The sequence below is a fragment of the Lutra lutra genome, chromosome 6 (genome assembly GCF_902655055.1).
Source record: "Lutra lutra chromosome 6, mLutLut1.2, whole genome shotgun sequence".
Taxonomy (NCBI): Eukaryota; Metazoa; Chordata; class Mammalia; order Carnivora; family Mustelidae; genus Lutra; species Lutra lutra.
In genome coordinates, this window is record NC_062283.1 from 68,368,154 (window position 1) to 68,495,680 (window position 127,527).

The window sequence follows — 127,527 nt, forward strand, 5'->3', positions numbered from 1 at the left end:
AGAGAGAGGAGGAAGCAGGTTCCCAGCTGAGCAGAGAGCCCGATGCGGGGCTTGATCCCGGGACCCTGGGATCATGACCTGAGCTGAAGGCAGAGGCTTTATTCCACTGAACCACCCAGGCGCCCCTTCTTTCTTTTTTTTTTTTTTTAAGATTTCTTTATTTGAGAGAGAGAGTGCATGAGCAGGGAGTGGAGAGACAGAATCCCAAACAGACTCCAAGCCAAGCAGGGATCCTGATGTGGGGCTCGATCCCACGACCCATGACTTCATGACCTGGGCCGAAACCAAGAGTTGGATGCTTAACAGGCTGAGCTCCTCAGGTGCCCCATGAGGCTTTATAATAAAGTTGTGCGGGGAAGGTAAGGAGCCCAGGAGGCGGTCTCATCAGACAGAAAGTAGCCCTCTGGTACAACTGGGTCCTCCTTCTGGAATCCTTGGACGCTTCTACCAAACATGGTCATGGACTCTCTACCTAATGTCTCCTGCTGCCTCCTGGCTTCCGCCTCTTGGCTCCTGTCTACTGCCTTCTCCTCAAGTAGCCTTCACCTTCTGCCCACTTAGCAGTTCCTGGTTTTTTTAAGCATCCCTGGGAGGGGGAGCCGGCTTGGGAAGCCACTGTCCAATCTAGAAGGCCCCCCTCCCCAGGCATAATTTGAATGCTGAGCTGCCCCGCCCACAGGCCCCTCCTGCACATCCAGCCTGTAAATGGCTGCTTTGTGTCAGGCCAAATCTTGGCCAGGACCATGGTGGCCAGGGTGTGGGCTCCTGCGGCCCGGCTGCGGGAGGTTGCGCCTGTGGGGGCTGCGGCTGTGGCTTGCCCTCGGAGAGAATCGTGCAGACGGTCCATTGGAGAATGCAAGCTATTTTTATAGAAGGAGGACAGCGCTAAGGTATGTCAGCTGGTCAGCAAACAGGACCTGCCTGTCATGTCTCATGTGCCACCCAGTGACCGCCAGCCGCGGGCCGAGCTGCGCATTCCGGGAAGGTGGTCGTGCCCTCTGTGTCCGCTATCTGCAAGTTTCCTGGGTGCACGACAACTCTCTTCTCCACGGCCCCTGACCCGGGCCGCTGGCATTGCTGCATATGCTCCCTGATCCTGCCATTGAAATCTGCTCACAGCATTTCCCCAGGAGGATGCTCACCGCCGTGCTGGATAGAGCAGAGAAAAATTAGAACCAGCTCCTCTGTTAAGCAGAGCGGGGACTAGCTCATTGGGCTGTATTTGGGTCTATTTATGAGACAGTGAGCCGGTATACATTAAGAGTTAGGCAAACAAAGAATATTTAATGACGTGGTAAAATATTTTTTTAAATGCCGATTTGGCTTATTTATATGTGTGTATGCAAATGTGTTTGTGTATACTTATCTACACATACATAATTTATATGGGCAAAAACTGGAAGTTTTTCATAGAAAAAATAGTAGTGGTGGTTATTTTCGGGGTATATGAGCAAATTTTGTTTTGTTTTCTTATTTATGCTCTTCTCTTTTTCTACATTTTTACAACAAATGTGTTATTTTGTAATTAGGAAAAGAAAACATAACTATCATTAACCACAATAACCAACATAACTCTCATTAACCCCCCCGCCCCAACTTGGCAAAACCCTAAACTGTGTCCTCAGAAAAAAAACTTACAACACATTGTCTATTCCACGCTTTTAAAACATTCATAGTTCCCATGAGGGAGTTATAGTTTCAGGGAAAATGAAGCTTTCTATTGAAGTTATGACATCCTAACGGTGGATTGTCCAGTGCCAGTGATCTCATAGGTGTTTGGAGGATAGCAAAGCCTCCTGGCTGCCTTGAAGTCAAACCCCAGAGGCGTCCTCCTCTGGTTTTCCTCGAGGGGGAGGTTGTAAGGGTGGTTAGAGGTGGCAGAGGTAGAAGCATCCAGAGTGGACAGAGTCAGGATACTTCCTAGGCAGGGTACCTTGCTACCAATGTTAGAATAAAATGGATGTTTACATCATTATTGACAACAGTGACAGAGTTTTTGCTTTCCTTCCTGGGAAAATCCCTCCCTCCAAAGGGAAGAGGAGAGAAGGAGCCTTAACAAAGGCTATCAGGCAGCCAGCACTGATGACCTTGGGTGTGTAGGGGAGGGGACAGTTGGGGGAGAGGAGAGGGCATTTGATTTTTTTTTTTTTTGAAGAGGGGAGGGGCAGCAGGAGGGAGAGAATCTCAAGCAGACTCAATGCTGAGCTGGGAGCCCAATGTGGGGCTCCATCTCAGAACCCTGAGATCAGGACCTGAGCAGAAACTAAGAGTCGGAAGCTCTACTGACTCTACCACCACGAGGGTATTTGCTCTTTGATTTTTGTTCCTTTTTAACAGTTAAAAAAGGAGCATTACAGGTGATTTTTATTTTGCGAATATGTGGGGGTTTTTTGGTAGTCCTCAAATTTTTTTTTTTTGTCGTGAACAAGAGATGCTTTCGAATCAGGGAAAACATGTCATAATGAGAGGACCAAACAGATGTGGCTGGCCACTGCCCCCACCTGCAGGCCACTGCCTACCCTCCCTGGAGGGCCAGTATGCTTGGGCTGGCAGCTGCTCACACTTGGTGAGAGGGTGGGAAATAGAGTGGAGAACAAAAAAGAAGCACTGGTCCTCTGCTCTGCTCGCTCCGGCCCCTCTGGACGAATCTCTGACCCCTGGGGGGTAGACCCAGTCGTCTCCCATCGATATGATGGCCTCAGCTATCTCCCCAAACTTGACCTCTTCTGTGCTCCCTGCTCTGAGCCAGCAGCTGAGCCTCCCTGCTTAGCTGGACTCCAGCCAGACCCCTTCTGACCAGTGCTTTCCTGGGGCTGGGAATGCCCTGGCCTTTCACTCACTGGCACATGGTACTTGGCTAAGTATTGATGCTGAAGCTACAGTCTCAAGAAAGGCACGTCCAGCCTTCACATGGTCTGTCCAGAGTTTATTTGGCCTTGGAGGTCAAGGCCCGCCCTCTGGGTCAGCAGGTGAGCGCCGTGCACCATCACCAGAGAGCCTTGAGCGAGATAGGACACCTGGCCCTAACTTTACAAGGCCGCCTGCAGAAGCATCACAAATTTCAGGGTCCTAAGACACCTGTTAAGTCATGCCTCCAGTAATTGCAATCCCAGCTGTGGGACCTTGAACTTGTCTGTCTGAGCTGTGCTTCCCTCCTCCTCTGTAAAATGGAGATGATAGAGATCTCTTTTGCCCAGGGATTCTGTTGGGAGCAAAGAGGTTGAAGTACGTGAAAAATGCTTTGCTAGCTAAAGTGCTTAAATCGTATTTTCAGTGAAGACCCTTTCTGGCGCTTTGAGAAGTTTGAAAAACTAAGCTAGTTCTCAAGTGTTGGTTCCCCACTAACTATATGTGCTCAGTACTTGACTTAATTCCCCTAGCAGGTCAAGAAATAGAAGATCTCTGCAGCTTCTCACCAAGGAACTTCTGCACAATTTGGGGAAATGGAACACTCATCTTTTTTTTTTTTTTTAAGATTTTATTTATTTATTTGAGAGAGAGCATGCATGAGGTGAAGGGCAAAAGGAGAAGTAGACTCCCCACTGAGCACGGAGCCGGAGGAGATCCTGGTACTCTGGGATCATGACCCTAGCTGAAAGCAGACGCTTAACTGACTGAGCCACCCAGAGGTCCTGAAAAGTCTGTCTTCTTTCTGTCAGTGACCGGCAACTTGAATCTGGAGACCATCCCCCCGGTCATGAGTGTGGGGCAGCACGAGCCCCAGTTTGAAGGCAGACAAGCCTGAGCACAAATGGGTTTCTTCACCTCAATAAATTCCAAGAGACTGTGGATAAGTCCATTTCTTTCACTGGGCTGCAATTTCCTAGGCTGTGAAAAAGAAATGCCTGCCACATTAAGTCAGGGTAAGGGTGAAAATAACTGCATTTAGAGGGCCTAGCACAGTCAGTATCATAAATATCTCCAAGGTGAGGAAATTAGCAAGGTTCCCCCCTGCTTTTAGTTTATTTTTATAAACTTTATTTATTTTTAAAGATTTATTTATTTATTTGAGAGAGAGCACAAGTGCTCAGGGTTGAGGCAGGGGCAGAGGGAGAGGGAGAGAGTGAATCACAAGCAGACTCCCTGCTGAGCGTGGACCCCCCCCCCGACCCCCAATGAGGGACTTGATCTCACTACACTGAGATCACGACCTGAGCTGAACCCAAGAGTCAGATGCTCAACTGACTGAGCCCCCCGACATACCCCTAATTTATTTTTAATTATGGTTAAAACACACACACACACACCAAACACGTAAAATTTGCCATCTTCAGCCTTGTAGGTATACAGTTCAGTAGTGTTAAGTATATTCATGTTATTGTGCAATAAATCTCTAGAACTTTTTTATCTTGTGAAACTGAAACTCTATACCCATTCAACAACAATTCCCCATTTCCCCTCCTCCCCCCAGCCCCTGCTAACCACCATTCTACTTTCTGTTTCTGTGAACTTGACCAACTTAGCTACCTTCTGTAAGTGGAATCATGGAGTGTTTGCCTCTTTGTGTCTGGCTTACTTCACTTAGCTTAATGTCCTCAAGGTTCATCCATGCTGCAGGAGGTGACAGGATTCCTTTCCTTTTGAAGGCTAGGTAATATTTCATTATACGAGTGGACTGCCTTTTGTTTATCCAATCATCCTTGGTGGACGTTTGGATTACCTTACCCTCTTGGTGGAATTGAGGATAACACTGAAAAACCATGGGTATGCAAATACCTCTTTGAGACCCTGCTTTCAATTCCTTTAAATAGATATCTAGAAGTAGGATTGCTGGATCATATGGTAGTTCTGTTTTTTTTATTGTTTGAGGACCCTCCAGACTGTTATCCCTAGTGGTTGCCCCATTTCACAATCCTGCCAACGGTGCACCATGGTTCCAATCTCTCCATATCCTTGCTGATGCTTGTGATGTTCTTCTTTTTTTAAGAGTAGCCATCCTAATGGGTGTGAGTAACAGGTTCCCTTTTTATAAACTATTATAATTTCTTCTCACTGCTCCAGCAAGGCTCTTATTGAGTCTGATTATAAGATTGACCCAGTATTGGTCAAGCGAGTGTGTTTTCTTTGTCATCCTTGGAGAACCAAGCAAAGTGGGGCCAGGACACCAATGATTTTGACCTGCCGAGAGCTGCTGTCACCAGTGGCCTGTGGCTTTAGAGGTACACACGTGAGCCGTGAAGGCAGGCCAAGCCTGCTGCTATCTTTGCTTTGGCTCAAAGATGCCACAAAAGAAACAAAGTCCTCTCAGGGGGCCACATCCCCTCATGTGGCCCCTGTCACCTTTCTCAGTGGCCTCTCACCACTGTACTCCTGACATCTCTCTCAAGGTGAAGAAATTTGGTGAGGAAATTGTTGACAAGTTCAGAGCCGGGGCTGTTTGGCTCTGTTGAAGGAGCTTTGCGGGGCCTCAAGGCATGACTGAGGGCCAAGTAAAGAGGTGGCCTGCCTTGGGGTGCTGAGCAGGAGGAGCCCATGCTTGGAAAGCTGGATGGAAAGTTTGGGTGCTGCCCAGAAGAGACAAACAAGAGAAAATTCCAGATGGGGGGCCCTGCCGAAAGAGAACGTAAGCTGGTTGTGCAGCTGAGCTGGGTCAGCGGTGTCTCCCCAAAAGAGATGGTGTCCATAGCGGTCAGGGCATGGCTTGGAAAGCGAGATAAGATCAGGATTCAAACACGACCAGCTCCACCACTTACTCAATGTGCGGTCTTGGGCAAGTTATGGAACTTCTCTGAATCTCAGTTTCCTTATCTTTAAAATGGAACTATTTGGGGCACCTGGGTAGCTCAGTCGGTTAAGTGTCTGCTTTCAGTTCAGGTCATGATCTCAGGGTCCTGGGATCGAGCTCAGTGACGGCCTCCCTCCCTGCTTCTCCTCTCTCATTCCTCCTGCTTGTGCTCTCACTCTCTCTGCCAAATAAATAAATAAAATGTTAAAAAAAAAAAAAAAGAGTGAAAGCTCTAGGGTTTGACAGACGTTGGTTAAAAGCCCAGATCTGCTACCTGTTAACCGTGAGACCACAGACAAGGCTGTTTAGTTCCCTGGGTCCCAGTCTACTCATCTGTATTTATTTTATTTTTTTTTAAAGGTTATTTATTTATTTATTCGAGTGAGCAAGAGAGAGCGAGCACAGGCTGGAGGAGGGGCAGAGGGAGGGGGAGAAGCAGGCTCCCTGCTGAGCAGGGAGCCCGATGCAGGGCTCGATCTCAGAACCCCAAGATCATTACCTGAGCCGAAGGCAGCCGCTTCACCGACTGAGCCACCCAGGTGACCCTCTACTCATCTTTAAAATGGGGATGACAAGTGGCAATGATAATGCTTGTCTCTCCAGGCTGATATAGGCATCAGGGAGGGATTGCACAGAGCTGGGCACCGCACACAGGTGTTTTCATTCAACGTGTTGGTGACATGCCTACTGTGTGCCAGCACTGTGCTGGGGACAGGTGATCAAGGGTGGATCAGACACCACCCTGACTTCAGAAAGTTATACTTTAATGGACAAAACAGACAAGGAAACAGCTCATTTCAATACTGATCTGCAGTGAAGAGGGTTGGGATTTGCAAAGCACCTTTAGGTAAAATAAAGACGTTTCTGATCAAAGCACGGCAGAGCTGATGAAGAGGGGACATTACTTCGAGCCCTGTTCCAATGTCACCTGTTCTTCTGGACTCCGTTTGGACTTTTGGGCATGGGAGGAGCCCTGCATTCTCCTCTGTCCATTCCAGCTTCCCGGTATAAATAGGAGGAGTACGAGGCTTTGAAACCAGCCCAGTGTCTGTTCCAGCCCAGAGAAGAGGTTCCCTAGAACTTGGGAATGGACAGATCTGCTGGGGAGCTAGCATTCTGGAATGAAGATGCCATCAGCGTGTGGGCAGCAGGGGTGGGCTGTGATACTGGAAGATGGTTGGCCTGGCGTCTGGGTGTCAGGAGGGAAGGCAGTCATCCTGGTCAAAGGGCCTTCCGAGAGACCCACCACCCATGGCTTGGTGCCTTGTTTTCTCTGGAGGAGTGTCCCGCCTCCCAGCTGGCTGAGAGCTGGCAGGAGCCATGGCGTCAGCTCTCAGCCACAGAGCGCCTTTCACCCACCCCCTTGAGGCCCAGCACACGCACAGAGCCTGTGGGTCCCCAGGTTCCTGTGTTCTCGGGCTGACAGCCTCCTGACCTGGGGTGCAAACCAGAGACTTGTCACATGAGCCTGACACAGTGTCTGTGGCCGAGAAGTTCTCTTGTCAACCCAGACAGAAGAGGAGAGAATCAGAGCTTGGGATGGGGGGCCCTGGCTGAGCCCAAAGGGACAGGAGACGGGCCTGGGAGTGTCACTAACCCCAGCAGCTGGGCCAGCCGTTCTCCCCCTCATTGAGAGGGAGGCTCCAAGACTCAGCTGCCTGGTTTCTCCTCCTCCACTAGGCCTGTCACTGTTTCCACACGCAGCAGTGTCTGTGGGGGTGGAGGCTTTTTCCAGACATGTATTTAAGTGAGGAGCGAAAACAAGGCGAGTCACCCAGGATTTGCCAAGTCAGTAGGCAGGAACCCAACCCGGGAAGCCAAAAATAAGACACCGGTGAGGGTCACCCTGCGCTCCTGAGTGGCAGACAGTTCCTGGCCCGTGCGGAACGCTCTGTAATCACACTTTTGTTTGAGGACGGCTCTTGATCCCAGGGCATCGGTCTCCTGGTCCGAAGGTAGCAGAGCCCTGAATGTGGGCAGTAAGTTATGGTGACTCAGGAAAATTCACAAGGACACAGGGAACACCCCCGAAGTCATCTGGGGACATGCCCTGGTTCCCCCTGCCGGTCAGGGAGCCAGGAGTTCTGGTCCCCATTGTACAGGAGGAATTTCTGAAGTTTTCCCTGGAACTTTGGCAGAATTCTGTGGGATCTTTCAGAGGAAGTGTTAGACCTTGGGTGTTTTTCTGGGGGAAATTACTAAAAAATTTTCACCTTTACATCTACTTATGAGTTCTCTTTACCCTGATGGAGCTTTTGTCACTGCTGTGAACAATACTCCTGAAAGCAAATTATGACAGTAATAACAACAGCTAACATTTATTTAGCTCCTATAACATGCCAGGTCCTGATCTCTCCATGTATTTTTGTGTTCCATCATATTTAAGGTTTCATCAGTCTTCAAATTCACCATTATTGATGCACCTACCACTAAAGAATGCTGCCAGTTAGGGGCACCTGGCTGGCTCAGTCAGTGGAGTGTGTGACTCTCAGTCTCGGAGTTGTGAGTTCGAGCCCCCTGTTGGGTGTAGAGATTACTTAAAAATAAAATCTTTAAAAAAATGATGCTGGTAATTACTCCATGTCATGTCATTGATTCCCTGATTCCAGAAATGTTAAAATGGGAATCTTAGGATTAATGAAATATAGTAACTAATTCTTAGCTGTCATCCTTGCTTTACAGGTAGGTAAACTGAGGAACAGAGAGGTTGAGCCAGCCTGCTCTGATGTCACATAGCAAGTATGTGGTGGAAATGGGATTTTAACCCAGAGTCAGGCTCATAACCACTGTGCTGTATTGCATCTGAGGAAGTAGTAGCTGTCCATGGGTGGATAGACAGAAGGACACAAAAAAGAGGGAAAAAGGAGGAGTCTACCCTCTACTCCTTCCTCCTCATCATTCCAGGGCCAGTGTTGATGTCCCTTTTAAATCCTTCTCCTAGGAATGCCTGGGTGGCTCAGTCAGTTAAGCATCTGCCTTCGGCTCAGGTGATGATCCTGGGGTCCCGGAATTGAGCCCCACATTGGGCTCCCTGCTCATCGTGGAGTCTGCTTCTCCCTCTCCCTCTACCCCTCACTCCACTCATGCTCTCTGTCTCCCTCTGAAATAAAAAAATAAAATTAAAAAAAAGAAAGAAGAAAAGAAGAAAAACTTCTCCTAGATCTTGATCCTCCTCTCATTCCCGGCATCTAACATCCTGGTTTTGTCCTTCCTCACCTCTCTCTTGCACCTGCTTGGACTATTGCAGTAGCCTATAAGCTGTCACCCTCCTCCAATTCCCCCCACACTCAACACAAACTGAGTCAGTGTCATCTTCCAAAAATGTGAATCTAATCTTGTCACTCTGTTCCAAAACCTCTAAGGGATCCAAATCCTGGTGAGCATTTGTTCATTCACTCTTCTGTTTCAACACCTACTCTGTTGGGCTCAGAGGATATAAAGGTGAGCAAACCCCAGCATGGGCCACGGCCATAGTCTCATGGGGAGGAAAGATCCCTCAGTCAGATATGACCGAGTGTGAAAATGCTTCATCAGAGACATGTGGGGCCCATGGGAGGAGCATCTACTCTGGGATCTCAGAGACCACTTCATGGAGGATGAGTGGGAGTTCACCAGGCAAAGGATGGCAAGGATTCCCAGGCAGAGAAAACAGCATGTGCAAAGGTCCAGAGGTGAGAGAGGGGTTGTAGCAGAGTGTCAGATGGGGTATGTTCCAGATTAGTATAGAAAGACAGACTTTTGGGGCAGACAGCTGGGCAAGGTTGGCCTTCCCTTTCTTGCTTGGCCTCTGCTCCCTTTTCTTCCTTTCCCCACAACATCCCTCTTCAGTAGGTATTTATTTCCCAAACAAGCATCTTCCTCTTCACACATCCTCCACAGGCAGCAATGCTCAGCTCAGCAAACTCACCCTTCCAGACCCTTCCCAGGGAAAACAATCTCTGACCCTTCACTTTGCTCTGGGGAGCTGGTCTTGGGTTCCACTGGCAGGAGGGTGAGGGTGGGAAGTTGGAGAATTTTTACAGAATTCAGTTGAGTAAAAGCCAAAGTTCTTTTAAAGGCCTACAAAAGCCTGCACAGTTTGAACTGCCTTTACCTCTTTGACCCTGTCTTCCACCACCCTCACCTTGGCCAACTACTTCAGCTAGGATGGTCTCCCTGCTGTTCTTTCAATAAGTCCCCCACCCCCACATTCCTACCCCAGGTCCTTTGCACCTGCTGTTCCTGGTATACCTTTTTCCCTTCCTTATCTTCATCTTCAGATTTTGCTGGAATATCATCTTCTCAGAGAGCTTCCCCAGAATCCCCTGTTTAAAACTGCAACCTCCATCTCATACTCTTTCCTGCCTTTTCTCCCTAGCATCTTCAAGAACTTGCATGATTCACTTATTTATTCGTTTACCGTCTGTCTTTCCCCATAAGACTGTGGCTTCCAGAAGGGCAGGGATTTGGGTCTGCCTGGTTCACTCCATATTCTTAGCACCTGGCACTGCGTCTGGCATACAGTAGGTCCTCAATCAATATCTGTTGGTTGAATGAATGAATTCTGAGCTCTGACTGTGTGCCAGGCAGGCTCTGCCTCAGGTGCCATGGAGGACAGCAGGCTGATGGAACGAGGTCTCTGCCCCTGCGAGGCGGCCGGCCGAGCTGGTTCTGGCGGGCAGTGGGACAGGTCCCTGACAGCCAGGTGAGTCCTGGGTGAGTCACCACTAATGAGATGGTGAGGGCCACGCCAAGCTGCTTCCCACACGGGCGTCGGACAGGTCACTGCCTGTCGCCAGGAAACTCCTTAATAAGGATTGAACAGGACCCCGGGCTGGGGCTGGAGGAAGTGCCTGCCTCCCTTTGAGACCCCACCCATTCCTGAGGACTGAGTCGGCTCACCTGGGCTCCCCCACCCCTAGGCCGGGGCCAGATGCTAGTTTCTCAACCTTGGCTCCAAGATTTCCTTCCTAAAAGGAGTTTCGCTCCTTGCGTCCCACACCCCTCCTGGGCCGGGCCTGTTTGTCAGTTAGCCCTGTCTGGGTCACTGAGCCTGCAGAGGGAAGGCAGCTGGGCCTAGCTGGACCTCCCTGCCGCCTGATGAGTGGGTCAACCACCCAACTGCCCAGAGTTGATTAAGCACGGTGGGGGGGATCTATGGGGGCTTTTCATATCTGACTGGAGAGTGTGAAGTGGTCCTCCTGACCGCATCCCACCTGCCCCCACCACCCCTCCGGAGCCGTGGGCCCACCAGCGTGCCTCCCTGAGCCCAGGCAAGGAGACTGCCCCAGGGCAGGGCATCGATCTCCACAAGCCTCCATTTCCTCATCTGTAAAGTGGGGCAAAGCCTCTTGGCCCGTGGGCGGCTGCAGGGCCAGGATGAGATCATGGGGAGACAGAGCGAGGAATGCAGGTGGGGAGCCAGGCCTCCGCCCAGCAGCCCAGAAGATGTGGCTGGTATGGCAGATGTCTGGGGCCAAAGCTGCCCGGGTCCCGTCCCAGGGAGAAAGCAGCCTGTCCCTCAGTCCCTCCCTTCCTCTCAGTTCAGGGTCCTTAAGGCACCGGCATGGGCCCCTGCCCCAGAGCCCAGAGAACCTGGCCCCAGCCTGTGTCTAGGTCTGAAAGCCCCACCCTCATTCCTTCGCTTCACAGTGAAGCATCTAGAGCTTCAACGATGTATTTATTGGTCAGTTACCAGATGTCCAAGGGGCACTAGTCGGCGGCTGGGCACAGGACGGGTAGGTGAGTGCAGATATGGGGGCACACGGGGCGGGGGGCCGACAGTCTGCTTGGTGCACCATGCTCACACATGCCAGCAGGACACTCATTCCCACACATCTCTGTGGAGGGGTCCACCAGTGCTTTGGGGACGGGGAGGCTCTGTGTTGGGCAAAGCTCGCAGGGGAGGGGCAGGCTACGCATTGCTGCCTTGTGCTTTGCTGACCCACATTTGTCATGTAATCCTCAGCCGTGGGATGCCGGCCTCACTGGCATCATCCTGCCCATTTTATGGATGACAAAACCAAGGTCCGAAGAGGTGAATTGACTTGCTCAAGGCCTCAGTGATTCTAGGTGGCAAGGGCTCATCTAGAATTCCAGTTTCCTAGCTCCCATGCAGAGGTCTCTTGTCCCCCGTCCCGAATTTCTTCCTCTCCTCACGTATTTATTTGGGTGGCAACGTTGCACAGGGTCTTACTATGTGCGGGGCTCTGTCCACAAGCTGGCGTTGGGGAGGCAGCAAGCAGACAATAATCAGGTAAGTGAGCGGTACTCCCAAAGGAACATGACATGGGGTAAGGCAACAAAGAGCGGCCAGGGTGCTATTTGGGGCCATGTGGTCAGGGCAGGCCTTTCCAAAATAAGTCATATTTGCTTATGGTTGTTTTCCGAGATGACATTTGAACAGAGGAGCCCTGAGGGTATCTGAGGAAATGTGCTGGGCAGAGAGAACGGCAAGTGCAAAGGCCCTGAGGCAGGAGTGTGCATGGGGTGTTCTGAGGAGCACCACGAAGCCAAGTAGGTAAGGGGGGGAGTGATAGGGAGTGAGCTCAGGGAGGCCATGGGAATGGAAGAGGCACAGATCCTTAAAGGCCTCTATGGGTCATAGTAAGGTCTTTGCTTTTATCCCCAGTGAGATAGGAGCCACTGGGGGGGTTTGAGCTGAGGGTCAAACATGTTTGGGCTAGGTTTTAAAAAGATCTGTCTGGGAGCGCCTGGGTGGCTCAGTGGGTTAAAGCCTCTCCTTCCGCTCAGGTCATGATCCCAGGGTCCTGGGATTGAGCCCTCCATTGGGCTCTCTGCTCCGCGGGGATCCTGCTTCCCGCGCTCTCTCTCTCTCTGCCTGCCTCTTTGCCTGCTTGTGATCTGTCTATCAAATTAAAAAAAAAAAAAATCTTAAAAAAAAATAAAATGATTAAAAAGATCTGTCTGGCTGCTGTGGGGAAGAGACTCCAATGAGGCAAGAGTGGGGAGTGGGCAGGGACACAGTGACAGGACTGCTGTGGTCACCCAGGCAGAGATGGGCCAGGTTGGTAGCAGTGGAGTGGGGAGAAAGAGTCACATTCAGGACATTCTAAAAGTATTTCTTTTTTCTTCTCTCTCTTTTTTTTTTAAGATTTTATTTATTTATTTGACAGACAGAGATCACAAATAGGCAGAGAGGCAGGAAGGGAAGCAGGCTGTCTGCAGAGCAGAGATGCGGGGCTCGAGCCCAGGACCCCAGGATCATGACCTGAGCTGAAGGCAGAGGCTTTTAACCCACTGAGCCACCCAGGCGCCCCTAAAAGTATTTCTAATGGGGGCACCTGGGTGGCTCAGTCGGTAGCTCAGGTCATGATCCTAGTGTCCTGGGATCGTCCTGGGATCAAGCTCTGCATGGGGCTCCCTGCTCAGCAGGGAGCCCGCTTCTCCCTCTGCCGGCTGCTGCCCCTGCTTGTGTTCCCTCTCTATCTCTCTCTCTGTGTCAAAAGTAAATAAAATCTTAAAAAAAAAAAAAAAAGACCTCCACTGAGACTGTTGCCCTGTCCTTAAATTCATGTTTCCTAAGCGCTTTCATGGCGAAGGACGAGATGACTGCTACATCAGGCAGACACAGTATCGCACATGAGGCATGGAAACATGAAGAAGTAATCGGTTGGCAGTGATGGTCTCTGAGTGACCAGATTTTGGATCGCAATTCCCATCTCTTCTTTATGCCTTTCTGCATTGTACTGATGCTCTCAGATGGACGTGCATCACCTTTATGATAATTTGACTCAAAAGCAGTATTAAAAAAAGACAGAGAAAGGAAACGTGAGTTCTCAGAAGCCCAGGAAGCACAGCGACAGCCAAGCCGGGAGCAGAGAACCAATTGACCTATCCCTTCAAGTGAGAGAGGTGGTGGCCATGTGGCGCTTGGCCGTCCTCGCATCTGGCAGGGGGGCCCCGGGTCTTACCTCCTCCAGGGTGACTGCTCAGCGCTGGAGGAGGGAACAGAGCCAGGTCCAGAGCCCCCCACCCAACCAACCTCTTTTACTGCCCAGGTCACCCTCCTCCCTCCCTAGGGCCCCTGTAGCCCATAGCCTGGGAGCATCCCGGACCCAAGGGGATCTCAGAGTGTGGTCTCCAGACAGCGGCAGCAGCCCGTTAGCATTGCAAACTCAGAAGCCCCACCTTAGACCTGCTGAATCTGACCCTTGGAGAGGAGCGCCCAAGCCATGTTTTTTTTTTTTTTTTTTTAAGATTTTATTCATTTATTTGACACACAGAGAGAGAGATCACAAGTAGGCAGAGAGATAGGCAGAGAGAGAGAGAGGGAAGCAAGCTCCCCGCTGAGCAGAGAGCCCGATGTGGGGCTCAATCCCAGGACCCTGAGACCATGACCTAAGCTGAAGGCAGAGGCTTAACCCACTGAGCCACCCAGGCACCCCGCCATGTGGGTTTTAACCTTCCAAGGTTACTTTCAGAACTGCTGCCTTGCGGCACAACCCCACTGTGGCCCATGTTTTACACTGATTCTCTCATTCACAAATTGGCACAATTCCCACTTCACGAAGAAATGAGTTTAGAGAGGGTGGGGGACTTGCCCAAGGTCACACAGCCAGCCAGAAGCTGAACTGGAACTTTCAGCCCATGCTTTTATCTTAAGCTTTCTGCCTTGCAGTTGCTTGGACTTCAGGCTCTCCTGTGAGGTCCGGCTTGGCATGAGGCCTACAGAGGGCTGCGGCCCCGCGCTGAACCGGAGTTTGGGCGCTGTGGCGTCAGGGCCCTGGCTGCTCAGCCGGAAGACCAGACTGATTCCCCGTGAGACCCAGCAGCCCTGGTCCCCGCCCCTGCCCCCTCCCCCCACCCCACCCCCCGCCCCTGACCGTGGGATAAAGGAGGCTGCTCTGGGCGCCTGCTGCGGGCCCCTCTGTGATGACAGCCGGGCTGGTCAGGGACGACAGACCCTGCAGCGGAAGGGCGCAGCGCCACCTGCTGGCCCAAAGCGTACCGTCGTTGATGCTGGCGTATACACGCAGGGACCCACAGACACACCTCTCGGGGACACCATGACAGGCATGCACGTGCCTCCTCCCACTGCACGTGGGCGTCCACATCCACACGTGGATGTCTGGGCCTGTGGGCACGTGGGGCTCTCAACCACACGGCCTGGCAGCTAACACTAAATTCCCTCGTTTATTCATTTATTCCCTCCCAGAACCTTTCCTGAGATATGTGAGGCCCCCATATGCTGTCCCTTAGGATCCTACAGGCTGGGTGATGGTCAAGAGACTAGAGATCACAAGGTGTTGTGGTGCAGCCAGTGAGGTCCCAAGGGCAGCCCCTAGACCATTTGAACTGGGATGGGGAGCAGGGAAGACTTCCCTAGGAAATCCATGCCCTGCTAGGTCTTATGTGAGCTGGAGATAGCTGGGTGATGGAGGCAGGGGCTCATCAGATCAGAGCTCAGAGGAGGAGCTGGAGAGGACAGCTGGGGCCCTTGGCAAAGAGTCTTACACACAGGCCACCGAGCCCGGACTCTGTCCTTCCGGCAGTGGGAAGCTGTACGAGGTTTTCATCAGGGGCCTTCTGGCCAAATTCTGGTGCGGTATCATACGGACGCATTTGTATGAAAGCTTAGGACCTGAAGCTGTCCTCGGCTTCTCCTGGGGCTAGGCCCAGGACGTGATCTGTGCCTGCGTACTGTTTCTTGTTGCTGTAGCAGCTGCCCCTGGGTATGTTTGAGACGGGGAGAGGCACCCCAGTCTCCAGAGAGAAGTCTGTGTCCAGTCTAGAAATGAATGGGGCAAACAGAAGTCGCTGTTAAGTCAGGCATCCCTGTGTGACCACTACCTGCCCTTTCTCTACCCGGTAGGTCATCTGAGATAGCACAGAGGGTCTGGTCTCTTCCAGAATGTCACTCCCTGTGCTCACTGGGTACCCCCAAGGCCCTTACTGGAGAGTCAGTGCTTCTTTGAGGGGTGCGAACTAGATGGATGAGTTTTGACAGGTGGTGAATATAGTAGGGGACCTAGAGCACAGACATACGGGCGATTCGGTTAAGAGGCTGGGGAGGGGGCGGGCAGTGGGGAGGGAACCTGGCAGCTGAGAGGGAGGGGAACAGCGTGAAGATCCCTGGGAAGGGGTGGTGGTTGGTGCTGGAGAGAAAATGTTGACAGCTCCCCAGTCCTGCTCAGGAGCCTAACCAAAGGCCATGACTTTGTCAATGGCTTATTTTCCACCTGAGTGGCCCTCGGCCTGGCCCCTGGCCTGGCCCCCAGCCTGGCCCCCCGCCTGCGGTTTTCCTCAGTAGAGAAGCAGTGGCAGCTTCCGAGAAACCCCACCAAGGCTTTCCTGTCAGGGCAACTCCAAGTTCCTCTTACTGAGGAAGGGGAAGTGGTGGAGTTTCTCCTAAGGGCTTTCAGTTTCTTTCTAAGAAGCTGGAGTGTCCCAACCTGAGGGCCCTTGGCAGAGCCAGATGTTAAAGGGAGAGACCTTTTGACTTCAGGAGCTTTCCCACCTCAGTTCCAACCAATGCACGTTTGTTGGCCTGATATCGGAAGTTCCAGAAGAGGAAAGTGAGGACGTGTGTTTTGCAGGTCCTTTCCCACGACCCCTCCTTTCTTCCTCCTCAGGACGCAACCCCAGGCTCCCTCCCGGCTCCCCCCGACAGGCACAAATGTGGCCCGCCTTCCCTCAGGGACACCAGCATAGGAAACTTACCTCCTCAACCCTCCAAGCCAACCTCTTCTGAGTCCTGCTTCCTCAGGGCTCTGCTGGGCAACTGAAAAATCTAGCCCCCATGAACTGACAGATGACGTCAGCTGAATGCCGACTCTGGTCCAGGGGATATGCCCATTTTGGAGGCCCAAAGCTTCATGAGGTCAAACTGTGGGAGCGCAGAGAACTGAGAGAAGCCTTCTCAGGAAGACCCACTTGCTTGGGGGGTAAAGCAAAAACCCTCACAGTATTCAAACAATAGCCACCATTGATGGGAAGCCAAGCATTCAGTATTAATTTCCTCCTGTATTACCCACAGTGACCCCCTGATGAAGATACCGTCACAATCCCTGAGGTCAAGCCACCTGCCCAGCTCACAGCCCACCAGACCATTCTTCCCGGTAGAACTCTTCTCAGAAAGGCAGGGAAGGAAGGCTATCAGGCCCTCAGAGGGTTGGCTGGAAAGATCCCGATGATTCTCCCAGCAGCAAGTGCCTCTCTGAGAGGTTAGGCGCAAGCCACTGAATGAGGCATGCCTTCCCAGCGCTAGCGTGGCTGGGGACTGTCCCCAAGGTGAGAGGAACTCCTGTGGCCCTCTTTTATTTTCCTCTCACGGGCATCATTCTTTGCCAGCACATGCGTTATGGGGACAGTGGGGGGAATTCCCCCAAACCGCGATGCTGTTCCATTCAAAAACATTTGCCTGGAGGTCCGGGGCTGCATGACTCACACACACACTGGTGAGGTGGCAAGGAAATTCGCAGCCGCTGGTCGCTGGTCTGGTCGGAAGGGCCTGACCCAAACGAAAAGAGGATGCTCAGAGGGTGGCCAGGTTTAGTAAATAAAAATACAGGATCCCCAGTTACATTCGATTTTCAGATAAACAACAACATTTGGGATATCCTTATACTAAAAAAAAAATGTTGTTGATCTGAAATTCAAATGTAACCGGGCATCCTGTTTTGTATCTGACACGAAGCACCTGGGGCAAAGTCCCCGCCTTCCCTGAGGTCCCAGCGGGGTGCTGTTGAGAGTAAGAGACAGCACAGCTGGGAGAAAACCACTGGCCTGGGATGACAGCAAAGCCGGGACTTGCAATGGTCAGAGAAGGGGGGAAAGACTCTGCTTCAATGGTTCCTCCTGAGTAATTGCAAAATCTCAATCTTAGCTAGGGCAGAGTTCTGTGTTCAAATTCCACAAAAATATAGGAGTGCTCCTGAAGAGGACTGGCCTTTCTCTGGACTCCCGTTTTCTCATCTCTGTAATGGGGGGGGAGATTTGGATTCTATGATGGCTAAGAACTTCCTAGCCCTTGGCTTTTTCAGCCCAGGAGAAATCTGCTAGAAGGAAGAGAAGGCACAAGGTCACCAAGGAGCAAGTTTAAGGAGGAGGAAGAGGCCAGCTCTGCTGGGAAAATGGGCAGGCCTCTTGCCCTCCAACTCCGAAAGGGGGTTAGGGCTTTGCAACTGGACACTGGGTGCCTGGGGGGCTCCTCTTGGTCAGGCACACCCAGTGCATGCTGAACCTCCTTGGAAGGGGTCCTGGGGACCGCCAACAAATGTGTCCATCGCTGTGGTGCCCAGGACCAGCCAGCTTTTCAAACATCCATGGAAATACCTGAGCCACAGCGAGGATTGTTACTGGCACCAAAACGAGAAAAGCATATTGTAAAGAAGAAATGATTATATGTCTACAAAATGTTAACTAGATAATTGCAACCCAGCTTCTACAGTTTATGCAATTTATGTGTAATGTGACACGTGGATGCATTTGAATGTATTTGAGGGATGTGGGCTTTAAGAGTAAGAAGGCCCAGGGCCTTTACTATTATTTTGGGTGGGGTTTTTTTTTTCTTTTTTTTTTTTTTTAAGATTCATTTATCTGTTTGAATGAGAGAGAGGCTGTGAGAGCAGTGGGAGGGGCGGAGAAAGAGGGGGAGAGAATCAGACTGTGCTGAGCGCAGAGCTTAATGCGGGGCTAGATCCCACAACCCTGAGATCATGACCTGAGCCAGAATCAAGAGTCAGGCACTGAACTGACTGAGCCACCCAGGTGCCCCAAGAATGCCCAGGGCCTTTAGAGCCTCACGAATGGCAGTCCCTGGGATGTCATGTTCCCTCCAGACCAGCCACTGTACTCCAGGATCTGATGGTGGTGTGGGATGAACTTCTGCAGACAGGCCCTCTGGGGATGGAGGTGGTGGACAGGTCCAGGAAGGCTCCCTCTGGGAGGAGTGTCAGGGTCCCACATGGTCCCTGGAGAGGGTACTGGCAAGATCCTGCGGGGGCCTCAGGGCCGGGCTGCCCCTCCACGTAGGGCTGCAGCCTTGGCAGGGAAATGGAGGCCGCATCTTGAACCCCCAGGCTGGATGGATGCCAGGATTATTTCTGGGCCTCTGCCTGCTGGAAAGGCCAGGGATGCCAATGTGTAGCCAGCAGAGGTGGCACGAAGGGGCGAGGGGGGCCCCAATAATCACCATCAGCTCTGTACCTCAGAGCTACTAGCAAAGATCATAGTCTTCACTATGGACAATGGGCATTTTCTCAACCTTACGTAAACATGTATCTGTAGGAAACTTGGTGTATTAGTTTGCCAAGGCTGCCATAACAAAGAACCACCGCCAGGGTGATTTAAACAACAGACATGAATTTTCTTACCACCCTGAGGCTTGAAGTCTTAGATCAAGGTAATAGCAGAGCTGGTTTCTACTGAGGCCTCTCTTCTCCTCCCTGGGTTTTCAGACAGTCCTCCCTTTGTGCCCGTCTGTGTCCTCATCTCTTCTTCTTCTTTTTAAGATTTTATCTATTTATTTGTCAGAGAGAGAGAGTGTACAAGCAGGGGAAGCAGCTCGCAGAGGGAGAAGTAAGGAGCCCGATGCGGGACTCGATCTGGGGACCCTGGGATTATGACCTGAGCAGAAGGCAGATGCTTAACCAGGCGTCTCTCCTCTTCTTCTAAGTATACCTGTCATATTGGATTGGGGCCCACCCATATGACCTCATTTTACCTTAATTACCTATTTATTTGCTTATTTATTAAAAGAATTTATTTATTTTAAAAATTTAAAGATTATTTATTTATTTATTTATTTAGAGCATGCATGCAAGCAGGGGAGGGGCAGAGGGAGAGGGAGAGAGAGAATCTCTAGCCGACGCTACGCTGAGCTCAGAGCCTGATGTGGGGCTTGATCTCATGACTCTGAGATCAGGACCTGAGCTGAAAACAAGAGTCAGAAGCCCTCTTAATTACCTCGGTAAAGACCTATCTTCATATATAGTCAAATTTTGAGGTATTAGGGGTTTAGAATTTCAACATGCAATTTTTGGGGTGGGGGGGACACCATTCAGCCCTACGCTTGGTCATTTTTAACCTACAAATGGAAGTAAAAACAATGTACTGACTTTGGCAATGTAGGTTGGAGACTCATCCCATGATCACTCCTCAGTGATAACCACCTTCCTTTAGAAATTCTGGAGCCTCCCCTACCTACCAGTTTTGATCAGGGGTAGCTGGACGTGTCCCCCACTGGCCAGTGGGTTGGGAGGAGGTCAATGGCGTAGCCAAAATGCTAGAACTTCTTAACATAGTGGGCCGATCTCTCTACCCAATGATGAAAGTCTAGTGACCTTTGCTCTTGAAGAACTGCCCTTTTTAAAAACAAAGTTTCAAATTCTCTACCCAGAGCTGCTATTTATAGAATCATCCATGAATCTTAAAAAAAGAGAGAGACACACACACACACAAACTTTTAGCTTTTGTGTTTTTATAACCTTGGCACATGTTTATTGTTGAAAACACAGATGAAACAGGAGAAAAACAAAATTAACCAGAATCAGACCTCTCAGAGGTAATCACTGTTAACATTTTAGTTTCTCCATCTGTAGCTATCCATGTGTCTTGATCTCCATCTACCTTTAAATTTACATTAAAGATAAGATTCACTTAAATTTAAAGATAAGATTAAGCCATACCATTTCATAACTTCTTGTCAGTTGCAATATCATGATCCCTTCACTGTGGCCCTGAATTGTTCTCTCTGGCATCATTTTCGATGGTGGCAGATTATGAGAGTGGTGTAAGCCATTCCACAAACTTCCTATTGCTGAATACTTGGGTGGTTTACCATTTTCACACTATTAAAGCTTATTTATTTACTTATTCAAGCAATCTCTACACCCAACGTGGGGCTTGAACTCACGACCTCAAGATCAAGAGTCGCACACTCCCCCAGCTGGATCAGCCAGGCGCCTCTCCCATTTTGATATTAAGTGAAGCAATGACATCCTCGTAGCTAAATCTTTGCCATGATTATTTACTAAGTATAATTTCCTAGAAGTGGAATTTCTGAGTTGCAGAGAATAGCACAATTTAAAAATTTTACTCTTTATTGATTTTTTAATAAATTCACAAGGTTCAAAATTTCAAAGGCATCTCCCCACCTCTGTTCTCAAATCACCCAACTCCTCCCCACCCACAGACAATCACTATTACTAAAGTATTATGTTCTTCCCAGAGATATTTTGCATATATATAAATTATAGATAGATAGATAGATAGATAATATGTGTGGATGTATATATATACACACAAGTATAAAATACAGGTGTGTACTCGGGGTGTCTGAGTGGCTCAGTCAGTTAAGCATCTGCCTTTGGCTCAGGTCATGATCCCAGGGTCCTGGGATCGAGCCCCATGTCTGGCTCCCTGCTCAGTGGGTAACCTGCTTCTCCCTCTCCCTCTGCCTCTCAGCCCCCGCTCCTGCTCTCTCGTTCACTTTCTCTCTCTCAAATAACTAAATAAATAAAATCTTTTTAAAAAAATACAGGTGTATTCTCTATGATATATGCATATGTACATATATATACATTTCTCTCTATGCATTTATCTATATACATAATTTTTTTCACAAATGGTAGCATCTTCTATATATGATTTCGCACATTGCTTTTTTCACCTCACGAATAACCCTGGAGAACTTTCCAAGTCAGTACATAAAGGGTTTCCTCATTTTTTTAAATAGCTGAGTGGTGTTTCATGATAAGCATGTACTATAATATATTTAAATAGTCCCCTGTTGATGGACATTTAGGTTGTGTATTAATTCTATATGGCTGTAGAACAAATGACTCCAAAACCCACTGACAAAAACAACAACAACAACAACAACAACAACAACAACAATAAAAATTTATCTTCTCTTTGGTTTTCTGTTGATCAGAAATTTGAGGACTGAGCTGGATGGTTCTCACTGGGGTCTCTCATGAGGCCACAGTCAGATGCTGGCTGGGGCTACTGTCATCTGAAGACTCAGCTGGGGCCAGAGGATCCATTTACAAGGTTACTCACTCACGTAACTGTTAGGGCGGTGCTGATGGAAGGCTGGCAGCCTCAGTTCCTCTCTGCCTGGACCTTTCTAAGGAGCTGCGTAACTGTCCTCCTGATAAGGTGGCTGACTTTCGCAAAGTGTTTATCCAAGAGGCCAAGGTTTATCCAAGAAGCTCCAGTGCCTTGAAAGTCACACATGTTCACTTGCACTGTATCCTGTTAGTTGTGGCAACTACATAGGTTTGTCAGGTTCAAGGGGAGAGAAGAGACCCTGCCCTTCAGTGGAGGAGTGCTAACATCACATTGTAACAAGAGCATGGGAAATGAGTTATATCAGTGCTTCCATCTTTCTATATTATTTTATAGAAGATTTGTTTATTTCTTAGAGAGAGAGAATGAGCATGAGCGGGGTGGGGGGATAGGCAGAGGCAGTGGAAGAAGCAGGCTCCCCACTGAGCAGGGAGCCTGACATGAGACTCGATCCCAGGACCCTGGGATCATGACCCAAGTCAAAAGTAGACGCTTAACGACTGAGCCACTCAGGCGCCCCAGTGCTTCCATTTAGAAAATTTAAACTGGGGACAGGTGGGTGGCTTAGTCCGTTAAGTGTCTGCCTTATACTCAGGTCATGATCCCAGAGTCCTGGGATAGAGCAGGGAGCCTGCTTCTCCCTCTGCCTGCTGCTTCCTCTGTTTGTGCTCGCTCTCTACTCTCTCTGACAAATAAATAAATAAAATCTTAAAAAAAAAAAAGGAAGAAAATTTAATCTGCCATACGCCATTTCCAATATTTTGCTATGAAAACTGCATCTTAAAGACCTCTGATAATCTGTTACTAGATTCTTTCTAGAAAGTTGTACCAATTTAGACTCCCACCAGTGATGTTTGAAAAAGTCCATTTCTCCACATCCTTACTACAATTAAGTTTATCTTTTAAAAATCTTGGCCAGTTTGACATGCAAGAAATGGTATTTTACTGTTGTAAAAAAATTCCTACTAAACAAGTAGAAGACCTAAATTTGAGTATCACTATTTGTTGGGCCTGCCATAACACAATACCACAAACTGGGCTGCTTAAACCACATAAATTTATTTTCTCCTCGTTCTGGAGCCTGGGGGTCCATGATCAAGGTGTCAGAAGGGCTTGGCTCCTTTTGAGGCCTCCATCCTTGACTTGCAGGCACCTTCTTGCTATGTCCCCCATGACCTATTCTCCATGTGTCTACATCCCCGGTGCCCCTTTTTACAAGTTCTGTCGGATTGGGACTCACTCTTACGACCTCATTTAACTTTAATTACCTCTTTTGGAGGCCCTGTCTCCAAATACAGTCACATGGGAGGTTAGGGTTTCAACATAGGAATCTGAGGTGGGGAGGGACACACGTCAGTCCATAATAGTACTTCTACTAACTTGCTCAGTGACCCTGGGACTATCATATAATCTTTCTGTGCCACCATTTCCTTGTATGTTTATTTATTTTATTTATTTATTTTTTTAAAGATTTTATTTATTTATTTGACAGACAGAGATCGCAAGTAGGCAGAGAGGCAGGCAGAGAGAGAGGAAGGGAAACAGGCTCCCTGCTGAGCAGAGAGCCCGATGCGGGGCTTGATCCCAGGACCCTGGGATCATGACCTGAGCCAAAGGCAGAGGCTTAACCCACTGAGCCACCCAGGCGCCCCAATTTATTTATTTATTTTTAAAGATTTTATTTATTTATTTGACAGAGATCACAAGCAGGCAGAGAGGCAGGCAGAGAGAGAGGAGAGGAAGAAGCAGGCTCCCTGCCGAGCAGAGAGTCCCATGTGGGGCTCGATCCCAGGACCCTGGGATCATGACACGAGCCGAAGGCAGAGGCTTTAACCCACTGAGCCACCCAGGAGTCCCATCCTTGTATGTTTAACAGAGATAGGCCACACTCTTCTTCCTCGCTGGATTGTCAGGACATTAAATTACATGTGAAGAGATTCAGAGAATATAATTATTCACACGTAAGATATATGTATTTCTGGGTCTTGTCATTCTGAGCTTGCCTAACACAGAGACCCTTTGTAGATTCACGTAGTAACCGTGCAATGGTGAAGGGCTCTATAAGTTATCTGTTGCTGTGGAACAAACCATCCCCAAATGTGATGACTTAAAACAACGATCTTGATTATTTCTTGAGGGTCTGTGAGTTGGCTGGAGTGGCTCCTCTGCTGTCTTATTCACATAGCTGCAGTCGACTGACTGCTCAGTTCACTTGGGCAGTCTAGAACAGTCGGGATGCCTAGCCTTTCTCTCCGTGGGGCACCTGGGTGGCTCAGTTCGTTAAGCACCTGCCTTCAGCTCAGGTCATGATCTCAGGGTCCTGGGATTCCCACCCCAAGTTGGACTCCCTGCTCAGCGGGGAGTCTGCTTCTCCCTCCCTCTCTCTCTCTCTCTGTTTACTCTCTCTCTCTCTCATATGAATAAATAAATCTTAAAAAAAAAAGAAGAAAAGAAACATTCCAAAAAATAGAAAGCAGGACCCTGCCTCAGATGTTGTACAGCATCAATCCTGCCACATCCTATTGATCAAAGCCAAGTCGCGAGGCCAACCCTGACCTAAGGGGAGGAGAAGTGGATTGCACCTGGGACTGCGGAAAGAGTAGTCAGGTTGCAAAGGGACATGCGCACAAGGGGTGGGGCTAATTCTGTTAGGGGCCATTCTTGTAACACTGCTCCAGGAAGTCCATGTAGGGGATCCACACACTCCATATGTGCATCCAGAGGGCTGGGAACTTTGGCCTCGCTCTTGGCAACAACCTGGTGCCTTCCTGTGTTCCTAACTCCATTCACAGCCCGTCCAGCTCCGAAGCTTTGCGCGTTGGCTGTGTCTTGGTTTGGGGCCCCGTTCGTGCTTTTTGGCCTTGCTGATGCGTCTGAGACTTTGATTTGGATTATCTTCTAGATTTCCCGCTCCTGACTGCGCCCTATTTTGCTTCCTGGAACTCACAGCCCAGCCCAGCCCCCTCATCTGTCCTCTGGCAGGGCTGACTTGCCCTCCCCTCTGGGGAAGTTCCTACGTCGCCAATGGATTCTCTTGACCAATTTCCCAAGAAAACTGCTTAATGCATCTGAAAATACAAAATACTTCTTTTCCCTTTTATTAATCCCAAACTAATGAACTCCACCAATTCAGGCCTTTGAGATATTCTACAGTTTATGTTCCAAATTTTAGTCACTTTATTTATTTATTTATTTGGTCTCTCACACAGGTCCTTTAGAGCTGGTAAGTTATTGAGACTATAAACCCATAATATTGTTATCGATAAGGACTATGAAAGGGAAAGCTAATAACAATAAGACAGAACCTCCCAGGATGGTTTATAGGGTGGGCTGGGAAAAGTTCCATGAATTGGGGCGCTTGGGTGGCTCAGTTGGTTAAGCAGCTGCTTTTGGCTCAGGTCATGATTCCAGGGTCCTGGGATCGAGCCCCACATCGGGATCCCTGCTTGGCAGAGAGCCTGCTTCTCTCTTTCCTCTGCCTGCTGCTCTGCTAACTTGTGCTCTCTATCTCTCTGTCAAATGTATAAATAAAATCTTAAAAAAAAAAAAGTTCCATGAATCATCTTTGCCTACCTGAATTGTATTTTTTGATGTAGTGACGGGACTTGCTGCCCAAGGACCCTCGCAGGGCTGTATGGCAGAGCATAGAAATATTTGGTAATAAAAGTTTGGATTTTATATAAACCTGGCTTTTTAAGGGGCAGCTTTTTGGTAAAGACATTAATTTGCTAATTATTAAAATGATTCTAGTGGTTTTTCTTTTTTAAGATTTTATTATTTATTTGTCAGAGAAACAGAGAGAGAGAGCACAAGCAGGGGAACAATAAGCAGAAGGAAAGCAGGCTCCTCACTGAGCAGAAAGCCTCACTCAGGGCTCAGTCCCAGGACCCGGGGATCATGACCTGAGGTGAAGCTGATGCTCAACCAACTGAGCCACCTGGGAATCTCTAAAGTGATTCTAGAGTTTTAAGTATATTGCTAAGTTACAAAACAAAACAAAACCACAAGAAACACAAGGCACACAACAATTGCATCATTAAGTACTTTGTGTATAAAAAAGAGAGAACATTTACAAGATAACATAACTTCATACCTTTGTGTGTGGGTGCGTCTGTCTCTTTTCTTTGGAAGGATCTATAAGAAACCAGTAATACTGACTCTTTATTCTTTGTCCCTTTTGAACTTTGTACCAAAATAAATCGATACCGTGGGAGCGTATATTGCCTGAGGTGGGGGGCACAAGGCGGCCCTCCAGGGTGCTGGAAATGTCCTGGGTCTTGATCTGAGTAGTGGTGATGTGGAAAGCAATATGGAGCAAATATGGAAAGTCACCCACCCCACTTAAGATCTGTGCACTTTCCTTTAAGCTGTATTTCCAAAAGAGTGATGTCTTTTTATGAAAAAATATCAAAATATATTTTTTAAAAAGACAAGTCAAGTCAGACTGGGATTTATTACCTTGTTCCATAAAAGTAGATGTGTTTCTGGAAAGTGTCCTTATTCCAGTTTTTAAAAAATGAAGCATAATTTCCGACTGGTTCTGACTATAATGTCTAAGACGTACTCGCGGACTTAATTCCAGTGCTGGTCGGATCCGAGCATTAGAAGTCTTCGAGGGTGGGCCATCTGGGTGGCTCAGTTGGTTAAGCATCTGCCTTCAGCTCAGTTTGTGATCTTGGGGTCCTGGGAATGAGCCCTGCTTTGGACTCCCTGCTCAGCTCCCTGCTTCTCCCTCTACCCCTCCCCCCGCTCGCGCGCTCTCTCTCTCAAATAAATAAATAAAATACTTTAAAAACAAAAGAAAGAAAGATGTCTGCTAGGGCGAACCATCTACCCTCTGAGTGTGTGCTTGATGGTAGTGGGGGAAGGGGACAGGTGGTGAGTCTCCCTGAAAAGCTTAGGAAATAGGAGCCCGGTGGAGAAGAGAGGAAGAGAAGTCGCACCTCCCGAGTGCCTCCATATCTGGGAAGGACTCTACCCAGGCACCAGACGCACTGGCACAACTAAGGCAGAGAAGCCTTCTGAGAGGCAAGAGAAAAGGAAAATTGGAAAACAGAACTATATGCTAATCATCCACTCATGTACTCAGCATTTTACTGTTTTGAAGCCCTTTTACACCCACGTATCCTTTGACCCTGAAACAAGCTTATGAATGGACGGGGCACGTGCTGGTCATCCCATTTTATGAATGAGGAAGGAAGCCGGGGCCTCTAGACTGAAGTCACAAGGGAGTGACAGAACCAGGACCCAACACCATGGTTTTGGGGGGTTGTTATTTTTTTTTAAGATTTAATTTATTTATTTGACAGACAGAGATCACAAGTAGTCAGAGAGGCAGGCAGAGAGAGAGGAGGAAGCAGGCTCCCCGCTGAGCAGAGAGCCCGATTCGGGGTTCGATCCCAGAACCCTAGGATCATGACCTGAGTCGAAGGCAGAGGCTTTAACCCACTGAGCCACTCAGGTGCCCGGTTATTATTATTATTTTTTTAAGATTGTATTTATTTAAGAGAGAGAGATAACATGAGCAAGGGGAGGTGCAGAGGGGGAGGGAGAAGCAGACTCTTGTTCAGCAGAGAGCCCCGATTCCAGGACCCTGGGATGACAACCTGAGCCAAAGGCAGATGCTGAGCCACCGGGCGCCTCCCCCACTTATTTTAAAGATTTATTTATTCATCTGAGAGAGACAGAGAGAACATGAGCACAGAAAGGGGCAAAGGGATAAGCAGACTCTGTGCAGAAGAGTGTCATGGGGCTCGATACCATGACAATGAGATCGTGATCTGAGCCAATGTTGGACGCTTAACTGATTGAGCCACCCAAGTGCTCCTCAACACCATGTTTTTAAAATTCTAAGTCTGATGTGCTTACTGCTGCTTCCCAGAGAGGTCACAGAGCATCTTGGGGCAGCTCTGCTTCCCTGCTCTGTGATGTGGGGCAAGTTGCTGAATCTCTATGAGCCTCCTTATTCGTATCTGTATGATGGAGTTGGTGTGAGGATTACGTGAGCTGATGAGGGGAAAGCACATGTAAGTGCTCTTTAAAAGTTAGCTCTTGGGGGCTTGGGTGGCTCAGTCAGTTAAGCTTCAGACTCTTGGTTCGGGCTCAGGTCATGATCTCAGGGTCATGGGATCGAGCCCCACGTTGGGCTCTGCACTCAGCCAGGAGTCTGCTTCTCCCTCTCCCCTCACTCCTTCCCCACTGCTCATGCTCTCTCTTTCTCAAATAAATAAATAAACAAAATCTTAAAAAAAAAAAAGAGTTAGCTCTTATTTTTATTCCCAAAGATAAAGATAAATGAGGAGAACGGCAAAGATGAGAAATAAGAGAATTGTGGAGAGAAGAGGGTGAGAAAAAAACTCAGAGGCAGAACAGCAGCAGCATGTCCTCCCACGGCTCAGACAATGAGAGCGGGAAGCAGGTGGCCAGGCAGAGGCCAGGGTCAGGCCAGGAGGGCCAGGTGGAAGGCGCCTTCACCCCCACCTTGGCCTTCAACCTGCAGAGGCTCACTGTTTCCAGATGCTCACTGTTTCCAGCTGGCAGCCAGCCCGAGAGAGAGTCCGAGGCCTGGCCAGGGAGAAAACAGAGGGCTCGGGCATCTGGGCCACCCAGAGGGTTGTAAGCTCAAGTCACAGACAAATGGCTTCACTCATCTTCTCCGGATGCAAGACTGGGTGCCCAATGGTAAAAATGTTAATTGTTCATTTTTTAGAAAAGATTTCATTTATTTATTTGACAGAGAGAGGGCAAGTGCACAAGCAGGGGGAGCAGCAGGCAGAGGCAGAAGCATGTTCCCCGCTGAGCAAGGAGCCTAATGCACGGATCGATCCCAGAACCCCAGGATCACGACCTGAGCCAAAGGCAGATGCTTCACCGACTGAACCACCCAGGCATCCCTGAGTTGTTCATTTTTAAGAAGGGCTGATTTGTCAATTTCCATAGTATGAATATGCTCGCCATGACCAGTTTTGAAAAGAAGTGGGGTCTGGCGGTCCAGCCATGGGGGAGAGGCAGGTGGCAGTAAGAAAAAGACCAAGGTGTGAGGCCACAGTCAGAGTTAGGGGCTCCTCATCCTGGTCCCCAAGAAAGTCCACAGAAGTGGGACATGACCCAGAACAAACAGTTTCACCTCTTTGACCTCTACTCACCTCAATGGAAGAAAAGCAGCACCCGCCATGTTTGTGGCCTGATGGAGCTAATGTGACTCCAGCAGAGCAGGGAGCCCAACTCAGGGCTCAATCCCAGGACCCCGGGATCTTGACCTGAGCCAAAGGCAGATGCTTATCCGACTGAGCCATCCAGGCACCACATTTTTAGTGGTGGAGATAAATACTAGTCTTACTGCAAACCAGATCGAGCAGTGTAATGGCAGCATGACTGAGAGAGTGAGGCAGTGACAAGGTGCTCTAGGTAAGACAGGGACAGGAGCCATCCTGTGAGCAGGCACCTGAGTGAAAGTAAGGTGATGTGGCATGCAGATATCCGGGGGGAAAGTTTCCAGGGCAGGAGATTTCTCCTGGTGGACAGTGGGAGGGAGGCATCAGACTGACTTCCACTCATGATGCCACTGGAGGGTTGGGACCGGGACCCTGGACAGAGTAGGGGTTGGAGTGAGGGGTCAGATTTCGAAGAACTCCTTTGTCGCTGTTTGGAGTAGGACCACCAGGAACAAGTGTAGGAGCAAGGAGAGCAGGTTTTGTGACTCGCTCCCCCAGAGAGAAGGCGTAGACTTGGACCAGAGTGGTGGTATGACGTGTGAGGAGGGGCTCCATTTAGAATATGAAGGTAGAAGCAACCAGATTTGCTGCTGGAATAAAACTGCGGGTATTTAGCTACATAAAGAACAAAGCTTGTAACAAGGGTATTTAGCTACATAAAGAACAAAGCTTGTAACAACTCCCGGCTATTGGAATCCTCCTGCAATCCAGGAGTTTCCTTGCTTTCTCTCCTTGTGGTTTTCACAGCAAATCTGCAAGAGGCCATTGATCAACCCAGTTGTTATAAACAGATGGAGGCTCAGAGAGGTTGAGTGATGTGCCCAACCTCCCACAGCAAGCCCACAACAGAGCCTGCATTTCAGTCTTTCACACCCTCCTGGATACCCTTCCCATCCTACCAGCTGCTCCTGGGACTTTAATCGGAAGGATTGGGATACTACCTGACACATAGTAGGGGTTTAAATGATTATGAGTTTGCAAATGTTTGCTATTAATGCTTTTTTTTTTTTAGATCCATAAACTCCCCCCCCCAACTTTATTGAGGTATAATTGACAAATAAAAATTATATAGATTGAAGGTCTATAACACGGGGCGCCTGGCTGGCTCAGTTGGTGGAGCATGTGACTCTTGATCTCAGGGTTGTGAGTACAAGCTCCAGGTTGGGTGAAAAGCTCACTTAAAAAAAAATAAAAAAGGTGTAAAATGTGATATTTTTGATACATTCATAAACTTTAAAAAGATTGTAAGCACGACACACACCCGCGAGTGGCTAAAATTAAAAACAAACAAAACCCCGACTGTGCCAAGTGCTAGGAAGGGTTCGAGCAAGGCGGGGCCCTCATCACTGGTGATGGGAATGAAAAATGGTACAGTCACCCTTGAAAACAGGCTGGCGGGTTCTGAGAAAGTTAATCATTTGTTTACCCTGTGGCCCAGTGATCCAATTTCATTTTTATTTTTATTTTTTAAAAGATTTTATTTATTTATTTGAGAGAGGGAGTGAGCATGAGCAGGGGGAGGGGCAGAGGGAGAAGCAGGCTCCCCACTGAGCAGGTGCCCCAGGACATGAGGCTTGATCCCAGGACCCTGGAATCATGATCTGAGCCAAACACAGAAGCTTAACGGCTTGAGCCACCCAGGCGCACCCCCGTGATCCAATTGTAGATATTTACCCCAGAGGAAAAAAATGTGTGCTCACACAAAAAACCTGAGTGTGAATGTGTATAGCTCCCAGCAGCGTTATTCCTAATTGCCGGAATAACTGGAAATAACCTAAACGTCCCGCAGCGGTGACTGTGTAAACAAACTGAAGGGGAGTACAGCTGATTCACGCGGCAGCAGGAATGAGGCTCAAATACATGGTTCTGAAAAGAAGCCAGACCCAAAAGTCTATATACCGTGTGGTCCCGTCTATGTGCCATTCTGAAAAAGGGAACTATAGGTCAGTGGTTGCCAGGGACTGGGGGTGAGGGGAAGGGGTTACTCCGAAGGGGCAGCACTGGGGAACTTCTGGGGCGTTGGAGCTGTTGTTCTGTGTTTTCGTCGTGGTGGTGGTTACAGGACTGTACTTCTGTCAAAACTCATAAAACGATATGATGAGGGGTGGATTTTACTGTATGTAAATTATACCTCCATAAATCTAACTCATTTAGCGCCCCAGGAAGGCCACTTCCCACACCCCCATTCAGCCTAACCCCCGCCCTCCCACTTCCCCACCCCTACCCCTTAGGGACCAGAGCCAGAGCTCACAGGCTCAAGAACTCCTCCTGCCTTTTCGGAGGGGGCTGTCTATGGGAATCACCAGAAAGCTCAAAAATTCTGATGCCACGGCCCCAGCCAAACTCAGGGGTTCTTACTTGGGTTTGGGGTGCAGTCTGGGCATTGGGACTATTACGGAAAGCTTCCCAAGTGATGTTAATGACCTAGACACAGAGCAGGAGCTGTGATTTTTTTCGATTTGATATCCCCGGGTCCTCCATAAATAACGTGCATTGCAGGGCATGTGGGAAAGAGCCAATGGCCGTGAAGGTCTATAATAATCACGTGTGGCCACCACGGCGCTGAGTGCTGGACGCATATTCATTCAGTTACACCCTAGCCCCTAGAGAGATAGGATCATGGTTATCCCTCTTTGGCAGGTGGAGAAACCCCCATACGGCTTAGTGAAGCCTTGCCCAAGACCACAGAGCCAGGAAGTGGCGGAGCTGTGCGGCGGCCGGGACCCGCTAACCTCTGGGAAATACTGCCCCCTAGTGCCAGCTGGGGTCAGACTGTGCAATCCGATGGGCCTGGGTTTTAATCTGAATTCATTCTTGGCTCACAGGCTGGGTGACCGTGGACAAATTATTTAGCGTTGGCCTTGCTCGGCTTCACTTTCCTCATCTGCAAAATGTGGTTGCTTGAAATGACGTCAAAAGGCGGTTACGGAATGAAATGTGATGATGGGTGCCAAGTGCTCACTGCATCATGAAATACTCCAGCACTGATACAGCAAGAAATGAATGAATGAGGGTTGCCTGGGTCCACTCCGCCCTCCAGAGATGCCCCCACCCAGCATTGGCCAGCCACCCCTCCCCCCTCTTGAGCTCCTCCCCCACAGGGTGCGGGTGCATGGGCACAAGAGCTGTTAGGGGAACCTCCAGCTTTTTATAGGTAGGGACCGCTCATAGAAGAAATCCAAAGCCCTTAGAGTCTTTGCTGCCGTATAGCCAGAGCCTGGGAGACAGGGTGTCAGTGAGCAAGTGAGTCCAGGGTGAGAAGGTGCCAGGAGAGATCAGGGGCTCCCCTGAGTCCCACTGGACCATTTGAGCTACCAGGAGAAGATCCTCAAGGACGGCACCCTCTCCATGATGGGACCCCAAGTTCTGCCAAGTAAGCACAGGCCCCACCCCCCACTCCTTGGTCACTACACGTTTCCATGTCTCCATGCTCATTCATGGACTAACAAGTGACCCCACTCCCACTGGGTGTTTCCAGGTAGCGTTTCCCCGTGGCCTCTGGGGCTCACAGCCTCTGGGCTCCAGCACTGACCTCTTAGCGACCCTGCTCAGTAGGACAGAACAGATGAGTCTTCCTTTGCTCCTTCCTTTATTTTCCCCTTAACATGGGAAAGTGTCTTTGTTCTTGGGATTATAGAAGTAATATATGTTATTGGGGAAAAAAATCCAAATACCGCAGAAGCATCTAAAGAAGAAAGCAAACCAACCACTCCTAAAGTATGCTGGGTAGCCCCTTAGATGGTGCAGATATGGCTGTCTTCACCCAAGCAGGACTGGAACGCTCCACCACACAGTGGCTTGGGACACTGCCCCTTCTCTCCCATGTTCGGTGACTACAAACAAGTCACTCAACCAAGAGTGCCTTGGTTTCCTCATCTGTAGAATGGAGATCTGAATATTCTATCTACTTCTAAGGTTATTAAGGAATCAAATGAAATAATCTCCTCCAAGACCGTTGTACAGGGCTTGGCACACAGTGAGAACATAGAAATGTTAGCTCCTGGGGCTCCTGGGTGACTCAGTCAGTCAAGCTCTGACTTCAGCTCAGATCATGATCCCAGAGTCCTGAGATGGAGCCCGGAGGCCGGATTCTGTGCTCAGTGGGGAGTCTGCATGTCCCTCTACCCTCCCCCTACCCACCACATGTGGTCTCACTCTCTCTCTCAAATAAATAAAATCTAAAAAAAAAAAAAAAGTGTTAGCTCCTTCTGCTGTTATTCCTCACTGAACACCTCACGGCCATCTTCCCAAGGCAGCATACTAAGATTCAAGCCTTCTCGTCCAGCATCCGTGCCATTCCCCCTGCGAGGACTCAGCAGTTTGTCTATGAGTCCCTCTGCGTGAGTATAAGTTTACAGTCCTCGATCTCCTCATTTGGATGGATATTTATGTAGTTCTCAACTTGGGGGAACTATTATAAATGATGTCCAGGAGTCTTGTCACACTGGTAACTGTGGGTCAAGAGGTTAGCATGCTGGGGTGGGCAAGTTCAGAATTCTGGCATGTGCAGTTAAAAAATTTGGGATTTGCAGGGCTCAGTACTCGGGTCTCCTTCTGTTTCATGCATGCGTTGAAACCCATCTCGGGGATGATGGCTCCCATGTCTACATCCTCAGCCCAGACCAGGTGCCGGAGCTCAGATGCCTAACTACTTACCGGATGGGGCCGTGAGCGGGCACCTCAGCTGTCACTTGTCCGCGGCAGAGACCCGATGTCTTGCTGCTCCCCAAGCTGCCCCTCTCAGGGCTTCCTCATCTGGGTCAGCAGCAGCTCTGTCCTCCATGCTCTCAGGTCAGAGGTCTCACTCGGTGTCACCTTTGGTTACTTCCTCCTGTCTCACTATGTTCACTCTGCAAGGGAATCTCCGCTCTATCTTTAGAATAAGTCCAGAATCCAGTCCCTTCTCATCACCTCTCTCACCTGGATTGCCACAACAGCTTCAAAACTGCTTCTACCCTCACCTCGTTTGCTCTAATGCAAAAAGCAGCAGGAGGGAGTCTGTCAAAACAAATCAGATGCCCCCCTCCACCCCAGTGACTCTCCATCTCACTCAGCCCTCAGCGGGGCCAACACCTGTCTTCCCCGATCTCACCCCAAGTTTAGCGATTATCTGATGTCTTCTCTTATCTCTTTCCTGCCCATACTGCTCCAGCCACACTCATGGTTCTTTACATGTGCCAGCTAGGATTCCACCTCAGGACCTTTGCACTTACTGTTCCCTCCTCCCAGAACCCTCTTCCCTCTGGTATCTGTGTGGCTTCCTTTCTTACTTCTTTCCTTAAGGTTATTTATTTTTTTATTATTTTTTTAAAAGATTTTATTTATTTATTTGACACACAGAGAGAGAGATCACAAGCAGGCAGAGAGACAGGGGGAAACAGGCTTCCCACTGAGCAGAGAGCCCAATGTGGGACTCAATCCTAGGACCCTGAGATGATGACCTGAGCCAAAGGCAGAGGCTTAACCCATGAGCCACTCAGGTGCCCCTTTCCTAAAGGTTATTTAGGTTATTGTTCAAACATCTTCTCAGTGAGGACTTCCTTAATTTTCCTTTAAACACACAAACATAAACATAGACACACACACACACACCCCATTCTGTTTTCTGTCTTGTTCTTTTCTTCCACTAGGGCGACCAACTATTCTGGTTTGCCTGGAACCAAGGTGTTTCCTGGGACCTGAGAACTTTCAGTGTTTTGTTTTGTTTAAGTTTTATTTATTTAAGTGATCTTTACACCTAACATGGGGCTTGAACTCACGACCCTGAGATCAAGAGTTGGATGCTCCACAAACTAAGCCAGGGAAGCATCCCTGAGAACTTTCAGTTTTAAAACTAGGAAAGTCTGGGATGATTTGTCACTCTATTTAAGCACTCATCACATCTGATGATGTATTTATTTTGTTGTATAAGAATATAAACGCCATGAAGGCAGACATTTTCGTCAGTCTCATTCACTGCTATCTCCACAGTACAGGAATTGCATTTGGCTCCTATCAAGACACTCAACAAATATTTGTGGAATGAAAGAACGAACTCATGGCTGGGCTGGTTCCAGAGAGACTGTGCCAATGAGGTTTTCTTGGGCTTTTTAAAATACCCTACAGCAGGGAGGTAGCCTCAGGTTGGGCACAGGCAAACTGTTGGGCCGGGAATGGAGCAAAGATCTATGGCTCATCCGTTTTGCCTTTTTTTTTTTTAAAGATTTATTTATTTATTTGAGAGAGAGAGAGAGAGCATGGGGAGGGACAGAGGAAAAAAGAAATGTTAGCAGACTGCTCCCTGAGCTCAGAGCCTGATGCCGGGCGGATCCCAGGACCCTAAGATCATGACTTGAGCCAAACACCTAACCCACTGAGCCACCCAGAGGTCCCCGCTGTTTTGCCTTCTTTAAGGGCAGAGCCCAGCTGGCGGGCCTGATGGAAAGGGCTCAGGGTGTCAGGGCCCACGCTGGGATCACTGCTACCCCCTAGTGGTCCCTCTGGGAAAAGCAGCCTCACCTGGGAGCCCAGGGCAGGACAAGCGTGTTCCTGCCCTCTCCTCCTCCTCCCACCTTTTCCCTCTTTCCACTCCCCTCCCCTCTCTGCTTGCCTGATGGAAAGAGCTTTGACGTGGCTCTGGCACCCACCAGCCGTAGGACCTGGAGCCAATAACTAAACCTCTTTGGGACTCAGTGTCCTCATCTGGAAAATGGGGATTGTAACTCCTGAGGGTGAAATGAGATAGTCCAGTTCACACCCAGTGCAGTGCCTAGCCCAGTAGATGTTTATTATTTATTATTCTGATTATTATCACATCTGGCACTCAACAGGTGCTCAACCATTGCCAATTTGCTTGCTCTCTTCTTCATCCGGGTAGTCCAAGCTGAGACTCAGGATGGTACTCCTAAAGCATTCCCATGCTTCCCTCACCCCAGACCAATGAAATCCACAATCTTTGTAATGGATATGGGCATTGGTATTTTTTAAATTTTCAGGGTTTTTAAAAATCTTTTTTTTTAAGGTTTTTTTTTTTTTTTTTTTTAATTTATCTGAGACAGAGAGAGAGCATGCATGAGTGGGGCAGGGAGGGGCAGAGGGAGAGGGAGAAGCAGACTCCCCACTGAGCAGGGAGCCTGATGTGGGGCCAAATCCCAGGACCCCGGGATCATGACCGGAGCTGAAGGCAGACGCTTAACCAACTGAGCCACCCAGGCGCCCCTTCATTGTTTTGTTTTGTTTTGTTTGAAGCTTCCCAGGTGATGCTAATGTACAGCCCAGTGGCGAACCGTACTGGTGACCAACAGTCCTGGGTTATCTGGGACTTTCCAGGTATTAGCACTGTAAGTCCTACACCCCGGGAAACCCCTCAGCCCTGGGCAAACAGGGATACTTGGTCACCCCCTCCCCAAAGGAACAGACCCACATTTTCTGAATCCCAGATCAAGATACACCGTCTGGGTACCAATGACTAGAAATCGGTTGTTTGTTTTTTAAAGTTCTTTTTTTTTTTTTTAAAGTAATCTCTATACCCAACACAGGGCTCAAACTTATGGCCCCAAGATCAAGAGTTGTACGCTCTACAGACTGAGCCAGCCAGGTGCCCCTGGAAATTGGTTATTTGAAAGCTCAGCGTGGAATAGTGGATCACAGACGCCACAGGGTCAGCCCCAGGCAGGAGCCAGGCTCTGAAGGGGAGAGTGGTCGGCTGGGGGTCAGTCGGACAGGTCTCCATCACTGGGCCCCCTTGGGCTCCAGCCACTGGCCGCCCGCTCCATGGCCTTCACCCAGCGGTCCCTCAGCTCCTCAGTTTCAGCCTTGAAGGTGTAAAGCTGGCCTGACTGTTGCAGCTGGAAGACCCGAGGGTCAGCCTGGGTCCCCGCAGTCACCTGGTAGCCCAGCAGGGGGATGGAGGTATGAGCCCGCATGTCCTGGGAGGGGAGGAGAGAGCCATGGGCCACTGTCTTTCTGCTCAGCCCCAGCACGTGGGACAGCCAATTTGAAGGTAAAAGCCACATACCCACCTCTTGCTCCCCAAACACCCAGGAAGCAGGGTGGACTGGTGGGAGGGCATCACGGTGGAGGAGGGCTGGCTGCCCACTGGGCAAAGCTTTTATGACCTGGAATCTAGGCCCAGCTCTGAGAGCCACTAACCCTCTGGCTGGAGGGAACCACATCCTCCCTGGGTCTCAGTTTCCTCCTCTGGCATATGGGGCCAACAATACCCCCCATACACACACATACCATGAGAAGGCCAAGGTCTGGGAGGCAGGGGGTGGCATTACCTGAGGGGCAGCATAGACATAGAGGACGAGGGGGTCGTCCCGGGGTATCACACACCAGTCCCGGGGCCCGCTCTTTCCCCACTTGTCCCCAATCAGCTGCAGGAAGCTGCACATGATGCTTTGCTCGGACCCTGTCGTGGACCCTTTCTAAAAACCAGAGAGAGAGAGAGAGAGAGACTGAAGGGCTGTCGGGGAATGCAGCACCCACCCTATGTCAGACACTGGACCGGGGGCTTGACAATGACCATTTCTAGTCCTTGCAGCAACCCTACAAGGAGGGGTCATTTGTCCCTGAGCCTCAGAGAGGTCCCGTTAGGGCCCTGTGGTCACATAGCTGGTGGGTGGCAGAGCTGTGATCAGCCCCAGCCAGCCTGAGCTTGGGGCAGTGCTGGGAGGGCTAATCACCTATGAGTTGCCCCAGGGAACAGAACTGGGACCTGAGCAGGGAGAGGGCTGTGTGGACTCCTGGGTGGGGAAGGAATGAGCAGGGAATGGGAAGACTGGAAAGTGGGCAGAGGTCCGTGGAAGGGCACAGCCATGAACCCCAGAAGCTGTGTTCAGCTGGAAGGCATGGGGGGTCTTTCCCCACTTCCCCAGGACCATAGACAGAGAGAAGGATGGCAAGTGTGACCTTGGCTGGCTTGGTCCTGAGCACCAAGGACAGGGCCAGCACTTGCTGAGTGGAGGCCCTCTGCGCTCACCTCTAGGATGCCCCGCTTCTTGTCCTCTTTGTCCTCGGGGAGCACGTTTCCAGTGAGGAAGGTGTAGCAGTGGAAGCACACTCGGTTGGGCCTGTTGCCATCATATTTGAGCTCAGCCCGGTAGTCGGAGCACTTGGCGCACACCACCTAGGGGAGGAGGGGGAAGGAGGGGCTTGGGGCCTGAGGTGAGGCAGGGGAGGGCTGCACTGGTGCCTTGGCACTGTTGCCTGGGAGATGGTGGGGAGCATGAGAGGCCCTGGGGACAGGAGGAAGACAAAGCAAACTTCAGGAGAGGAATGGAGGCAGAGACAGGTGGTCCCCTGTGCTGGCAGAGGCCCAGCCTGGAGGCCATGGTTTCAGGGAAGAGCTCAGGCCCTGCGCTCCCCCAGCTGGGAGCTCAAGAGCTTCCCCCAGCTGCGCCCCGCACCCCCCCTACAGGTGTGTCTTGATTCCCTCTTTGTGAGGACGGCTAGTAATCCCAGGGGCTTCCCTGCACACACCCCTGCCTCTAATTCACTTCTCCAAGCTCTCTCCCCCCTCTGCCATCTCCTCTGATTGTCCCAGCCTCCCCACCAGGTGGACAGCGCTGGCCCTTCCATCTTCCCCCGATAGCAAGGGGGGCAGTGACTTGCCTAGGGCCCCTTTGCTCACAGGCAGCAGCTGGTCCTCCCTGGGACAGGACAGGTATTTAAAGTTCCATGGTTTAGCTTTAAGATTCATGCAATCCTAGAGTCAAGCGTGTTCTAATATAAAAATGAAGGGCGGGTTGTTTTTGCCAGGAAGACCTGTCATGTGCATTGGGGGGAATGCCCCCCACCCACCCTCTGCTGGCCCAGTGCGGAGAAAGCCCCCAGGCAGACCAGATCATGCCAGGAATCCAGGAGAAAGAGGCCTGGCAAGAGAGAAGCATGTGGGGTGGGGGGGGGTAGGGTGTAACCTCCAGGGAGACTGGGGTGTCACCGTGAGCCTAGGATGTGGGGTTGGATATGGGGGGCAAGACACAGAGACGAGGGGGCTCCTCTGGGTGGCCAACACAGCACGTGGTCTGGGAGGGCCCCACCGGAGAAGGCCTGGCCTGCCCCACCCTCACCAGGATTCCGGTCTGGCAGGTGGGGAGACAGAAACTCGGCACCCAAACGACTGAAAAAATGACTCACAGAATACAAAGGTCGGCGCAGGCATGAGAAATCCTGAAATTGGGCCAGGGGTATCTCACAGAGCCCCACACAGGGGGCTTTAACTACCTTGGGAATATTTCATTTTATTGAGCTTTAAATTTTTTTATCTTAGTGTATATTTATTTTCTCCTCCCCCAGCTTTTTAGTCTGAAAAATTTCAAACCTACGGACAAGTCAAAAGAACACTGCAATGATACTGTCCCCACCAAACTCTCCGATTGTTAACATTTTTGCCACATTTGCTTTATCTCTCTCTATATCAATGTACTTTTTTCCTGAACAATTTGAGTATAAATCACAGTCATTGTAGTACCCTACCCTCAAATAAATAGCTGGTGTCATGTAAGAACAAGGGCATTTTCCTGCCTGTTCATTATGTCATGGTCACACTTGGGAAATTTAACATCCATCTAGGATTACTGCTTGTGATCAAATTTTCCCCGAAGTTCCCAATAAGGGCCTCTGCGGCTGGTTTTGTTTTTCCCATCCACGATTCAATCAAGGATCATACATTTCATTCAGTTGTCAAAATGTTATATTTCCTCCCTGTACCTTGAAGGTCACAGGTATTGTTACTCTTTGCGCCTCTTTGTATTTCTTAACTATTTTAAATAATGTTTTAGGAACTACTTACCAAGTTGCAATCGTGAATTGACTCAACCCTTATTTGCAGACGTGAATCACCCAAGAACAGTGGCTAATCCCCAGATCCTTTCTATTTGGCTCTGATAGAACGCCTCACTTTCGTCTGAACACAGGTGTGTTCCCAGTCCTTGGAATTTACTCTGTGCCCCAACTGCCATGCAGTGCATTTTGGGGACACCTCCCTGAGCGGCCCCAATCTGCCCAGCTGGTCTCCTGTCTCCTGGAGGTCATTAAAGACTGAGGCTGTAAAGGGCTTCTCTGTTTGCAGAGTAAACTGAGGGGGTTGTTGGGTCCACAGAGAACAGCCCAAGTGCAGCGGGTGCTTGAAAAGCAAAGCAGGATCTGCCTCAAGTAACCGGGCCTGAGCTGATACGAGGAGGGAACAGGTTCCTTCCTCGATCAGCTGGTGACTGCTGCTCTGAGGGAGCCCCACCCGAAACTGTTGAGGAAGGAAAGGAGGAGGAGCTCACTACCACCCTGAAGGTAGTTATTATAATCCCTACCGTCCAGGCGAGGAAACTGAGGCACAGTTAGCCGCAGAACTGAGCAGGTGCTGGAGGGCCAAGGACTTCCCAGAGAGGAGGGGCCCGAGAGCCAAGGTCGCACAGGAAGACGGGAGGACGGGCATGGGGCTGCTGGGGTGCTGGGTGCACGTCCCACCTGGACTGCGAGATCACCTCCCTGGGCTGGGTCTGGGGCTCTCAGGAAGCAGTGGTAAGAACAGGTAAACGCGCAGGGCCACTTCACAGGGTGTCTTGAGCACCTCGTCTAAGCCCTGTGAGCCTCACTTCCCCATGAACGGGGATCACAGAAGCCGCTGGGTCGCAGGGGGACATTGTAAGATCCAAACAAGGCCACTCACATATCCGGGCCCGAGTTAGCACCCAGCGCCCCTGGGTGGCATGGGTTCAGGCCAGGAGAGTTGGTGGGGAGACCGGAGGGGCCCCGAGCTGGGAGGGTGGAGGCAGATGAGGGACAGGTGAGGGGACAGGTGCTGGAGGCACTACTCACGTAGCCACAGGCGCGGCAGTGGTGCCGGCGGCGCGTCAGGGCGTTGAAGGGCTCCCGGCAACGCATGCACATGGTCACCATCTTGTCCCGGACCCACTGTGGTGCCCGGAGGCCCAGCTCCTCGGACTGCAGCTGCTGGGCAGTCGGGTGGGGGCTTCAGGATCCCCTTCTGGCCCTGCCCAGAGGCCCAGGGGCCTTCTGTCCACCTGCTTCCTGGGGGCTTCCACTCAAAGCCGACCTAACCGGCAAGGACTATACTACGGATCAGTTAATATGACTCCCTTTGCACAGGTGAGGAAGCTGAGCCCAGAGATGCCAAGGGACTCAGCAAAGACACCCAGCAAGCCAGAGTTCGGAGCTCAGAGTGGAAGTCAAGTCCCGGACACTCTCCCTCTCCCACCCAACCTACCTCCCACATTCCCTTGGTCTTAATGCTTCATGGGCACTTTCATCCCCAACCTGCCTCCCCCCACAGCCTGAGCTACACAGACATGAAATCCTTCCTAGGGAGGATTGCATAGAGAGGCTCCCAAAGGAAATTTTTGCTAATGGGAGAACCTTTGGCACTGAATCTCTGATGTGCGGGTAGGTGGACTTTCTTGGGTCCCTTTAAATCAGTCCCGGTGGGTGACACTCCCCTGCCCTCCAGGCTGGGTTGGGCAGAGCCAAGAGAGGGAATGCGCCTGTGTGAGGCTGGTGGCTCCCTCGAGGGAGGCAAAGGCTTCATTTACTTCCTGCTCCTGGGTGTCTCCCTCAGGGCCCTGGACCGCAGCCTTGAAGGTTTCATTCCGCTTCTCGATCTGGTCAATGGCCGCTTGGCAGGCCTAAGGGGACACGGGAAGCGGTTAGGGAGTGGCAGGGAGGGCTCACTCCTCTGTCCATCCACCCATTCAGTCAACAGACACTGCTGGAAGCCTCCTGAGTGCTGGGTGCTGGGTTCTAAACACACCCAGCTGACTCAAGGGAGGAGAAACAGTTAGCCCCAGATTACAGATGGGAAAACTGAGCCTCAAGGACATTATGTGACCTGCCCAAGGCCACGCAGCTAGTCAGTGAAAGGCAGCAAGATTTCAACTCAGGTCTCATTCCAAACCAACACAGAGCGACTCCTGAGGAAGCACAGGGAGCAGCTGGGCATGTGTACACGCACATGCATGTGCACACATGTGCGCACACACCCCCTCCCCCCACCCCTGGCCTGGGTGGGTAGGCTGGGTTCAGAACCCTAGGGGCCTTGGAATGTTCTGGTACCTGTATCCAGGAAATCATTTCCTCCTGGGACCTGCTCGGAAAGTGAACACAGGTGTTGAGGAGAGCAGCCACTCCCGGTTTTCCCGCCTGGCCCAGCCCCCAGCTCCATGCCTACCGGGCTTGCAGCTCCAGAGTACGCTGCTTGCCTGACACCAGGAAGGAGTGGGGGAACTCCGCATCAGTCAGCTCCCGCACCTGCTCGGGAATGAGAGGGAGATGACTTGTTCAGACTTGTCACACCCCGTCCCTCCAGGCACCGTGGGGTGGATGGAGGTGGATTGCGCCCAAGGAACAATTCGAATTTGAGGGACAGGTATGAGGACCTTCTCCATGGCCTCACAAAATCTTCGGAGCCAAGTAAATGCACCTGAGCAAACAGGATGTCAAGGTTCCTAGAATTTCAGCGGCAGCTAAATTGACTCTGTGTGAGGTAGGAGTGACAGTTTCCAACAAAGGATTCACCAAAGATGGAAATTGGGTCATAAATTGGGTTTGGGGACACAGCTTTTTCAAGAGCAGACCTAAGGCCTAGAATAAGACTCTTCATCCCATACAGTGAAGGAAGAAATTGGTTGCCCAATCCAGAGATCTGACAGACATCTCCCCCGACTTCCTGTCTTTCACCGTTCCCCTGTCTGAGAATCTCAAGTCCATGGCCATCATGAAGTCTGCCGGTGAGAAATGCTTACTATGTGCCAGCCACTGAGCTCAGGGCTCCCCATACATGTTCTCATTTAACACGTACTGCTGAACCCTCCAATCAACCCTAATTCTTAGCTGCGACACTCCTCCTGAGGGCAGTGGCAGCCAGCCCTGGTCTCGCATACCCGAATCTGGTCAGGCCTCTAGGCTAGATGCCAATTTACAAGAAATGTAGGGGGCCATGGGACATGTTGAGTGACACCTCAGAGGTGCAGTCAGCAAAATCCAGTCTGTGAGAAATGCTCCCAGAGAATGAGCTGATTGCTTCAATTAAAACATGAGAAAAAAGAAGAAGGAGGGGATGTGTAATTGATTAGAAGGGATGTCAGAAACACATCCCAAATGATTCAAACACATCAGCTGTGAGAAGGCATTTACACGTCAAAGAAAACCAAAGGATCTTAGTATTATTAAATAATTAGTATTAATTTGCTAGATGTGATAATGGTCCTGTTGTCACCTTTTATAGCAAAAAAAAAAAAGTTCTTATCTCGTTCAGACACATACTGAAGTATTTATAGGTGAAATGATTATGGGCCTGAGCTTTGCTCTTAAATAATCCGGTGGAAAGAGGAATAGGAGGGGGATGTTGGGGAAACAAGACCGGCTTTGAGTTGACAATAGCTGAAATCTGGTGATGAGTGTACACAAGTTATTTGAGCTACTTTCTTGGCTCTAAACTGTCCATAAGAAAAAGTTAAAGAAAATCTTCACAGTAATCTTGGGAGGGAGATGCTACCACCCTCATTTAGGAGATGTGGAGATGGAGGTTCAGAGAGGACAAGAGACCCGCCTGAGCTCACACAGCAGCTAAAGGACAGAATGAGGGTTTGAATTCAGGGTTTTGGCCTCCCATGGGAAGGCGGAAGAACATCTATTTCCACCCCACCCCAGAGTCCCGTAAACGTAGACCTCTCCCAGAGTGAAGAGTCACAGGGGGAAACTAATATGTAGACAAGAGTTCTGGTGTGGGGAACCTTGTTGTTCTACCTGTTACCTGAGGCTTTCTGCTGGCTCCCTGCCCTGTGGCGACCAGGCCTTTGCACACCCTCAGGCCGGCCCACGGTGTCCCAGGAAAACTGACTCTGGGTATGTCCTTCCTCATGTTAGGGCTGCTCTACCCTTTGGGCCACAGAGTTGGTCTGTTCCCTCTAGAAGGTGCCTGATGTGATTTGGACTTGAATCCATGGTAATGGGGAGGCTCTGAGAGTTGATACATGGAGAAGCTCCTGTGATGTAGAAAGAGGTGTTTGGGAAAGTCACTCTAGCGGCTGTGTGCAAGGGGCAGAGAAGGGCTGGATCTGGGGGGAACAGACCAGCCTGCACCTGGGAAGCAAGAAGCTTTCTCTCTGGGGGACGATATGGGGAAATCTGGCAAGACTCCACGACTAACTGGGGAGGGAAAGAGGGGAGGGAAAGAAAAGAGAAATCTATGGTTTAGAGCCCAGAGATAAAAAGAAATGTGACGCTTTTAATAGAAAAGGGGGAACCAGGGGCACCTGGGTGGCTCAGTCAGTAAACCTCTGCCTTCGGCTCAGGTCATGATCCCAGGGCCCTGGGATTGAGCCCCCTATCAGGCTCCCTGCTGGGTCGGAAGCCCCCTTCTTCCTCTTGCACTATCACTGCTTGTGTTCCCTCTCTCGCTGTGTGTGTCTCTCTCTCTCAAATAAATAAAGTATTTAAAAAAGAAAGAAAGAAAGAAAAGAAGGGGAACCAGAGGAGCCAGAACCCCCCTCTTTAGAAGGGCAGGAGGAAAGCTTCTAGAGGATATTTCCGGGGTCTGCTGTGCCCAGTCTCGACCACTCCCCATGTCTGGGCCCATTCAGGGCCCTGCTAACCCATACAGTGCCTTTGAGCTAATTAGAAAGAGACACCCCTTCTTCAAAACACTTTACTGACATCTGTTGGCAAACTGCATAATATTCAGATTTTGTTGGAACGAGACACTTGACTGCCATCTGCCGGACAATGAGAATTGTAAGTAAACAGTCCACAATGTCTGCTTGGATGAGATGTGCCTGTGCAGAGCCCAACCTACACAGTTGTACATGGAGACTCCAGGTGTGTATGTGCCTGCATCCCTTCCTTCTTCCCAGGCTGGCCTTGGGCGGGATGGCACAACATTAGGACCAACTTGGACCTTGGGAGAATCAGCTGCTGAGAACTAGGCCTCCTTGCTATCCAGAAAGGAGGAGGCCAGAGGGTCCTAGGCCAGTGGGAACTGTCATGGTGGTCAAAGGCCAGACCTACCTTCAGACTGCAGACTTGGGAAATGGCTCCCATGCAGATGGCGGGCAGGTAGACTGCGCTGCCCTGGCCCAGCCTGGGCCCTTCAGGAGAAGGTGCCGGGCAGCTGCTGGAGCATTCGACACTCTGTGCAGGAAATGTGCTCACTGGGATTGGCAGGAGCCAGGAACTCGGCACGCACTGATGCTCTCGGTCTTGTCTCTGTGTATTTTCTCTTTAGGATTCTGTGTTGATCTCTCTATTTCTTGGCTTTTCTGTCAATCTCCGCCTCTCTTTTTCTACACCTGGGTCTCTGCCAGCCCTAAGACAGGGCTGCCTATCTCCATTTCTGTCTGTCTTTTGCTCTCCATAAACCTGCCTTTCTCAGTCTCACTCACCAAGGCTCCCAGACCTACAAGCCTGCACACACCCTTGCAGCTGGGACATTCTGACCACTCAGGAAGGGCAGTTGGATGCCACGGGGTGAAGGGTTACAATCGTAAAAGACTACAGGCAGCTCAGGTGTGGGGAGGAGGCTAGAATCCCCACAGGGAGCCCAGGTTCCCCCCATTGGACTTCATCATGCTCAAGCTGCACCCCACTTTTGGGCCCTTGATTGGGCCCCAAATGCCATGTGAGCCCAGTCAGGAGCAAGACAAGGTCCTCCCTGCTGAGGGCTCTCAGAGGCCCAGGGGTTCTCCAGAGGACTGAGGGACCTGGCTCAACTCCTACCTGCACCTCGCTCCTGGGGCAGATCCTGGGGGGGCGGGCAGTGACAGGGAGACGGGATGGGAGAAATGGAAGCATACCAAGATCAGCCGGACTTGACCTCCGCTTCTCCCAGCCCCAGCCTTCAGGACACACTGGAGCTCAGGAGGGATCAGAAAGTTGTCAAGAAAGTACCCCCCCACCCTGACTTACTCGACTATGCCTGCAATTCTGCATAAGCTTTGCGCCTCTGAGCTGAAGCCTAAAGAGGAGATAGTCCAGTAGGGTGATTAGGTCCAGGGACTCTGGACTCTGTTTTACCTGGTATGATTGCTCAAACCAAGATTTGCTGTGTGACCCCAAGCAAATTATAACCTTTCTGGGCCTCGGTTTCCTTTCAAAAGACTTTTAGGGGAACACTCTTACACTGTTGGTGGGAATGCAAATCAGGGCAGCCACTCTGGAAAATAGTAGGGAGCTTCCTCAAAAAGTTAGAGATCGTTCTACCCTACGACCCAGCAATTGCACTACTGGGTATTTATCCAAAGGATACAAACATAGTGATTCAAAGGGGCACCTGCACCCGGATGTTTATAGTAGTAATGTCCACAATAGCCACACTATGGAAAGAGCCCAGATGTCCATCGACAGATGAATGGATAAAGAAGATGTGAGATATATATATATATATATATATACACATATATATATAAAATACATATATTGAATATATATATAATATTGAAATATTACTCAGCCATGGAAAAGAATGAAATCTTGCCATTTGCAACGATGGGGATGGAGCTAGAGGGTATTATACTAAGCGAAATAAGTCAGTCAGAAAAAAGCAAATATCATATGATTTCACTCATGTGAAATTTAAGAAACAAAATAGATGAACATAGGGGAAGAGAAGGAAAAATAAAATAAGATGAAAACAGAGGGAGAGACAAGCTGTACGAGACTCTTAACTATAGGGAACAAACTGAGGATTGCTGGAGAAATGGGTAGGGGATGGGGTAACTGGGGGATGGGCATTAAGGAGGACACTTGATGGAATGAGCACTGGGTGTTATATGCAACTGATGAATCACTAAATTCTACCCCTGAAACTAATAAAAAAAAAGACTTAATTTTTTTAGATCAATTTTAGGTTCACAGCAAAATGGAGAGGAAGATACAGAGATTTCCCATATACACTCCTGCACCCCTATACTCAGAACCTCTCCATTATCAACATCCCCCACCAGAGGGGGACATGTGTGAGGACTGATGAACCTCCATGGACACGTCATGATCGCCCAGAGTCTGCAGTTCCCATTAGGATTCACTCTTGGTGTTGTACATTCTGGGGGTTTGGCCAAATATCACTCCAGTGAAGCAAGAGACAGCTTCGCTGCGCTTAAAATCCCCCGACCTGCGTGTCCCTCCCTCCCCACTAACCCCTGGAAACCACGGAGCTTTTTACGGTCTCCATAGTTTTGCCTTTTCCGGAGTGTCTGACAGCTGGAACCACACTGCGTGTAGCCTTTTTCAAATTGGCTTCTTTCACTTAGCAAAAATGCACTGACTTAAGTTTCCCGCCTGCCTTTCCATGGCTAGGTAGCTCATTTCTCTGTATCACCGAACAATATTCCATTGTCTAGATGTGCCACAGTTTATTTCCGGATTTTTTTTTTTTTTTGATGGGATTAACTACAGATAGACTCACACGCAGGCATGTACCTGGTTATTCCTCTGTAGTTATTCACAGGGAACGACTAGCTGTCCCTCAGTAGCGGGCTAGCTGAATGGGTTACAGTACTTTGCACAGACGGGAATACCCTACAGCTACCCACCGAAGGGTGAGGCCACTCTAATGTCCTGACATGAACGATCACCAGACTTAGCCTGGAGTGAACTTAGTGAACTTAGCACTTAGTGAAAAAAGCAGAGTGGAGAACAGTGTCTCTGGAAAATGGTTTCACTGTTTATGTGAAACGTAAGTAAAGAAGCAATAATAAATATATTATTAGTTGGTGCCTGCAAAGACTACCTCCAGAAGGCCTTCGAAGAAGCAAAAAGTCTGTCTCCTGGAAGAGAACTAGGAGTTAGAGTGGGGAGGAGACTTCTCATTGAATGCACTTTTTATATTTGATTTGGGGATGTGTATTATCTATGCTTTAAAGTAAAAAAGTGTTATTTTTAAAAGAAATAGGCAAAGGAAAATAACAACTCCTCCACTATAGGGATACATGAGAGTCTGATGGGGTGATGCAGGGCCCAATCCACAGGGACCAGCCAGTCGGTGGACACTATTTATGGGTTGCTGTCCCCATGCATTTGTGGCCATCTCTGGCTGGGGACACACAGTCCAGCGGTGGAGCTGACCATGTAGACCTTTACGCTCCAAGTGTGGCCTGTGGCCTGCAGCGGTAGCAGCTCTGGGAGCTGGTTAGCAATGCAGAGTCTCAGGTCCTTCCCCGGACCAACTGCATCAGGACCTGCATTTTCGCAAGACTCCCAGGGCCTCATGCACATATTAAAGTTGTTAGCGCTCTGGGGCAGTGGATAGGGAAAGCAGAGAGAGGTCAGGCCAGGGAGGGCACTGTCCCAAAGAGTGGGCCAGGCCTGTGCACCCCAACAGGGGAGAGCTCCTACCCCAAAACGTTCCCACCATGTTAGCCCAGGATCTCCAGATTTGGGTTCCTGGGTTGAGAACCCGGCCGACCCTGCTGCTATTCCCCATACTCGATCCCAGCCTCAGGAAGAAGCCTGGCGCTGTCAGGGGACAGGGTGCCTCTCACCTTCATTCCGGCCACGTCGATGCGGGTCCTCACCTGGAACTGGGAGCCCACCTGGATGACCTTGGATATACAGTAGAGCAGCATATTGTTGAACTGCCGGAGACAAGGAATGGTGAGGGAGTGGGTAGTGGCAGGGCAGGAAGGACGGGGAGGCAGAGCTGGAGCAACCCTGCGCCTCCCTCTCCTCTTGCCAGGCTCCAGGTCAGCTCCCAGGAGTCGCAGGTGTGATGAGGAAGGGGCTGTCTATCTGGCCTCCAATCTGATGAGGATGGTCACTCAAGAGTCGCCCTGTCTGTGGGCCTCAGACTTACAAGGCCTTTCTCATGGGGGCTCAGGGCTGCAGGGCCTCATGGGACATTACAGCTCCCTCCTCCAGACCTCCAGGAAGGACCAGTTGCCAGATCTCCAGGAGAACCCCCCGGCTTCGTGAGTGCCAATCTGGGTAGTTCTTCTTACCAGCTAACCTGATTCTCTCCTGCTTTGCATTCCTCGAGCAAGTTTAATGTTTAAAGTTCCTAGAGCAGTTTAATGCCGCAAGGTTTGGAGCCAAACAGACTGGGTTCCAATTCAGCCTCTGTTGCTTCTTAGGTCCTACCTGAGGAACCCCTCAGTTGGAAATCCTGAGGCCTAGCCTGTGACTTTTCTAAAGTCACCGGGTGCCAAAGCAATAACGCACAGAGAAGCAGGCTCTTCCCTGCCTCTCCCGCGGTGCCAGGCAGACACGAGGCAGGCAGGACCTGGTGGGAGTGGCCCCTGGACCGCCCTCTCCAGGGCAGGGGGAGAGGGCCACTTAGCATTCTTGTACCAAGAAAAGGTAGCGCTCCATTGGGTCACTGCGGCGGAAGGAGATTTTGAGGACGGGACCTTCGCGGAGCAGGGTGTTGGAGGGGTCCACTATGTCATCCTCGAGGCCCAGGCGCTGGTACACGTCCCACAGGTCCTGCAGCCGCTCCTGGGACAGGGGGAGCACCCTCAGCCAAGGCCCGGCAGGGCCCACCTGCTTCTGGAAGGTTTGTCTTGTGTGGACAGGGATGGGAGGTGAGGGGGAGGACAGCAGAGGCTGAGGGGATGAGTGGATAGAGACCTAGACGGCTGGGGTGGGTATGGCTGAGAGCTGCAGGGAGGAGGTACAGGGCCCCTGGGGATGCCTGCTGGTCCCACCCCTGAGGGCCAGCTGCTCACCATCTCAGTGATGGCTGCGTTGGAGTGCTGAGCAGCCAAGAAGATCATGTCCAGTGCTTCTGAAGGAGGGCACAGAGCCAGAATTATCTCCTGAAAATGTGGAGCTGGGGGCTGAGGCAGAAAGTCCTTAAGCCTTAACAAAGAGGCCCGAGAGTCTGCTATGAGTATGTAGGAGAAGCCTGGCCAGCACACGGGATGACTGTGTGACGGAGGCCATTTCTCACCCAGAGTTGAGAGACTGGAAGCCACTGAAAGATAGGGCTTAGACACTGGGCTTCTGTGACCAAGTCATTCCTCCCCAAACCAAGCCAGACCCAGAGGGTGCTGTGGAAAGAGCACAGGCTTTGGTATAATATAGGCATAGTTTCAAATCCCAACTCTGCTCCTTTCTGGCTGTGTGACCTTGGGCAAGTTGCTTGATCTCTCTGGGCCTTAGTGGCTATAAAAAATGGCTAATGGTATAGATAACGTCTAGGAAGTACCAACAATCAATGTTGATAGCTGATGGGGTGCTCAGTCAATAAAGGGAAGTGGCTCAGGCCTCCCTAGCCCCGTGGATCCCCCAGGGTGGTATCCTCACTCTGAGCATCGGCCCGGTCTGGAGCCTGGGCTGGCAGCTTCTGGACGTACTCCTTGAGCAGCAGCTCATAGCGTGGGATTCTCTGCACAGGTTCTAGCATGTGGTGCTGCAGAGTCAGGCTGCCGGAGGCCTCGCTGCTCTTGGGGAGGGATGGGAGGAGGAACAGTGTGGGTTGAGAGTGGGGAAGGGCAGAGCGGGCTGCTGAGATGGTCGGGGAGGGGGGGAGTGGGTGGGGCAGACTGGCGTGGGAAGCCTGTGCAAGCAGCTGAGCGGGAGGTGCCCCAGATCCCTTGGGGAATCTGAGCCAGTACCCACCAGGGTGGTGGTGCAGGCTCGGCCCCAGCCCTTGCCCAGCCTCACCTGAATGCGGGTGATCACCTCCTGGAAGGGGGCAGACTTGTCAGTCCAGCTGGCCAGCAGCTCAGCCGCTCGCTGAAAGTTCTTGACATACTCACTGTACATCTTCAGGAATGGGGCCAGTTTCTGGATGACATCACCGATGCGGGGGGTAGCTGTCCTGGAAGAGGGCCACCCGTACTGCCTTCAGCCTGAGGACCTCCTCTCTTGATTTCAGGCAGGGTCAGGTTAGGCCAGGCTCTCTGAAGCACACAACTCCCAAAAACAGTCCTTCCACTGCACTTCTGGGTGCAGGCATGGGGGCTCATCACCCTCACCCACATGTGTGGGGTCCAGCCCCCTCAGACTCTGAGCCCCGAGGGCAGATGCTGTTCTCTTCCACCCGAAGGCCCAGCATAGTGTCGGGCCCCCACCGCACATCCTGAAACCACTTGAGGCAGCTGACGTAATGGCAGCAAGGGCCAGAAGCCAAGCACCATTCCAAGACATGCCATGGGTCTCACCCCATTTAATTCTCACACCTCTGTGGGGAGTGGTCATCGGCCCATCTTAGAGATGACAGAACAGCCCCAGAGGGGTAAGAACGTATCCAGGGTCATATCGTGGTAGGGCCTGAAGGTCAGCCCAGGGGCTGTGACAGCAGAGCGATGAGGTGCCCGACAGTCCCTGAAGCTGGCCTTCCTGAGTTTGATTCCCAACTGTTCCACTTACTCTAGCTGTGTATTCTTGGACAAGTCATCTAACCTCTCTGTATCTCCATTCTCCCATTGGAAAAAAACAGGAATGGTGGTAGGCATAGGGCCATCTTTAAAACAATAACAACAAAACACCCAGGGGTGTCTAGGTGGTGAATTTGGTCAAGTGTCCGACTCCTGGTTTCAGCTCAGGTCATGATCTCAGGGTCATGGGATCGAGCCCTTTGTCTGGCTCTGAGCTCAGAGTGGAGTCTGCTTCAGATTCTCCCTCCCTCTCCCTCCTACTCACTCTCTCTGTCTCTCAAATAAATAAAATCTTTTTAAAAAATCTTCAAAATAAAATAAAAATAACAAAAACCAACCCACATTTTATTGCGAAAAACTTTAAGCCGTCATGAAGGAAAAAGAATATAATAATGAGACCCTATATATCTGACCCTGAATTTAACAACTATGGACATTTCTCTTTGTTGAAGAATTTTAAAGGACACCCCAGTCCTCCTGGCATTTCTTTAGCAAAATACATAAAGCAAGTAATTCCTCCACCAAATGCTTCAGTGGTCATCTCTGAAAATGAAGACAGTTCCTTGTATCACCACACAGGAGATGGGTTTGAAGAATCAGTGAGTTCATTAAGTGTGAAACCCAAAGCGGAGCATGCCAGAAGCCCTCAGTTAGCACTGCCTCTTTCCACTGGCTCCGAAGTCCCTCAGCCTGCTGGGGACCGACACACCCCCTTCCCCAGGACACACACACACACACACACACACACAGCCCCTTAGCACCCACGTGTCCAAGCCCCTTACTGTGAGCACAGACTGAGCCCAGGGGAGGAGACCATCATGGACACACAGCAGGGGTCTGAAGAGGCCAAAGCCAGTGCCACAGGGGTCTGCACCCTGTCCCGGCCTTGGCTGTGGCCATGGGGGCTCGGGTGTTCACGGAGGACCTCTCACCAGTCATCCAGCCGCCGCTGCAGCTCCGGGAGGAAGAACTGTGCATGGAACTGGTAGATGGAGGAGATGTTGGAGAAGATGAGCCTGACCACGTCCTCGGGGAAGGCCTTGCTGGCTCGGGCCTCCCTCAGCAGCTCCTGGAAGAACACCTGCAGCCGCGCCCGCCGGTCACTCGGTCCGTGGCCGAGAAGAGCCCCACCCCCCGCACACCGGCCCAGGCAGAGACAGGCACAGCCTGGGGGCTTTCTGGGCCCTTCTGTGGTCTGGGGGATGCTTTCACCTCTTCAGCCTCCCATCATCCTCGAAACAGCCTCAGGAAGAGACAGAAAGGGCTGTATTCTGCCCACTTTACAGATGGGCAAACGAAGGCCTAGAGGCTCAGGGACTTAGCCGGGGGCTGGCAGCTGATGAATGTCAGAAATGGGCCCACCTCGTGTCGGTCAAGGTCCTGGACTTTACCAAGCTAAGGATCGTGCTCCAAATGCACAAATATTTAACCCTCAGGCTTGGGGCTTCTTAAGAACGTGTGAAGTCTAGGAGCAGTGAGGATGTTGGGTGTGGGGGTGATAGATGAGGACTCTCTGCACGGCAGGGAAGGCCACGTGCACTCTGCTATATGCAAGGTGCCGGCCTGGGCACCAGGGCTGGAATGGCAGGTGGCGTCAGTTCCCTAAATCCTCATTTCTGCCCCAACTCCAGCCAATGGGGGTGAAAGACTGAGACTTCCTCGAATCACATGCCAGGTCCTAACTCTCAGCGCCAGTGAGGTACACACAAGGGAGAGTGAAGGTGGGGAGAGGAGAACTGGGTGCTGGGGCTCAGAGCAGGACAGGGCAGTATTCTGGCCCCTGACCTGGTCTAGCAGATGGAGGCGGGCCACATAGGCCTTCTCTGTCTCCAGGAGCTCCTGGACGATCCTCTTTTCCTCAGGCTCCTGCAGGCAGGTCAAGGGGGAGGAGAAGGAGAGAGACAGCTTTGGTCTCCTCTGATGGGGACCCTGGGTGTAGTCTCCAAAGACGTCCCAGTGAACGCCTACTTCCCAGCACTCATGCCCTCCCACAGTGCATCTAGGCTGGCGCTGGGATCGCTTTAACAAAGAGTGGGGTAGGAAGTGGGGCTGTGCCAGACCTGGTCCAAAGGCCTAAAAGGTCTGGAAACTTCTTGGAAGCTTATGCTCTCTTGGGAGCCAGGAACCACCGCATCTGGAAATTTGGCTGCCCTGATGGAGAGGCCACGTTGAAAGGAGAGGCCCAAAGACCTCACTCATAGAGAGAGAGCCAAGGGCCCAGCTGTGCCGGCACCCCAGCTGAACCCAGCTTCTACTGTCCCTGCCCAGGCACTGGGCTTGAGAACTGAGCTGTCTTGGGCATTCCAGCACTGGTCACCATCTGACTGCAGTCATGGAAGAAACTCTATCATGGGCTGACTTGTGTCCCCCTCCCCAAATCCATACGTTGAAGGTCTAAAGCCCCAATACGACTATATTTGGACATAGGGCCTTGGAGGTGATAATTACGGTTAAATGAAGTCATAAGGGTGAGGTCCTCATCCAACAGGACCGGTGTCCTTAGAAGAGTAGGGACAGACCCCAGGAGAGTATGTGCATAGGACACAGTGAGACAAAAGCCATTGATAAGCCAGGACAAGAGGCTTCACCAGACACCCACCCTGCCAGCACCTTGATCTTGGACTTCCAGTCTCCAGAATCGTAAGGAAATCTATGTCCGGTAAATCGCCCAGTTTGTAGCATTTTGTCATGGCAGCCCCAAGCTAGCTAACACAAGCCCCAAGTGAGACCAATAGAAGAACCATTAGGGAGCATTCTAGTCAACCCAGAGATTTGTGAGAAATAATAAATTGTACTCAGCCACCACATGATCACCCTCCCCATTTTATAAATGAGGGAATGGCACAAAGAGGCACTTTACAAGTGCTTTGCCCAAGGTCACACAGTTAGAAAGCAGAAGAGCTGGGGCATGACCCCTGGTGGTCTGGCTCCAGGGTGTACAGGGTCATGCACCCTAGCCCTTGAACTCCACAGACAATCAAACCGACACCCAAACTGGGCAGGTGACCCATCCAGGATCAGTCTAACGGCAGCATTAGCACTAGCCTCTATTTCTAGTTGGAATTGTTGCCTTCTTCGGTGGATAAACTGAGGCCACACCCGGGAAGGGTACCGGTTCACAAAATGGAGACCCTTCTAAGCTGCGTGGCCTCGGACAAGTTCTTTAAGCTGTCCGAGTTTTCATGTCCTTGCCTAAAAGACTCCCTCAGAGAGGGGCACAGGGAATGATGCCAACAGTGGGGTACGCTGTAGGCATTAACCAAAGGCCATTAAGAGGAGAGAATCTAGCTGTCAATTGATCTCTGGTTACACAAGACCCCTGCCTAGGGAAGTGCTGGCTTTGGCTGGGAGAGAATTTTCTGGGAGGAGGTCAGTGAAGGGGTCCCCCCAGGTCCCCACTTTTGCTCTAGCCTTCAGGCACCTGTGTCCCTAGCCCAGCGTGGGTCCCAGGCTGGCAAGATTTCCTCCAGGCCCCACTGGACAGCTTGTTCTTCAGGGAGCTCAGGTACCGCCTGCTAACCATCCTGGGCTCGGACCTCTGCAGGGTCTCCCCAAGGCTGGGCTCCTTCCATGGCTCTGCAGGTGGGGGAGCCCTGCCCCCAGGGCAGTGATGTTCGATCTCCAGCTTGCAGACTCTGGATGCTGCACCTGGAGTTCTGAGGTGAACAAAACAGATTTGAGGGTTTCCTGGCTATAAAATAGGAAGAAGGATAGCACTTCCCTGGTGGGGATTATGGGTAATATTAATGCAAATCACAGGCATGAAGTGGCCCCTGCACTCAGAAGGAATTTGCTAAGTAAAACATCCACTTCCTTCCCCAACATCTTCTTGGAGGGAACTCCAGTCTTCAGAATGAGTCAGCTTAGACTTGTTTTGTTTTCTGGAGAACGACATACTTCCCTCTTTAAAATGCAGTGAGGAACCCCTCATCTGTATGCAGTGCTTTCTAAGTGGCCCCAGATCACCCTCACCTGTACATCTCACCTCTGTTTTTAGTCTCTGTGGCAGGAAAGACCCTGAAATCTGAGTAACTTATATATGGAGAGAAAGTGGGAGCCATGGAACACTCTACAGGGAGGGTAGAGCTGCTGAAGCTGGGGTTTTCCATGGGAACCGTGCCCTTTACATCTCCAGTGGCAGGGGAAAGGCAGTCTGGAAGCAGTTTCCTTGTTCCTCCAGGAATGCCCTCTTGAAGGGTAGCTTTGTGTGTGTTTATCCTACTACAAGGTCCAGAGGCTAGTTAAACTCTTTAGATAAAAGAGGCCACCCTCACTGAATATATCCCACGATTTGGGCTATACCCATTCTCTCTGGTATGGAAAGGCTTGCAATGAGACAAACAGGCTGGTAGATGGAGAGACCAGACATGTACAAAGTCTCCAAAACTCTGAGAAAGGTTTTCATGACCCTGGTTTTGCAGCTAAAAAAACTGAGGTACAGAGAGCATTAGTGACAAAGCTAGGGGTGACAAAGATGGGATCCAGATCAGGCATGCTGGCTCCTGAGACCTCACCCTAAACTGCCCCTCCCCATTTGAGTTAAGGAGAAGCAGGTCCAGAGGGTAAACATGTCCGCCCGAGTCCCTCAGCTGTTTGGTGGTAGAGAGAGGATTGGAAACCAGTCCTCACAGCTCCCCATGGGCTCTTCCACCCTTGTCTGGCACCCTGGTGCCTGGTTCCTCAGCCCATGGAAATAGCTGGGTCTCAGGCTTTCTGTTCTACATTTGGTTTCAGCTTCTGCATTTCCTTCCAAGTGCCCCAGGCCAGCTTCTGTTTCCTTTTCACCCCTCAGTTTCAGATCAGCTAAGGTGCTGGGGAGACCTCACAAGAAAGCCAAAGCCAAGGCTGCTGGCACGGGGCCCCTCACCCGATAACAGGTGGCTCTCACCCTGCAGACAAGGCCTCCTCTGACCCCATTCTGGTCTGCGGGCTGCCTCCTCCTGCCCAGTGTTGCCTGGGCCTGGCACACATGCCAAGGGTCTCCACTGGGCATCCCTGGCCTGTTGAGTTGGGTGGTGCTCTCTCCCCACACTCCAAAGGGTGGGCGGTGGGCCAGGAAGGTTGTGCCTAGAGCTGTCCTCGGTGCTGAACTAGAATGTGCTTGGCAAAGAACTCTGGGAGAGGCGGGGTAAGGTCAGGAGCTCAAGAAGATGAACCACCCTTCTAGGCCCACATCTGTGCCACATCCACTGCGAAGCCCACAGAAGTCTTTCTCTGCTCTGAGTGCCCTCAGCACAGAATCTAGGCTCCTCTTGGGAAATCTATTGTCTGTGACCTGGCATCACAGTAATTCCATAAGCTTAATGTCCAAAGACAGAAATCCTCCCAGCAGGGATCATTCTTTTGGCTCCTGTGTCCACTACAGTTCCTGGGTGATACTGTGTCATCCCAGGTCAAGTCCATATCCAATGACTAGTCCATGTGGGGGTACAAAGACCCCTGGCTTTGCCTCAATAGAACAACCTGATGGAAATCTCAGCTCCAGAGCTCCTTGGGACAGGCTGAGGCCTCTGTTGCAAGTATACACAGTTCAGCTTCTCCCAGTGCTATATCCTGCCCCAACAAGTGTCATCCCCAAAACTATCCCCAGTAAATCTACTGAAGCAAATTTCTACCTTAGAGTCTATTTCCAGAGAATGCTACCGACAACAGTTCCTAACACAGTGATAGGTTTAAGAAACACCTGCAGGGGGATGCCCAGGGTGGCTCAGTCAGTTAAGCATCTGCCTCCAGCTCAGGTCATAATCCCGGGGTTCTGGGATCAAGTTCCAGCATCGGGCTCCCTGCTCGGTGGGGAGCCTGCTTCTCCCTCTGACTGCAGCAATCCCTGCTTGTGCTCTCCCTTTCTCCCTCTCTCTGACAAGTAAAGAAATCAAATTCTTCAAAAAAAATAAAAAAGAAAAAAGAAGAAGAAAAGAAAAGCCTGCAGAGTAGATTAATGTCACACAGACACAGACACACACACACACACACACACACACACCGCCCCTGCCAGGGCCACCAGTAACCTCCACATATGAGGCCCAGTTTTATTCCCTTCAGATGGGAGCCCCTATCCATGAACCTGAAGCATTTTGAGCCTCCCTGCCTCTCTGTACACCCACAGTCTCATCAGAAGGTAGGACTACAAATAGACCTACCCTCCGGAGGCTGTTAGATAATTAAATGAAAAAAGTCACACGAGTCACTTAGAACAGTGTCCCAAACGTAGGCTGCTGATCCACCCAGGTTCGCCCAGTACAGTCTCAGCTTTTCCTTTCGCCCCCTTCCCTCCGCCAAAAAAATTTAATGGCATCCACTTCCAGTTTTAATTGTGCCCTGATCGGAATGATAAATTATATGGTTGTCCTACTTATAAAGAGTGTCTGATAAGCATCACTATCATTTCTGAGGGAGAGGCAATGGGTGGAGTCCTGCAGCCCCAGCACTGTGGGGCCCACCCACACTCACTCAACTACACACCTCTGGACTCTCCCCAACACATCCTTGCACACACCCTCCCCGTTGCCCAGCTCCTGGGGCCTGACCACACTCCTCCATGCTACCAGGAATCCAGGCACAGCCCAGACAGGAGGAGGTGTCTAGCATGGGCCCAGAGAGAGAACTGCTCACTGTCGGGGGCCAAGGTGGCCCGAGTACTGATCCTTAACCATGGAGAGAGGGAGGGCCTGTGCTTCAGGCCTGGTGGTAGATGGGCAGAGGGGGGCCCGGGCTGGACAATGGAACTACAGGGAGCCCACAGGTTGGCCCTAGCGACCCTTGCCACCCCCACCACCCCATACCTGCTGTTTTCAAACACGGTCGCCAGACTGGACACAGATGCCAGCTTCTCCTTACTCTCTCCCTCCATTCTGCAGGCCTCCATGGTGGTACTCAGCTACTCCCTGAAATAGGGCGGGAGGCCTCCAATCAGCACCCTCAGCCACCCTCACCTGGGGTCACAGAGGGGCTAAGGCATCCTGGAATGAGCTCTGGTCTTTCCAGAGGGCTCAGTAGGCCTGCTCCTGGCTTCAGAATAGGAAGGAGGAAGTGGTCCCAGAGCCACAGCCCCGAAGGGGAAAGGCCCGTGCTTCCTCCAAGAGGGAGGAGCCTGCTCAGGCCCCACCCTCCCTCATAGGATCTGACCTTATGCTCCCAAGGGGGCAACGGGACCCAGAGGAAGTTTCTGGAGCCCTCCCATGGCTGATCTTGACCAGCCACGATTTCTCATAAGGCCCAGTGGATTTTACTTGAAATTTTCTCAGCAACTTCTTTTCTGCATCTGACCAGTGGCTCACTGCTATGAGGAAACCACTTTTTTTCAAATTAAAAATAGATCACAAACCTGTTAAGGGCTAGCAGGGAGGAGTACAGAGCTGTTCTCACCTCCCCATCTGGGCTCTCATTTTAATGGCTACTGTCTCCACCTCCTTGCCCCAGGGGAGAGCAGCTTCCTCCCCGAAACTCTGATAATAACAGCTAACGCACACTCTTTTCAGTGCTTTACAAGCATTTTCTCATTTAATCCCATAATAACCTTATGAGGCAGCCCCATTACTACCTCCATTTCACAGAAGAAAAAACTGAGGATCAGAGAGGTCAAGTAACCTGACCAAAGTCACCCAGTAAGGACACAAAAGAAGTCAGATGTCCAAAGCAAAGGTGAGCTGCCTACAATTCCAGCAGAGATTTGGTTGAGAACCCGGATTCTTGTTGCGTCATCCCCAGACTGCCCTGCTCTTAGCGTTCTGGGTTGTCTCTGCTGGAAGCTTCCCCTACCACCTGGTCTCCCAGCCCTTCCACAACAAATGCCCATCTCCTAATCCCCCTTGCAACTTTACTGGCCCTTCAGGGCTCTCCCAATGGGTTCCAGTCTCACTGGTCCTGAAGCAGGGTGCTCCACTGAGACTCATCTTTGTCCTCAAAGCCTAGGGACTGGGCCTTAGTCATCTGGATCCCTGATGGGCGTGGCACAGCTTCAAGCCCCAGCACCTGTAAACCCCCGGGGGCTCACACACCCACCTGCCCCACCAGCTCAGAGCTTCGCCTGAACAATTTCTTCTAGCAGATGCCTGACTCCTTCCCCCAACCCTAAACTTCACCAATCCTCTCCACTTCTTTTCTTTTTTAAGATTGTATTTAGTTATTCATTTTTCTAAAGATTTATTGATTTGAGAGAGAGAAAGGGAGAGAGAGCATGTGAGGGCAGGGGCAGAGGGAGAGAATCTTCACGAAGACTTCCTGCTGAGCACAGAGCCCAAGGGCGGGGGTGGGGGGTGGGGAGAATGGGACTGGACTCAATCCCACCGCCCATGAGATCATGACCTGAACCAAAATCAGGTCGCAGATGCTCAAGAAGGACAGAGCCACCCAGGTGCCCCAGTGTTTTCACATTTTATTATGGAGAAGTTAGAACACATGCAAAAGTAGACAGCATAACATAATGCGCTTGCATGAACCCATAACCCAGACCCAACAACCATCAACTCATGGCCAGTCCTGCCTCATTTGCAGCCACATTCATTCCCCCTTATCTGGAAGCAAATACTCAATGTCAGATGATCGCTCCTATAAATGTTTTGGTGTGTATCTAAAAGATAAGGAAACATATATATATACTACACGCACACATCCATGTATGGTAATATTATTCCCTATATGCATACACACATATGCTACATACATGTATATGCCTATACATAAGACAGTACTACCATTTCCATACCCCAAGAGATAGTTACCAGTAATTCCTTGATGTAATCGAAAACTGAGTCAGCAGAGATCCAGTTGCTTCCTAAATGTCATCTCCAGTGGACTGAGTCCTCCCCAAAAATTCATCTGGTAACCCTAGCCCCCAGTGTGTCTGTATTGGGAAATCGGGCGTTTAAGAAGTAATTAAGCTTAAATGAGGTCATATGAAGAAGGTCCTTTTAAGGACTGGTGGCCTTCTAAGAAAAACAAGAGCAATCTCTTCACGCCCACTTCTCCCCACAGCCTGCACACCCTCTGAGGGGAGGCCATGGGAGGCTAACCAGGAAGAGAGACCTCACCGGAAACAGAACACCGCGAGTGCCTTGATCTGGAACTTCAAGCCTCCAGATCGTGAGAAATAAATTCATGCTCTTTTTCAGCCTCTCAGGCTGTGGTATTTTGTTATGGCAGCCTGAGCAGACTCATCCATCATCATTTTTCTTTTCTTTTTTTTTTTTTTTAATTTGGAGCTATGGGCCCCTGGCTGATTCAGTCGGTGAAATGTGTGACTCTTGATCTCGGGGTTCATGAGTTCGAGACCCATGTTGGGGTTAGAGATAACTTAATAAAAAAAAATCAGGATTCAAATAAAGTCTAGACAAATAAAGTCTACAGTCAAATAAAGTCTACAATGTCCCACTTATGAACTCCCTTCCCACTCACAGGTTTACTTCATTCTTTTTGTTTTCCCACACAATACAGCTCAGAGGACACTGGGTTACTAGCCCTACAGGTCCCACGGTCAGGACTTTGCTGATTGCAGGGCTGACCCCTGGATTTCCTGTCCATGTGGTTCAATCTAGGGGCTTTGCTCAGATCCATCTTTAACTGCCGCTTTTCCTGGACGTTTCCAGGTCTGGGGAGGACTCTCCTTGGTGCTCCTCTTCCCTAGACTGCAGAACCCAGTTGCTTCCTCGGCCTCCCACCGGACTGTACACGGGCTCCCTGTGGGCAGGGCAGGTCCTCAGGCCTGGATCCCCAGCTCAGCCCAGGCTCTGGAACATAGTAGGGCCTTAGGAGGCCTGTGGAATGGACAGATACAACACAATGCGCCCAGAGGCTTGTCTCAGCCCTCAGCTGCCAGTACCTTGGGCTTCTAGAGCGGAATCTAGGCTCAAACCGCATGACCTACACCTCCCGTGGGGTGGGGAGAGGGCACAGGGACATCTGACAGCCCAACTCTGAACGTGACACTGGAGCCATCAGAGTTGCATCGGCCCAGGAAGGAGGGCCATGGTGCCCACACCCAGAACAATCCTCCAGGGCTCTGTGTCCCTGGTCCCCCCACTTCCTCAACTCCTCGCTGTTCCTCCTCCCTGACTTGTTCCTCACCTGCCAGTACCTCCCGAGGCTCCATGCAGGCCCTGTGGCCTCGGCGACACACAGCCCGCACCACCCATTCAGAACCTGCCCCTGGACTCCACAAGCACGTCTTCCTGCCCTCCCCCCTCAGCCTCAGGACGCCCAGCACCTTCAGGACATCACCAGAGGCACGGCCCACCTTCACTGCCAACTCCAAGCCAGAAAAATTCCCAAATTCCTTGGTATGCCTTCCAGACCCTCCCAGTCTGGCTCTGATTAACCTTCCCGGCCATTTCATCCAGGTCTCGAATGGGACCTTGAGTGGTGGCTCTGTGCCATGTCACCCAAACTGAGCCGAACCACGGCTCTAGAATGCTGACCATGGATCCAGGAGGTTGCTGCGGCCACTGTGCTCGCTCCCGAGGCCATGCCAGTGTAGCTCACACTTGTTGAAGGGGGTCTGGGTTCTCCACCCAGGTCCCTCAGCCTGTCCAGCTCCCGGGACAGCTAGCTGGTTAGCTCTAGGACCAATGGTGCCGGCTGCTCCTGCAGGTCACCTGGGTCGTCGAGGTTGGTGGCTTGGAGGTGGCAGCCTGCCCTTCCTGCAGACCCCCGGCGCTTTTTCACTGGTTCAGTTCATTATTGCTCCCCCCATTTCACACCCACCCCCCGCCCCCACTGCCCGCCTGAGGAGCTTAGACTCACTCAGAGGCATGGATTCTTTAAGGAGCTGCCCTGGGGTGCCTGGGTGGCTCAGTTGGTTAAGTGTCCAACTCCTGATTTCGGCTCAGGTCATGATCTCAGGGTCATGGGATCGAGCCCCAGGTTGGGCTCCCGCTGGGCATGGAGCCCGCCTGGGATTTTCTTTCTCCCTCTGCCCTTCTCCCACTCCACCCTCTCTGTCAAAAAATAAAAAGAAAGGCTTAAAGAGCTTAAAAAGCTCTTTAAGTAGCTTCCCTGGGTAGAAGGTCAAATCCCACACTCTCTATCACTCCTCGTTGCTCTGCTTCTTTTGTCAAATCCGACCTATTTGCTTTGCAAAGGCCAGTAACTGAGCTCCACTTCTCCTCATGTGTGGAATGGAGATCATGACAGAGTCACCCTCACATGGTGGGTGTGCACATTAAATGGGAGAGTAACGTGTAAGGGCTACAAACATTCTTGCTCTTTTTTTTTTTCTAACAGATTTTATTTATTTATTGGACAGAGAGAGATACAGCGAGAAAGGAAACACCAGGGGGGTTGGTGAGGGAGAAGCAGGGAGCCCAATACAGGGCTCGATCCCAGGACCATGGGATCATGAACTGAGCCAAAGGCAGCTGCTTGATGACTGAGCCACCCAGGTGCCCCAACATTCTTGCTCTTGACCGAAGACCTTTGCTATGGTTACCCGCTGCCTTGACCAATCAGTTCCTTTTCCCTGGAAACAGCCTGTTCACTTCATCCAGGAAGCCTTCCTTGCTACCTACCATTGGCATTCCTTTTCCTCCTGAGAGACCTGGTATGCCTCTCTGTTTACTTTGATGTCTTCTTCCCCACGTCATTAAGGCACCCACGCAGTTACCAAGTATTTCTTGAGCACCTATTGTGTGTCAGCATTAGGCTTGAAGTTATAGATGAAACTCAGTCCCTTGCCCCTTATCTCATAGTTTAATTAGGAAGATGGGCCTGTTAACCACTAAAATATGATGTGGGAAATGCTCTGAACGAGGGTTCCAAAGAAGGGGCATCAAAGTCTGTAGAGAATAATGGGTACTATGAAGGAAGTCTTCCTGGCAGAGGCAAACTGAAGGGTGAAGGATGAATTAATTCTCCAGGTGGACAAGGTAGGAAAAGGCATTCAAAACAAAGAATAGAAACACCCGGGGGCTCAGTGGGTTAAGCCTCTGCCTTCGGCTCAGGTCATGATCTCAGGGTCCTGGGATGGAGCCCCTGTTAGGCTCTCCATTCAGTGGGGAGTCTGCTTGTCCCTCTCCCTCTTCCCCTCCCCGCTGCTCATGCTCTCTCTCTCTCTCTTTCTCTCTCTCTCAAATAAATAAATAAAATATTAAAAAGAAACAGAAGGCACAGCATATACAAAGGAAAGGGGTGCAGACTTGAGAGACCAAGGCTAGATGGGGAAGAAGAGCAAATAGTCCAGCACATCTGAGAGTCCTGGAGCCAGGGAATGGAGGGACACAGGCTGAAGCAAGCCTGGGGGTCTGGCCTTGGCAGGCTTTTTCTGCTGAGCTGAGATGCTTGTGAACCAAGGGGAGTGGGTACAGAGTTTTAAGCAGGGGAGTCCCTGAGCCTCTGGGCATGAACATGTCTCCCTCTGAGTGGGGGCGACCTCTCCGCTTCAGGGCTCTTGTGGTCCTTGGCATGAGTAAGTCTCATGCTTTCTCTCCTCTGCTTTCAAGCCCTAAGGAGGCTGGTTGAGCTCATTCCCCTGCAGCCCAAATAGGGGGAAAGTTGGAGGGACACAGGCAGGGAGGGATACCCAAGCGGGAACTGCTGGGCTGGGCAGTCACGTGGCTGACTGTCTCAACAGCTCTGCCCTGGGCTGCAAAAAGGGCTTTGTGGGGGCACCTGGGTGGCTCAGTGGGTTAAAGCCTCTGCCTTCAGCTCAGGTTGTGGTCTCAGGGTCCTGGGATCAAGCCCCGCATCGGGTTCTCTCTGCTCAGCGGGGAGCCTGCTTCCCCCTCTCTCTCTGCCTGCCTCTCTACTTGTGATCTCTCTCTGTCAAATAAATAAATAAAATCTTTAAAAAAAGGGGGGGGGGGCTTTGTGTGCAGTCTGGAGGCATCCAAGGGGGCTCTCACTAGCAGCCCTGGAGCAGCAGGGGGCATTTGGGGAGTAGGGGCTGCTGGGGAAGAAGTGTCAGAATTTAGGACCTGGATGCTATGTGTGCGTGTGTGTGCACACAGCCCCCCATGTATGTGGCATGTGTGTGATGTGTGTGTGTGTGCATGATATGTTTGTGCATGTGGTGTGTGGTGTGGGGGGGTATGTATGTATGTATGTATGCAGTATTTGTGTATATGTATGTACATACACAGGAAATCTCCAGTGCATGAGGGCATAGCTTTTTCAAGGGGGAAATGAAGACGCCAGGGGGAAGCATTTATCTTTAGCAAGCCAAGGCCCAGGAGGGGACAGAGCCGTGTGTTCCCAAGCCTCCCCCTTGCCCCTACCCCTGCCTGCATCCAGCCTCAGTCAAGCACAGCACCTACCGAGAGCTTAATGGCCTGTGACAGGCTGTGGGGATGACGGGGCTCCAGGGAAGACGCAGGCAGCCAGCTGAAACCCGTTCCTGAGGCTGGTGCGGCCTTGCCACCCCAACCCATGCACGCTACTTCCCAGTCCCCTTCCCCCCCCCCCCCGATTTGTCCTCTACCACACTACCGGTCTTTGGGAGGTCCTGTGCAGGGTGGGGGGGCTGTCCAAGTCAGGGGCATGGAAGGGCAGAGGCCACACTAGCAGTGTCAGTGCCCTTCGTTGCCAGTCCTTGATTTAGGGGGAGAAAGCTGCAAAAGTCCCTCGTAGGAAGACTCAGCTCCCCTGTCCTCTCCCAAACAGCCAGAATTTTCCCACTTGTCCCTCAGCTGGAAATCCCACAAAAGCCCTCTTGTAGGAGGACTCCGTGCTGCCGCCTGCCCCCTTCAGCGGTTGTGGGGGCCAGCCCTCAGGTGGCTGTCTGCCTTCCTGCCCGTCACCTTTCCCAGAAAGCCTCCCCTATTTGCCTGCTGTATACCCCTGTCCCCTACAGTCTGGTCCGGGAGTCCTGCATGTTTTCGGGCCTCACAGTGTCATTACGCAGAGGTAGATCGCTCCGAGGGGAACACGGGGAGACCAAAGCAAACACGTCCATCAGCGTGTGCTAAGCAGAGCGGCTGCCCTAGGGCCGCCAAGGTGGCTGGAGGACCAGACAGCAAATCTGTGTCAGCCTTGTCGTGGGTGGCCGGCGAGGACGTCAGCATACAGCATAAACAACTCTTTCTTCTTCAGCATGCGAACGATCAGGTTTCAAAGTTGGCATTCTCGGGGATTGGGCAACGTTTGTGCCAGGCCCTGGCATGCACCCCACTATTCAGGAAGGACTCAAGGTCACCAGAGGCAGGCATCAGGTGGGGCAGGGAGGGAAGCAGCCTGGGAAACTGGAAACGAAAAGGGAGAGGTGGGGCTGGGCTAACCCGATGGTACAGGAGGCAGGAGGGAGGCCCCTGGGAGGCTAGGAGGGAGCCGAGGGAGGGATTATGTTTCTGGGGGAGGAGGGGGTCCCCTCCACAGAGCCAAGTCCCAAATCTGGGCAGGAGGCACTAGAAGGGAGCCAGCCGGGCACAGCCAGCACCCAGGAACCGTGCCAGGCCGCGCCTGAGGATATGCCCGGAGTGTGAGCACACGGCCAGCATGTGGGGCCTCACAGCTCAGGTCACTCCTTTCATCTCCACACAGCTGTGGGCCTTTCTTGAGGACCACTGGGGCCTCTGCCGCAGCGCCCAGAGAAACTCAAACAGTCTGGAGAGGACTGACAGGTTTCTGGGTGGGAATAAAGAGAACAAATTGCTCCTGCATAGCCAGCTGCCCTGCCCACGGCGACCTTTCTTCCGCAACCTGCTTCCGGACATGAGCTACCTCTTCGGGTCTTCCCACACAACAGCGGGACTTCTTCTCTGCCTGTGAGAGCCCCCCACTACTGCACTTGCTCTGTTACTAAGCTCCCTTTTACACATTACCGGGAGTGCTATTTCATAACCCACCACGCAGGAGCCCACTCCGATCCAGTTCTCCCATCAAACGGCAGCACGATCCCCTCCTTTCTTCCCACCAGCTTTCTCCCTTCCTCCTTTCAGCAGAGAGCCCCCATCCTAGGAACCTGGGAAAAGAAGACAAAGGATAGGCCCAAAGCTTGCCTGAGGCCTTAGTCCTTACAAAAGCCTGAGAGGGCAGGACATCGGCTTGTTTGTCTCTGTGCCCCAGAAATAAGCACAGGGCCTGCTGCATGGTCAGCCCTCCCCAGATCTCTCCTGAGTTGGCCACAGAACACTCTGAGGATGTGGGAAGGGGTCTTGTGAGAGTACAGGATACTCTTTCCTCACTCTTCTGCCTTCTCTGGGTTTGGCTTTCTGTCTCCTCACCCTGTGCTCTTCTGAGTGCTCCAACAGGAGTGAACCACCATCATCCCCAGGCCCTCACAGGGCAAATCTGAAAGAGAGCTGGCTGAACGTCCACTACTCTCGTCTTAGTTTCCCCACTATCTTCGAAGGCTCCCTTCCACAGGTCTACATTAGTGATATATTTAGTTTATGTCTCACTGGGAGTCATAGCCAAGTCCACAGCCAATGGTCTATAAGGCCCAACTCCCTGACTTCATTTCCACCACTCTTCCCTTTCTTACTCTGCTTAAGCACTTGGCCTCCTCTCTGCCTTTATAATTGCCAAATGCTCACCTCAGGGCCTTTGCACTTGTCATTCTTCCTTCCTAGACCTCTCTTCTGCCAAATAGATACCTGCATGGCTCACCCTCTCACCTCCCTCAACTCTCAGCTTTAACCTCACCTTCTCACCAAGGCCTTTCCTCTTTCCCACACCCTCCCCAAATTGCAACCCCATCACACATTCCCAGTCCCCCTTCCCTGCTTTATTTTCCTCACTTCTCACTTTCTCATATACTGATTTTTTGGCTATGTGTAGTTTCTGTCTCCCTCAGTAGAATGTCAGGGTAGAAAGGCAGGCATTTCTGTCTCTTTTGCTTACTGCTATATCCCTAGCATCTACAACAATGCCTAGCCACATAGTATGTGCTCAATAAATATTGGTTGAAAGAATCAAGGGGGGGCGCCTGGGTGGCTCAGTGGGTTAAGCCGCTGCCTTCGGCTCAGGTCATGATCTCAGGGTCCTGGGATCGAGTCCCGCATCGGGCTCTCTGCTCAGCAGGGAGCCTGCTTCCCTCTCTCTCTCTCTGCCTGCCTCTCCATCTACTTGTGATCTCTCTGTCAAATAAATAAATAAAATCTTTAAAAAAAAAAAAGAAAGAAAGAATCAAGGGGAATTTTTACTTTCTGTCCCTCTTGATTTCTCACAGGGCAGAAGCTCTAGGGCGCTCAGCTGCCTGCACTGTGAACCAAAGTTCACTCTGCCTCTGGCCTCTGCTGGAACCCCAGCCCCAGTCTTCTGGACCAGATACATCTTCCCCTCCATCCAGCAGCAGGGGTGAGGTTAGCCATGCCTCCTTTGCTGTCCCACCCCTTTACTGCAGGCAGGAATGGGAGTTACAACCGGAGGAGGGAACGCTGGTCACTGCACATGACTTTTCCTTTAGTCCAAGAAAAAGTCACCCTAAATAGTGCTTCTTGAAGAAAAGAAAAGGTGCACACTGGAATCACCAGTATGGCTTTCTCAAAGCATTTTATTTTATTTTTTATTTATTTGTTATTTTAAGAGAGTGCATGCACATGCCAGTGAACATGGGAGGGGCAGGGGCAGAGGGAAAGGAAAAGCATTTCAAGCAGGCTGCGTGCTTATAGCACAGGGCCCCTCACTTGATCCCACGCTCCCGAGATCATGACCAGAATTGAAATCAAGAGTCAGATGCTTAACTGACTGAACTACCCAGGCACCCCAAAACATTTTAATTTCCAGACTGCATCCCCAGAGATTCTTAGTCAACTGTCTGGGCTGAGGACTATGTACTTTTGTGTGTGTGTGTGTGTGTGTGTGTGTGTGTGTGTGTGTGTGTAACTCCTTTAGTGATTCTAATGTTCAACCAGGCATTACCAGGGGTCCAGGTAATGCCCTGCCTGTGTTCTGGTATCCCTTGAGGTGCCAAGTCTTGCTGAGCACCCAGAGTGAGCACATGTACTACAAGATGCCAAATGGCATCTGTTTTCTCCAACTGGGGCAACAGTGATCATGCATGGATATTCGTCAGCCCACAGCACACAGACACACACACACTGTGCTACCAAAGAGCAAACCAGAGGAGGCACAGTCTCAACTAGGATTTACAAACTCAAGTAACCTTGGGCTTGTCCTGAGGACAGCTTTTCCTCTGTTACAAGAGGAACTCTCGTCAGGATAGAATGCAGGCCTCCTGGTGCCCCATTTTGTTCTGGTTCTTCCCCTAAGAGAATTTAAATTTGGGAAATTTATTCATTTATTTTATTTTTTTTTTAAGATTTTATTTATTTATTTGACAGAGAGAGACACAGCGAGAGAAGGAACACAAGCAGTGGGTTAGAGAGGGAGAAGCAGGCTTCTGGCGGAGCAGGGAGTCTGATGTGGGGCTCCAACCCAGGACCCTGGGATCATGACCTGAGCCAAAGGCAGATGCTTCACAACTGAACCACCAGGCACCCCAAATTCGGGAATTTTAAATGAAATAACCCATCCTTTCACTTAGAAAAAAATCCCGATGCTGCCAACACGTTGCTAACCCCGGTGATAAAGTTGTTGACCTGCCAAATCTTCCCAAACTGACCCCCGTTACTGTGGGCTCAGGATTTCACATGATCACTTTGGGGCAGCGTCTATCATCCTTCACATTCAGGGTAGGAGGAAATTGCTGGTTCCCGAACTACACAATGCTGAACAGCTGCTCGCTCAGGTCTGTTGGGGCTCCCCAGAAGCTTCATGAGAAAGGCTTGTTGCTGCCCTGTGCTGAAGTCCCTTCCCGCTGGCTTGCACCAGTCAATCGTACCTATCTCTTCCCAACTCCACGCCCAGCGACATGTCACATTAACAGCCTGAAATCAGTCACAGTGAGAGTATTTCCACCTCATGAATTGGCAGGTGCTATAAATTGGAATTTTTTTTTTCTTCCTAGAGGACCAGTTCTCAAACTGATCAGCATGCTACTACATATAAGAATTTAGACTCTGCCAGGGGCTGGTAGGGAAGCAGTAGAGAAGGGAGTCAGTCGTGTTGTCTTTCTAGTTACATAAGGATTCACACGAATGTCTGCAGTTGACATTCAGACAGTGCCTTCCCCTAGATACCTACTAAGAGGAAACTAGAATCTTAGTCCTGAAATAGCTTTTCCTCAATTAAGGAATCATGGTCATACAATAAAATGCCCAAGTTTTTAAGAGTACAGCCTGGTGAGATTTCCCAAGTGCACCCATGTGTGTAATCACCACCCCAACGGAGACGAATGTGTTTCTACCCCCCAGAAAGTTCCTCATGCCTCTTTACAGCCATTCCTCCCCCATAGGTAACCACTGTTCTGATTTTTATCACCGCAGAGTAATTTTGCCTGGTTAAGAATGGTACGTAAATGGGGGCACCTAGGTGGCTCAGTGGGTTAAAGCCTCTACCTTCAGCTCAGGTCATGATCCCAGGGTCCTGGGATCGAGCCCCACATCGGGCTCTCTGCTCTGCGGGGAGCCTGCTTCCCTTCCTCTCTCTCTCTGCCTGCCTCCCTGCCTACTTGTGATCTCTCTGTCAAATAAATAAATTAAAAAAAAAAAAAGGAATGATACGTAAATGGAACCACACAGCAGGCGCTCTTTCATTTCTGGATTATTTCACTCAGATTAATGTTTTTGAGGTTCATCTGTGCCTTTGCCTGGTATCAACAGCTCTTTCCTTGGCAGACCTGGATAGTCTCCCATTGAATGATATCACCTCTCTCTCTCTCTCTGTCTTTTTAAAAGATTTTATTTATTTGAGAGAGAGAGAGCATGAGCAGGAGGAGGGACAGAGGGAAAGGGACAAGCAGACTCCCTGCTAAGCAGGGAGCCAACAGGACCTGGGGCTTGATCCTAGGATCCTGGGATCATGACCTGAGCTGAAGGCAGCCACTTAACTGACTGAGCCACCCAGGCACCCCTGGATGATATCATCTTAATCCCCAGATTCACCCAAAACTCTGGACAAGGGTCTAATCATGTTTGATTTTTATGGACTACAGCAGAAGAAACTTCTCCCCACCTCTTAGGATTAAATAGACGTTTTTACTTTGGCTGCAAGATTCAGATAGATGCACCTTTCTCCCCTAGGCAGAGCACAAAGGGCAGAGCACAAAGCAAGAAGGCATTTGATCCTCTGACAATAGTGTGAGCACGAGCTCAATGAGATGCTCTATCTCCCCACAGTGCAGAGGCCCTAATTCCCCTCTTTGCTCTTGCGCATTTCATCCCAAGGCCTTGGGGCCTGTTAGTCCCAAAGTTGTCTCCCCCCTTTCCTTCAGAAGGCTTGTGATTCCTCACGCCCATACATTCCTGGTGACCTGCACAATATGCTGGAACTCCTGAGACTGTCAGTTATAATGGAACTTCTTTTGGCATACTTAGAATAAGAGGTGTTTCCTGAATTGGGTGGCTCTCTCTTAGCATGCTTCTCTGCTCCTCTAATTCAGAGAGTCCCCTTTGACAGGAACTGCTGGGCGGTTACTAGCTAATTAGAAGCCCCTAACTCCTTGGGTGGAAGCAGCCCTACACCAACAAGGTAACCAACCTGCTTTGCACAGAACCCCAGGGCTCCCTGACAGAGGGAAGGCCCGTGCTCCCCACCCACCCATACCCAGAGTGAACAGAGACAGCAGCCAGAATGTTCTCACCCAGAACTAGTAAACAGGGAGCCTACATCTAGAACAACCCCATTTTCTTTAAAGCAGGGTAAATTCTCCAGTATCCGGTGTGCCTTGCCCCTCCCCGGGTGAGGCCTGACCTTAGCATCATGTCAAATTCACTCCTAACCAGGTTAGCGTGATGTCAACCTAGCTGCAATAATGGGTACTTAGTATTTCGTATTCTCTTTTCATTGTAACAATAGTTCCCCACAGGACTCCAGGGATTGGTAGTTTATATACTTGGCAATTCTCAAGGTCTACAGCAGTTTTATTTCTTGTTAATTTTCTGCTATTTGATCCTACTTTGGGGCATATGGGTCTTCCTAAAATTTTCATTCTGTAAGTGGTGCTACCATAATAACTTTGTATAATTATTTATTTACCTTAAAGTATTTATTTATTTATTTATTTGACAGAGACAGACAGCGAGAGAGGGAACATAAGCAGGGGGAGTGGGAGAGGGAAAGGCAGGCTTCCACCCTCCCCCCCCCCCCGCCCCAGCAGGGGCTCCATCCCAGGACCCTGGGGTCATAACCCGAGCCAAAGGCAGACGCTTAACAACTGAGCCACCCAGATGCCCCTGTACAATTTTTTAAAGTATTTTTGCTTATTGATTCATTTTCTAGAAAACATTTGATAGGTTTCTAGCATGTGCTGGGATCTGTGCCAGCATGAATACGCCAGTCCTGCTCTCAAGGAATTTACAGTCTAACAAGGGAGACAGACAGGAAAGCAGGCAGCCACAATGCTGCCTGGTAAGTAATTGCAGATGGTCACGGGACCACAGGGGGCCACTAATCCAGCCCAGAGCTCACTGCTTTATAGTTCTAAGTACTATTAAATATAAGTACTTAAGTATAGCTCTAAGTAAGAGTTCTAGGTTGCTTAGTAGAGGGAACCCTGAGCAAGATTTTCATTCAATCATTTCAATAAGAATACTTCTCATTTCTAAATCATCTGTTTGATTTCTTTTCAAATATCCCTGTTCTTTTTTCACACTGTCCTTTTCCGCAGTACTTCTAGTCTTTATTTTTGCCTTCATTTGAAAATACATCCCCCCCCCCCCCATAGTCTCTTCCAGATTGCCTTATTATGTCTAGTTCCTGGGAGTACTAATCCTCCTTTTGCCCATTCACTTTCATGATGGAATGTGTTTTGGAATGGTTTGTAATTTTTTTTTTTTTTACTGTGAGGACTTTTTTTTTTTCCTTCCTCTTGGTGTCCCTGTGAGCCCTGGGTTGTAGAAATAGAGTTGTGGCGCAGTTTGCATTTGCTTCTGCTCAGATCCCTAGAGATATAATTGCTTTGGCTGATCTATTTTTTACTTTAATGTCTTTGCTAAAGGAAATTGTTCAAACACTTAAAACCAACTTACTGAACACTTACTGTATGTATGTCCCCATAGTCCCGTATTTGGTGGGGAGGAAGATACAAAACAATGCAAGGCAGCTACATTGTAGACAACGCAACACAATGTAGCTGCCTTTTACCCAGGCACAGACTCAAAGGACCAAATACACACAAAAAGTTGGGTGACCATGTAAGTGAGACAGAGTAAAAGGCCTAGCAGTGAACACCAGTCAAGTTCAGAAGGAAAAACAGGTGGAGAAAGATGGTGAGGAAAAGCCCAGAAAAGGAGGTTTGTGTGACAGAGTTTCAGAAGTAAGGTGAGAGGAGATCCCCTCCCAGCCCCTCCCCCACTTCTTCCCATCCAGAGCCTGACTTCCAGGTGGAGAGTTAGTGTGCCAGGGTGATGTTACCCGAGGCTGTGAATGAACCTGATTTTAAGGTTTCTGTTAAGAAAGCTAAATCCGAATCCAGGCAAAGGGAAGGCATTTAGAGTGCTCCCGAGAGCTAAAGGTAGGTTTGATGAAGGTTGTGTTTGAAGAGAAAAACGTGTAACTTGAAAGGGCTACAAAGGGGGCACCTGGGTGGCTCAGTAGGTTAAGCCTCTGCCTTCAGCTCAGGTCATGATCTCAGGGTCCTGGGATCGAGCCCGGGTCTCTCTGCTCAGCGGGGAGCCCGCTTCCTCCTCTCTCTCTGCCTGCCTCTCTGCCTACTTGTGATCTCTGTCTGTCAGATAAATGAATAAAATCTTTAAAAAAAAAAAAGAAAAAAAAAAAAAAGAAAGAAAGGGCTACAAAGCTTTGTAGTGATTGAGACCAGAAAGAGCCTGGGTAAGAGAGCCCAAGGAGGGGAGAGAAGAAGGGAGGGATGTAGATGAGCAGGATTTGGATGTGGGCAATGTATAGAGTAATTATTGTCAGGAGTGGCAAGGGGGGAGATGGCTTTTTAGGGGGAAAGGTACAAAGAGAGTCAGAGCAGCCTGCAGGAAGCCTGGACCAAGGGGTCAGAAGGCATACCTCTATTCTAAAGAACTTTCCCACAAAGAACACAAAGTACCAGATTCCCCACTGCTGTGTCCTTGCAGACTCTGGGATACTCAATTTTTTTCATATAAACGTTTACTGAGAACCTCCTCTACCAGCAGGGTTGTTGGGCTGAGAGTGGGCATGATTACAAACAGGGACAGGGTACTTGCTGTAATAAATACCTTCCTCACAGGGATATTACGAGGATTTTTTTTTTTTTTTTTTTTTTTTAAGTAGTCTCCACACCCAGCATGGAACCCATCGGGGCTGGAACTCACGACCCTAAGATCCAAACCTCAGCGGAGATCAAGAGTCAAGAGCTGGAGGCCTAATCGACTGAGGCACCCAAGGGCCCCCTCCACGATCGTTCTTGAGTTAACGTGTTGCAAAGCACTTTAACATGCCTGGCATATAGCGAGTGTGAGTTGAAGGCCAGTTATCATTACCCATTTAAATATTAGACTTTCGTTGCCTAGTTCAGTGCCTGTGTATCCTCCCATTTAAAGATGGATTAAAACCCTCACCCCGTAGTGAGGGAGATACTCAAATACTTTAGGGCAAAATACTTTTCTAACTGTGGGCTCTAAGGAACGTTCGGCTACAAAAGACGGAGACCACAGTAGCTAAAGGGCTCCTAAATTTGGCACAGTGGGGAGGATAAAGCGGTAAGACAAGACTGGAGAGCGCGGAGGAGCTCAGACTGGGGGAGGAGGCCTCGCAGGCACCAGTGCCTGGGCTCCAGCCCGCAAAGGGGCGGGCCTAGAACTGCGGAGAAAACTCACCAAGCCGGGGAGGGGGCTTGGAAGCGCATCACACCGTACCGGGGGCGTCTGGCTGGCACAGCCGTGGAGCCCCGCCCCCGCCGCCTTCGGAGGGGTTCCCGGGGGAGCGCCTCGGCAGGCGGCAGGCTTCACACTTCTGGAACCCTCGGCCCGGCCGCCCGCGACCACTTGAGCCCCAGCTTGCAACCCAGCGTGGAGTCAGTCCCCAATCGCGCCCAAAGGCCACATCTGGCGCGTACCACTCGCCGCGCCACACACCCGCGCTCCCCCGCAATCGCGAGTGGTGCGGCCCCGCCCCGCCCCCTGACGCCTGCTAGGGGCGGGGCGCCCTTCCGTCACGTGACGGGGAGTGACCTCGCCGCCCCGCGCCATGGGGGCTTCGGACCCGGAAGTGGCGCCCTGGGCTCGCGGCGGTGCCGCGGGGATGGCGGGAGCAGGAGCAGGAGCTGGAGCTCGCGGTGGAGCGGCGGCGGGGGTCGAGGCTCGGGCTCGCGATCCGCCGCCTGCACACCGTGCACACCCTCGCCACCCTCGGCCTGTGGCACAGCCCTCCGCCCGCAGAATGGACGGCGCGTCCGGGGGCCTGGGCTCCGGGGACAACGCCCCGACCACCGAGGCTCTTTTCGTGGCGCTGGGAGCGGGCGTGACGGCGCTCAGCCACCCGCTGCTCTACGTGAAGCTGCTTATCCAGGTGCGCGGCTAGGGCGCCGCAGGGAGGTGGGGGCTGATGTGAAGGTGACAGGCCGGGATCTGGAAGAGGTTGGGGGCGGGGAATCTGTGGCGACGGATTTGGGGATGGGGCGAGGTCGGCAGGTTTAGTGGGCTGAAGGAGTGAGGGAGAAAGGAAGCGTTGAGGGACTTGGGGGTGCAGGAAAGGGGGCGAAGGGGTAGAAGCAACAGATTTGGGAGAGGATGGAAGGAACAAGGACTTTGGTGGGCGCAGGGGAGGGATCGAAGGAATGGGGAGAGGGATTTGGAGGATGAAGGATCGGAGGCCATGAACTTAGAATAGGAAGGAAGGGGTAGCATTTTAGGGCGAGTAAAGAAGCAACAGAAATGGGGGGAGGGGCGGGAAGTTTTGGCGAATGGGCGGGGAGGAGGATTGGGGGCCAAGAGAGAATATTTAGATGAAGAGCACATACTTAAGGGGGAGGGTAGCAGGAGCTTGGGATTTGATAGAGATGGATTTAAAGCTGTTTGAGGGGACAAAGGACTGGAGGCCAGGGCCAAAAATTTAGGAGAAAAGAAAGGGCATCAGACTCGGGGAAGCGGGGGCGATGGGGAGGAGACAGTGGATTTAATGGTAAGGGGATTTAGTGGGAAAGGGCGAAGGCAAAAGATTTAGCAGGGGAGAGCTATGCGTTTGCAGAAGGGGGCTCTGGATTTGATGGCGACGACAGATTTGATGGGAGGGAGCAGGGTGACGCGTTTTGAGGGAGGGGAACAGATAGAGCGACGCAATGGGGGAGGGGTGTGATGGCGATTTGTCTGGAGAGGAGACCGAGGAGGAGGAGGCTTTTAGGGGGAAAGAGATGACGCATTTGGAAGAGAAAATGAAAGTCACAGCTGGGGTAGAGAGATGGGACTTACAGTCCTTGTATGGGGTGGGAATGGGTTATGGAGTTTTGGAATTGGGCAGAAGGGGCTGGTGGGACATACTGTGGCAGGACAGGTAGAAACTGGCAGAAACTGAGGCCAAGGTAGGGATGACTCTGGAATGGAGCCATGTAGGGGCCCTTGGTGTATGGTGGTGGCCGGCAAGGCCTTGCAGATGAAGTGGGCTGCTTGAGAAAAGGAGAGATTGAGCTGGAAGGAAGCCGGGTGGAAGGAGTGCATTTGGCAGAATTAGGTGGACAAGACTGAGATGGGCACTGTTTAGATAGGGGTGGTTCCAGCCGGGACTGATAACTGAAGATTTTGCCTAGAATTTTCTAGTGAGGAAGAGAGGGAATGGAGCGGGTAAAAATTGACATGGAGGCCAACCAAGATTTGAGGTTGGAGTTGAAGCGAATGGGCACCAGATTTACTGTCTTTGTAACAGGACCGAGAGAGTGGGAGATACAGTTGGCATGGGAGCAATTGAAATCTGGGGTTCGAGGAATGGAGCAGTAGATTTTTTAGGTGTGACTGGGAATATGACAAGGAATGAGGAGATTCAGTCAGGGACACGAAGATGCCTCACTGGCATCTCATGGTAACTGAGATTTGGAAATAGCTGGTGGGGGAAGATTGAGACTGGTATTTGGTTATGATCTGGGAGCTGATTTCTTAAGGAATTAGGGCTGCATTTTCAGCAGTAGAGATTACAGGCTTGGGAGAGAAAGTGGGGGCTTTGGAACTGATGTTACCTGAGAAGCAAGGATACCAGGGGCTGAGTTTTTCATCTGACAGAGCAAGATTGGGCGAGGGCTGGGTTTTTAGGGTGGCAGCTAGGAGGGTCTCTGGGATAGAGGATGCTGGAGTACATCAGGAATTGGTGGGAGCGGGGAGGAGGTTTCACAGGAATGAAATGAGGAGCGGCTTCATGGTGGATTTGGTGTATAGTGAGAAGAGCATTGAAATACGAGTTATTTGAAGAGGGAATTGGGCCGGAGGGAGACTAGAGAGTGAAAAGAACTGGATGGGTAAGGATGGTGCCCCCAATCAGGGTGACAGAGGTCGTCTTTGTGATCTGAACCCAGGTGGTGCTGAGTGTAACATGTTTCAGGGTGAAATCTTAATACATATACCTTGGGAATCAGCCATAGTTTGCAAAATGGCAGCTCCCAGTCTGGGGGCGGGCAAGTGGCAGGATTGGAGTGGCAGATTCGGGGGTTGGCTAGATCAAGTGGACAAGAACATGGAGTCTCAGATTGGGGTTCGTCCAAGTCAAGTTTCAGGAGTTGGAAGTTTGAGGGTGAGGAACTGGGTCTGCCAGTGTCAGGTGCAGAGCTGCAGCTCTGGATGGGGGGGGACTGGATGAACTAGTCTGCATGTGACTTGGGCACAAAGAAGGGAAACTTGAGGATGAGGGAATGGGGCTGAGATGTGTGCCTTTGATAACCCCAGGTGGAAGTTAAATAGACTCAGCATATTTGGGGGCTCTGGAGTGAAGGGACACAGCAGATTTAAAGGTGCAGGCGGAATTGCTAGGACCCCCAGATGGTGACTAGACTGAGTGAGACAGCAACAGAACAGTAGTAGCTCAGACTTGGAGTTGAGGGTGTAAAGAGAATAGCACCTATGGAAGGGAACAAAATCAAAACTAAAGGTTTTCCAGTGAGGAGGGGAGGGAATGGGGGTTCTGACACCTTCGAGCATTTGTCGGAGAAGGGGAAAGGTCTACAGGGGGAGGGCTAACAGCTTGGGTCAGCTGGCTCATCCCTTTCCTTCAACTCCCCTGGGCTACAATTTCGTTTTTTCGAAAAGAAGGTGGCCATCATGGAGGGGTTTCTTCATGTACAGTCAGTGATGTGTCATGTAGCTCAGAATGATGTCCCCAAGTGACAGCCAGAACTTTCAAAAACACTTGACTAAGGTGAAGAAGAGAGGAAATTGGACCAGGAAAACACTAGAATCATACCTAGTCCAGTTTTTAAGGCAGAGTTCCCCAACCTTGCCATTTCTGCTCCCTGCTACATCCAAAAGGAGCTGCTCTGGTCCAGGTGCTTGACTGCCTTCCTGTGAGGGACAGGGCTTGTGTCCTGGCCCCCTGCCCAGGAAGGGGACTTCTCGCACCCCACTTAGGTGCTAGTCTAAATACCTTGCCTCCTGCCTGGCCATAGAGTCTCTCTCCTCAACAGTTGGCAGCATCATAAATGGCCTCACCCCTCAGGAGAGACACCCCCACCCCCAAGGGGTGTGGGTGGCTGTGTCCTTTCCTCTCCCCCATGAGTTTAACGGGTACTATAATTATAACCAGTGTCTATACGGCAAGAATTATGATAGCCCTACAGAAATGAAGGGGTCATTGTGTCACAGGGATATGAAGTAATCAAGATTAGAACACAGATGAAGAAATGTTTGAGGAGCATCCGGGACTGGAGGTAACAGTTTGCTCTGCCTGGGAGCCAGAGGGACAGACTTGTCCGCCTCTCCAGTGGGGGCAGTCAGGAACTTGAGTGTGGGGTGCACCCTGGGGTGGCTTACTCGGAGGTGGGCCATCTGAAGTTTGGGACTGAGATGGGGGTTTAATGTGTTTGGGTGTTGGTGCCTTTGGGATTGAGATCGGACTGAAATGTTAGCCCAGAGATGGGAATTACCTGAGATTTATTCTGAGATGAGCGCAGGGTTCAAAGTACATAAAAGGGGCTGGGGGCTTTCTGCCCTGGAAATGTCTGGAATCTGAAAGTGAGAATGTTGGGAGACAGGGCGACTTGGATTATGGTAGAGGTGGGGTCTGGGACTAGACGTTTCCATTGGTTGGGAGCCTGTGTGATGCTGATGGTTCTAGACTGCCGATGACATTTCTGGTACGTTTTGCCATGGAGAACACCCAACAGGACCGCCGTTGGACTGTGTGGGCGAAGAGGCAAAGGCCTGGGGGCATGAGCAGCCATGAGCCGGATCAACAGTGGAATCTGACCTTGCTTTTTGTGTTTGTTGATTCTGAAGGTGGGTCATGAGCCAATGCCCCCCACCATTGGGACCAATGTGCTGGGGAGGAAGGTCCTCTATCTGCCGAGCTTCTTCACCTATGGTGAGTCTGCTTCCCAGGCCGGAAAGCCCACACAGACGAAATGTCAGCCGGGAGCAGACCCAGCTGGCCCCAGGGCACACGCAGGGGAACGGGACCCGTGTCCGACGGGTGAGGGGGGCGGAAGGGATTGAAGTGTGCCTGGCGACAGCGGGTCGCTAGGGTGGGAGCAGGTAAACAAGACAGCTTTGGTCCAGCTCCACCGCCTGTAGATCCTGGACACTGGCCCCTGTCATCCCTGCCACCCCAAGTTGTGCCTGAAAATGGGGGTCCAGGGAGGTTTCCCTCTGCTTTCCTAGCATTCTGGCCCTGTTACCAGTGTTTCTGCTTTGCTGCTACGCCAGCAGGAGGCCTTTTCCAGCAGCTTCCTGGGTTCTTTCCCTTCCTCCTCTTTCCCCTGCATTCCTCAGGCAGTGGGGCCCCTCAAGCATCTTCCCACACTAGGCACGGAGCAGCCAGTGCCCAGGGCGTTGCGGTTCACCTCCGGCCTGCCCTGAGCGGCCGCTGGAGCTCGGCAGACTGCTTTGCTGGCCCCCGCGCTCCTGGTACGCGAAGCCGTGGCAGCTTCTTTATCCAGGCCTTTCGTGCAAGCACCCCACAGCTCCTGCTGTGGCTCTGCTGGCTAAGAGGTCTCTCCCCAGAGGCCCACCCCGGGGGAGCTCATCCCAGGCCGCTGAGCCCACCTGGCTGCCTCTTACTGCTCATGCCCAGGCCTCTAGGTGCCGGCTGGCTCAGGCCGTCCCAGCGCACCATCAGTGTCTCCCAGTGCCCACCCTCACTGGACTTGTCTAAATGTGCCCTCGTTCTCCATGTTCACAGTCGGACTGATGCCCCCCCCACCCCCAGGCTGCTTCCACTTCTGCTCTTCATACCTGTTTGGTCAGTCCAGAATGATGTCTGAACATCTCTCTGCCGAATAACCTGGGCCTTTGCCTCCTGTCACCTTTCTTTTTTTTAAGATTTTTTTTTTTTTTTTTACTTTGTTTTTTTTACTTATTTGAAGGAGAATGAGAGCTGGAGAGAGAGCGTGAGCACACACACAGGACAAAGGAGAAGCAGGCTCCCTGCTGACTAGAAAACCCTACGAGGGACCCTGGGAGCATGACCTGAGCCGAAGGCAGACGTTTAACTGACTGAGCCATCCAGGCGCCCCTCCCTGCCCCCTGCCTTTTTCTTTTTAATTCCACACTGTTGGCAGCAGAATCTGATGCCATGGCTCTCTTCCATTTTTGCCACCATGGTGTTGAGGAGACCATGGCCAGGCCAGACATGTCATTTTGTGGGAAAGTGTGTTCACATTTGGTTTTATTTAGAAACAGTCCGGGAAGGGGAGGGGGAGGTCACAGAAGTGGGCGGGCGCGCTGACTGTCGCATGGAGAAGCTATAGGGTACAGAGTGACCACGGGTTTTGTGGGAAGCTGGGGTAGCGAGCTGCCAGCCCCTCCTGGTGGCTTCTGTACGTGCTCTGGCCGTATGAGGGACCAAGGGTCAGACCCCAGACTGCCTCTTCTCGTGTCACACAGTGCTTCCCGAAAGCACTCAGGGTGAAGGGATCTTGACCCACATCTTGCATCTTGCAGAGATGAGCAGAGTTCTGTGCCCCCACTCACCCTGAGTAGAGAAATGTTTCCATCCAGATGTTGTAAACAGACAGCCGTTGGGCAGTTGAAGATAACCGTGCCTGCTCTCATGTGAACAAGGGGGCTCAGCTGTCTCCTATCTAGACAACATCTACTCCTCTCCAGGTTGCGATGGAAAGTGCCACATGATGTTCTTTGGTGTAACAGCCTGGAGAGTTTTTTCCAGGGACTGCAGAGAGACCGTGGAATGACTGAGCCTTGGCTGGGCCGAGGGATATTTTATACCTTTCTCTGCTCTTATTCCTAAATCACCTCTGAAATGAGGGGGAAAGGGGTCCTTACTCCTTTTTTTTCTTTTTAAGATTTTATTAATTTATTTGACAGCGAGAGACAGAGCCAGAGAGCACAAGATGGGGGAACAGCAGAAGGAGCAGGAGAAGCAGACTTCCCGCTGAGCAGGGAGCCCAGTGCGGGGCTTGATCGCAGGACCCTGGGGATCATGTCCTGAGCAGATGCTTAACTGATTCAGTCACCCAGGCACCCCATCCTTTCTCCTTTTTTACTGGTGGGCAAATCCGATAGAAAGAGGCTAAGTGACTCACTCTTGATCACACTGAGGCTTTATCCTGCTTGCCTCTCTCGCTGCCTGGAGCTCCCCTCCCCCAAAACAAACCTTCCTCCTGCCTGTTCACTCTGTGAAGCAGGGCACTCTGCCATGTCACCCAGTGTCCGGTCCCCTCCTATTCCTCTATTTCCAGCCCTACCCTTATCTCAGAAAGCCACATATGCAAGGAACAGGTGCTCTCCGGCCCCACTGAAAGCCTATTCTAGCAGTGACATTGAATTTGTTGGGTTGGCGGACATGTTGCCGTGGAGAGAAAGGCGCTTTTGCTGGTTTCTGCCACTGCGTGGTGCTAAGGAGCTGAAGTTGGGTCTGGGAGGGGAGCACAGTATTTGGGAGAAAGTTCTGATAGCTTCTATTCTAGGTATGCAGGTTTATAAGAATACATCACTTTGGGGCGCCTGGGTGGCTCAGGAGGTTAAAGCCTCTGCCTTCGGCTCAGGTCATGATCCCAGGGTCCTGGGATCGAGCCCGGCATCGGGCTCTCTGCTCCGCAGGGAGCCTGCTTCCCTTCCTCTCTGCCTGCCTCTCTGTCTACTTGTGATCTCTGTCTGTCAAATAAATAAATAAAATCTTAAAAAAAAAAATACATCACCTTTTTTAATATAGTTTAGAAGTTTATATTAAAATAATGGAACTTTGGATAGAGCATGTGATTGGCTCAGTTGGTAAAGCACGTTACTCGATCTTGGGGTTAGAAGTTCGAGGCCCACATTGGGTGCAGAGGTTACTTAAAAAAAAAAAAAATCTTTAGAGACACCTGGGTGGCTCAGTTGGTTAAGCTTGGTTTTGGCTCAGGTCATGATCTCCGGTTCTGGAGTCAACCTGACATCGGGCTCCACGCTCAGTGCAAAGTCTACTTGTCCTTCCTCTGCTTGTTGCCTCCATCTGTTCCCCCCCACCCCTCACATGCTCTCACTTTCTCTCTCAAATGAATAAATCTTAAAAAGAAAGAAAAAAGTACTGACTCATTCAGGTAGGGTCCAACTTCCCTGACTCCTTATGTTTTTTTCTATAGAACAGTTCACTGGTGCCTGTTTTGGTTACTTCTCCACTAGCTGTGTCTCATCCCCCCGCCCCCACCTACTCTCCCCACCCCCTGCTGTGATTCATAAATGCTAATGTGTACCAGGTGGGAGCCTGGGTGCAGCACAGTGACAGTGACAGGATGAGGACGGCCTTCTCCATGGTGTGCTCAGGGAATGCTCTTTCTTCTTTTTCCCTTTCTTCCTCCCTTAGGTTGCAAACTTCATCATTGCCTATGGGCACTCTGCCTTTTTCCTTTTTTTCTTGCCCCCAAGGAAAACATTTTTTTAAAAATTAATTTATTTTTCCAGCGTGGGGCTTGCACACATGATGCCTAGATCAAGCGCTGAATGCTCCCCTGACCGAGCCAGCCAGGCGCCCCAAGAGAAACTTTTTATGAGCAACGGAAGTGGTTTCTGGGTTGTAGCACTGAAGTTGCTGAGTTAAAATACCATATCCCAGCTTGCCAAATATTTCTTCAAAGTTAAAATATGTGACTTTGTTGGTTGAAAATACATTCTGAAGGTTTTACCCAGAAAAATGGGCTAGAGAAGACTTTGGAGTTGGGGCCCAATTGCTTCTGGAGTTTTGGATAGAAAGCTGCTCCTTCTGTGACCGAGGGACAGGACACGTTTGGTCTGGGAGTGAGTGTGATGTGGAGTGAGTTCGTCTGGCCCCAGACGTGATGTGGCCATCTCTGCTTTCTTGTAGCCAAGTACATCGTGCAGGTAGATGGGAAGATAGGGCTCTTCCGAGGCCTGAGCCCCCGACTGATGTCCAACGCCCTCTCCACGGTGACCCGGGGCAGTATGAAGAAGGTGAGCCTGGGGCAAAGCCAGGAGCAGTTACCTGAGGTTCCCCCAAGTTCCCCGCCAGCCGCAGAGGTGGCTGTGTGCACCGTAGCGAGGGCTGTACACCCTGGTGGCCCAGGACTGTGTCTCCTTGATTGGGAAGTGTCTTGCCCTGTAGTCCTCCTGCTTGCCCACAACTGTGACACCATGCCGGCAGGGGCTCCCTCCCAACCCCTGGAGCTCCAGCCCTGGAGTTACTGGAGGTGGACCCAGCTGCAGGGAAAATTGCAGGAGCTGGTTCCTGCTATCCCTGTCTCTTAAGTATGATATTTAAAAGATATAGCTGTACTTTGCTTTTGGCCCTCCTTTGTTTTATTTTGTTTTGTTTTTAATTAAGTGAGCATGATGCCCATGTGGGGCTTGAGCTCGAACTCACAACCCTGAGATTGAGAGTTGCATGCTGTCCGATGGAGCCAGCCATGTGCCCCACTTCTTTGTTTTTTGTATCTCAGGTTTTTCCTCCAGATGAGATCGAGCAGGTTTCCAACAAGGATGACATGAAGACTTCTCTGAAGAAAGTAGTGAAAGAGGTGGGTATCTAGAGCTGGAAGAGGGAGGGGCCCTGGGAGGGCAATCTGATTATTTCTCACCGCAGAGTGGGCCGGGTCATTGAAGAGACACAGATTTGGCTCCTCGTGTGTGTGTGCGTGCGCGTGCGCGCGTTCCCTCACACACATGTGGCTAGGGTAGGACATGGAAGGAACCCTGTCTGCATACTGTAAAGAATACCAGAAAGCCTCTTGGCTATCATGGGGTCTAGTGCAAGACTTAGTAGCACTCCTCAGTGGAGGGAAGGGGGGGGTTGGCTGATAAGTGGGGTGATCCCAGGTTGGCTGACCCCACCGGGAGCTGTGGGATCCCAATTTTTCCCTTGTAAGAGCTTGTGGTTCCCCGGGAGTGCCAGGTCCCAAGAGAGGGCAAACCGACTCCCCACCCTCTGCTTTCTTCCAGACCTCCTACGAGATGATGATGCAGTGTGTGTCCCGCATGCTGGCCCACCCGCTGCATGGTGAGCCAGCCCAGGGGAGACGGCTTCTCCGCTGTGGGGTAACCCCTCATGGGCCATAGCCAGGCAGGCGGTGGTGGATCACCGGGAAGTACAGTCGTGTGGGGGTCCTTTCCTGGAACCGCACTGAGGAGAGATTGGCAGGGAGTCCTGTCCAGAGGGAGCCCGGGCTCTTCCTGGGCAGAAGAAACGGGATGCCGTGGTCATGGGGTATGGTGGGAATCCCTGGGGCCCTCCTGCCCTCTTGCGCTGACACAGGCCATGCATGGTGGCCACAGCAGCAGGCAACCCCCCCACCCCACCACACACACACACTGGGTTGCCCTGGGCTTTGGCCACCATGTCACCCTTGTGTGTTTCTTTTTCCTCAGTCATCTCAATGCGCTGCATGGTCCAATTTGTGGGACGGGAGGCCAAGTACAGGTGGGTGATTCTTCAGAACTGGCAGGAGCGGCCACTCAGAGTCTGATGGGACAGGCCGCGCTGGGGTCAGGTGCTGTCCTTCTTCTGCCCTCAGTCTCATGCTAGCTTCAGGGGAACATGGCAGAGGGTGCCATGGTCGATGTCCCGGGCCTTTGCTCATCTCCATCGTGTGTCCAGGGCTGCCCTGGCTGATTCTGGCAGCCCTGCAGAGGGGGTGAGTGGGAGCAGAGTTGGCTCAGATTGTGCCCCTCGGGACTGAGCTAGGGTTCCCTCCTGGACCCTCAGTTATGCCCTGAACCATTTAGCTCATTTTGTTTTCTGCTAAGAGGCTTTCCCCCTGTGGGCGTGGGCCGTCCCCTCAGTGGTTCACCAGTACTCACCCAGCATCTGTTGTGCCCGGCCCTGAGCTGGGAGCTGTGGGGACGTAGCTGTGGGGCCACAGCCCTCACCCGTGGCAGTTCTGCCCTCCCTGGCCCCCTAAAGCTCAGTGCAGGACAGTGGGAGGAGGCTAGAGGCACATGGCAGGAGGACAGTCTCTGGGACCCTTCCTAAGACTCTCAGTTCCTGGCTTCTGTTGTTTCTACAGCCGTCCTGTGGTTCCACTGCCATGGCCCCATTTTGGGTTCACTAGTCGGAAATTGGCCTATTGTCCCAAACTGAAATGTAATGGTGGTTGACAGGAGCTGGAGGGGAGGATGCGGCTAAGAGCCCCGGTGAGCCAAGCTGCATTCAGGAAGAAGGGCTGTGGGGCCTGGCAGGGCAGGGGCCTGGGAGCAGCCTAGCACTAGGGCTTTGGCTCCCACCATCTGCAGCTTTTTTTTAGGTTTCCCCTGCCGCCTAGGCTTTGGAGGAGGTCCACATAGGACAGGCTGCTCGGCATCACTAGCCCCAGGTCCAGAGACAGCTCTTGAACCTCCTTTGCATTTCATACCGAAAGCAGCAGCCTGTCCTTGGATCTCTGAGCTTCTGCCGGGGTTGGGGGGTGGGAGGTGCCTTTTTCCAGGCTGCATCTGGGCTATCTGGTTCCAGGGTCTCCTGCAGGGCCCCCTGTTCCTTCTTTGCCCCATGGGCAGGTGGGTCCCCACTTGCTACCCCTCCTGCTGTCCCGCTGTCGGGCATGCAGACCTTCTCTGCCCGAAGGCTGCTTCAGACAGAAGGGCTGTTGTCTTTGCAGTAGCCCAGACTGGAAGCCTAATGGCCAAATTCCACCAGATCCCCAGAAAGCAGCAGCAGGGAACCGCTAGGCTTCTCCTGAGGTGAGGGCTTTCCCATCTCCGTGAACTGTAAATACCCTTCACCCCCAGACAAGCGCCCTCTCGTCTTCGCTGCTTGGGTTCTGCCTGGTAACAGAGCCTTCCCCAGGCCAGGACTAGCCGGCTCAGTTCTAAGCAGGATGGTGGGCTCCCCACTTCACCAGGGGCTGAGCTCCAAGGTGACCGGGGGACTTCATATCCCTGTCTTCCCTTCTTCACAGTGGTGTGCTGAGCTCCATCGGGAAGATTTTCAAAGAGGAGGGTCTGCTGGGATTCTTTGTGTACGTGAGTTTCTGTACCCCATAGCTGGCCTCCTGGCATGGCTCTACTAACAGATACCTTCTTGACCTCTCAGGCCATAGCCACCAGGCTCAGACTAACCACGGGGCTCTGCCCCTCCCGCGCAGCTGCATTCCGGCTCCGTAGAGCTCCGTGGCATGTGTGAGCCACGGATTACCGGGACCAAAGCTGCTCGGCCCTTTGCAGATCACGGCTCGCACAGACATGGTACTGTTTGTCCAGCACACGGGGTTGGGATGGGCGGGGGGCGGGGAGACAGACTGACTGGCCCTCCGCCAGACCTTGTCCCTTGGCGCTGGGGATGGGAGCGGGCTGATCTTGCTGAGCCGGGCTACCGTGTTTAACATGGTGGGTGTTGCACGAAACGATCTGATCTCCGGCTTCTCGAAGGTCAGGATACGTGACTCTCCTGGGTCTGTCTTTGTGCCAAGCAACAAGCAGCAGGGGCCCGTCGCCTCCCAAGGCCCACAGACCCCCGCTCTCCTGGGTGTCTCACGCCCACCTCAGGTTACCTGTAAAACAGAAAGCTTATGCTGAAAAGACGGTGTCCAGATGGAACAAACCACAAGCAGACCCCAGAGCCACGCCGGACAGCTGTCTTGTTTTTGCCTTGTTAAGGTCTGGGCTGGTACCGACACGCTGTTATGTACATAACATACTGGATAATGGGGTTCCCTGTTCATTCACTGTGGTTTGTAGTTTGTAGTTGGTCAGGTTTCTATGTAGGGTCTCACTTAACCAAGAAATGACCATGTAGGTGCACACATGTGTATATGGTTCTCACCAAGAGGGGGTTTTGCCCCCAGGAGATGCTTGAAATGTCTGGAGACGGCTTTTGGTTGTCACAATTGGCAGCTGGTGGGTAGAGGCCCCAGATGCTGTTAGCCGTCCTGCAGTGCAGAGGTCAGCCCCCCACAGCGAGGCACGATCTGGTCCTCCATGTCAGAAGTGCTGGGACCGCCGCCAGGCCTTGATAAATACACACACACACACACACACACACACACTCAGTTTTTTAGGATTTGATTTATTTATTTGACAGAGATCACAAGTAGGCAGAGAGGCAGGCGGAGAAAGAGAGGGGGAAGCAGGCTCCCTGCTGAGCAGAGAGCTCGATGTGGGGCTCAATCCCAGGACCCTGGAGTCATGACCTGAACCGAAGGCAGAGGCTTCAACCTACTGCGCCACCCAGGAGCCCCTACACTCACACTCTTATATTCATACACATATATGTACACATACGTATGCATACGTATAAGCCTATGTGAATAAGTATATGTGTGCATAAAGGGTACATCAGAACATAAAACGACATGTCACCACTTCTGGTCATTTTTACACTCACTGTGTAGAGCTCTCTTCCCTGGTATGAAGGGATTCTGACTCGACACATACCTGCACGTCGGGTTCTGTTGTGCTTCACGTGTGTGCAGTCCGGGTGACACCTGTACGTGTTCCCACACCGAGAAGGCCCCAGAACTCGTGTAAGTGGTTAGTCTGAGCACAGGTGGAGGCATCAAGATTGGTGATTGCATTCGAGAAGTTTCAGTTTCTTCATATCCCTTATCACCTCGATGTGTGGCGCATATTCTTTTTTTTATTAATTATTTTTATTAACATATAATGTATTATTTGCCCCAGGGGTACAGGTCTGTGAATCACCAGGTTTACACACTTCACAGCACTCAACGTAGCATATACCTTTCCCAATGTCCATAACTCAACCACCCTCTCCCTACCCCCCACCCCCGGCCACCCTCAGTTTGTTTCCTGAGATTAAGAGTCTCTTATGGTTTGTCTCCCTGCCTGGTCCCATCTTGTTTCGTTTTTTCCTTCCCTACCCCCCAAACCCCCCACCCTGCCTCTCAAATTCCTCATATCAGATCATATCAGAGATGATGATTGTCTTTCTCTGACTGACCTATTTTGCTCAGCATAATACCCTTTAGTTCCATCATGGCACATATCCTTTTGAACTCTTCAAATATTTTGAAATAAGAGTTGTGCTTATTCAGAACTCTCTGCCACACCTCCCAAGAGATAGCCATTCTTCTCTGTATCTAAACAAGCAAATAAACACATTGAAAGAAACAGCAGCAGCACGCAGGACTCATTGATCTCCGTCTGGCCTTTTGCCTGTATTTTCGGGGTCTTTTGTAGCAATTTGGAGGGCTGTTTCTTCTGAAGGCCATCTCTTTTAACAGTCAGCCCTCCTTGCAGAAGCTTGTATGGAATGTCTTCAGTGGAACATTCTAGGGGTGAAGACAATAGATGCATCAAGCCAAGTGCTTTGTGGGAGTGGATTAGGTAAAGAGTCCAGGAGAAAATATAAATGTGTAGACTCTGTTTCCTAATCTGCATTTGAAAATCCCAGATTTAGCAACATTCATATCTCTGTGGTTGGAAAACCACTTGTGAGACTTTAAACTTTAAATTTGTGGCCTCAGATGTGGCCTGTGACAACCCCCCCCCCCCCCCCATGGAGAAAAGAACCCCTCCCTCCTGGTGTGGTTAGCTGCCAGCCCACATGGCCCCTGGAGGCTGTTTTCCTGAGGCTGTACTTTGGATGTGCTGATGTTTTGAGCTTGGAACATCCTTGTCTCCTTCCTGGGCATGGAGCCCCCAAGAAATGGTCCCCTCCCTCCCCCTGCTTATCTTTGCTCACCTTGTTTTTTAGAGGCTTAATCCCTCACCTCCTGGGAGATGTGGTATTCTTGTGGGGCTGTAACCTGCTGGCCCACTTCATCAATGCCTACCTGGTGGATGACAGCGTGAGTGACACCCCAGGGGGGCTGGGAAACGACCAGAATCCAGGTTCCCAGGTTGGTTGGAACAAGGACTTGTCAATTTTCCGTGTACTGCTGATACCAGGGTCTGGGGCAGATTCAGGACCCTGCGATCCTTAGCACCAGGCCCTCAGGGCTAGAGAGGGTCTCTGGGGAGTGGTCCAAGAGGACCCTCTTTATTTTTTTTTAAAGACTTACTTATTTTAGAGAGAGAGAGCGAGAGCAAGCTCGTGTGCACGTATGAGTTGGGGGAGGGGCAGAGGGAGAAGGAGTCCCAAGCAGATTCCCCACTGAGCTCAGAGCCCGACATGGGGCTCGATTCCCAGGACACTTGAGATCATGGCCTGAGCTGAAATAAGAATTGGGCACTTAACCGACTGAGCCACCCAGGCACCCCCTAAAAGGACCTCTTGTGCTGGGGTCAGCTTTGCCTCTGAGGAGAGTGGGCTCAAGAGAGAGGAGATTCAAGATCTGTAACCAGACCTGGAGGAGTTCATGGAGTGCCCCTCCTTGGGCAGCTTTAGAAATAAAACAGACCCCAGCTTTCCCAAGGCGATGACCCAGCAGTGAATCCGGAAATCAGGATACAGACTTGCTCATAACCCTTTAACTTTTGCTTGATATTTTATGTTTATGTGAACATTATGACATTTGGTTCCCAACAGCACCCCAGTTGTGAAGGGAACAGTGCAGGTATAATGTCCCATTTTACTGGTAAAAAGTTGAGACCCAGAGATTAAAAGGCTCTCCTGAAGCACTTGGCTAGGAATCAACAGGGTTGGGACTAGGTCTTTCCCTGTCCTGGGCTGGGGGCTCTTGCCCGGCCCTGAGGCTTTCTAGGTCGCCTGGGAAGTGTCCCTGCAGATGTACCCCACAATTTCCGTAGCAGTGGTCTATCTATACAGCCTGGTCTGCACAGTCCTTAGCAGGCTGGGTCAGGCATAGGGAAGCATTAGTTTTGAGATGCTAAAAGGTGCTTGGTTAAGAAAGGTATCTAGAGACCTGATGGATTGAGTGGCTCGGCCTGAACCAGGATGAGTTGGGAGCAGTGATGGGCGGGAGATTCCTGGGAGCCAGACATTCTAACAGCGCGATTGCAAGCCCCAGGAGGATAAGCGAGCTGGGGACCTGTCTGTCAGAGTCACCTCGTGGGGTGGGGTGGGGGCTCATGGTCTGCGTGTGTCTGTGTCTGGGCATGTGTCTGTGTGGTGAGGAATGTCCCCACCCTAGCTGAAAGCCCTCTGCTCAGCGGGAAGCTGGGTCTGGTCATTTGACATGGGTAGGTGAGTCCTGTTGGCCTTTCAGTGTTGGCAAATTCAGCTGGTTCCTTGGAGACCACATACCCGGGGTCTGCCCCTTTCTCAGGGCCTTGTGGATGGGGGAGCTGCTGCCATCACATACACAGCAAGGCTGGGGCCCTGGGGGGTATGGTGTCCCACAGCTGATTGGCTTTCTCCAGCTTTATGGAAAGGGGTTTTCAGGTGCTCTTCTGTGTGTGGCTTAAAGGCTCAGATGAGGCTGCCGTTCCCACAGAGGGCTGGGCAAGGCCACGTCCGAGGTTGCAGCGTATCCGTCTGCTGGGATGGCCATGCGGCACGAGGCTGAGGCACAGGGAAGTCCCCCTTCCTAGAGAGGGGCTGTTTTCTAGACAAAGTAGGATTCAGATGTTTGGGGTTCAAAGGGGGTGAGAGCTTGGTAAGGTAGAGGCCGTATGGCCATAAGTTGAGAGTTTCCCCTCCCCTTTTGCTGCAGGACCAGGATTCTGCATCTGGGGAGTTGGGTGGGTGTCTGTTTTCTCACTCAGTAAGCACTTAACTGAGCACCAAGTGTGTGCTGAGCCTTGGACACTGATCAAGGCAGACACAGGCCAGACCCTTGGAACTCACAGCTTAGTGGGGTGCACAGGCCAACAGCTGGTATGATCCTCCTTAACAGGGTCTGCACCTCTGCTCCTCACCATCCCAGGCTGGGTCTCGGGAGTCCTATTATTCTGCTCCCCCTGCTTCTGCCTTTCAGGCCTTCTCTTGGCTTTGGCTCCGGCTCCAAGGCCACCAAAGCCACTGGCAGGCCCTAGAAGGGAACACCATGTCTGCTGTGGTGTGAGGGGACCCGAGCCCAGACGGGGTGTGAGGCCAGTGTATGGGGTCAGGTTGGGGGGCCCCAGACCAGGCAGCATCGGGCCAGAGTGCTTCTCTGAAGGGCTGCCCACAGTGCCTGTAACAAACTGGTCTTCCTTTCTGTCTCTAGTTCAGCCAGGCCCTGGCCATCCGGAGCTATACCAAATTTGTGATGGGGGTAAGTCAAGCCAGCGGCTCAGCCAGCTGCCCTTTCTCCTTCCCTGCGGGCCCGAGTGGGGCTTGGGAGGCTGGCTCTGGTGATAGCTAGAGGCGGCAGGCCCAGGTGTAGGGTATTGGCACAGTATGCCCTTGCTCCCTGAGTCGGGAACAGTGGTCGTGGGGTCACTGCCACTCTGGTCTCCCTGGGTTTCAGATTGCAGTGAGCATGCTGACCTACCCCTTCCTGCTGGTCGGTGACCTCATGGCTGTGAACAACTGCGGGTAGGTGTGCGCCCCTCCTCCAGGCAGCCTGCCGGGGCTGTGGGGGGCAGGGCGTCCAGTTCAGCCTGTCCCCGGCGCTCTGCTTTCTCCTGCCTGGTCTGTGCGTAGGCTGGCCACCCCCACCACACCCGCCAGGTACCCCAGCATCCTCTGGGATTCACTGCGCCCCCGCCCCAGTCCGCATCCGTGATTCGGGGATGTGGGTGGTGGCAGCTCCAAGACGTTCCTTGAGCTCTCCTTCTCCTTGGCTGATCCATCTCCCCCCCGTTCAGTGGGTCTGATGTGCTCTCCTTCCTGGGTAGGCTGCAGGCCGGGCTTCCCCCGTACTCCCCCGTGTTCAAGTCTTGGATCCACTGCTGGAAATACCTGAGCGTGCAGGTAAGCAAGCTCCCAACAGAGGCGTGTCTCCGCCCACCCCCACCCACCATTCTTCCCCCACACCAGTCAGGTCAGATGGTTTTGAGGGCTTTGCATTGTGCGGAAAGATGAGAGATTGTCTTGGGGGCCTGATGTTGTCACAGGGTGCATTAAGAATACAGACTCCTGGTTTTAAGGCATTTTCGTTAAATTTTCACTTTATTTTAGAAAGGATGGGAGGGTGCTAGATCTGAATTTCCTTACAGATTTTGCGAAAGACAGTCTCCCTTTCTTCAACTCTTAAAGATTCTGAGAAGGAGAACTCTGAGGGAGCCCACGCAGTAGGTGGTGAAGCCCAATATCTTAGCCCTTGAGTAACATGGCTGCCGTGTCTGAGGCCAACCCCTCACTTCCGCAAGACATCCCCACTTCCCCACTGCCCGGGAGAACCTGAGGCTTGAGCTGGGCCACGTGGCGTGAGTGCCAGTCTTGGGATTTTGTGTTCTCTGCCCAAGCACCCTCCTGCCGGCCTGGAGCCCTTGGTCCCAGAGGTCACGGATGCAGGCATCTGGCACAGGGCAGACCCTTGCCTTGGCCTAGCCTTGGTTTGCCTTGAAGTCAAACCAGCACCCTGACAGGCCTCAGGGCTGAGAAGTGGATGGATGGGAGGGAAGCAGTGGGGGCAAGAGGCAGACCCCATTCTTCACAGCAGCTTGAGTCAGGCCTCCTTCCTTCATGTTCTGTGGGCATTAGGGAGTCCCAGAAGTCTCTGAAGCCAGAAGGGCAACGAGTCTCCTCTTAGCCCCAGCGACACTGGACACACTTCAACGGGAACTGAACTGCCCCCTTGTGCTTCAGTACAGGGCATATTCTGACCTTGCCCTCTAGGACTGCCAGCCTACGCCCCCACCCCCGATCCTGGGGTCTTTGAGCCGCTGGTCCCCTCCTTTGGCTCCTGCTGGCCTTGCCCTGGGGCGGGACGAGAAGTGTGACCTCCCTGGTCACTGACCCACCCGTTCCTTCCAATCCAGGGCCAGCTTTTCCGCGGCTCCAGCTTGCTTTTCCGCCGGGTGTCCTCAGGATCGTGCTTTGCCCTGGAGTAACCTGAATCCCCTGAAAAAAACACAGTGTCTCAGCCTGGCCACCGCAGGTGGGGCGTGGTCATCTCGGGCACCTGTCAGATGAGTCCGACCCAGCAATACCTCGTTGTGCTCTGGCTAGCGGGGCTTTGGTTTCCACGTTTGCCGTGTGTCTGTCCAGAAGGGGAGGTTGGGGGAGGCTGCCCCCAGGGGATGGGTTACCCGTTAGACCTGGGAAGGTGCGGGTGAGGCTGGAGAATTGAGGCAGAACCCCCTTCCTTCACAGATTTGCCGAGTCTGCTCTATGCAAGGGGCCAGAGACTGGCTCACGGAGGTCCAGCTAGGATGGGAAAAGGCTCACTGGGTCAGATCCCACCCCCCACCCCACTCATACCCACGACAGCCCCAGCCATCATCCTGCAGCTCAGCTGCGAGCACTGCTCTTCTGCTTTGTAAATAGGGCCTGGGCCCCTTGCACGAGGCCATCATCATGTCCAGGCCTGTGCTTGGAAGCTCCCACTAGGTACTGCCTTCATGTTTCTCAACACTACTCCTCTGACACGAAGGTGGCACCTTCCGAAAGGAAATCATGTGACTTCTCTGAATGTGTCTCCCTCCTCAAACGCTCCTCTGGTCAGTTCCATAGTGAGGACTTAGGTGTGGGATCTGCTTCCCTGCGCGCTTGTCAATGCCCGGAAGTTAGGCAGGCCGCTGTCTCTCATACTATTCGGTTTAAAAGTTCCCGGTAAGATTTGACCTTGTCTCCCTCTCTCAAATAAAATGTATTGGTGGTGATTTGGAGTTTGGTGGGGAGCGTGTTATTTTTATGACCATAGCAGCTGTCCGCGGGGTCCTCCTCGGCCCCTGTGCTTGTGTGAGAAGGGTTCACAGGTGGCTTAGCCTGGGGATAAGAAGTGCTGGGCCTTGGCATAGATCAGCCGTGGGGGAGGCCATTGGAGGATCCCGTGAATCAGACAAGGTCAAGGTGCCAGGTTTACAGAGCAACAGCGAGAGCATAGGCCTACGAGCAGGAAGGCAGTGCCTGTGATGCCCTCCCATTCATTAGAAACTTCCACCCACACCCCTCCTGGCGTCAGAAAGTTCTCCCCGCACCCCTCTTGGCTCAGCCCCGCTTGCCCATGACAGTCTCAGGTTGTGCCAAGAGTTGTTTGGCATAGTGGTCGTGGGGTTACAGCAGAAGGGGGAGATTGGGCCCAGCCAAAGACTGAGCTCTGCCTTCTCTGGAAAAGGCACAGCTCCCTTAATTTGCTTCTGCCCAACACCCAGGTTTGTAAAACCAGCAGAACTTACAGATGGAACTCCTCTGGGGACCTCTGGTTTTCCATCTGATGGGGTCTGAGTACCAGTTGGGGTCCAGCTGGGTTCCCCGAGTGTTTCTCTGCCCTTGCTCTAGGGGAGTGGTTTCGGAGAGCTGGGGGTCTGGTGACTTTGGGCTGGGTCACCCCCAGGGAAGCCCCCCCCCCCCCAGGTGCTTTGGCTGAACCAGTTTTCCCCAGGGGCCCTACTAGCCATTGACTTGAGGGCAGTTTCCTTTGTGTATCCTTGTTCCCCGGGGGTGCAGGAGCATGCCTGTGTGGGCGTCCTGTGAGGGACCACTGGTTGAGGCCTCTGAGGTCCCATTCTCACTTCAGATGGCTGAATCGCCAAGGGAAGGAGGGAGCACAGGTGAGCTAGGTGAGCGGGCCGGGCCTGGCTGGCACCATTTCTTTAGAGAAGGAAGGCCTTTCAGAGGCATGTCTGTCTCCCAGCATGTGACCTTTCTCCAGCCCACTGTGGTTTTCCCCCAGCACTGACCACTGGTGGGGGGTGGGGCAACTTTTCTTCCTGTTCCTCTGCCCTCGAATCCTATTTTTTCCATTGATTCCTTCCTGTGGTCCCCCCAGATGTAGGGCACTCTGGAACGTGAGCTGGGCCGGCGCTGAAGAGCCCCTCTGACAGCCATCCCCTCAGACATTTGGAGAGGCCACCTCTGGTCAAGAGTGGGCCATGTGTGGGCGTGTCAGGTCACTCTGAGGAGAACCAGTGCTGCTGCCAAGTCGTCCCTGGGGACTTGCGAATCAGAAGGGCGAGAACCAGAACCAGAAATGGCGAGAAAATCCCTTTGATGCTCTGTCTCAGTTTTTAGTTGAGCAAAGTATAGGTTTTACCCTTAAGGTTTTTCAGGTCAATATACAGATGTGGTTATTGTGCGTGTTAAATGCCCCCTTTGCCAGACCCTTCTGTGTTTGAGGGCTGAGGTCTCACCTGCTGTTGGAGCACCTGGTATTTCACTGTCAAGTCCTGGAAACTAGAGTGGCAGGGTTTTTAGCTGAGAAAGGAGATGGAGTTGGACTGGGGTAGGAAGGGAGCTGAGCCGTCAGCAAAAGGAGGGGTGACAGGAGTGGGAATGTCCTTGTGGGCAATTAGTCTCCATCCGCTCCTCCTGGAAAAAGCAATTCTGATGGACAAAGCTAGGGAGTCCTCTGGTAGGCCTTTTGGGGCCCCCTGTGGTAAAGCCTGCGTTGGTAGTGGTGACTTTTGCTGGGTCCTAGTGTAGCCCTTGTTGCTTTGCCAGTCCCCAGATGCCTGAGAGCTGTGTGGCAGAGTGCTGGAGCAGAGTGCTCCCCACTGTGGTCCTTGAAGCCTCAAAGTGCCAGCCACCCTCCCCTCTGAACGTGCCTTCCTAATTACCATGGGCTTGTGCTGACACGTCCCCTCTCTGCCCATTTGTCACAGCCTTGCCTGACAACAAGACATGGGACACCATGTCTTGTTTCCCCAAAAATGAACTTCCAAAGAGGTCCCTGCTTCTGGTCTTAGGTGGGTTCTCTTCATGTGACGGTGTCCTGAGGATTGGCCACAGATGCTCTTGCTTTTCAGGAGGCAAGCAGAGCTCATCCCAAAACCAGAAAAGATGGGTTTGGCCCATGTTTTGGCCCATCTCTGGCCTGCTCCGCTCAGAGGCAGCCTCACCTGACTCCTTCACATGACCTAGGGCTAGCTTGAGAATACAGGCCCAGGAAGGGAGGGATCCCGGTGCTCAGGATCGTAAGTCGGGTCATCCTCTGAAAAACATCATACTCTCTATACTTAGAAGAAGAAGAAGCAAAAGCATATGACCATCTCAATAGACACAGAAAAAGTATTCAACAAAATTCAACACCCCTTCATGACAACAACATTCAAAAACCTAAGAATATAACTTCCTCACCCAGATAAATGGCATCTCCAAAAGACCCATAATTAACATTAGACTGAATGATGAACATCCTGATTTTTTCCCTCTAAGATCAAGAGCAAGACAAGGATGTCTGCTCTTGCCATTGCTCAGCATTGTCCTGGAGGATCCAGCCAGGGCAGTCAGGCAAGAAAATGAAATAAAAGTTATCAGGGTTAGAAAGGAAGAAGTAAAACTATTTCTGCAGATGACATGATCTTGTAGATAGAAAATTCTGGGGCACCTGGGTGGCTCAGTTAAGCTTCTGCCTTTGGCTCAGGTAATGCTCTCAGGGTCCTGGGATCGAACTCCATATGGGTCTCCCTGCTCAGCGGGGAGCCTGCTTCTCTCTCTCCCTCTGCCCCTCCTCCCTGCTCATTCTCTCTCTCTCTCAAATAATGTTTTTTAAAAAATCCTAAAGAATCCACTAAAAATACTGTTGTAATTAATAAATGAACTCAGAAAGGGCATAGAATATAAAATTGATACATAAAAATCAATTATACTTTACATTCACAGATGAACAAAGTAAAGAATAGAATTAATAAAACAATTTCATTTATAATAGCATCAAAAATAAAATATGAACAAATATAACAAAAAGCCCACACAGTTTATACCTTGAAAACTACAGAATATTGTTAAACAAAAATAAGGACCTAAATAAATGGAAAGATAACCCTTGTTAATGGACTGGAAGACCTAGGTGGCAGAATACATAGTTTCCTGTCAAAATCTCAGCTGACTTCTTTGCAGAAATTTGACAAGCTGGCACTAAAATTCAAATGGAAATTCAAGGGATTGAAAATAACCTAAACAATGTTGAAAAAGAAGAACAAAATTGGAGGACACACACTTCACAATTTCAAAATGTCCTACAAAGTTACGATAATCAAGATGGTGTGATCCTGGCATAAGATAGACATAGAGATCAATGGGACAGAATTGAGAGTCCAGAAATAAACTTTCACATTTAAGGTCAATTGATGTGGACAAAGGCAACAAGACAAGTGAATGGAGGAGGAATCACCTTCAACAAAAAGTTCTTGGACAACTGGATATTCACATGCATTAAGAATGAACTTGGGGGGGTGCCTGAGTTGCTCAGTGGTTTAAAGCCTCTGCCTTCGGCTCAGTTCATGGTCTCAGGGTCCTGGGATCGAGCCCCGCATCGGGCTTTCTGCTCAGCGGGTAGCCTCCTTCCTCCTCTCTCTCTGCCTGCCTCTCTGCCTACTTGTGATCTCTCTCTGTGTGTCAAATAAATAAATAAAATCTTAAAAAAAAAAAGAATGAACTTGGGCAACCACCTAACACCGCATATGAAAATCAACTAAGAATGGATCAAAGGCATAAAGACAAGAAATGAAACTATTATAAAACTCTTAGAAAAAGCATAGGCTCAAATCTCTGTGACCTCGGATCGGGCAATGGTTTCTTAGATGTAACACCAAAAAGCACAGTAACAAAAGAACAAATAAATTGGATATCATCAAAATTGAAGACTGCGTTCAGAGGATATCCTAAAGAAAAACTGAGAAGACAACTCACAGAATGAGAAAATGTTTTAAAATTACATATCTGATAAGGGACTTGCATTTAGACTACATAAAGAATTCCTGCAACTCATAACAATAAGACAAGTATCCCAGTTAAAAAAGGGGCACCTGGGTGGCTCAGTGGGTTAAAGCCTCTGCCTCTGGCTCAGGTCATGATCTCAGGATCCTGGCATTGAGCCTGCTTCCTCCTCTCTCTCTCTGCCTGCCTCTCTGCCTACTTGTGATCTCTGTCAAATAAATAAATAAAATCTTTTTAAAAAATAAAATAAAATATTAATTAAATAAAATCTTTTTTAAAAAATGGGCAAAAGACTTGAATAGACCTCCATAGACAAGGCCAGTAATAAAGCACGTCGAAAGATGCGCTTGGCATCGTTAGCCATCAGGGAAATGAAAATCAAAAAGCACAATGAGATACTACTTCACACTCAACTAGGATGGCTATAATTTTAAGAAGACAGATAATGAGTGTTGGCGAAGATGTGGAGAAATGGAAACCTTCGTTCGTTGCTGGTGCACATGTGCAATGGTGCAGCCACTTTGGAAAGAAGTGTGGCGGTTCTAAAAAATGTTCACCACAGAGTGACCGTTACCCTATGATACTGACAAATGGATAAATAAAATGTATTCTATACAAGGGAATAAGGAATAAAGTACTGTCATGTGCTCCCTAATGGATAAATCTAGAAAAGATTATGCTAAGTGAAAGAAGCCAGGCAGAAAAGGCTGCCTACTGTATGATCCCATTTATACAACATGTCAGAACAGACAACTCCGTAGAGACACTAGACTAGTGGTTGTTTCGGGCTTGGGGTGGAGGGGGAACAGAGAGGGGCTGCTAATGGGGATGGGGTTTCTTTTCGGGTGTTGGAATGTTCTAAAACTGACTACTGGTGCTTGCGCCATCCTAAAAACCATTGAATGGTACACTTTAAATGGGTGAATTTTACATGAGTTATATCCTAATTTATATCATTAGGTTGTCTCTTAATACGTTATGTCACACACACACACACACACACACACACACACACACACACACACCCTGACTTGCAAGCTTCCTGTTTGCTCCCATTCCAGCTTTGACCTGGAGACTGTCACTCTGCCCATCCCCACCAGCCCCACCTCGGTCGCAAGCTGCCCACCCTCAGTCACCTACTGTTGCTAACCCTACACGCGTGTACACACACACACGCTCACACACACACACACTGGTGCTTTCCCACCCTGCAGCACCTTGCACAGTCCTGTGCTCCCCTAGGGGAGTGTGTCTGGGACTCCAGAACCCTTCCTTGGGACACCTCCAAGCGCCCAGGGCTGGTGAAGTCTCTGGCTGGGCCTGGGCAGCAGCACCCTGTAAAAAGGCTGTGTGCCTCTCCTTGATTTGGGGTCTAAAACCAACGAAGCCTCCACCGGTGACCCCTGGAGTCAGCCCTTGGCCCTCACTCTTTCCTGCTGGCTGCCTAAAGATTTGAGTCGGGGAGGGCGTCAGTTTAAAGGAAGGAAAAGAAAGTTGCCCCAAAGGACTAGGTGGAGGGTGTAGGGAGAGGAGGTGGGTAGAAGATGGAGCAGGTGCTGGGGGCTGGAAGGGAACCTCTTCAGGGCCTCTCCAAGAGCCCCCCTTCACCCACCAGTCTTCATAAGCACAGACACTCAGTACGCTTCCAGAGGCTTTATTCGGGAGTCAGGGACTGCTTCCCTTCCCTGGTCCTTGCCTGCCCCCCCACCCCCGCTGCCTCCATGTAGAACCCCATTCAGTTGGAGCTTGTCCTTCTGCCCCTCATAACCCCCCTCCCCAGCTACACCAGCAAGTAGGGGGAGGGGGCACTCAGGGAGAACCAGCTACCTGCAGAGGCAGAGTCCCAAGCCTGGTAGGCAGGGATCTCCCCTGAATCCCCACCCACCCAGGGAATGAGATGGGAGGGGCAGGAGGGGTCTGGGCCAGGTGGCCAGCCTCGTGCCCCCACAGTGTGTCTGCAGACGAGGCACAGGCCCTGCAGCCTTGCCCATCCAGAGGGCCTTCAGCCAAGAAGCATCTTCGGTGGAGAGGCAGGGTGGTGGGGAGACGATGGGGAGGACAGCTGACCTCTTCAGCCTGGGAAGGCAGGAGGTACTTCTGGGAACAGCCCCAGACTCCGATGGCTTAAGGAAGAAGCCAGGGGATGAGGAGGGATCAAGGGGTTTCAGGGAAGCACTGAGATCTTCTGTTCCTGGAAGAGCAGAACCACGGCCACAGGACTACTGGAGATTGAGCACAGGTGGCCGCAGGAACACTGCCCAGAACAATCTGCAGCTAGCTGAGGCCTGGACCTCCACAGAGGCAGAGGCACTCCTGGGGCAGTGTCAGGAGTGGGCATTACAGAGTCCTCCTGAGGGGACGAGGTCACTGGCCTGGAGTCTGGCCAGAAGCTGGGGTCAAGGGGGGGCTCCTGGGCCACAGAGCAGGACCTGCCCAGGAAACTGTGGCCTCTTACTTGGAGAAGAGATGATCCAGAATGGGCATGAGGCCAGGGTCTCCCCACCAGCCCTTGCCTTTGAGTGGTGACTCCTTCAGAAGATTCCAGCCAGCACCAGGGAAGGCAGCAGCAGCAGTCCCAGAAGGGGGCCACCGATGTGACCAGAGCCCGAGTTCAGCCCTGAATTGACACTAGGCTCTGCACCTGTAGGGAGGGAGAGGCTTTGTCTCAGCATGGACACAGTTCTGCCTGACCTCCCACCTTCCCTGCCAGGCGTGCAAGTGGGGGCCCAGCAGCCAGGGAGGAAGCTCTTATTCAGTGGGTACAACCCACAACACTGATGCTGGGGGCAGGATGATGACCTTCTGGCGACCAGGAGAGAAGGTGGGACGACACTACATGCCTTACCAGGCAAAGATGACTGCAGAGCCAGGGTGCGCCCACCTAGAGCCTTAGCACTGGCAGAGGCATTGGGGGACTTGAAGGAAGTGTGTCCCATGTGGTCCAGTGTGGCTGGCAGCTCTCTTGTCTTGTCCTGGCCTGGAAAAACTGAGGCCAAGACCTCACTGGAAGAAGGCAACTCGGCCTCAGCCTTGCCCACCTTCTGGGAGTGGGGCAGTGGCTCCCGTGTCCCTGTCAAGAACATCTTGGGGTGCAGAGAACTGTCTGGGCTCTTGGAGGGCACTATTGTCCTGCTGGCCTCTTTGTCTGCCAATTTGAATATGGGATCATGGGTCGATTTGGGGAAGGTAGCTGGCCCCTCATCCAGGGAGAACAGGCTGTGAGTTGCCAAGGAGGAAGGGACCTCAGTTGTTAAGGAAGGTGAGGCCTCTGTTGCCATGGAGAGGGAATCTTCCGTTGCTAAGGAAGATGGGGCCTCTGTTCCTGCAGCAGGTAGAGCCGTGGTTGCCAGGGGGCCTGAGACCTCTGTTACCAAGGAGGATGGAGTTTCCGTTGCCAGGTAAGAAGGGACACTGCTTTTCCTAGAGCCTGAAGCTTGGGTTGCCTGGGAAGCTGGGGCCTCGGTTACCGGGTGAGGCAAATCCTGAGCCTCTTCTGGGTCTGTGATGGGTTCTGACAAGAAACAAGGCCCTGCCTTAGTGCTACAGCGGAACTCCACCTCTCTCACCCCACCACAGTCAAGGCGAGGCGACCAAATGTCCTGCGATGACAAGCAAACACACATCCCCTCCAGCGACTATATCCTTCATTGGTAATATTATTTTATTATAACGTTGTTATTTTATTGTAGCATTAAAACAATGTCTTCTCTATCCACCTCCTTGTTCAAATCTTCCTCTCGGCACTCACACAACCACTTTTTCAGGGGACTCTCCAGCTAGATGCCTGTGCCTATCAAGTCCACCGCTTCCCTTGCTTGTTCCCTTTAAGGACACTTGGCCACGCCCACCACTAGCCCCCCCCCACCCCGGGGGAGCCCTATCCTCTGGCCACGCCCACCTCGCCCGCCTCTTGAGGGCCTCTGTCCTCTACCCTCTGCTCCGAGGGTTGAAATCCGGTCACTTTAAATGACTGGGCGCCAAAGTGACTGCGCAAGGAAGGCGAAGTGGGCTTGGGAACTCGGAGAGAGTGGGCCCACAAAGGGTCCCCGAGGGATAAGTCTCGCCAGCCCTTCCCTTCCCCCCCTTCTCCCTTCCTCGCCCCAGCCGGTGCACCGGCTTCGGGAGTCCTTGGAGGCTCTAAGTCCCTTGCAGCCCCTTCCTACTCCTCCCCACCCCACCCCCAACTCACCACAGAGGGAGTTCTCGCAGCGGTAGCCAGAAGGACATAGAGAGCACGGAGTCCCTTCCTGGTAGGGTCTCTTTCCTTTCACGTTCCCCCTGCGGGAGGCGAGGATGATGCTGAGGGCGGGGCAGTTCCTACAGACCCCAGTCCCGATCCCTCCTACACATACCTATGTCGGAAGTACCCCTGTGTCTTGCTCCCAACTAGCTTGCCGGGCGGATGAGAGCAGATTCCCATCGATTCCCTCACAGCTCCCCCAAGAGTATGGGGTTCAGGCCCCAGATTAGCCCCCTCCCACATTCTTAGACTGCCCAGCTCAACCCTCCACTTGGCTGTGCCCATCCTCTACCCGCAGGGCTCCCTGGGCACTCACGGGGGCTCATAGTTGCAAACCAGCAACTGGATATTGATCTCCTCAACACCCTGGAGCTTCTCACAGAAGTGGGAGCCACAGCCAATCCTCTCCGTCTTGGCCCAGACCACCTGAAGAAGGGCAAACCCGACAGTTTAGCCTGGGTGGGACACCAGTCTTGTATGGGTGGGGAGGGGAGGATCCCTACAACCTGTCAGATCCAAGTCTCTGAGGACACAGAGCTTCAGGCACACACTATTTCACCAGGCTTTTCTCTGAAAAAAATTCCCTTTGTATATACCCTCATGAATTCCTCCTGCGAATCTTTTTTTTTTTTTTTACAACTTCCTGTGCATTTTAAACAAGGGGTATATCTAAAGGAATGAATCTCAAAGGAGAGAATCTTAGATATCAGCAACAAACAAAATCCAAGGAAGAGAACAGAAGGAACCATTTTGAACATAGAACTTCCTCCCGCTTCACAAATGAGCAGGGGTCTGCTCTGCTGTTTCTAAGTCTGGGTCTCCTACCTACTAGAATGAATTCTGTCTTAAGTATAAAATTTAAAAATCAAAACAGCCTTTGTGCACCACCATGGACTGATACCAGCAGACTCTCCTTGCTATTTCTAGCCGGGTCTGCTCAGGAGTCACTCAAACGGAGGCAAGTTTTTGTTGTGAGATCTGGCTCCAGCAACTAATTCTGCATACATCCCCCAGACTGTTTTTTTTTTTTTCCCCTGCTTAAGTTAGCTGAGGATACACCACTGTTGAGCATGCCAGGCGCTGACAGTAATCTTTGCAGGAGGACGTGTGTGTGTGTGTGTGTGTGTGTGTGTGTGTGTGTTTGGGGGGTGGCAGGGTGTGTGAGAGGTGGGAGGGTATGGAGGGGTGGGGACAGGGAAGGGCTGCTGGGCCCTCACAACTTCTTCATCTGGATGGATGATGTCAAGATTTCCTTCCCCAAAGATTGGCACTAAAAATACCACTCAAAAGAAGCACTGGAAAGTGGAATTGGTGGATATGGGTGGGAAGAAGGTTGATCTTCCTTTTTCTTTTTTTAAAAAATTGTTCTGTTATTGTTTGAACAATAAGCATTGGGTGGAGAAGAACAAGAATTCAATAACACTACTGTTAATTCCCCTACACGTATACACACCCCTACAGCACCCGCACCCAGAATCTCTTATCTGGAAACTCCAACTTTCAAAGTGCAGTGAGAACCCTGACATAAGCAAGAAGTGACTTCGAGGGGCAGAGAATGATCTCGAAGGCTCCCTGAAACCTTCACTGGGTGACGATTTGCTCTTATTTTACACATGGCTTTTAAAAGCAGAAGAAAATTTAAACACACATAATTGTCTATTTGCCATATCGGTCCCTGGCAGGTTAGAAGCAGACACCACGAGAAATGACGGAAGAGGGACAGTGAGAAGCCAGAAGTGGGGGGCAGTTACCGTGGGGCACAGTCCTGCTTGAGGCCGGAGGACAGGACCGCTTAGAGGTCGGTCAGTATTGCCTAGCACAATAATCATCCACGACACTGGCTCTGCGACACCTAACTCAGGCCCCTTCAGTAGGATGACGCCCAGAGAGGCCATCTAGATTTTCAAACGATTGTGTTTCTTCCAGAGTCACCTGAAAACCGTTTAGGCAGTTTGAGAAGCAGGCTTCGTCGGAGGCCTGGACAACACAGGAGCTCCTGTCAAAACTTCTACGAAGGGTCTCGGGGGCTTAGAGTGGGGGCTGCCTGATCTTGGAGCGGGGGGAAGGGAGAGGCAGCCCCTGTCCCACCCCGCCCACCCACGGCTCGTGCGGCCCCGCCCACTCGTTGTGTAGCCCGGCCCACCCGGCGGGTACGCACCTGCGTGTAGTGGCCGCACATCTGGCCCTGGTCGCAGGTGGCCGCGCTGAGGTTGTAGTGCTCGCGCTCGTGGTGCCACTCCTCCATGGCCAGCGGCACGTCCATGCCCTCTTCCGTGATGGCGAACAGGTTCTCGCCGCGCCGCCCGCGCTCCTTGTTGTGGCCCCACACGCACTGCTGCGCGTAGTCCTTGGCGAAGGCAGCCAGCTCCTCGTCCCACCTCTGCGGGACAAGTCGGAGAGGTGAGCAACGCCTGACCTCGGGCTCAGTGGAGACAGTGGGGGTGGGTGGGAGAGGGAGGTGGGAATGCCCCCGACTCTGGGGATTAAAGAAGAAGCTTAAAGGTGTCCTGGAGGCCTTTGGAGGCCGGAGACCCTCCCTTCCTGCTGGATAACTCTTGGCCATGATCAGGAACAGGCCTATGCTCCTGGTGGGCTTCTGCGGGGATGCTGGGAGGGTTCCACCCCAGGCCATGGAGTTGGCTAAACCTGGGACCATTTACCGGCTGTGTGATTTTAGACAGATTGCCTAACCTTTCTGAACTCTCATGGGGCTTCGTGAAGAATAAATTAGATGATGTTTGTGACAGTGTTATCATTAATTAATATCAATATCCCTCTATATGAAAGGAGGGCAGCTGTGCCCTGCCTACCTCCCAGGGCCACCTGACTGCTCTAAAGACCACAGAATTTCCAATGAGATGTTCAAGGGCTGCATTATTTATCCTGCTATCCTCCACTCCCTTACCCACACACACCATAAATATGACTTGAGGGGGCCAGCATTCCCCTCTCAGGTCCCACTCTCCCTTTGGGGTCACCCAGCCTCCACGGCTTTACCATTTCCAGGCTTCCCTCCCAGGTGCTCTCAACTCTTGTCAGCTAAAAAACCCTTTCCCCAAAAAGATTGTGTCTCCACGTGACCCTCACCGAGAGGCCTATTTTCAGAGCCGTGGTGTCTCAAGGAGCTGTCAATTCCCAAAGGCAGTGTTCTCCAGGGGGGACCTCAAGTGAGGCAGCAGGAGGGAGCATGTTAGGGTAAGGGACCTTTGAGGTTCTGTGTGTCCCTGGCTGGGAGGACAGGCCCAGTGTGGGTGGGAAGAAGGATTAACAAAGGATTGACAAGAAAGGCCTGGATCCCATTAAGCTCTATCCTTGGCTTCTCCTAGAGAAATGGATGGCCTGGCAACAACTCTTGCTCCACCCTCTGGCGGCCCAGCCAGCTGTGGGAGCCAGACAGCCTCCAGAGCACCAGGAGCCTGGGTGACCGTGAGAGGAAGGGATAGTGTGGCTCCTCACCCACACACGGTTCTCGGGAACAGCTGCCTGGGAGTGCGGATGGGAACATCGGGCTGGGACCGCCCCACTTTGTGACGGCAGTGAATCTCTTTCCCTCCCTGGGTGTTTTGTCCCTGTTCCCTGCAGTTTGCTTAGACTCTGGTAGTAAGCGGGTTTGGGGAGTGGGAATGCAGCAGGCTGTGGGGGACTAGGATTGGGGGGTCCTGGATGACCTGCAGGGCTCCAGACTGAACCGTGAGCTCCTTTGGGGTAAGACAGTGATGTGGTCCCAGTGTCTGGCACAGTGCTGGCGCATAGCAGGTGCTCAGTAGACATTTGTCTGCTGTTGATGACTGAGACAGAATCTGCTTTAAGCAGTCTCCCTACAGAGCCTGGCTGGGATTCCTATTCCGACTGGATGCATGGAGTCCCACCAGCAGAGTCATTTCTGTGGGTCTCAAGGCTTCTCAAGTCTTCCAGAAACCACAGGGATTTTTGAGAGTCACGGCACCCACCCACACTGGCCACATGGTCACCATCTGAAAACAAGTTCATTCATTCACTCACTCATTCAGCAGTCCGGGGCAATGTGCTAGCCTGGAGCTAAGAGAAAGGACTGAGAAGCCCAAGTTCACATTGCCATAAACTGCTGATTGGGTCACGATGTGGTCAATGACAGATTTGCAATGGGTGGTGTAGAGGCACTGAGGAGGGCCATTTAGCCCAACCTGAGGGCAGAGAAGGAGGCACCAAGCTAATGTAATGGTGGCATTAGTCAAGTGGAGGGAACAGAAGGCACAGCATGAGCAAAGGCACAGAAGTGAGAGACAGTGTTTTGGCTGGGGAAGGACAAGCTGTTGAGGTTATGGATGGAGAATCTGAGCAGGAGAGGAGGCTGGAGGCATCAGCAGGGGCCAGACACATAGAGAGAGCCTTCTCAGAAGCTGGAGCTTTATCCTGAGGCTGTCAGGAGCCAGTGGGAGCCATTGAAGAGTGTTGAGCAAGGTCAAGCCTGTGTATTGGATTGTTCATTTTGGGCAGTGGAGGCCAGAGGCTGAGGAAGCAGGTAGAGGCTCTTCTAGGAGTCCTTGGGAGAAATAATGAAAGTTGTATCTAGGGACAAGGATGGGGGAGTAGGATTCAAGGAAAATGGAACCTTCTGGAAGGTAAAGATGGTGACGATTAGATGTGATAGCTAAGGGAGAGAAAAGAGTTCATGATAACTGCCACCGGCCTTACCCTGGATCCATCCCCTCTTTTGTTAATCAAATACTGTGTAATACTTACTGCATGCCACACACTGTTCTAAATGCTTTCTACATATTCACTCATTTAGCCCTCACAACCTACAAGGGACTTACTATATTGTCATCATCTTCAATTTACAGATGAGGAAGCTGAGGCACAGAGAGGTTAAGTAATATAGCAAAGGACACGCAGCTAATAAATGGTAGAATCAAGATTTGAACGAAGCCACCTGGCCCCACAGTTTCTGTATTTACCACTCCTGAGGTTGAGGCTGAGGCTTGTTCATATTTGTCCCAGTGTCCCAGTCTGTCCCCTCCTCCCATCACTTCCCACCGGACCGCAGCATAACCCCTGAGTATCCAAACTGCTTCCCAGAATGTCACCTCACCACCAGGGTCCACCTCTGTCCCCAAAGCAGCTCCTGGGTGGGTAACCCCAGCCTCAGCCAACAAGACTGAAGGGCATCAGGGACCTACAAATGGGGAAACTGAGGCTCAGCACTGTGTTCCAGGCCTCAGTCAGGGAGCTATTGGCAGAGCTGGTACCAGCATCCAGTGCTCCGGGTCTGTTGTCCGCAGTTCCTGGTTGCCAGGCAACAGGGCTTGAATGGTGGTGCTGAGTGCATTTCTAGAGGCATTCCTTGATCTTTCTGTCTGACCCTCAGGGCAGGGATTGCCAGTCACAAGTGCTAGATCAGGAAATGGAAGCCTTCGAAGGTAAAAGGAACCACCCGGAGTCACTTGGCCAGATTGAGCAGAACTACTGGAACTCCAATCCTGGACCCTCAGGCGCGCTGCTGTATTCCCCTAGGTGTGACCTTGCTCTGGGGCACTAGCTATGGGATCCCTGGACCTTGTTCCTGAGCCTCCCAGGGCACCCGAGGGTCACCGGAGAGGATGGGCTGGCTCAGCCCTCTGGGAGAGCAGGAAGGAGGTAAATTTCTGATTCTCTCTCTCTCTTTTTTTCAAAGATTCTATTTTTTTAAAAAAGATTTTATTTATTTATTTGACAGAGAGAGATCACAAGTAGACAGAGAGGCAGGCAGAGAGAGAGGGAGAAGCAGGCTTCCCACTGAGCAGAGAGCTCGATGCGGGACTCGATCCCAGGACTCTAGGATCATGACCTGAGCTGAAGGCAGACGCTCAATGACTGAGCCACCCAGGCGCCCCTCAAAGATTCTATTTATTTGAGAGAGCAAGAGAGACTGGGAGAGAGAGAGAGAGAGAGAGAGAGAGAAGGAGCGAGAGCGTTTGAGCGGCATGAGGGGGAGAGGGAGAAGCAGGCTCCCCACTGAGCAGGGAGCCTGATGTGGGGCTGGATTCCAGGACTCTGGGATCATGACCTGAGCCAAAGGCAGTCACTTAACCAACTGAGCCACCCAGGCGCCCTTTCTCTCTTTTCATCTTGAGCCTAAACATCCCATCCTAACCCTACTGTCAAATAACTCTCCCTCTCGACAGAGGTAACCACCACCCCAAATCTGGCTTCCATCACCTGTAAGCATGGCCCTGTATCTTTACTACATTTGCATGTGTCCCCACAAGTATGCAGTAGTAGTTTTTACCTGTTTTTAAACCTTATATAAATGTGCCCTCCTATACATATATTTCTTGAGATTTCATCCCCGGACCCCATCAATGTTCTATCTGGGAGATTCAGTTCTTGTTGCCATATAGTTTATGTAGCTCTAATGGTGACCCATTTTACAGATGCAGAACTGACGGTCCTTACTAGGTTAAGGGACCCACCCCAAATCGCAGGTCTTGTCGTATGACTGAGACAGAATGGCAGCTGTGTAATGCTGAGCCTTCTCTGCTTCTGATTCCTGTTCTCTCCCACCTCCTTATACATCCTTCCTACCCTCATGCCAGGACCTCCTACTCCCCTTGTTTCCTCTCCTCATTGCCTTGGAAGGCATCTGAAAGACCATCTTCACCAAGGTATTAGGAATTTCCTATGTCCCCCCTATGAGGTGCATCAGCATTTTAGGAAGTGCTGGGGAAGGGACCATTGAGTGGGAAGCTGGGGACTCCCAGGCCTGGCTCTACCAGCTGTGGGACTTGGAGGGAGCAGTAAGTCCCTCTGAGCCTCAGTTTCCTGATCTGTAGAATGGGACTGCTTCTGGGAACCTGTGAATTACATAATGTCTCTGTCACTGATCAGAGAGGTGAGTCTTGGAGATAGCTTCAGCTTGGGGGTGGGAGGAATTGGGGGACCCAGCCCAGCACCCCGTCAGTCCCGGCAGGTGAGTGGCCCCTGGCCACCACACTCACCATATGCAGCATGTCCGCAGCAGGTGGAGACACCTGGGCCCGGTAGAGGTTGTGCAGCTCCACCAATGCGCGCTTCTCATCATCACTGAGGGCGCCGGTGGGACTCACGGTGGCGGCCAGCAGCAGCAGCAGCAGTGGACTGCAGGAGCCGTGCATAGTGGCCAGTCCTCCCAGCCTCTCCCAGCCAGGGGTCTGGCAGCTGGATTTAAAGTCCTTCCCACACAAGCACCACCCTGGCTGGAGACGGCGGGGAGGGGCTGTCTGCAGGCCTGGCCCGGCTCACACAGCGTCTCCAGGAGGGCTGGGTGCTTGGGTCCTGACCAGAGCTGAGTCCACTCCCAGCATTTATCTCCTCTCAGAGTCTTTGGCAAAAGCCTCCTTTCTCTTGGTAACAGGGGCTCAGGCCCAGTGCTGTGTGTGTTCCCCAGTCCCTCCTGAGTTGTGGACAGGTCCTCAGGGGCAAAATAGAGTAACCCAGGTCACACCCACTAGATGCTGTGGACAAGTATGAGGACAGAAACCATGTGGACCCTACTCCTGAGGATTGAGCAGGTTGAAGGAGCTGGAGTTGGCTTATGGAAGGATGGGGGAAGACAGGATGTATTTGCTAAAAAAGATGGGCCAACCAAAACCTGAATCCTGGTTCTGCTCCTTTGCTGACTGGGTTTTTGCCAGTTTTCTTAATCAGATCAGTGGAGTAATAGTACCTACCTCACAGGGGTGGAAGGAGGATTAAATGAGGTCAAATGCATGTAAGGTGCCCAGGACGGTACTTGCCACTCAGAAACAGTAGACAACAACTACCCACAGGGCATGGCCTTGGCCAGCTCCCAGTCCCAGGGGATGAAGGACTCCTGCCCACAGGAGAAGAGACCTCAGTGTTTCCCACTCTAGTTGTATCCTGGAATAGGGCTTTTCACTATGGATAAAATGTTAGCTTCTGCATACCCTTTGTGAATGTATTGGCTTGAGGTGCTCTTTTGGAAGTGGGACGCTGGGATCTTTCCTGCTCTGAATATCTAGGAAATAGAATGTATCTGTTTTAGAAATCAAGAGAGAACAGAAAAGCAGAGGAATGACTGAGCTGATGTGGCAGGAGTTCTGAGGGGAGTGTATTAGAAGGGAAGTAGGCCCAGGGGCAAGCACTTCCTCTGTAATGATCATGAAGGGCAGGAACCAAGTTCCTGGCCTTCATGAGGCAGGAAATTGAAACCAGTACTCTTGGGGCACCTGGGTGGCTCAGTCAGTTAAGCAACCGCGTTCAGCTTGGGTCATAATCCCAGGGTCCTGGATCCAGCCCCAGTCGGTCTCCCTGCTTGGTGGGGAGTCTGTTTCTCCCTCTACCTCCCCCTCTCCACTTGCCCTGCTTGTGCTCTCACTCTGTTTTAAATGCTTGCTTTCTCTCTCTCAAATAAAGAAATAAAATCTTAAAAAGGGAAGGGAAGGGAGGGAAGGGAAGGGAAAGGAAGGGAAGGGAAGGGAAGGGAAGGGAAGGGAAGGGAAGGGAAGGGAAGGGAAGGGGCGAAGCCAGTACTCTTGGTTTAGCTGGGATCCTTAGAGCTGAGCTCTCAGTGAACAGGGACCTAGAAAAAGCCTACTCACTGGCTTTGAAAGTGGCAGGAAAGCTTGTTTCTGCTCAGATCTCCGGGTAAAAACAAAAGCAAAACCAAAAACAACTTGGATCATACACAACACACACACACATACCTGTTAGAACTAACAATGAATAGCTCAAAAAGGAAATTAAGGGAACAACCCCATTTACAATAGCAATAAAAAGAATAAAATACTTAGGAGTAAACTTAACCAAGGAGGCAACAGACTTGCACATTTAAAACTATAAAACATTGGCAAAATAAATTAAAGAAGATACAAATAAATGAAAAGACATCTCATCTTCATGGATTAGAAGTCTTAATACTACTGAAAGCAATCTACAGGGTCAGTGCAATCCTTATCAAAATCCCAATGATGTATTTGCAGAAATAGAAAAATCCATCCCAAAAAATCATATGGAATCTTGAAGGACTCCAAACAATCTTGAGAAAGAGAAACAAAGTTGGAGGTCTCACATTTCCTGATTTTAAAACTTACTTCAAAGCTACAGCAATCAAAATAGTGTGGTATTGACATAAAAACAGTCATAGCCCAATGGAATACACTAGAGATCCCAGTAATAAACTCTTGATATATGATCAAATGATTTTTGACAAGGGTGTCAAGACCATTTAAAGGGGAAAGGGCAGTCTTTTCAACAAACTGTGCTGGGGAAACTGGATAGCCACATGCAAAAGAAAGAAATTGGACCTTTACTTTGCACTTTATACAAATATCAACACGAAATGAATCAGAACGCTATGTATAAGAGCTAAAACTACAAAACAAGAGAAGAAAACATAAGGGAAAAACTTCGTGATATTGGATTTGGAAAGGATTTTTTTAGGTGTGACACTAAAATAAAGGCAACAACAGAAAATATAGACAGATTTCATCTCAAAGGATGAAATCAATGGAGTGAAAAGGGAACCCATGGAATAGGAGAAAATATTATCAAATTATTTATCTGATAAGGGATTAATGTATACAAAGGACTCCTACAATTCAAGAATAAAACAACCTAAACAATCTGATTTAAAAATGGACAAAGGACAAAGGACATTTCTCCAAAGAAGATATACGAGTCAGTGAAAAGCATGTGAAAAGTCACCAGTCATTAGGGAAATGCAAATCAAAACCACAATAAGAGGGACGCCTGGGTGGCTCAGTTGGTTGAACTCTGAAGACATTCTGCTAAGTGAAATAAGCCAGACACAAAAAATACAAATATTGTATTATTCCACTTATATGAGGGACACAGAGGAGTCAGATTCATAGAGACAGAAAGTAGAATGGTAGTTTCCAGGGGCTGGAGGAGAGGGAGATGAAGAGTCATTTTTTAATGGGTACAGTTTCAGTTTGGGAAGATGAAAAAGTTCTGGAAACAGATGTGGTGATGCTTCACAACAATGTGAATGTAGTTAATGCCACTGAAATCTATGCATAAAAATGGGTAAGATAGTAAATTTTATGGTGTGCATTTTTTTACCACAGACAAACCTTGGGAATTTTTTTTTTTTAAAGATTTTATTTATTTGAGAGAGAATGCTCATAGGCAGGGGAGGGGCAGAGGGAGAGGGTGAAACAGGCTCCCCACTGATCAGGTAGCCTGATGCAGGGCTCGATCCCAGGACCCCAGGATCATGACCTGAGCCAAAGGCAGATGCTTAACCAACTGAGCCATCTAGGCTCCCAAAACTTGGGAATTCTTACATTGGTCTGGAGTGGGATGGATATTGAGTAGTGGTGGTGGTGATGGTGGGAGTAGTCTCAGGAGAAATAAGGTAAAATGATGTCTGGAGGGAACTTTCATGACCCAGGCCACTTGGGCCATCCACGAGGGAAACAGCCCCCAGCTTAAGCGCACAATCAGAAATTATAAAACACGTGAGGAGCGGAGTTCCTGTGAGCAGCAGCTTACAACACAAGTGGGAGGATTTGTGTCTCCCAGCTTTGAGAAAATAGAACAATCTGGAAGACTTTCAAATAATTATATTAATGATGAAGGAAATAAATAGGTAGCTTGAAAAGGAAGCAGGGAGATTTAGGAGGTAGAGTGGAGCTTGGTAGGGAGAGAATTTGAAAAGTTCAGGAAAATGGGTTAGTCGGCGGCAAAGAGGAGACCCTTCGGGGTAAAGTCCAAGCAGAGGAGAGAAGGGTAGGAACGACCAGATCCCAGCACGGCCCAGCCTGCAGGGGCTGCTTTCCCAGCGTGATTAGCTGATGAGCTGCGAGGTAGATATATTTCTCTAAGGACAGGAGAAGGTGGCAAGTGCCTGACAGCAGCTTGGGCTTGAGAGAGAAAGAAGGAAACTTAGAAGAAAATTTCCTAGGGAGTGAAGTGCTGAGACCCAGCCTGGAAGGGGCAGGACAGAGGTGGGAAGGACAAGGTTCTCACTTGCCTCCTGGGCAGCAGCAGGCAGGGTGCTCAGGCTGCCCTGTGTGGCCACCCCCGAGACCTCTGCCTGGCCCCTCGATGGCAGGAAGAACAGCTTTGTAGGCTCATGACACTGGGCAGCCTTCACTTGCTCCTCATTCATTCTATCAGCAAAGATTCCCAGAGCTGCTGGGCTGTGCCAGGCACTGAGCTGGGTAAGGTAGAGCAGGTCCCCACTGCCATGGAGGAGGAGACCTGCCAGGAAACATGGGTAGCGTTGTGGAGAAGAGGGTGGGGCTCTCTAGCTAGTTGGCCTTGGGCAAACTATTTCCCTGCTTGCTTGCTTTCTTAATCTGTAAATTGGGCTTAGAACAGAACCCACCCCATAGGATGGTTGGGACATTAAATGAATTAATACACAGGTAGGTCTTGGAATAGTATCTGGCACCTTCTAAGTGCTCACTGAGTTAGTCAGTATGAATGTATTCATTACTACTACTACTACTACTACTACTACTACTACTATTACTACAAGTGGGAGAATTAACAGGGCCTCAAGTTGTAGCAGAGGAAAAAAAAAAAAAAAAAAACCAACAACTACAGCAGCTTTGCTCACCTCTTCCCCTGGGCAGCTGGAAGAGCAGGACACATGTAACTCTGAGGCGCTGGGTGAATTGGGGGTGGGGGTGGGGGTGTGGAGAAGGAGGAGCCCGGTTTCCCTGAGAGGGAAGGGTGAGTTGGGGACAAAGACTTGGGAGGTTGACCATAGCTAGTGGTTGACCACGGAGGTGCCTGGGGGGACAAGGGCGTGCTGCCAGAAAGGCCCACTCTGCACGTGCACATTCCCGAGAGGTTTTCAGAGCCCTTGCCACGTGGGTGAGCTCATTGACTCCTCATGTGACAGCTCTGAGGTGGGTCTCATCACCACCACACACTAGGGAACGTGCTCAGAGAGGTTCTGTCCCTGGTGTTGGGGGCAGGTGGGGCAAGAGCCCAGGACCTGCCACTAGGGGGAGCAGGAGAGCGGGAAAGTGGGAGGTGGTGGGCCTACAGCCCAGGGAGAGAGAAGGGGTGGGGGGTGGGGTGGGAGGTAAAGTTAGGGGAAGGGGAGAGGGAAGGAGTGGGAGGGAGAGGTGACAAAATGAGGCGCACTGAGGGCTGGCTGTGGTTTACATCAACTGTGTTTTTAATCTATAAACCAGCATTGGAAAAAAAATAAACGAGCATTGGGAGGAAATAAATATTTTAAAATTTAATAATATAAAGTTATAATTTTGAAACAAATTTATATAAATATATATTTATTGTTATTATTGTTATTATTATGGAGTTATTATCAATACATATTTTAAATCAAGTTTCATTTCAAACAGCAGTATATCTCCACCACAAAATAATTAAGCCAAAGAAGGGAAAACATTCCACCTCTAGTATTTTCTTATCTCTGAGCAGGTGCTCCTCCAAGTGTGGTCTGTGGCCTGGTGCCATTGTGCCAGATGTTCATTACTGCCAGATGTTTGTTACTGCCCCTCGGCACAGCAGGTGCAGAAAACCTTGAGAAACTCCTGCAGGAACCCCGCGTAGTTGTTCTGCATCTGTGGAATCTGTGATTTACAAATCGGTGCTTGTCTTTTGCAAATCAGCTTTTCATTTCATTTTCCTAATACTTAACTTTTTAACTTTTTATTTTGAAATAATCATAGACTCCCAGAAAGCTACAAAAATAACACAGCATTCCACAACTCTTTTGCCGAGTTTCCCCTTACGGTGACATCTTCTGTAACCGTGGCCCGATATCAAAATCCGGAAACTGATGTTAGTTCCGTACTCGTACTGTTAACTGGATGACGGACTAGCCATGTATGTGTGTGTGCGTGCAGGTGTCCGTGTGTGTCCTTCTGTGCAATTTGCTCTCAGATCCTGTAGGCCTCACAATAACCAAGACGCAGAACTTAAAACAGGTCTCTGCTGCTACCCCTAAAAGTCTTGTACGCCACCCCTACACTGTCCCTGGCAACCATGACTTTGTTTTCCATACCTAAAGTTTTATCATTTTAAGAAGTCACATAAATGGGGGCATCTGGGGGCCTCAGTTTGTTAAGCATCTGCCCTCACCTCAGGTCATGGTCCTAGAGTCCCCAGATTGAGCCCTGCATTGGGCTCCCTGCTTGGTGGGAAGCCTGCTTCTCCCTCTTCATCCCTCATGCTCTCTTCTCTCACTCTCAAATAAATAAAAGAAAAATCTTTAAAAGGGGGAGGGAATTCATGTAAATGGAATCACATAGCATGTAGTCTTTTGAGACTGGCTTTTTCACTGAGCCTAAGTGTCCTGGAGATCCAGCCACGTTGTGACAGGTGTCACCATCTCCCTCCTTCCTGTGGCCGAGCACTAGTCCATGGAGATGCACCCCGTTTGTTTAACCCTTTCACTGGCCGAGAGGCCTTCGAGTGGCTTCCGTGTCTCATTTACTAGGATGAAGCTGCTATGAGCATCTCGTGCAGATTTTTGTGTGCATCTGAATTTCCGTTTCTCTGAGAGATACACGCAAGACCGTGATCGCTGAGATGTATGGTAAGTACATATTTAGTTTTATAAGAACCTTCAGACTCTTCTCCAACTAGTTCTAGTTCTTCACGTCCTAGTTAGCATTCGTGGTTGACTCTATTTTGTATTCCAGCCACTGTTGTGGGTTGAATTATGCGTGGCCCCCTCAAAGGTATGTTCAACTCCTAACCTCCGGTACCTGTGACTGTGAGCTTGGGTGGGAATAAGGTCTTCGAGGATGCAGTCAAATTAAGAAGTCATCTGGGATTAGGGTGTGCCCAAAATCTAGTGACTGGTGTGCTTCCAAGAAGGCCGTGGGAAGGCACAGACACACAGGGAAGGAGGCCATGTGACAACAGGCAGGGAGACACAGCCTCAAGCCAAGGAACGGGAGGATTGCTAGCAGCCACAGGAGGCTGGAAAAGCCAGGAAGAATTCTTCCCTCGCCTTCACAGGGAGCTGGGCCCTGCCAGCACTTTGATCTCAGTCCTCTAGATTCCAAAACTGTGAGAGAATACATTTCTGTTGTTTGAAGCCACCCAGTTTGTGGTAATTTGCTATGCAGCCCCAGGAACCTGCTGCAGCACCCCCCTTTCTTAAAAGATGTTATTTATTTGAGCCAGAGAGAGAAAGAAAGCACAAGCAGGGGGAGAGGCAGGGGAGAGGGAGAAGCGGGATCCCTGCTGAGCAGGGACCCCAATGCAGGGCTCGAACTCAGGGTCCTGGGATCGTGACCTGAGCCAAAGGCAGATGCCTAACTGACTGAACCACCCAGTGCCCCTTGCTGCAGCCCTTCTGATAGGTGCGTAGTGAGGCCTCATGAGGTTTTCATTTGCATTTCCCAGTAGAGAAGGGGAGTGAGCATGATTTTATGTGCTTACATGCCATCCTCTTTGGTGAAGGGTCTGTTAGTGTCTAATGCCCATTTCTCGTTGGATTGTTTTGGTGTTTTTCTACTGTTGAATTTTGAGTTTTTATTAGTTTATTTTTCAAGGTTAATTTATTTATTTGAGAGAGAGATCAAGAGACAGTCCTAAGCAGACTCTGCACTGACAAGGAGCTCAATCCCATGATCCTGAAATCACAACCGGAGCTGAAACCAAGAGTCGGACACTCAACCCATTGTGCCACCCACACCCCCCTTGAGAGTTTTTATTTTATTTTTATTTATTTTTAAAAAGATTTTATTTATTTAAGAGGGAGAGAATGAGAGAGAGAGAGAGAGAGAGAGAGAGAGAGAGAGAGAGAGAGCATGAGGGGGAAGGACAGAGGGAGAAGCAGACTTCCCGCCTAGCAGGGAACCTGAATCGGGACTCGATCCTAGGACTCCAGGATCATGACCTGAGCCAAAGGCAGTTGCCCAGCTGACTGAGCCACTCAGGCACCACCTCCCCGCACCCGCCTTGAGAGTTTTTAAAAAGACCAGTCCTTTGATTGATGTGTGTTTGTCACTTATTTTTACCGTATTTTACCAAACTGTTGGTTTGTGATGGATGGAAATGTTATAAAAACAAACCAGTCCTTGGCCTCTGATAGTTTCAGAAGTACAGTCCTAGTATGTTTCTCTCCTTTCCTTTTTTTTTTTTTTTTTTAAGATTTTACTTATTTGAGAGAGAGCACAAGGCAGGTTTGGTCAGAGGGAGCGGCAGACTTCGTGCTGAGTGGACACGATCCTGGGACTCAATGCTGGGACCCTGGGATCATGACCTGAGCTGAAGGCAGTCACTTAACCAACTGAGCCACCCAGGTGCCTCTCCCTCTTCTTTCCTTAATGCAACAGTAGCGCCCGTACCTTGTTGGCTCTTGACATTTGTCCCCCAGATAGTTTGTTGTAAATAATTTCTCCAACTTGCTTCATATCTTTCTAACCACCACTCATAGTGTTTGCCCCGTATGCCAGAGAAGGGCTGTGTATAGCTTCCTTCGCCAGTCCCCAAGGTCAGACATCAGCCTATTAACCCCTGGGAGACGTAGGGACAAGGGTGACTCACTGGCCTTTGGGCACAAGGCCTTTGGGCCTTTTCTTGTATTTTGAATGTTATCTTTTAGTTCCCATTCTCACCATTGTAACTCAGCTCAGTTCTTTTATTAGGGTTCCGGTGTCAGAGTCAGGCTAGCCTGGCACTTTTTTTGGGTAGATTTATTTATTTGACACAGAGAGAGAGGGAGCACAAGCAGGGGGAGCAGCAGGCAGAGGGAGAAGCAGACTCCTCTCTGAGCAGGGAGCCTCATGTGGGACTCAATTCCAGGACCCTGAGATCATGACCTGAGCTGAAGGCAGACCCTTAACTGATTGAGCCACCCAGGCGCCCAGATTGGCACATTTGTTCTTTGCATAGAAACAAAAGGCCACTGGTGCTGAATGACAACACCCGTCCCCACCCCATCCCAGCCACTCGATGGTACAGTGACAGTGAAACTTTACTTTCATTCCATCACAGTGAATCCAAAGTAGGAGGAGCAGATGGTGAGAAAAACAGAGATCCTTTTAAAAGACAGGCAAGGGTCTCAGAGAGCATCAGAGAACGATATCCAAGGGTGGGAGCCAGTCTGCTCAAAATATTTGAAGGCGGCAGTCCTGAATTAGGGGGTCACAGAGAAGAAAATGCCAGGCCTCCTTCCATCATACCCATTCGATTTGTGCTTCTTTCCCTGTCCCCCAGGCCACCAGCTCACGTGGAAAGTGGAGTCCTGGATTTTCAGACCCATGGGTTGGGCAGCTGCGAACACGCTCCCCCCTCAACTCCCCCTTTGTTCTGAATCAAAGTATTGCCTCTCTTCTGGTTTCCTTCATCTTGTTTCTTACTCTCTTCAGCCCAGAGTAGGGCATGCGAGATCTGCAGCTTGTCATGGACCACTTGGGCAGTCCACCCGAATCCCTCCACACCCCCTCTGCCCAACGTTGTTGGGGAGTGAACGGGTGGGGATGGGCTCCCCCAGGGCTTGTCACTACTCTCCTTATGGGGCTTCTGTGGTGGTGGTGGGGTTGCTCAGGAGACTGGAAGCCTCTCTTATTCCCCTGCCCCTACAGCACCTGGCACTTTCCCAATTTGTGGAGTAGCTCCCTGCCTTTACTTCCCCTTACCCCCAAATCCTGGGCCCCAACACCTCCTTCCTGTCACTCCTGCCTCAAACTAAGTGATACTTGTTTTTGGGAACCTTACCAGCCCCTTAGAGTTATTCTTTTCTGAAGGAGTTTCAAGACCCCTCTCTTCAGTCTTTTCAAGATGGTGGGGTGTGTGTGGGATGTCCCCAGGGAAGGGAGCCACCATGGAAGGGCCACCTGGCTCCTGGGAGCTGGCAGGCCTGAGTTCCTGAGGGCACGTCCCTCACTCACCTGGAAACCACCATACATGCACCTCCAGGCCACTCTGGGAAGCCCACCTTCTCTGGGCGATGAGATACCTCTGTGCTTCAGGGTCCCCTTTTCAAGACAGGGCCCAGGTCTTTGTCCTTGGGGGAATTCTTCAAGCCCAGCCAAGACAGGGCAGAATGTAAACTGGGGCTGGGCAGATTTTTTCTAATAGTAAGCAGAAGCTATTTAATTTGGTTTAGGTGTTTTTCAGTTAAAAAAGAAAAAGACATTTGAATGATTGAACTCAGTTAAAAATAAGCATAGTGGGCTCAAAACTTGCCTCTGTAGATAGGACCAATATATTAAAGATAATATGCGCCCACCTCTGGTGATCACGAAGGAGAAAGGGGAGGAGGGAGTCACACAGAGGGAGACCCAGGGAGAGGACAGGGAGGCAGACAGAGCACCAGAGGAAGACAGAAAGAGCAGGTCAAGGGGGTTCAGAGGCAGAAGCAGTCGGACCCATCCAGGTGCTAAACCTGTCATTCACCAGGTGTGGCAGAGTCATTGACCCCCAGACTTCATATGTGTAAAATGAGATCCTAACACCTGACTCCAGCATTGCTGGGGTGATTAAATAAAAACAAAGACCAAACACTTAGCGCTTGTCAAATGGTAACTGTTTTAACAGATGGAAAGAGGCAAGAAGTTCCAGGTGCCTCAGCAGGGGCTGAATGGGATCTACTAATCTGGTCAGGGGTCTCATGGCTCTAGGACGTATTATCCCAAAGAGGAGGGTCTGGCTGCCTAGCTGACACCAAATATTAACCAGGTCCCAGCTCTTCGAAGCCACACAGAGGCTCCCTCTCCCCCGACAGACCAAACTCAGCCAATGACTAAAGCGTGCAGGCCGGAGCCCGTGGCTTCCCGGGGCTGGGCGCCTGGTCCAGACCTCCCCTGGGCTGCTGGCTTCCCTGCGCAAATTCCTGACAGGGCACAGCTGTCCCAGGCCTCAATGGGACTCTAATGGTACATTAGTGGCCCTTTTTGATGAGGCTGACCTTGCTGTCCCTGTGTCTTCAATCACCTAGGACCTGTCAATTCAGGATGACTCCATCCCAGTTCTCTGCTGAAATTTCACAAGCCCCTTCACGACTACGCGTGCACGTTTGGCTTCAAACTTCCCCGGTTCTGGAGAGACACAGCTCGGGGAAACATTCCCCGTGTTCTAAGGAAAACTCCCTTTTTCCACTCTTTGGCTTGGTTGTATCTCTGAGCTTCACAACCACCAAGAAGGGAACCCAATTTGGGGTAACAAATTTTGACGACCCAGAGAGGCCTAACCCTTTGGGGGTCCTCTAGCTCTCAACAGCTGAGAGGGTGGGCAGCTCACCCAGGTAATGCCGTCTCTGTTGCTGGGGAAGCTTCGGGAAAGGGCACAGAAGGATCCCTCTCAGCCCCTGATTGGTTGGGTCCTTATACCTCGACACAATGAATGGACTCAGCGGCGGCTCTGATCATCTTAATCAGAGAGTCCCTTCGGAGAGGTGAATGGCAGTTACACCACAAACCAGCTCGAGGGCTCTGCTCCCATCTCAAGGGGGGGCGAAGGAAGCACTCAGAGTCTGCGCAGTTCATCTGGTCTGGTGAGATTGGCTCAGAAAGTCTGAAGGATTTGTCAGGGAGCAGGAATTCCTGTCCCCTATCCAGGGGCCTTGTAGGTGGATGAAGAATCAAGTTGACAGGAGACAGAATCACAGAGGGAAAAATTGAATTTAATAGGATACATACGGGGAATCCACACAGACACAGAAATTTCCAAGACAGCAAAGCAAAATAAGGTCAATATGTCATCCTGAACTAAGGAGAAAGGGGTAGGGGTCTGGGACTTCAAAGGAAAGGGATGTCATTCACAGGGCAACAAGAGATGTTTGGTAAGTTAGATGTTTGCCCTGGGATGCAGATGGGTCACTCAGAGAAAATTTATCTCTGGTAATAACCCTTATTCTGGGAAAGACCCCCAATATAGATTCTTCTATGTAATTAAAGGAGGGGCAAAGGTTTCTTTTGAGCCCGTAGAATCTCAGTTGCCTTCAGCTCAAAATAAACTTCATGCCAGAATGGCTCATCTTGGGGCAGCCTGCCCTTAACCCCCAGATTGTAAACTTCCCCGTCTTCCTGTGTCCTGAGGCTGATGAAGGAGGCCTGATCATCGAAGGCCTCAGTGAGATAGATCACAGGTTCTGGGAAGTATTTGTAGAGAGGCACCAGTGTGGTAAACCTGAACAACCTGAGAATACACTTTTACATGATCTACTGGAGGGATGCCTGGGTCGCTCAGTTGGTTAAGTATCTCCCTTCAGCTCAGGTCCTGATCTCAGGGTCCTGGGATTGAGCCCTGCTTCAGGCTCCTTGCTCAGCAGGGAGCCTGATTCTCCCTCTGCCTGCCACTCCCCCTGCTTGTGCTCTCTTTCTCTCTTCTGACAAATAAATAAAATCTTTTAAAAAGGGGGGGGGGTTGGGGTATTTTTTTTTTGTTTTTTTTGTTTTGTTTTGTTTTGTTTTTTAATTATCCACTAGAGGTTCAGTCAATTGAGCATCTGCCTTCGGCTCAGGTCATGATCCCAGCATCCTGGGATCGAGCCCCGTGTCGGGCTCCCTGCTCAGAGGGGAGCTGTCTTCTCCCTCTCCTTCTCCCCGTCCCTGGCTTGTGCTCTCTCTCATTCACTATCTCTCTCAAATAAGTAAATAAAATGTTAAAAAATAAATTATCAGTTGGAAGAGCTTACTTACTAGCTTTCTGGAGAAGGAAATTTTTAGTGGGCTCAGAGCAGCCGAATCTGTGTCTCCACTAACCCTTATTATAGACCTCTTGGCAGTTGGAGACAAATCCTTTACAGAAATCCAAGGATAAGGGGATCCAAACATCGATCCTGCCAGACAGCCTGTTAGAGGGCCTCCTGAGTCATTGCAAGCTTTTTGGGTATACCCCAATGACAAAGAAAACTTGTTTTCTTTTGTAATCCGGCCTGGCCTCTGTAGGAGGCCAGGAGAAGTGGCCAGAAAACAGCTTGTTAAATTATAATAGCATATTTCAATTAGACCAATTTTGTAAGAAGGAAGAGAAGTGGGATGAGATCCCTCGTGAACAATGCTTTATGGCCTTCCACCAGAATAAGTCATTGCAGAAGATGTGGATTTAAGTCTATCCAACTATCTAACCCAAAGGTAAGACCATGCTCTTTTGGAGGGACCCCTGAAGACCTCTTAGACGTCCCTTTGCCCTAAAGATCCCAAATAGCTCCCCAGCCCTCAGCCCCATCTGCAACTCTGTCCCCTCCAGATCCTGAGTCTTTGTCTGATCTGCTCTATTTCTTTTCCTACCCCATCTAAACTGCCTCCACCTTACTCAAACCAGGGAGAGTAATGGCAGACCATCTGAGCTCAGCCCTGCCACCACCAGGAGTGGTGGCTCTTATCAGAAAAACTCTTGCCCTCTGACACAGGTCCCAGATGGGGAAGGCAATTTGAGCACTGTGCAAGTCCTTCTCCCTCTCAGACCTGTACAGCCGGAGACCGGATACTCAAGGACTCAGGGCAGGCCCAGAGGGGTCTGTGTATCTGATGAGTGCTGTTTTTATGAACCATAACCCCGCCTGGGGAGACATTCAAAGCATCTAACCGCCCTGCTTTCAAGGGGGAGAGAAGGGAGCTGTCTTGCTCAGAGCTAGGGAGGAAGCGGACAAGCAGCAGGCTACCCAGCCAGACAGTGTGATTTGGAGCCCCGCTGAGGAGTCTAGGCCAGCCGCAGACCCTCACTGGGACCCAAATGCCTGAGGGGACAGGGGAAGCCCGGAACATGATAGGAACCTACCCTTGAAAGGTATGAGGGCTGCTGGCTCAGCCAGTGAACTGGGGCAAGGTAGGCGACATACAACAAAGAAAGGATGAAAATCCCTCTGCCTTTTTGGAGAGGATTGCAAACTGTCTTAGGTAACATACCCTCCTGGACCCTGAGGATCCAGGAAGGACAGTGGTAATAAACATCTATTTCACATTTCAGAGCACTCAGGATATGCACGGCAGACTTCAAAAGACTGCCGTAGGACTCAACCCCACCACCTCCCAAGGGGTTGCGGTGGCCTATAGGGTCTTCAATAACCGGGATGTGACAGAAGAAGAAAAGGAAGCAAGGAGAAACAGGCTGCCCTGTGGGCAGCAGCATGGTGGTTCACTCCAGGTGATCCAGGAGAAGAAAATGGGAAAGACACTGCAGAAGACACCAAGGGTGAGTGCCCCCTGCCCCCACCACAGACTGCAGGGCACCAGCAAAGCTGGAACTAACCAGTGTGCTTGTTGCAGAAAGGTGGGACCTCAGAAGAGGGGCTACTCTGACCCTTCCCAGAGGGAAGGGCCCGAGCTAAAGTCTCCTCCTTCCAGCTCCCCGGAACTGAGGACTAAGATTGACAGGTCCAGGGGCTCCCCACCTGGCTCCCCAAAGTACCACCCCAATCTCCCCCATGGAGCCCTGGGTTCCTCAGACATAGAGGGAGAGGCAACTGAATCTTTGCTGGCTACAAGAGCCACATTTTTAGTGTCGAGGGCCTGAAAGGGTCCCCTCTACAAGAGAGAATGTAACATCAAAATGGTTTCAGGAAAGGGAAATATAAGAAAAGTTTTGGAGCCCCTGACCTGTGAAGTAGGTTCGAAACCTTTAAAGCATTCCTTCTTGTGTGTTCCAGAAGACCCCATCCCTCTGGCAGGGAGAGATCTGGGGGTCAAATTGGGAGCCACTGTACATTTAAACAAAGATCAAGTTGGGATCAATGGCTCAGAGCACAGGGGGACTACACTTCTGGGGCTCCTCAGTGAAGAGCCCCCTGTGCCAGCACCTGTTCCCACCCGCATCCTTGATCAGGGGAGGCCAGAGGTTTGGGCAGGAGAGAAAGTGGGCTGAGCTGTGAAAGCCCAGCCTGTGAAGGTTTTCTGGAACTCAGTGGATCGCTGGCTGAGAGTCAAGCAATGCTCCCTCCAACCAGAGGCAGAGAAAAAGTTAGACTCAGTAATAAATAAATTGCTAGGCCAAGGCTTATTAAGACCCTGTCAATCTCCCTGCAACTCCCCGATTTCACCTGTAAAGAAGCCAGGATCTAAGGGCAGTAAATGAGGCTACATGGGATAGGCACCCTGTGGTCCCAACCTTGTGCTCACCTCCCAAGCGATAAGTTTTAAACCATCCTGAACCATGAGATGCTTTTTTCCGTACAATACATCCCTAATGGAGGCTCATAAGAGCTGTTTGCTTTTGAGTGGGAAGATCTCCATTTGAAAAAAAAAAAAGGCAGTAGTATTGCCTGTTAAATACCTCCTGTAATTTTTGAGGTCTTTTTTAAAATTTTTTCTTTCAAAGATTTTATCTATTTATTTGAGAGAGAGTGAGAGACAGTGTGCAGAAGCAGGGGAGAGGGGTAGAGGGAGAGGGAGAAACAGACTCCCCACTGAGCAGGAAGCCCAGGACCCTTGGGCTGTGATCTGGGCTGAAGGCAGACATTTAACCAACTGAGTCACCCAGGTGCCCCCTTTTTTTCTTTCAAAGAGTTTATTTTATTTAAAGTAATCTTCACACCCAGTGTGGGGCTCGAACTTACAACCTCAAGATCGAGAGTTGCACGCTCCACCAACCGAGCCAACCAGGCACTCCTCTGGGGAGATCCTGGGTTAGCATGTGAGAGGACTGCACCTAGAAAAGGGGACAGTCCTCCAATCTGTTAATGACAATCCTATAGCCAGCCCATCAAAGGAGAACTCAGATCAAAATATGATAAAGGTTCTGAATTGTCTAGGAGAGAGTGGGTATAAAGTGTCAAAGACAAAGACCCAGGGGGAGGAGTCAAGATGGCGGAGAAGTAGCAGGCTGAGACTACTTCGGGTAGCGGGAGATCAGCTAAATAGCTTATCTAAAGATTGCAAACACCTACAAATCCAACGGGAGATTGAAGAGAAGAAGAACAGCAATTCCAGAAACAGAAAATCAACCACTTTCTGCAAGGTAGGACTGGCGGAGAAGTGAATCCAAAGCGACGGGAAGATAGACCGCGGCGGGAGGGGCCGGCTCCCGGCGAGCAGCGGAGCAACGGAGCAAAATCAGGACTTTTAAAAGTCTGTTCCGCTGAGGGACATCGCTCCAGAGGCTTAACTGGAAGCCCAGGCGGGGTCAGCGCGGCCTCAGCTCCCGCAGGGTCGCAGAAGGATCGGGGGTGTCTGAGTGTCGCAGAGCTTACCGGTATTAGAACGGGGAAGCCGGCTACAGAGACAGAGCCGAGGAGTGACTCTCAGCTCGGGGTTGCCTTGAACCGGTCGCAGGCTCGGTCAGCTCGGAGCGCGGCCGGAGGCCAGGGTGGCGGGAGACATTGGGCGCTGTTCTCTGAGGGCGCACTGAGGAGTGGGGCCCCGGGCTCTCGGCTCCTCCGGGCCGGAGACCGGGAGGCCGCCATCTTCATTCCCGTCCTCCGGAACTCTACGGAAAGTGCTCAGGGAACAAAAGCTCCCGAAAGCGAACCCGAGCAGATTACTCAGCGCGGCCCCAGGTAAGGGCGGTGCAACTCCGCCTGGGGCAAAGACGCTTGAGAATCACTACAACAGGCCCCTCCCCCAGAAGATCAACGGGAAACCCAGCCAGGACCAAGTTCACCTACCAAGGAGAACGGCGGAATTCCAGAGGAGAAGAAAGCAAAGCACGGAACTCATGGCTTTCTCCCCATGATTTTTTAGCCTTGCAGATAATTTAATTTTTTTTTCTTTTTCAATTTTTTTTTCTTTTTCTCTTCTTCTGCTGAATTTTTTTTAACTCTTACCGTTTTTTTTTTTAACGTTTTTTAAATAGTTTATCTAATATATATATATTTTTCCTCTTTTTATATTTTTTCTTTATCGGCTTTCTTTTTTTTAATAGTTTCTTTTTTTTTTTTTTTCTTTCTTTCTGAACTCCTTTTTATCCCCTTTCTCCCCCCTCACAATTTGGAATCTCTTCTGATTTGGCTAAAGCATATTTTCCTGGGGTTGTTGCCACCCTTTTAGTATTTTACTTGCTCCTTCATAAACTCTTATCTGGACAAAATGACAAGGCGGAAAAATTCACAACAAAAAAAAGAACAAGAGGCAGTACCAAAGGCTAGGGACCTAATCAATACAGACATTGGTAATATGTCAGATATAGAGTTCAGAATGATGATTCTCAAGGTTCTAGCCGGGCTTGAAAAAGGCATGGAAGATATTAAAGCAACCCTCTCAGGAGATATAAAAGCCCTTTCTGGAGAAATAAAAGAACTAAAATCTAACCAAGTTGAAATAAAAAAAGGTATTAATGAGGTGCAATCAAAAATGGAGGCTCTCACTGCTAGGATAAATGAGGCAGAAGAAAGAATTAGCGATATAGAAGACCAAATGACAGAGAATAAAGAAGCTGAGCAAAAGAGGGACAAACAGCTACTGGACCACGAGGGGAGAATTCGAGAGATAAGTGACACCATAAGACGAAACAACATTAGAATAATTGGGATTCCAGAAGAAGAGGAAACAGAGAGGGGAGCAGAAGGTATATTGGAGAGAATTATTGGAGAGAATTTCCCCAATATGGCAAAGGGAACAAGCATCAAAATCCAGGAGGTTCAGAGAACCCCCCTCAAAATCAATAAGAATAGGTCCACACCCCGTCACCTAATAGTAAAATTGACAAGTCTTAGTGACAAAGAAAAGATTCTGAAAGCAGCCCGGGAAAAGAAGTCTGTAACGTACAATGGTAAAAATATTAGATTGGCAGCAGACTTATCCACAGAGACCTGGCAGGCCAGAAAGAGCTGGCATGATATATTCAGAGTACTAAATGAGAAAAACATGCAGCCAAGAATACTATATCCAGCTAGGCTATCATTGAAAATAGAAGGAGAGATTAAAAGCTTCCAGGACAAACAAAAACTGAAAGAATTTGCAAATACCAAACCAGCTCTACAGGAAATATTGAAAGGGGTCCTCTAAGCAAAGAGAGACCCTAAAAGTAGTAGATCAGAAAGAAACAGAGACAATATACAATAACAGTCACCTTACAGGCAATACAATGGCACTAAATTCATATCTCTCAATACTTACCCTGAATGTTAATGGGCTAAATGCCCCAATCAAAAGACACAGGGTATCAGAATGGATAAAAAAACAAAACCCATCTATATGTTGCCTACAAGAAACTCATCTTAAACCCGAAGACACCTCCAGGTTTAAAGTGAGGGGGTGGAAAAGAATTTACCATGCTAATGGACATCAGAAGAAAGCAGGAGTGGCAATCCTTATATCAGATCAATTAGATTTTAAGCCAAAGACTATAATAAGAGATGAGGAAGGACACTATATCATACTCAAAGGAACTGTCCAACAAGAAGATCTAACAATTTTAAATATCTATGCCCCTAACGTGGGAGCAGCCAACTATATAAACCAATTAATAACAAAATCAAAGAAACACATCGACAAGAATACAATAATAGTAGGGGATTTTAACACTCCCCTCACTGAAATGGACAGATCATCCAAGCAAAAGATCAACAAGGAAATCAAGGCCTTAAATGACACACTGGACCAGATCGACATCACAGATCTATTCAGAACATTTCATCCCAAAGCAACAGAATACACATTTTTCTCTAGTGCACATGGAACATTCTCCAGAATAGATCACATTCTTGGTCCTAAATCAAGTCTCAACCGGTATCAAAAGATTGGGATCATTCCCTGCATATTTTCAGACCACAATGCTCTAAAGCTAGAACTCAATCACAAGAGGAAATTTGGAAAGAACCCAAATACATGGAGACTAAACAGCATCCTTCTAAAGAATGAATGGGTCAACCAGGAAATTAAAGAAGAATTGAAAAAATTTATGGAAACAAATGATAATGAAAACACAACGGTTCAGAATTTGTGGGACACAACAAAGGCAGTCCTGAGAGGAAAATATATAGCGGTACAAGCCTTTCTCAAGAAACAAGAAAGATCTCAGGTACACAACCTAACCCTACACCTAAAGGAGCTGGAGAAAGAACAAGAAAGAAACCCTAAACCCAGCAGGAGAAGAGAAATCATAAAGATCAGAGCAGAAATCAATGAAATAGAAATAAAAAAAAAACAATAGAACAAATCAACGAAACTAGGAGCTTGTTCTTTG

The 127,527-nt window shown here is 50.7% G+C and overlaps 3 protein-coding genes across 16 annotated transcripts; 1 reads left to right on the forward strand and 2 right to left on the reverse strand.

The window, feature by feature from the left end:
• Positions 1 to 36,103: 36,103 nt before the first annotated feature.
• FGD2 (FYVE, RhoGEF and PH domain containing 2) lies at positions 36,104 to 60,215 on the reverse strand. 9 transcript variants are annotated; one of them, XM_047732520.1, is made up of 18 exons: positions 59,981 to 60,215; positions 58,043 to 58,144; positions 54,682 to 54,916; positions 53,046 to 53,126; positions 52,193 to 52,341; positions 50,545 to 50,701; positions 50,185 to 50,323; positions 49,605 to 49,663; positions 49,228 to 49,374; positions 48,423 to 48,518; positions 42,116 to 42,195; positions 42,001 to 42,031; positions 41,481 to 41,573; positions 40,750 to 40,884; positions 37,916 to 38,062; positions 37,215 to 37,361; positions 36,954 to 37,049; positions 36,104 to 36,860 (listed from the first exon to the last, which is right to left on the reverse strand). In XM_047732520.1, exons 2-18 carry the CDS (start codon positions 58,123 to 58,125, stop codon positions 36,645 to 36,647), a joined length of 2,091 nt encoding a protein of 696 aa, XP_047588476.1. In that variant the 5' UTR covers positions 58,126 to 58,144; positions 59,981 to 60,215; the 3' UTR covers positions 36,104 to 36,644. The 9 variants fall into 9 exon arrangements, with proteins under 9 accessions (XP_047588476.1, XP_047588478.1, XP_047588480.1 ...); XM_047732522.1 differs by lacking the exon at positions 59,981 to 60,215 and adding an exon at positions 58,585 to 58,631; XM_047732524.1 differs by lacking the exon at positions 59,981 to 60,215 and having other exon boundaries at positions 40,750 to 40,881; positions 58,043 to 58,291.
• Positions 60,216 to 74,332: 14,117 nt separating this feature from the next.
• On the forward strand, positions 74,333 to 93,313 carry MTCH1 (mitochondrial carrier 1). Of its 2 annotated transcripts, none has more exons than XM_047732529.1 (12): positions 74,333 to 74,687; positions 78,590 to 78,674; positions 82,611 to 82,717; positions 83,203 to 83,280; positions 83,702 to 83,759; positions 84,128 to 84,179; positions 85,654 to 85,713; positions 88,410 to 88,554; positions 90,766 to 90,813; positions 91,009 to 91,076; positions 91,379 to 91,454; positions 92,465 to 93,313. In XM_047732529.1, exons 1-12 carry the CDS (start codon positions 74,367 to 74,369, stop codon positions 92,534 to 92,536), a joined length of 1,170 nt encoding a protein of 389 aa, XP_047588485.1. In that variant the 5' UTR covers positions 74,333 to 74,366; the 3' UTR covers positions 92,537 to 93,313. The 2 variants fall into 2 exon arrangements, with proteins under 2 accessions (XP_047588485.1, XP_047588486.1); XM_047732530.1 differs by having other exon boundaries at positions 88,410 to 88,503.
• Positions 93,314 to 98,942: 5,629 nt separating this feature from the next.
• PI16 (peptidase inhibitor 16) lies at positions 98,943 to 108,725 on the reverse strand. 5 transcript variants are annotated; one of them, XM_047734622.1, is made up of 7 exons: positions 108,501 to 108,708; positions 103,703 to 103,924; positions 101,861 to 101,970; positions 101,494 to 101,582; positions 100,150 to 100,815; positions 99,818 to 99,945; positions 98,943 to 99,401 (listed from the first exon to the last, which is right to left on the reverse strand). In XM_047734622.1, the coding sequence occupies exons 1-6, from the start codon at positions 108,654 to 108,656 to the stop codon at positions 99,836 to 99,838; spliced, it is 1,353 nt and encodes a 450-aa protein (XP_047590578.1). In that variant the 5' UTR covers positions 108,657 to 108,708; the 3' UTR covers positions 98,943 to 99,401; positions 99,818 to 99,835. The 5 variants fall into 5 exon arrangements, with proteins under 5 accessions (XP_047590578.1, XP_047590576.1, XP_047590577.1 ...); XM_047734620.1 differs by having other exon boundaries at positions 98,943 to 99,495; XM_047734621.1 differs by having other exon boundaries at positions 98,943 to 99,380; positions 108,501 to 108,705.
• Positions 108,726 to 127,527: the final 18,802 nt, after the last annotated feature.

Bases quoted from the DNA above. Each gene is read 5' to 3' on its own strand.
- MTCH1 (XM_047732529.1), top strand. From the start codon at position 74,367: ATGGGGGCTTCGGACCCGGAAGTGGCGCCCTGGGCTCGCGGCGGTGCC. The intron at 85,714-88,409 runs GTACGTGAGTTT...CTTGTTTTTTAG, and splicing joins GGTCTGCTGGGATTCTTTGT to AGGCTTAATCCCTCACCTCC. The intron at 90,814-91,008 runs GTAAGTCAAGCC...CCTGGGTTTCAG, and splicing joins ATACCAAATTTGTGATGGGG to ATTGCAGTGAGCATGCTGAC.
- PI16 (XM_047734622.1), bottom strand. From the start codon at position 108,656: ATGCACGGCTCCTGCAGTCCACTGCTGCTGCTGCTGCTGGCCGCCACC. The intron at 101,583-101,860 runs GTGAGTGCCCAG...CGCCTCCCGCAG, and splicing joins GTTTGCAACTATGAGCCCCC to GGGGAACGTGAAAGGAAAGA. The intron at 100,816-101,493 runs GTGAGTTGGGGG...GTTTCTTGTCAG, and splicing joins CTGCGAGAACTCCCTCTGTG to AACCCATCACAGACCCAGAA.
- FGD2 (XM_047732520.1), bottom strand. From the start codon at position 58,125: ATGGAGGCCTGCAGAATGGAGGGAGAGAGTAAGGAGAAGCTGGCATCT. The intron at 53,127-54,681 runs GTGCCTGAAGGC...ACCTGCCTGCAG, and splicing joins ACGCTGGGCTAGGGACACAG to GAGCCTGAGGAAAAGAGGAT. The intron at 48,519-49,227 runs GTACAAGAATGC...CCTTGTCTCCGG, and splicing joins TGGAGCGCTACCTTTTCTTG to CAGTTCAACAATATGCTGCT.